The following is a 144,179-nucleotide window of genomic DNA, read 5'->3' as shown; positions in this document are numbered from 1 at the left end:
ATGAGGTCTTGATACTTTAGCTTATCAAAGGCAGTATAAGAAGGTACAATTATAGGTCAATTTTTACCAGGCTAAAATACAAAATACCAAAGTTAAACATTAACGACCCCAGTTCATCAATGTGGTGCTATGGCTTAAACGTGGAGTATCCTCCGCAGGTTCGGGTTTTGAGCACTTGACCCCCAGTGTGTGGTGATGTTTTAAAGGCTACGAAGTCTTTAGCAGGTGATAAAATTTACCTGGATAGTAGAAATGTCACCAGGTGCCAGCCTTTGAAGGTTATACCCACCCCTGATTCCGGGCTGAAGTCTTTGCTTCTTGGTCAGCTCTGATTGGAGAATACTCCACCACACACTCCTGTCACCAGCCCCTCCTACCAGTGCCTTCTGTGCCCTGATGAATGAAGACATCTTGGCAGTGACCCAAAACAAGCCCTTCCTCTCTATGCTGTCTCCATCAGGTGTTTGGTCACAACATAAAAGTGACTAATACATCTGGCTTATCAAAGGAATCCAAGATTTGTTTAGCACTCAAAAATCAATCCGCGGACATCACTCACCCTGTTAAAAGAATGAAGGATGAATAAGAACGATTAGGTTTTAAATGGCATGTTCTATACCCACTAATAATTTAAAAAGAAAAGAAACCTTAGCAGGAGCTGAAGAAATGGCTCAGTTGGTAAAGCGCCTGCTGCACAAGCATGTGGATGAGTGTGAGACCCAGCACCCATGAAAAATGCTGGGCTCAGTGACACACGCTTGCAGTCCTTGTGCAAGGAGTAGAGATAGGCTGATCCTCGGCCTTCACTGGCCAACAAAGCAGCACTAATCGGCAAGTCCCAGGGACCAGGGACAAAGGTAGACAGCTCCTAAGAAAAGACATCCACGTTAGTCTCTGCACACACAAATATACCCACACAAACATATACTCCCATATTTACACACACACACACACACACACACACACTACAGAAAGCCCTCCGCAAGCTAGAACTAAAAATGTACTTCCTCAGTGTGATTTAAAAAAAAAAAAAATTGGAGCTAGCCAAGTATTTCACACTCAATCTCCAAGTTCTCCATGGGGTTCAGAACCAGCCATGGCTGTTATTGTCTCTTCTTGCAGCTGAATTGTCTCAGTCACTGAAAGGAAGTATAACAATAAAGAAAGGGTCTAGAGTTTGTATAGAAAACATGCAAACCCTCAATTGAGAACAACATGTTAAATCATAAATTATTCCAATAACCTGCAAACTATTGAATTTAAGAACTAAATTCAGTAAGGTGATTAGATGTATGGTTAATATATAAATCCAGTTAAGAGGTGTCCAACACAGTAAAGAAGCTGGCTTTTGAGCAGGAGGTATAGCTTCAATGGTCGAGTGCTTGCCTGAGTTCCATCCCCAGCATGGCACAAATCAGGTGTGAGATTGAAAGTTCAGATCTATCGTGACCCCACTCATATAATTTTTTCCAGTTCCCATCCACTTACCTGCAGATTTCACGATTTCATTTTTCTTTTCAGCTGAGTAATATCCCATTGTGTGTTTATACTATGCTTTCATTATCCATTCACCAGTTGATAGATGTGCTGGTGGATTCCATTTCCCAACTATTGTGAACTGAGCTGCAGTGAACACAGATCTCTGTAGGGTGACATAAAGTCCTTTGGCTATATGCCAATGCTGGGTCATACGGTAGTTCTATTTCTAGTTCTTTGAGAAATCACTGGACTGATTTCCACAGTTCCTGTATTAGTTTATGCTCCTACCAACTATAAGAGTTCCCCTTCCCTGACATTTACACCCCACCCCAATTTGTTGTCATTTAGATTCCTATTTTGATCATTCTTGAAGCGAGATGGAATTTGAAAGTAGCTTTAATCTGCATTTCCCTACTAGCTAAAGATATTGACCTGCTTATTTTTAAAATGTATATACAGTCATTTATAGTTCTTGTTTCAAGAACTTTTTGTTCGGTTCCATAGTCCATTTTCAGTTGAGTTGTTTGTTTTCTCGAAGCTTAGCTGTTTGAGTTCACTGTATATTCTAGACCTAATCCCCTGCACCATATGTAGCTGGCTGAGATTTTCTCCTATTCCATGTGCCGACTCTTCACTCACCATTTCCTTTGCTGTACAGAGCTTCCAAAATTTCATGAGATCCCATTTATCAATTGTTGGCCTCAGTTTCTGCATGGAAAGTCCATAGATGTAACCTATGAGCAATCAAACACTGTCTGATTGGGAATGAGTCTGCTCCACAGGACAGATGTCACACCCAGTACTATAAACCTGGTCAAAAACCCGTGACTGGAGATCACAGACCCTAGAGGGGGAAAGCCTATGGCCTCCTCCCATGTATTTGACCAATACCATGTCTTATGTCCTTTCCAGTGTCCTTCATTGGTTTTAGCAAACCTTGATTTACTAAATTGGTGCCTAGTTTATTTAGCATTTTTCTAGAAGCCTATGATCTTATTGGTGGATTAACTGGACCACAGAAAAACAGCAATAAAGGTGTGCAGCCAAAACACCAGAGACAAACCAGCAAACAGCCAGAAGCGGCCTTGAGCAACTCAACTGTGGGGGTGTGCAGGTGACAAATGTTTTCTGAAATTTCTCAGAAATCTAAAGAGGAAACTATATTTCCCAAAGTCACGTGGGGGATGAGGACTCGGGTTGTTTTGCTTGATTATAGAGGAACGGTGTCAGCACCTCTGTCTGTAGACTTGGGAATATCTAGGCTGTAATTCCTCTATCAATAAATAACATCTTTCAGAAGCTATAACACCACCTAGCTTACAAAGCATTTTCATTTTTTATTATACCATTTCAAATATAATTTGTTACTGTTTTTCTCTCTGAATCCACCTTAGAAAGGCAATATATTTTCCCTAAATGATATGTTTGAAGGCTTCTAAACAGAACCAACCCACATTCAGAATAGAGAGCTATGTAATCATTTTTTTCCACAGGTATTAAATAAGCCATTCTCTGTATAATAAAGGAAGCATTTAACTTGTTTGAAATGTTATAATTCAAAACTTAGGCCTAATTTTCAGGACATCTTTACTGGGGGAGTTTGTTCATACCCTGCAGTAGGTAGAGTAGCCCAGGGGCTTACAAGCCTATTCTCTTGGATTCTGGGATACAGGGACAACACACAGAGGAGTAAATAAAAACACAGCAACCATCTGTCCCCCTTGCAAATGTGGACCTGGAACTTCCATGGAAGGGATGGAGGTCATCTGTGGTGTAGACAGACATCTCAATCAATAGCTTTTGTTTTATTGAGGAATAATTTCTGTGTTCTTTCCTTTCCTAATCTGGAGCTCTTTGACCAGTTCTCTCTTTCTCAACAAAGAACTGCCCTCCTTCTTCACTACAGAAAGAATGTGCAAAGTTTGGCCACATGCAGCCCACAGTAACCAAGGCAAAAGGCTCTAAGTGTGACCAAGGCCTGGAGGCCATCTGAAATTCCTTTGGGGATATAGCTAGTGCCAGGTAAAATGCTGGAGAAGTAAAAGACACAAAGGCTTACAAATCTAGAATGAATACATTTTAATGATTAATTTTATTCATTAATGAAACAGTAGCAGAATTGTGAAGCTGATGCAAGAGAGACTGGAGGCACTGAGCGTGTCTAGGCTTCAAAAGAAAGAGTGCTGGAAAGAGATCCGTGAGGTGGAAATTTGATTTCAGACCAGCAGGGCAATAAAATCATAACCTTTGTTAGCTTTTAAATTTTTATTTATTGCAACTTTGTGTTTGTGTGCATGCACATGTATGTGTATATATGTTACATGTATGAATGCAAGCCTGCATGTGTGCACAAGTAAAGGTCAAAGGGCAACTTTCAGGAACCAGTTCTCTCCTTCCAACATGAGTTCTAGGGATTGAATTCAGATTATCAAAACTGTAGGGCAGGAGCTTTACAAGAATGAGCCATCTGGCTATGACTGGTCATCTTTTTGAATAAATAGAAATTATAGAAACATTATTGGGCAGAAGTCAGTCCTCCTGAAAATGTTACATGGTAGTCAGTCTCATGCATGCTGTTTATGTAATTGTGCCACTACTAGCAATACACTTTGTTGTGGGATAATACTCTCAACCCTGTAAAGATTTGTCACTTGTATTGATTTAATAAAATGCTGATTGGACAGTAGTCAGGCAGAAAGTATAGCAAACTGCTGTTCGTCCCCAGGAAAGCCAGTGGAGTTTTATATGTCATAGTAATATTCCTTGACCCACACATTTCACAGAGCATACATCTTACTCCCCTGTAGGCACAAGGTCATTGCTGCCGGGAAATGGAACAAGTTATCTTTCCCTGCTCTCGTGTGCTTGACTTTGAATATAGGGTCTGAAAGAAAATCATAAGCGAAAGGAGAGCACTCAGTGGAGACAGCCTCCACCTCAGGGGCACTGGGACTGGGGAGAAGGCACATGATATGTCAGAGCAGACACTGAAACCCAAGTTCTATTTTCATGACCATCGCTCACTAAAACTGGCTCCGAGTCAGAGCTACACTTGCTGAGTGGATTGTGTTCAGGGTCAGGGTCATACAACTACAGAATCCAAATCTCTCCCTAAATCCACTGTGGCCTACAGCCCACAGCACCCCTTCATTAGCATACTAAACAAATATTTGGTCGCCTGCTGAATTGAGTATTCTGAAACCTCTCTCCCATGCGTTTACATGTAATCCGATCTGCTGCAAAGCTGATATCCTCAGTAGCTTATGTGCATGCGTGTCTGTCTCCGTGTGTGTCTACATGTCTGTATGCCTGTGTGTCTGTGTGCATGTGTTCGTGCTAGCTAGAGGAGGAAGATTTGATGGGGTCTGTCCTTTAGTGGCTCTAAAACTTGGCAGCTCAATGGAATCGTCAGAGGAACAATTTAACATCCCAGGGCTCAGGCTGTCTGGACCCATTTCAAGTTCATCAGTCCCTCAGAATGGAGTAGAGGGCAAAACTCACCTGGGACTGGGCTGGTTTAGCCCAGGCTATAAAACACTGTCTTCTTCTCCCGGCTCTTTCTCTTAGCTGACCACTCCTGCAATATGCTTTCTTTCCTGACTCCCATATTTTAAACTTCTCCTTTGACCAAGGTTGAGAACCAGAACTATAGACCAAGTTCCATCCATCATCCATAAAAAGAGCACGTTCTCCTTGCTGTTTGTTTTAGAACAATAAAGCAGTCGAGTTAAAAACAGATTGGCCCCTTCTGGCCTGCCTTCTGCTGGGGTATATAGCTTCCTTCATTGTGCCCCTGTGTTACTCTCTGCATGCTTCATTCCCAAGGGGATGCACCTCCCAGACAAGATCACAATCTGCCACCTGAATGCTTCCCTCACTTCATGCTCACGGGGTACTCTGTGGACCTGTGGTTTCTAGAGCTTTTTGCCTGTGCCAAGGAGCAACATTCTAGTGTTTTGCTGCTTTGTTTGTTTGTTTTTGTTTGAACTAAATGTGCTTCCCTGCACATTTCCTCTGCGCATGTGTGTTTGCCTTTCATCACACAAACCATAAGGAACTCCTTCTCACCTCCCTCTTTCAGTATTTGCACACCTTGCTTGACAAACTGCCTCTTCAGAAAGGTCCCTCTGGGTTTGGTCTCCATGGAAACCGGTCTCCAGTGGGTACCTGCTGGGAAAAGAGTATCATAATGTCCCCATTTACCTCCTGGTGTGAAAAAGCTGCCAAAGAGGCTACAAAGAGAGTAAGGGAGACTCACACCAACTCCAGCGGGAAATGGGTGTGTCTCCAGTCCAGTTCGGCATCTACAGGTGGCAATGCTTTGCTCTGTCCCCTGTAGTCATTGTTGTTCCCCAGCTCCAGACAGAAATAAATGTTCAGAATCACCTGGTCACACTGAGTGAAACACACATGAACTTACCATGTTCCTGCTCTGGGCCATTTCCTCTCCCAGGGTTAAGGTGAGGAAGGGTGTCAACATTAAATGAAGGTTTGTATTAATTCCCCAGACTGGCCCTGGGGGCTGAAAAAAAAAATCTTTTAACTGAGGCTGAGATGCACTTCCCAGGCACTCCACAAGGGGTCACAGTGATTCAAGGTAAGGCTATTTATTCTTCATTATCTTTACGAGCAACAGGGCCTGTCTTCAAATGCAAAGAAATCCTCAGACTCCCAGGAATGATCAAAGGAAGCTTGGTGGGGTGGAAAGAAGGATGGCCGTCCAAGGAGAGGTGCCAAGTTCACCCAAGGTACTTACCGTACCTTGTTCACCAGGACCCACCATTTAGGATGCAATGTGCAAAATTCTGAGGCACAATGACCTATAACCCTTGCAACCTTCACTGTAGGAACTCAAGTTGTCTGGATTTGCTTCTTTCTTTCTTTCTTTCTTTGTTTTTGCAAAAGGACCTCCCTGTGTAGCTCTGGCTGGCCCAGAACTCAATATGAAGACCAGTCTGTCCTAGAACTCAGAGATCTGTCTGCCTCTCCCTCTCAAGTGCTAAGATTAACGTGTACTGCAACTGTGCCTGACAAAATCTGTTTTATGGCCAAACGTGGTTATATTTGTGGGGCCACTCAGCTGCTGGAGTGATCTATTTACCTAAGTCTTGGTGGGAGGCGCAAACTTTATAAACACTCTGTTTACAATACATGGATTAGGGTAGGGCACCTTCAAGGTCTCTTTACCAAAAACATACCTACCTGGTACGTTTATAAGGTTCCCAGTTTAGGATCTTAGAATTGGTATGAGAAGGTAGCTTGATTACAGTAACCTATTTTAAGCAACCAAAACTGACACAGAAATACTTGTTTTTTCTCCTCTAATTAATCATGATGAGTGACCTTGCATGGCTCTCTTCCAGGGGCTGCCAATGTGACTGCTCTACAGTGCCTGCTACACACCAGGCACAAGATAACTCTCAAGGCTGAGGAAGCTATCTCTCTGGACAGAAGAAGAGGAAATGAGCTGAAAGTCAACATCTGACCACCAAGAACACTTCTTGGCTGCAGAAGAAAAGCTTAAGAACCCAAGGTAATAGGAAAGATAAGATAGGTCTAGCTCCACTGAGCGAGGTCTCGCTGGGACCCTTGAGTGTGGTCATGTGACCCAGAGAAATGGGGAAACAACTGAGTAATTACAAAATGGTGAGGTGAGTGTTCTTTGTGGAGGCAGGAACAGAGTGGTATGGGCACAGAGACCTTTATCCTTCATCCTCAGGGAAAAGAGATGAAAGGAAAAACGAAGGAAAAAAAGGAGCTTTGCACTCGGTAGTGCTCACCCCTCATGAGCATGTGGAATTTCAGGAGATAGGGAGACACAGCCAGTCAGTTCTGCAGGAGACTCTGCCTTGTGCTGTGGGGTCGGCCAATGGTCATGGGTGCTTCATTGTATCAAGGGACTGATAAAGAGCCTACGGAGATCCTAGCATGATTGCAGGGCTGTCCCTTCAAACTCCTGTTCAAACTGCTCAACTATCCAGGAAAGGACTTGCAGGCAAGCAGCATGGGCTTTAAGAGGGAAATGCATACAAGTTCATGTATATGGGCATGCCCTCCAGGGTCTCTGAAATGGTTTTTCAACCACTTGCAATGGAGCCCCCTGCTCCTTAGCCACAGTGCTTTGGTATCCAAGCACTTTCCCAGAGGAATGAGTTCATACTGTTCGGACAAAGGTCCTTTTAGGGGACAAAGGTGTAATTAAGCAACTGGAGCAGGAAAAAGAGCTAGGTTTACAGCAGGGACTGTGTGGACAGTCCTTGAGGCTGAGTGTGTGCTTGTGACCTGAGTGTGGTGCCACCAGGAGAGTTGCAGTTCTGCTCAGAAACTATAAATCCACAGAGAAAACACCGGGGGCAAATCTGCCTGAGCTGTCACTACTGATCAGTTTGCTACTGGAATTCAAAAGCACCTATAAAACTGTAGCACAGAGCCTCGAAGCAGAAAGAACAAAGGAAAATCTTTTTAAGATCTGATAAGGACTGCAAGCAAACAAACTAAATGGACTCGTGGCTTCAGTCAAATTTGTAAAACCAGAAACAAAAAGTAAAACCTACTTGTCGGTGTCAAGAGCCACACCACACTTATTGTAGATAACAATATAGCAACGACAAATAAATATATTTGCTTATGAATATGTTCATAAGCAAATATATTTATATCTTTAATATATAAACCAAATATATATACCAAAAAGGTTAAGATAGATAAAGATGCTTTGCTCAGCCAGCCTTCATTCGTCAGGGTTCTTAACTTTCTATGAACTACATGTTTATTTTCTTGTAAAATTCAGTTTAAGAACACTGCTAAGCCAGTTCAGCCAGAAACCTGCCCCTCCTCCTCCTCCTCTTCTTCTGATCAGGTCCCTCTGCTTCCACTGTCCCTCAAGTGACATCTGGCCACCTGGGGCTGTCTTCAGCAAGAACCCCCCTTTTCCTTCAGGTGACCTGTTAGTAAGTTTCTCTCCACTGTCACTACCCTACTACTTGGCTGTTATTCCTCTTGCTCAGGCTCTGTGCACACTTAATCCCAGTCCCTCCTCAGCCATGAGACCCATTGCTGAAGTTACTCCACCTATCATGTGATCTTGAATAATCTCTCACACCGTACTGCTATCATTTGGGTATTGACTGTCCCCCTAAGGCCCATGTGTTAAAGGCACGGTTTTCTGCTTGACACTATGGAAAGTGGCAGAAACTTCTAGAGATGGCATCTAAAGGGAGGTCTTTAGATCATTGGGAGTGTACCATTGACAGCTCTTACCTCATTCTCATTTGCTTTCTAGCCAGGAGGTGAGCTGTTCTGCTGTGTCATTCACTGCCTGTTGCTTCACCACAATCCCAAAGTAATGGGGCGCCAGTCAAGTATAGAAAACTGTGACCCCAAATCTTTTCTCCTCATAAGCTGATTTTCTCAAGTGCTTGTCATAATGACCAACAGCTGATGAATATGCCATGTTTTCATTGTCAACAGGTTCTTCTGCCTTGAGAAGACCAATCCTCTTTGATTCATCACAGTTTGGGGGCACAGATGACTTCGGGTGTTCTCTAGAGCTTAACCAAGCCATGGAGCTGACAAGGATCACACAGTCAAGTCCTGAATAAACAACTAGAAATGGAAACAGGACAGAGGAGGTCTCAGATGCCCCTACCAGTCTCTTCAAATCTTGACCAAAGCACATGCTAACTGCTCCTTCACCTTGCCACCCCCACCACACTTGTAAAGATATGGTCAGCTGTGGCTGTATTTTGGGTTTTGTTTTCTGTGTTTGTTTTTAGATTTCCATCCGTACTATAGTAATGTACAGTTCTCCAAGACAAGACTAAAACAATGTTATGACGAATTCTTTGTAGGGGCTCTTTTTCTTATTTTTCTTACTCTAGACTTAAGAATTTTAACTATAACTGTTGAAATGGGGATCGCAGGGCCCAGACATTAACACGTCATAATGATTACAGCAGTGTTTATAAATCCCCAAAGACTTCATGTAGACAATGAAAGTGTTAGCTGAGAATGGCTGCTTTCTTGGTTGTGTGATTAGTCCTCTGTTCACATCACAGCATTCGCTCAGAACAGATGCACACCCCACACTGCTGTCCATTTGACTTCAAAGTGGAGACAATGTTCTGAAGAACTCGGACAACGGTGCCACTTGCTTCAGTGAGATACGGGAGGAGTGTGCAAGATGCACAGACCCACACACCCCTCAAAACCTGATGACTCAGCAGTGAAGAGCAAGTACTGCTCTGGCTAAGGACCTGGGTTCAGTTGCTGTGATCTACATGGGAAGCTCAAAATTCACTGTAACTCCAGTTCAAGGGATCCAGTGCCCTCTTCTGGACTCCATGGGGATCAACACACACATGGACATACCTCGACACAGACATGCATATATACACACGTCTTAGGGTTAGCAAATAGGGGAGAAAAAAGATTTATTCAAGCTTATACTTCCACATTGCTGTTCACTACTGAGACAAGTCAAGACAGAGATTCAAACAGGGCAGGAACCTGGAAACGGGAGGTAATGCAGAGGCCATAGAGGGCAGCTGCTTTCTGGCTTGCTTCACATGGCTTGCTCAGCTTGCTTTTTTATAGAACAGAACTACTAGTCCAAGGATAGTACCATCCACCATGGGTTGGGCCTTCCCCCGTTAATCACTAATTTAGAATATGCCTTACAGCTGGAACTCATGGAGGCATTTTCTCAACTGAGGCTCCTTCCTCTCTGATAATTCTGTACTGTTGACAGAAATTTCTGTCCCGCCCAGTCCCACAGCCATTCAGTCCCAAAGAAACACAAAGAGGCCTACATTAATTATAAACTGGTTGGCCTGTTAGCTCAGGCTTTCTTATTAACTAACTCTTGCATCTTACATTAACCCATAATTCTTCCCTGTGTTGCTATGTGACTTGGTACCCGTATCAGTGATGCATTCTCATCCTCCTTCCTCTGCATCTGGGTGATAACTGCAGACTGAACCTTTTCTCTTCCCAGAATTCTCCTGTTCTGGTTACCCTGATTATACTTCTTCCCTGGTTGTCCCGCCTATACTTCCTGCCTGGCTTCTGGTCAATCAGTGTTTATTAAACACAAGTGACAAATCTTTTCAGGGTAAAAGACTATTGTCCCACAGCAGTAGATTGTGTCAAGTTGACACACAAAACCAGCCAGTAAAAAATACAGCCAGTATCAGTAAACTGATACTTCCAAAGGGTTTCAGTCACTTTTCCAACTCTGTCCTCTGTAGTTCTCACAGCTCGTCTTCTAGGCTCCAGCTGGTTCCACTCCAGTGCTGCTGCTGCTGCTGTTGCTGTTCTTGGTGGTCATCCCATGGTACTGACTTCTCCAAAATATCTTCTACTGCAACTGGGCTGCACTATACCAATAATCTCTCATAGGTTCTCTTCACAGTGCCAAGCCTCAACTTCTTTGTATGTCCTCTCCAGTTTTGGGCCTTCAACTGTCACTGATGCTGCACCTTCACAAATGGCCTCTCTTGGCCTCTCACAGTGCCAAACCTCAGCTGTTCTCCATGACCTACCTCTTCATGCCTTCAAAACCAGTGCAACCTGGGTGACTCTGAACATCTCCAAATTCAAATACCAGCATGTGGTACAGCCTTGGCCTTCTCTGAACCACAGCTTTTCTGCGCTCTCAGAAAACACTTCCAAGAAGATTCCACCTCAGTGATGCTGGTCTCTTTCTACTTTTTTTTTCTACACTGTGATTGCAACTTATTCAAGATAAAGTAAAAGAATCCAAGAGACAATAGAGACACTGTGTGGATAAATTACTAATTGTGTGCATCCTTTTCCAATTGTCTGTTCTCTTTCCCCTCTCTCTCTCTCTCTCTCTCTCTCTCTCTCTCTCTCTGTCTCTGTGTGTATGCGTGTGTATGCGTGTGTGTGTGTGTGTGTGTGTGTGTGTGTGTGTGTGATAAGAAAAATATCTTTGTGTGAATGAAAACTGAAGCTGTCTTTGGTGAAGTCAGTCCCAAGTCCTACAGAGCTGCGACTGTGTGCTGAGTCAGCCGTGTCAGAAAAGCTAGGGAGTAAATCATGCCGGGAGCCCCAGAAGAATGGGTGTGAAAGCTGAATGCTAACCCTGACAAACAAACACATAACAGAGGACAAATGAGAAAGTAACAAGAGGATGGAGGAGGCCTGTTTCTACGTGAGCCTGCTGAAGAATACAAGGATGAGAGGCTAGATGCTTCAAAGACAGACAGACAGAACGATTGCACCAAACAGAAAGCCTTGAAGATCCATACATTTAAATCTCCCTAGAGTCCCTTTGAGTGTAAACAACTTATTTAGGGAGGTGTTAGGAAGCGAACTGGTAGAAGAGACACTTAAAAAGGGTGAAACCACTTAAGCAATCCCAACAGGGGATGGTAAAACCATGTCCTATGAGGTGTTAAGATGTATTTCAGAACCATCCCATCAGAACCAGCATCAGGGAGCTACGGGAGATGAGGTCTGGGATATTCGGAGCCCAGTTCCTTTGACTTAGGCGGTGAATGGCTCCCACAGGATTTTGATTCCCCATCGCTTAGCCTCTGTGGCTCTAGAAAGGGTCTTCAGAGCACTGATACAAGAGAGGCAACTGAAACATCAGCGGAGCCCTGGAGTTACATTGTTGTGTATGTTATCTTTCTTATGTGAAAGCAGTAACTCTACAAACAAGGAGAAAATGGACTGTTCAATAAGCCATGTTGGGATGAATGATGACCCTTATGGTGGAAATAGTTTCCTATCCCACAGATGGATAAAACACTTAGATACAATAGAAGAAAAACGTAGAAAAAGCATGGGCAGATGTACACTACAAAGCAGGATTTCTAAAGCTAATGAAGCCATAGATTATGAAAGAAAATGGGTATTGACTTTCTCAGATAATTAAAAACATTTGGAAAACAAAGTCTAAATGTATGTACCATAATATTGTGAATGAATTTAGAGGTGGTAAATTTAATGTTTGTGTTTCTACCATTATAAAAAGTAAAATGCAAGTGAAAATGGACTGTTAGGTATATCCTGAAGAACCAGCTTACAGGTTTAGTGACACTAGGAGCCAGGAAATAGAACAAAAGAGAGTATCTGGAATCCACAAAGGCGCCCTTTCAACGGGTGAAAATGCGGGGAGCTAGTAGATAACTGGACAAAGGATACAAATAGGATTGTCCAAGAAAGGAAATCAACACCCCAAGTCAATATTAACAAAACCCAGCGGTAATTAGAACACAGTAAGATCTCATGTCTCACCCACCAGCTAGAGGGAAAACATCTCTTAATGTAACAAAATTTCTTCCCTCCATAGCCACCCAAGAGAAACATGCTCAGCCATACAGCAAATGGCGTGAACGCTAATGGCCACCACAGCATCATTTGTACAGCCAGCAAGGAGAAAGGTCTGAGAGCAGCAAGGAACACAGCAGGGAATTCTAAGAACCCCAGCAAAGAAAAGTCCAGGGTTACAGCTGCAGTGGCTGCTCCCGAGGAGCAAGCAGGGGTTGAATATGGGAAGTGTGGAACTGAAGAATCGCTCTGCCTGGGTCTCATGGACAAAAACTGCACTGAGTGGCTATGAGATGTGTGCAAAGTGATGGAGGAGTGTTTATGTGTTACTTTCATTATTAATAAAGAAAACTGCCTTGGCCCTTTAAGAGAAAATTAGGTAGGTGGAGTAGACAGAACAGAATTGTGGGAACAAGGAAGTAGAGAGAGGGGGAGACGCTTCAGGCAGTCGCGTGGTGAGTCTCCATGCTGCTCCTCTCCGAGATGGACGCAGGTTAAGATCTCTCCTGGTAAGCCACACCTCGTGGTGCTACCCAGATTGCTAAATATGGGTTAAAGGAAGATGTGAGAATTAACTAATAAGAGGCTGAAACTATGGGCCAGGCAGTGTTTTAAAAGAATACAGTTTCCGTGAAATTATTTCGGATAAAGCTAGCCGGTTGCTGGGAACTGGGCGGCGGGAACGCAGCACGCCGCTTCACACTACAGCAAAGAGTCAGCAAGAAACAGACAAGTAAATAAAGACATGAGCCGATGTTGCTCTCAGGGAGATAGCCAGAAGGAGGAAGTGATACTCTCTGCCTTCTGCCGTGAAGGTTAGCTGTACCGGTGTATGATGTTGTGAATGTCTTCTCCACTAAATGCAGCGTACTTAGAGGATAAGGGAAGGGATTCATTCAGAGGTAGAGACAATACGAGGAACCCGAATGTTTATTTAGCATGAAATGAAGCAGATAGAGACTGTCTACAGCTTGGAAATGATTCCACATGTGGCACTCAGAGACAGAATCAGAAGTGCTTGTCCATAGCGTGAACACCTGGACAGTGGGAAAGGGTCCATGCTAAGCCTCTGGAACTGTAAGCTGAAATAAACTCTTCTATAAACTCCCTTGGCCTTGGTGTGTTATCACAGCGACAGAGAGGTGATAAAGTAAGGAAGCAGAAAAGGTGAAATATGGAAAAAAAAACATAAATACAACATAAGATGCTAAATCTGTGGTTCTCAACCTGTGGGTCATTACCCTTTCAGATATTTACATTATGATTCACAACAGTAGCAAAATTACAGTTATGAAGTAGCAATGAAATAATTTTATGGCTGGGGGGGTCATCACACCATGAGGAATTCAAAGGGTTCTAGCATTAGGAAGCTGAGAACCACTGCTCTAAATGCCAGCACTTGGGAGAGAGAGGCAGGAGTACCTCTGTGAGTTTGAAGGCCACCTGGTCTATAGACACAGGTTGTTGTTTTTCTCTTTGCTCTTCTGCTTTTTCAATAATGAAATTCTTATTGGAAAATGGATGCAATGGATTCTAAGGCTGAATATCTGGTTGGCCAGAATTGCCTTACCTCTGGGAATTGCTGAAGGTTCTGCCACAAGTTTCTTCACCACAGAACTAGTGACAGGAAGCTCTGAGCAAGGGCAGAGTCAGCACTGCTAGACCAACCAGCAAACAAGCTGCAGTCTAAGCAGTGGCCACCAGGGCTCACCAGGGCATGCCAGGGCACACCAGTGCATGCTAGGGCACACCAAGGCACATCAGGGCATGCCAGGGCACACTAGGGTACACCAAGGCACACCAGGGCTCGTCAGAGCATGCCAGGACACACCAGGGCATGCCAGGGCACAGCAGTGCATGCTAGGGCACACCAGGGCATGCCAGGGCACACTGGGGTACATCAGGGCTCGCCAGAGCATGCCAGGGCACACCAGGGCATGTCAGAGTACACCAGGGCTCGCCAGAGCATGTCAGGGCACACCAGGGCATGCCAGGGCACATCAAGCATGCCAGGGCACACCAGGGCATGCCAGGGCACATCAAGCATGCCAGGGCACACCAGGGCATGTCAGGGCACACTGGGGCACACCAAGGCATGCCAGGGCACACCAAGGCACACCAGGGCTCGCCAGGACATGTCAGGGAACACCAGGGCACAGCAGGCTCAATTTCAGCTCCAGAAGTAGTCACCATGTGTATTTGATGACCAGGTATGAGCCTAGGAGTGAAAGGAAAGCAGAGATAGGGCACCCAGGAGTCCCGGGCATTCTGTACTATTTTAGAAGACCCAGCTGTCAAAATGGCCCTCCCCTTCAGGCTGAAAATGCCCTGTCGAGTCTGGTTCCAAGGAGAATCCCCTGACCTGAGGGCAGGAGAAGCTTCAACCTTAGAGAGTAAACTAGACGGCCAGACAAACAGCATTCTACACTGCAGGAGAACAGAAAAGACCCCTGAGAACTGTCGAGGGTTCTTCCCACAGCTCTAAACTGTGGGCTTCCTGGCAAGTGAGGTGTACCAAGATAACTAACAGTGACTCTGCATTATCACTGAACCTTCAGAGACCAGGGCCGGAAGAGTAAATTAATTTATAATCATAACAGTGTACAGTGGCCTACCCTTATCCTTTATCCATTCCAAATGTGTGTCTGAAACTGGGAATAGCGCCAAACCCCGTGTGTCTTAGTTAAGATTTTTGTTGCTGGGAAGAGACACCATGACCACAGAAACTCTTATAAGAGAACATTTGCTTGGGATGGCTCTCTTACCGTTTTAGAGGTTCGGTCCATTATCATCATGGCAGAGAGCATGGCATCTTGCAGGCATACGTGGTGCTGGCTTGCAAGAAACAGGAATAAAAAAAATGACCCATTCAAAATGATAATGACAGTCCAGGATTTCAAAATGGAATTCAATAGAAAGATAGACAAGGACTCGAGCTAAAATGAAAATGGAGTTGAAAAACCCAGTAGCCCCATTAGGGAACTCAAAGGAAAACCTTGCAAATAGAATGAATTACGCAGAAGATAGAATACCAGGACTCAGAGACAAAGTAGATGATCTAGACAAAATAATCAGGGAATATGAAAAACTTATTTAAATGCAGGAAAGGAACATACAGGATTATGGGACAAAATGAAAAAAAAACAAATCTTCGAATTACAATCATAGACAAGGGAAAGGATACAAATCAATGGCATAGCCCAGATCTCCAACAAAATCATAAAACTCTCCCAAACTAAGGAACAACACACCCATACAGACACAAGAAGAACAGAGAACACCAAACAGACAAAAACAAAAATGAAAATAACCATGGTATATTGTTAAAACACTAAGTGTACAGAGCAAAGAAAGAGTAGTGAAAACTGCAAAAGAAAAGACACAAGTTGTATACAAAGGAAAACACATCAGAATTAGTGCTGATTTCTCAATTCGACACTCTGAAAGCCACAACAGCCTGGGGCAATACATTTCAAGTCCTAAAAGACTATGAAAGCCAACCTGGACTAATATACCCAACAAAACTATATACCATAGAAAGAAAAACCTTCCATGATATGAATAGCCTTAAAAAATTATAGAAATTTTTAATTTAAAGAAAATACAGGAAGCAATATTTCATCCTGAAGAGAGTAATGAGATTAACCAAGACACTGTAGAAAGAAAAGCAAACTCATAATTACTGAAACACGTGATACCATTGAGAACATAAAAAATACCAAAAATTAACAATACAATAACTGCAATCAACACACACTTTTCAATAGTAATGCTAAGTATTAATGGCCTCAATTCTGCAATCAAAAAATACACACCAGCTGAATAGATCAAGAAACAAAATCCATCTATCTGTCTAGAAGAAACACAGCTTTAAACATAGGCACCACTTTAGAATGAAAAGACAGACAAAAGATGAACTCAAATAACATAGGACCAAGAAGCAAGCATGTATCACTAGCCTAATAACTGACAAAATAGTCTTCAAACTGAAACTAACCAGAAAAGATACAGAAGGACATTTCATTCTAATCAACTTAACCAAAAGGGCATTACTATCCTAAACATGTATGCACCAAACTCTGGTACACCCAATTTCACTAAAAGTGTACACTGAAGTTAAAGATGCTGAGTAGCATCAATCCATTAATAGTAGATGACTTCAATACCCCACTTTCTTCAGTAGGCAGGTCATCTGGCCAAACACTTAAGCAGAAAAACAGAATTACACGACAACATGCATCAAATGGACTTAACAGATGTCTCCAGAAAATTCTATCCAAACACCAAAGAATATACATTCTACTTAGCAACACATGGAAGCCTCTCTAAAATAGACTATATCCTGAGACACACAAGGAGATGATAGACCTCTATAATGAAAACACTAACCCTCCAAAGAAAGAAATAGGGGAAGACTAGAAAATGGAAAGACGTCCCCTGCTCATAGATTAGTAGGATTAATATTGTAAAAATGACTATTCTCCCAAAGCCCAACTACAGAATGCTATCCCAATCAAAATCCCATCTCATTCCTCACAGAAATAGAAGAGAAATAACTATCCTCAAATTACCCTGGAATTACAAAAGACCCTAGATAATAGAAACAATCCTGAATAAAAAGAACAAGGCTGAGGGACTCAACATTCCAGACCTCAAGATACACTCCAGAAACAAAGCAGTAAAAACAATATGGTACTGGCCCAAAAAGAGACAGGTAGACCACAGAATAAAACTGAATCCTCAAACAGGAGTTAGGTAACTGCAGGCATCTAATATTTGGCAGAGATGCCAAAGCATACACTGTAGAAAAGACAGCATCTTTAATAAATGGTCCTGGGAAAACTGTTCACATGTAGAACAAAATTAGATTTGTGTCTATCACCTTGCACAAAAACTAACTCCAAAGGGATCAAAGACATAAATGTGAACCCTGACATCCTGAAACCGCTAGAACACATGGGCAGTGCCCTACATTATATAGGTATAGAAAACTTCTTTCTGAATAGGGACTCATTTGCCAGGAATTGAAGCCAAGAATTGGCAAGTGGGACTTCGCAAAACTAAAAATCTTCTGGACTGCTGAAGAAACAGCTGAGTAATGAGGATGGTCACAGGATGGAGCTAAAGAAACAGTTGAGTAATGGGGAAACACACAGGACAGATAATAATCTTTTTCAGATACACGTCTGACAGAAGATTAATATCTACAATATATAAAGAACTCGAAAAATGAAGAAAGGAAGGGAAAATACATGGCACCTGTATTAAACTTGTATAGACTTCTTTCCTGTCTTTATTCCCTCAACAATGCAGTTTTCCTATTTACACAGCATTCACATTGTCTTTAATGTAGTATGTCATCAATAGATGATTTAAGGATCACAGAGTTGATCATAGAGTCTATGGAAATACTACCTCCATTTATTTATATGTGGGGCTTATGCAACTGTGGCTTTTCACACCCAGGGAGGGTTCTTGGAACCAATCTCTAGTGACTACTTGTGGGTGGCTATACTACAGAACTCAGCCATTGAATGTGTAGGTGTAGGTACCCAAGGGAAAAAAAAAACATGGAATCTGCACACACAAGGAAAGTCAGGTACCCAGTTGTGCATGAGGCTCACAGCAGCTCTGTGGAAACAGCCCACACTGTGAACAACCCAAGTGTTTTCAACAGATGGATTGATAGACAGTGATGTGGTAGCCACATGGTGGTGTTAGCCAGCAAGAAAGGCCACTGGCATATGCAAGATCATGAGCAATTCTCAAATCACAGTAGTGGGCGGAAGTCAGACAAATGAGGATGCCTGCCGTGCTATACAATGCAAACTCTTCTACAGTGACAGAAAGCACATTTATGGCTGTGTGGTCAGGAAAGATCACTAAGGGGCAGGGCGAAACCTTCCATGGTAATAAGTGTGTCCACTATCTCCACTGTGGTCAGCAAACTGTATACTGGAAATACATGCAGTTTATCAAATGTTAGCAGAGTACAGTCTTTCAAATGCTGTCACCGTGCAGTTTTGATTCCCTTGCAAGTAGCTTGACCTTTCCCGAGTAGCTAAAGAGGCCATACTTCTAACCATCTCCCCTTATCTGGTTATCATACTAGAGAGCACCACAATTCTGCCCTAATCAACTCAAAGCCAGGTACCAGACAGCCAAGAACAGATCCTAAGCCATTAACTCCAAAAGCTGTTTGAACTGGCCTGCCTGGAGCCTGCCAGCCCTGCTTTGCCTGTTCCTTCCTGCAGAATCTGGAACCAGTACGGGTTCATAGTCTAGCATTCTGGCCTATGGACCCACCTATGGTTCCTTGAGGGGCTCTACCACTATAGCCTGCTGCTTCTCCTCGGGTGCCTTCCTCACATCTCCCCCAAATCGTGGAGTTAAAATACCTAATCATGGACTGGGGGCGCAGGCTTGCCTAGCATATGTGAGGCCCTGAGCTCAACCCCCAGCACTGAAAAATAAAGGTTACAACATAGACAATTGTGCCCGCATAAAGTTGCTCTCTGTTTTTGTAAGTAAAAAGAAATATAAAGATGGCTTGAATTTAGCCCATTGCTGCTTTTCAGAGCTGGGAATAGAACCCGGGGCCTCACACAGGTCAGGAAAGAGCTCTGTCGCTGAGCTACATACACCTTCAACATTTTACAAAAGAGAAGGAAAAGAAAGAAGAGAACCATTTTCTGTCCCTGGCTGGGGGCAGGTGATGATGTGTAAACTATCTGCTGCGTCTTGTCCCTAGAAAGCCAGCCATACTGAGCAACATTTACACTCAGTGTCTCCAAGTCTTATTGAGTGGATGGGGAAGGGCAGTATTCTGGAGCAGAAAGCACAGAAACAAAATGATCACAACAAAAACTCGGGCAAACACAGAACAGAACTGGTATTCAAAAGGAAAAAGCAGCTGTGGCCATGTGTGTATAAATTCTATAAATGACAGACTCCAAACCATTAATGCCAAGGCCCTCAAAAGGGTGGGCCACCAGAGAGTTTCCATTGGACCAGAGGAGACTTTCCCCTTGGATGAGATTCGGGCCCCAGACTGGTTCACATAATGATAGTCACCCCAAGCAAAGGCCAGAATTATTTGGCTATGAACAAAGGCACAGGTGACTCACCCAACTCCACCACAAACATAAACACAGCTCTCAGTTGGCTGCCTCCCACTCCTAGTGGCAGTTCAAAGCTGTTCATTCTCCTTTGCCTTTGATACCCTCGCTGCATGCAGCATCCCAAGACTGCCTCTTCCCAAAATATGTTGATTGCCACACTGGCTTCTGTTCCCAGCCAGCCTTGCCTGCCAGCTGTGGAGGACTGAAGAACACAGCAGCCGTGGGGAAGGTTCTGCCTAGCTGCAGCGTGGAATAGCAAACTCAAGTCACCTGGAGGTTGAGAGGGCCTTATCTGCCTTTTCAAACTCCTTTGCCTATCTGTGGTGACCACATTATGAAACAGGCCCTGAAAGGCTCTTAGGTATACCTCCAAATATTGATCCTTTAGGAACTAATGATCTAATGACCAAATTTGCTAAAAGACCTATGGATGAAGCCTATATGCTAAAATATTTGTCGATATATTTTTGCTAATATATTTGTTGACTTTGAAATGATTGACTGAGGTCAACAAGCAAAGACTGGGGACTCCTCATAGGATTGAAGTGGAGGTAATTATTGGGATAATAAACAGAGACTTTGCCCTGGAGATCACGTGAATTGTGTTAGAAATTGTGTAAGAATCTGAAGACCCCAGATCTCTATCACTGCCCTCTTGACCTATTACCCAGAGCTGTGGTGTTGTTCAAAGAGGTCCACTAGCCTCTGGACTGGAGGTCAAGACTGCTGGTCTTCAAGGGCTAGGGATGGGGCACAAAGTTCATTTTTTGTTGTCTGAGGGATCCATAGAGCACCCTGATGTTCTTGACAAATAAGCCTGTGGAGGTATTGGATTATGGGCTGGAAATAGGGCAGCTTCCCAGAACTGTTGGGTCTCTTAAAGCTCCCAAAGGTGAAATGGCTCAACTCTGGTTGCTCTACCCTCTGCCTCCCCTCAATTACAATCTTACTATGACAAGAAATCATCAGGTTCTTCATGATTTATTTTGAAAAGTACCCCTTGCCTTTCTTCTCAAGGATCAGACCTTCTCAAGGCTTGCTTGGAACACTACCATGTTCTCAAGAAGCCAGGGGGGACTTTGTCACTCAGCCAGGGATTCTCATTTGACTACTACAAAATGAGCTGGCTTTCTGTGGCCTGACCTGCATGGAGACCAATCCATCTTCTGATCCAGACTGCAGAACCTCAGTAAGGATGTGGTACATGGCCTGTACCACCCTCCTCAAGCTTCTGCAGAGACCTGGGGAGTATGTTTTTTTGATCTCTTTTCTGGAACGTGAAATAGAATTTTCATGTCCCAGCACCAAGCTTTGATTTACTTCATCTCCTTCCCACTCCCTTTAGCTGCTCCCTTCCCTCCAGATTCCAGTTCCATGTCTTCCCAGAGCTCCCTTCTCTCCAGAGGAGAATTGGTTCTGTTTAAAGGCTGTCATCAAAAATGTTTGTCTCTGATCTCTCCTTCAAAAGTTTTGTAGGACAAATGTGGACTAATGAAATACCTAGAGTCAGAAAGAAATGAATATGTCCTTTAAATCAGGAAATGAGAAAGGATGCCGCTGGCCCAACCAATCTGCCAAACCTCATCTTGTCAGTTTAAGGCACTTTCCATGAGGACCCTGTGAAGCAGTAAGAAATCGGTTTGTGTTTCTCCTAAGTGCTAAACAAGAATCAAAAGCATCCATGGTAACAATTCATCTGGGCAAATGTAACCCCTGAGAGCCTGCTGAAATCAGCACTTTGAAATGCAGGTGTCAAGAGCCAGCTGTTTTCCCAGTCCTTTTAGTGGCCCTGAGCCATTTGGAGTGGGGGAGCAAAGTTCAAGAACAAACAGAGTCAACATGGGTGTTGACCTCCATTCCTGCCACAGAGAAGTGAGGGCAAGGTCTTCGCTGTGCATTACCAGTGCTGGGACCCAGCTGAGCTCGAGTGCTGGGTTGGATGCTCACAGAAATGCCTGGGGGATATCAGAACAGAAACTGATGTTATACTAAATTTTCCAAGACCGCGGGATCTTATGACCTTTACATCAGGACCTGTCCCCAGCAACCCGAGATCCCGTCATCCTGCACAGTCACATGCTCCACACTGAGTTGGCAGGCTTAGATGTTTGCTCCTTTGAGCTATTTTTGCTTTTTGCATTTTGCGGATTCCATTAACATCCCATTGCCAGATCGCACTGGGTCTCTGCTATTCTAAAGATCAGGAAGAAGTCCCTTTCAAATCAGCGAGATCTGGCTGTCTCATATGCAGCCGCTTAGCATGCAGCTCCTCACGGCTCAGAGCCACATTCAGGTTTCCAGCCTGGACTAACAAGACAGAACAGACTCCAGGGAGTGGCCATGTACCAGGAAAGCACCAGCAGGGATGGTCTGCGAAGTAGCTGAAGTAAACAGTTCTCATCTGGGCAAGGGAGATGTGGGGATCCCAGGCAAGGTGCAGTCTTATATTAGAGGTAACAAAGTCTAAGAAGAAATAAGAGGTCAGAGGGCAGCCTGGAGGTAGCCAGCACAGGGTATAAGAGGCACAGGTGTCTATGCACAATGACTGCGAGCCTCCCTCTGATGGCTGAAGGGTATCTGGCATCTTTACTTACTGCTGCCATTGCTAATCCTTTTATTTTCAATACGGTCTGATATTTCAAATTTGTAAATCTATATGGATATCAAGCATGTTAGAGTGACAATACCAATTAGTCCTGACCGTAATCCTCCCACATGAGGAAGAGTGATGAGCAAGAGTGTGTACCTTCCAGTGTTTGTGAACTCATGGCAAATGCACAGGCAGAGATTGGGTGATGGAAAACCCACAGAGAATAGCTTGGGCTCCTTCTTGGCAAGTTAGTTTTCATTATAAATTACTCATTGACTCATTCAGGATGTATGAGAAGATACTGTCATTAACCATGCAATCTGTTATGGTGGGTGTGGTTTGTTCCCCATTCCATTTGCGGAATCTCAATACTCAATACGGAGATCTGAGAGCTGGGACTTAGTGGGAGGATGTTGGCTCACTGAGGGTTATTATAGTTTTCGTGGGACCCATCTCTGGTCCTCTGTCCTACTACATGATCTCTTCTTCCCATGTGCTCCCTACCATGATGTCATCCACCATGCTGTGACACAGCCAGGAAAAGTGTGACACTCTCTAGAATAATTGCCACTACTTCCAAAATGGTTAAGTAAATGATCCTCTCATTTTATAAGTCATACAGCCTCTGGTACTTCGTTATAAAGCAGGAAATAGACTAATCCATGTGCAACAAGCCATGAGAAGAACAAGGATATGCTTGAGTCTCAGTGACAGCAAGAATAAGAATGTCCTTGCCCCCGGGTCCCTTCATCTCTCCCTGAAATTCCCTGAAGAATATTCCAGCTCTCTCCTTCCCTGGGGTGGAGTTTTTGCCTCAAGGCAAGAGACACGGAGTCTCACATCCTACTTTTCCGTTCCCAACAAAGGGACATCTTTGGCGATTTAGAGCCCTCTAGAGACTGTCTCTGCAGACTCTCTGTGCTGGTGTGCCCACTTGAGCAGTTACCTGTGGCCATATCACCCTCACTTGTTAGGCTCCGGGAGCCCAGCAATGCCCAACCTGCAGAACTGGAGCAGAGGAACAGCCATGAACACAGGTCCCATATACAAATGCCGAAGGCAGGTTCAGAAAATTCTTCATTGGGTAAGGGCTCTTGCTATGTAAGCTTGAGGAACTGAGTTTGGACTCCCAGCACTGTGAGGAGTTTGGGGGTTTGTTTTTGTTTTTGTTTTTGTTTTGTTTGGTTTGGTTTTGGTTTGGTTTGATTTGGTTTTGGTTTTTAAAGGGCTGGGTTTAGCCACAGGCACAAGCCTATAACCACAGCTGTGTGGAAGGCATAGACAAGAGGATCACTTGGGTGTTCTTCCTTGCTAGCTAACTAGTCAAAATACTGCTCTAAGGTTAAAAGACCCAATTTCAAGGGGCTGTGGCCAAGAATGATGGAGTAGGACACATAATAGATTTGTGCACATACACCACACACACATTACACATTTATAAACCCACACACACACACACACACACACTGTTATGGTTTTGGTCTCTGGACCCTTTAAGAGTCAAGCCACGCCCACTCCCTCCCTATCCACTGAGACAGGCTGATCTTCAGCTTCTGGCCTGGGCTCACTCTTTCCCATCTTCCTCTCAGAGAGGCAGCTTCGCTTCTGCCTCTCTCCCCACTTCTCTCCCCCCTCCCCGTCTCTCTCTCTCTCTCTCTCTCTCTCTCTCTCTCTCTCTCTCTCTCTCTCTCTCTCCCTCTCCCTCTCCCTCTCCCTCTCCCTCTCCCTCTCCCTCTCTCCTTTAATAAATGTTTAGCTTTATGCCTATTTTCTGTGTCTATGTGCCTTTTACGCCGTCTGTTTACACATGCCTGCCTGCTGTTGGGAACCTGCTGCCGCTTGGCTCTCCTGGCCGGATGGCCCGCCATCACTGCTCGGGGCACTGCTCTGGGACTGGCAGCCGTCTCTGCCTTTGGACTGGCTGCTCGCAGAGTCCACTGCCTGCCTACAGACTCTGCCTACAGCTGCCACCTGGGACTCCATAGCATTTTTTAAAAAAAGAACAACACACACTACGCACGTACTACATATACTTCCACACACACTCATACACATTACACACACATGCATACCCACACACACTGCACACACAGCTCACACACATACTAAACACATACACATACTACACACACAACTTGCACACACACTACACATACATATATACCACACACCCTATTTACACATACATACATCACACAAACACATATATACCCTACACACACAACACACTACTCATACATACGCCCTTCCTCATCACCAGGAAAATGTCCATTTTTCTGTAAGGGTGAACCGAAAAAAAAAAAAGCCTCTGATTCCCTGTAGATCAGGACCCCTACCAATGAGCTCCTGAGTATCACCCTTGAATCATTTCTCGTTGATCTACCCCCAGTCCCAGATGTGTGCCCTTCAGAATGTAACTGTGGCATGCACGCTAATCTCAGCCCCACAGCTGCCAAGTGGCAAGTGATCAATAGGTGTTTCTTTAATAATGCACCAAAGAAACATGCATAATAAATGCTGGGACAGCAGCGAACAGGAAAAGGCCACACTCCAGCAACCATAAGGCAGCTCCAGGGGCCTCTTGAAGAGTCCCAAGGGCAGCATTGCTTGTCAGCTCAGAGCAGCCAGCTATATTCTGAGCCATCAAAAGGGGAAAATTCACTCTGTTTAATGTTTAATGTAGAGAATTTTTATAGATTGCAAGATTTTCATTGAAAATGCTTTATTTGATTCTGAAAAACATCTATTTCTCTGATTTCTACCCAAAGTGCTTCCTGGGCCTTCCACTTATTTTTAGTGAAGGGATGTAGCAGTGTCTATCACTCACGTGACAGTCGTGGGACAGAGACACTGCCAGACATTCAGCCTCAGGCTGTTGACATACTTGGGCTGCAGAGAAGCCTATAGCTCAAGTAAAGAAAGGAAGTACATGCTCAACTATCATCCCTACCCTTGGAAACAAAGGAGAGCGGTTCTCGCTCAAGATAGGGGTTGACAATCTCCGAGGAGCTTCGTTATAAAGGGCAAGAGATGAGTTAATTGGGGTTTTTATATTTTGAATTCAAGATCTGATTCCAATTTCTGTTGCTGTCTTGCAGAACCTGTGACTAAATGGATCATGGGTCTAGATATTCAAAATCATGGTGCCAGCAGATGCTCAGTTTATGGTGAGGCCCCTTGTGATGGAAAATATGAAGAATATAGTGGAAGGCTTCATATGTCAGAATAATGGGTGAATAGTGAGTAGAGGTTGGAAGAGGGAGTAAAACTCCCAAGATAGCCAGTGCCTTAAGAAAAACGACATTAATTCATGCATAAAGCCAGATCTCCTTCATGATGAACACCTCCCAAGGTTCTCCCATCTCTTCACAGCATTGTACAGAGGACCACACATCAACATGAGTTGGGGGGAGACAAATGTATTCAATGGTAATGACTGCTTCTAATCAACTCAAATCAAGCAAAATCGAACAGATGAAAAAGAATACAATGAAGGCTGACTCAGGCAAGCAGGAAGTATGGCAGATCATGGAACCCAGCCAGCAACTGGAACCCAGAGTTCCTGGCATAGGTTGTACTTCCTGTGACACTTCAATCATATTGGCAAATCTAAGATGGGGACCCAGTAGTCCAGGCAAAGTCACGCTCCTTCTCCTTGGCCAGTCAAGGACAGCTGGCATACCCACAGCCTCAGCACACAGTGTTACAATTTCAGCCACAATAAGGGTGACACTTCCTGGTTCTAGGGCCATGCAGGTATGGACAAGCCTTCAGGCAGAAGAACTGCCTAATGGCCCTGGGGATGTTAAAGGGCTCCTCATGACCCACACACTTGCATGGTTGCCACATTGATGTATGACTCAGCTAAGCCCTTGCACACATGTGTGAGCCCCATCATCTGTGTATGACGTAGTCATGTCAACTACCTGTGCGCATGCACCAGGCAGCTTTTAAAAGCTGCCAGCCCCTTCTCCCCCCCCCCCTTTGTCTCTCTGCACACTGATTTCCCTGGCCTGTACACGCCCCCTCTAATAAACGCCTATGTGGGTTTGTTGTGTGTTCCATGTTTCCTTCTCACTCACGCCAGGTAATTTCACACCATGGTGAGGAGAACACACGCTCTGAAAACTAAGGAGGAAGAGCTATGGATTATAGACTAAAAACAACAACAACAACAACAATAACAAAAAAAAACCCCAATGTCTGGCAACCCTGTAAGCAAGGGGGAGAGCTCTGTGTATTTATGAAGAACGGGTAAATGGTAGGACTGCAGCAAAGGACCAGTGGGAATGGGTATAAGATTGTTTTAGAGGAGTAGACAAGGACCAGGCACAGGGCATCTTCTGGACCACACCACCATGTGTACTTTATCCAAGCAGCCTGAGGGATCACTGAGCGGTTGATGTTCATCTCTCAAAGATATCCCATTAGAAGCAGAGTTGCCTGGGAGGTAGACAGACCTAGTAAAGAGCTACGGTGGGACTCCAGACATGAGAGATGAGGGGCTGGGCAAGTGGCAAGAACTACAGAAGGCGGAACCCTAGGATTTGATGGCTAAGCATAGTATCAATGAAAACCATAGCTCTTCCTCCAACGGAAATAAGTAATGGCTGATCCTGAGCCAAGATGAAGCTGTAGCATGGGAACACTGATCCGGGTCCCCTGAATGGTTTGCTCCACTAAAGAAGAAGTCACTTAAACATTTATGGTCATAGAAGGAAAGAAGGTCACAAGTCAATGCATGTACCAAATTACTCGGTGGGGACATCAGGTAGGTGGGTTATGACAAAGGAGCAGGGATTTCTTCTGTAGGTTTCAGGTGCCTCCTTGTGGCATTCTTAACTTGAATTTGGTGGCAGCTAGTGGTCTGCTAAATTAACAGTGCATTCCCAAAGTGTGACTTGACATCATGAGATGTTAGGTCAGAGACATCGGTTAGTAGTGAACGACCATTAAGAGGACTATAGATGAAGATGTTTGGTCACATGTACAAGTTTCTGTCTTTCCTTAATTATGAATTCCTGGCCAGCTAGTCTGCAGGACCTTCAGCATAGATGCAGTCTCTTCTAGGAACTACCATCCACTATGGGAAACAGGAGGAAAGAGGCTGCCTAAGGTCATCAAAAGACATATACCTTGAAAAAAGATGGAATCAGGGTAAAAGGTGAGTTCAATGTGGGACCTGTCAAGTCTGGGGTTCTAGTGGAGTCTTAGTACTCTGAATCCTACACAGTCAAATATAAACAACAGCAAAGATGACAGCACCATCTCTTATTCATTATAAACGTTAACGACAATCCCCTTTGTCAGTCAGTCAGTCACTGGTCAGTAAAGACAAATGAACGAGGCGTACAGTACAGGGAGATAATGGGCTGTTTTGCAAATGCAAGTGTAGTGTGGTTGCTTAAACAAAATTCCTCTTTTGCTATCTGATCCAAAGTCAGCATCGGGTGGAAAACAGAGATGAATTTTAATTTTTAGTCTACTCCTGGGCTCGTTTTCTTGGGATCCCCAAACTGAACATTTTCAACTCCACAAATATCTTTAACCTGGGAAGATATGGAATTATTTTTCATTTCCTCTATAATTCCATTCAATTTAGTTCTATAAAACAAGTCTATTTCTTTTTAAACGTGTACATATCTGTAGAAATGCATGTATATGCCACATTGCTAAGCATAAACGAGTTTGCAAGTAGAGATAATCAACCAAAGATGTGGGCTGTGAAATCAAGGGTCCTTGCAGTTGCCTGGCCACAGGAGCAGAGCACAGCCTTGGCGTGTGGACAGCTTGCTCCTGTCTGACTGGAAGAACACATTCTGATGACGGCTGTGAAAACAGAGATGCTAGGTGCTTCCCTGGTACCTTGCCAGAGCGGTTAGCTTCGTATGTCAACGTGACTGAACTACAGTATCCAGTCATTGGATTGTAAGAGCCTGAGCCTCATGGCTCCAAGAATCACATCTTCCAAGCACAGCAGGGCGTGCAAACATATGAAGGGACAGAGACTGTGAGAGTAAGCCAAAACCTGCACAGGAGCAAACCAGACACAATACCAGCACTGAGAAGGGGGAAGTGGACACACAAAGTCCCACCCCTAACCGAGAAGCTCTTTGCAATCGATAACTGTTGGGTAAGAGAAAATCCGTTTTGGCCAATGGCCTGTCACTGAGCATATCAGTCATAGTCCAGGGCAGACTCCATGCCTAGGAGCAGTTGGCCAGCACAAAATGGACTCCCTGACTTTTGTGTGCACTTTTGTTTTGTTTTAGTATTTTTTGTTTTATTAAATTATTTTAGTTTGTCTGTTTTTTCTATTTTTTGTTGTTTTTTTCTGTTTTTATTTTAAAGAGAGAGAAAGAGAAAGAACATGAAATTGAATAGTGAGGTGGGGGAGGATCTGGGAGGAGTTAGGGGAGGGGAAAGAATATAATCAAAATATGTTGTATGAAAATTTTAAATAATCTCTCTCTCTCTCTCACTCGCTCACTCGCTTGCTCTCTCCTCCTTCAGTTGGTTCTACTTTTCTAGAGAACACCGGCCAGTGCATTCATGTTCTTTCTAGCAGTTTTGTCCAGACATTTTCCCCTACGACCTGCAGCCATCTCTATCACAGTTTCTGGAACCTGCCACCTGTAGTGCGGAAGGAAAGGTGGAAGGAAGCAGGCAGACAGCAACAGCTTGACAGTGTGTGGCTCTCTGAGAACATTTTCTATTTCCTCTGCCAACCAATTGGCAAGATACAAGCTTCAAACAAAGCTGCATTTAATTTGGAGAAATGGCAGGGAGACACCTCAACAAAATGTTGAATCAAACCCAAATCATCTGTAGCACCCCTAAAAGAGATCATTCAGTGTGTCAGCCCCGGTCATAAGAATTTACTAAGCACCTCGTGTTGCAGGCTGGTATTGATACAATGGACTCAGAGATTAAGAAAGCACAGCCCCCAGAAGAAACCTGCAATGTTGTGAGGTACCTAAGACATCCCCTTACTTGGTCAGTTCCATAGATGGGGTCCCACACCTAGTTTGGAATCTATGACTCCTGAGAGAAACATTACCCTCTGTGCAGGGTAACTCCAATTAAACTTTTAAATATATGGCTTATATAGTTATATATGTAAAGCTTATCAAATAATAGGCTTGCACATGATTTTTTTCAAATATTCTTAGCATTATTTATCCCTCTTCTGTCCTTTCCACCCAACTATATCCTCCCCATTTAAACTTCTCTCCTATTCTTGCTCTACCTCCCGTTAAACAGTTTTTAGGGTTTTGAAAGTAAAGACAAACTCATTATAAGAAGATCTTTTAAGTTTCTAGGAAGGTAATGTTTTTAATTCTAGTAAAACTGGAGTATTAGTAGAGAATTGCAGGCTTTGTTTCCTAACGAGGTTAAAACTTTCCCCCCAACATCATGTAGTTGCTATGTCACGTCACTAGATGGCAGCAGAAGGGCTTCGTGACTTTTGGCCATTGGCTTTGGAAGGGTTGCGGGAGGGGAGACAACTCCATTTCTGTTGTGTTTTGCTGGTGGACAGCGGAGGGAATTTTCGTCGTGGCTTCAGATGTGTCGAAGCAATACAGCAGGCTGAAAGTAAGTACCCGGAATCGTGGAACTGACTTTACAGCCCACTGCTAACTGAGTATGTGGGCGGGAATTGCTGCGGGAACAGGCAGCAAAGAGATTATCAGACCCAAGTGCAGTTGTCCCACCCCCTTTCCTTGGTGTTACTGAAGAGTAGTTTGGTGGCTGGTGGGCTCCTGTGTGTCCTCTGTCCCTCAGATATTCATTAGAATTCAGTTCTGTCTAGTCAGACTACTGGAAATCCTTGTCCCTAATTTTCTAACCTGTGCCTCAAGAACGCAGAGCTGTCGGTTGAGATTCCCCAGGAGGCTTAGCTCCAGTAGCTCCTTTAGGTCTCAAAATGTGCTGACCAAATCCCTTGTAGGGACCTAAGTAGCTTTTTCTAAAAATGTCTCTTGCTTTCAGAAACAGAACTTTAGCCAGGCCTTGAGATCGTTTAAAACAACATACTCAATGTTGTAATCAGCCTAGTTAAATTTAACCTGCCTTTCAGAAAACAATGTAACCAACTTTACCATACCTGTGGACTTCCCATGCAAACAGTTTTTACAACCTAAACTAAGTGCATAGCTTTAATTTTAACCTAAGTACTTTTCCGTGACTCTGACCCAGAAGTGTGTGTGTGTGTGTGTGTGTGTGTGTGTGTGTGTATGTGTGTTGGGGTAATTATTTGCTGAAAGCAGCCAGCAGGTTGAAAGTAGTCTTAAAAAACAACAACAAAAATAAATACATAAATAAAAGCACACATATCCTGTGAATATTGGAAGCACTGTGTGGATATAGGATGAGGTTTTGAGTGCCATTTGGGGTCATCTTTCCCTTGCAAAATCTGTTAAAGATTTTGATTGGGGGTAAATTCCTCCATTCTTTTCCTACAAGGTGTTTCCTATACAGTAAATACAGAGCCAAGTCTTTGTCAGAGACAACAGGAACAGACAGACAGCAGAGGCAGACAGACATTGCACACACACACCAGACAGAACAGGCTGCCGACCACAAACAACGTACAGAAGGAAAATACACAAAGAAGTGAAGAATTCAAAGTTGGCCTCACTCTTGCTCTAAACTGTTCCAAGAGGAAGATTTGTTTTTATTCCTTAATGCAGGATCAATGAAGAAAAGGGCAGGTATTTTCATGGAGCCTACCCATATAATCCCATGTACCTTAAATAGTCCATGCAAATACTTGGTACATTCTATTGGTTATGGACTAAATGAACCAAAACTTACGTGCGTGTCTAGTACAGGTTCGATTGGTATTTTGCAAATATTTTGATTTATGATTGGGTTGAATCCACAGATATGAAACCATGAGATGGAAGCAGCCTAGTCGGTCTTTGTTTATTGTACTTGGAAATGACTGCACCAATGGCCAGTAGAGGGTGCTGTAGAGATGTTTCTGATGTGGGAGAAAATGAATAGAATAAAAGACAACCAAAGTCCCTTCTAGACCTAGGATGCCACTGTTTATAAACACAGCGATTGCAATAGCCCATTCCCCACCCCTCACAATGAGCATCCCTGGGGAGAAGTCCTTCCCACCTGAGCTACAGTTCATATCAGGCAGCCTTGGACTAGAGAAGCTGCCTCAGCTGTTTCTTTCTCCGTTCCCCTCACTGATCTGTGCTGCTTCTTTCTCCCTTCCCCTCACCGCTCTGTGCTTCCTCCAGGGCCTTTACTGCCACAGCAACTTCACATGTCTAGAGAGTTTATTACATCAAGATCTACCTTCCAGTCTTCCTGAGAACTACCTAGTCTGGCTGTGGAATCCTTTCTCTAGGACATTACACACAGTAGGAGCTTGATTGTTACCTGAATGTCTACTTTAGGTCCATTACCTGTTGTTTTCATGATCATCTCCCACTTCACTGAGCTAGTTCTGGCTTTCTACAGCTCACCTGAGTGGCCAGTGACCAGTCCTTTGAGAAATCTTCCCTTCCAGCAAAGCTGAATATCCTAGACTTCACTTGAACTTGTTCTTTCTGCTGTAATTCCAGTGTCTCGGGCTGCCCCGATTATAGAAATGATACACCCCTCCAGTATGAATTCCTTCTGCATACTGAGAGATTGATACAGGAAAAACTCTTTACTAAAAAGGTGTGTAGCCAACTGTGTCTAGTCCCTGAGGAAGAGCCAGGCTCAAACAAATGATTTTACTAACATATCTGAAATTACCTGGCACAAGTGAGAAGGAAACACGGAACACGCAACAACCCCCTTTAGGAGTTTATTAGAGGGGGTGTGCACAGGCCTGGGAAGTCAGTGTGCAGAGAGAGAGAGAAAGATGGCACATCCAGCTTTTAAAAGCTGCCTAGCACATGCGCACAGGGGCATCATATGCAGATGATGGGGCTCACGCATGCACACAGGGACTTAGCTGAGTTATGCATGGATGATGTAATCCACACATGTGCGCAAGGGCTTAGCTGAGTCATATGTGGATCACACTGGGCCCTTTAACATACCCAGGGAGCCATTAGGCATTTCTGCCTAAGGGTTTATCTGCACCTGCATGACCCCTAGAACCCAGAAGTATCAGCCTTATGTGGCTGAAATCATTACAATATCCATATACACTGTCATCCTTAAATCTCTTTTAGACCCTTTTCCCAGATTACACTTTGAACAATTTAAACAAAGACAGGGAGTCTGCAAATCCGGTCATGTGGGCAAATGATTTACAAAGCAAAGACTGTCAGAATTAGAACTAATTCTTAAATTCACCAGTGATGTTCTTTACCCATAGTTGGTACCCAGGTTCATCCTGCGCATCTGGCAGAATTACACTTCTCCTGATCAAAGCACAGGGGATTTAGTAACCCTTGAGCTGCTCCTTCCAGGCACTTTCTTTGCTATGGGAAGGGGCCTAATGGTTGATTTAACAGTTGTGTCCTTTGTTGTGGAAATGAAAACTAATTGGAAATCAATCTTGGTTAATAAACATATGCAGAAACTTTATCAGCAACCCCAAACTCCAATTATGATACAGAATTTTCTTTCTTACAGTCTCTGATAAACCTGGCTAATACACTACCTATTGCCAGTCACATTGGAGGCAGAGCTATAGCTAAATTCTACTTTGTGCAAACTAATATTTCCTAAGCAAGCCTATTAGTAAATTCTTTATATCATAAATTTTATTACTGCATGGTTCAGGAGAGACATCACCACCTCCATTCATGAGAGAATTACAACTATGATTTAAAAAAAATTCTCTCTCTCTACCTTTTACCAAAAATGCACCTGAAGATAGCCACATTCTTCTCAACTTTGAGAATCCCTCAAATGATGTTGTCTCGAGGGACTAACTATGTGGATCTTACTGGCTCCCAGAGGATAGAGCAGGAGAGATTTACCCCAAAGATCAGCTGGAATGCAGAGAAAGAAGCTTGCAGAGTTACCATGTGATTCAATTTGACCTTCGGTGGCACTTTTTTGACTTCCTAAAGTGAAATCATTAGTTTTGTTCTCAGTAACAGAAGGTTTGGCAGGATAGACCTCCTCTCTCCCATTTTTGAAAAATCTGTCATTATGCCTATGACATTTGTCCCAAGAGCAACTACTTCACTCCATGTGAAATGAGACACCAAGATTATCTTAGCAAATATATTTGATCCCCAAGAAAAGTAGTTCACAATAGAGACTGTTGCCTAGATATCTAATGTTGAAACATAATGTCTGGGTATTAACAGAAATATGTTGAGCGGGGCCCAGGGGAATTACTTTTCCCAGTAATAACAGCCAAGTGGAGTTTCATCATCTGTCACTTAACCCTTCACCCTTTTCAGTGTTCCCAAGGACAGACAAGTGATTATATGACATATAACAATGAATGATATTGTGTCTTGAGACCTTGTCAGGATTATGCTTATGCCATAAACAGTACCATTTGTGTCTTTCACAATGTGAGATTTTTTAATAGCAATAAATCACAAGCTATATCTGTATCGGTATTGTTGGCTGCAGTTTGCCTAATTGTCCCATTTCCCCTTGATAGATGGCCATTGGCAAACATTGGATAATCTATTATTAATTTAATTACTAATGTGGAGGTTTAGATAAGAAAGGCCCTATGGGCTCATATCTTTGAATGCTTGGTCACTAGGGAATAACACAATTTGAAAGGATTAAAAGGATTGGGAAATGCCGCCTTGTTGGAGGAAGTGTATCTCAAGGGGTTGGCCCAAAGGTTTTAAAAGGCCCACCATGCCCAGTCCTCCCTCCCTCTCTCCCCCCTCTCCCCTCCTCTCTCTCTTTCTCTGCCTACACATCAGGATGTAGCTCTCATGCCACATGTTCACTGCCATAACCTACTAAACCTCTGAAACCTTAAGCAAGCCCCATGTTAAAAGCTTTTTAAAAAAAAAAAAAAGCTGCCTTGGTCATGGTGCCTTTTCACAGCAATAGACAACTTAGATTAACATACAGGTAACAAGCACATCACACCTCCCCCAGTAACATGTATGTGTGAAGGCTACAGAATGGCTACAGGCCACAAAGGATTAAAAAAGTCTCAGAGTTTAAAGAAGGCCCTGAAGAAGCAGGACAAAGGGCTGACACACATGCATGAGGCCCCAAGTCTCTAGGTAAGATAGAAGATATTAGTGAGCTCTCAGGGAGGGTGGCCGGAGGTCCACAGAGCTGTGTTGCCATGTGAGCCAGGCTGCAGAAGCATGGGATTGGGATGGACTGGACAGAAAGGCTGAGAAACAGCAGGATTAGCAAAGGGCAAGTTGAGTGGGCTCTGTAAGCAGTGGGGACCATGCTGTGCTATAGCCCAAAGGCAGTGGCAGTCTGCTTCTCTCTCTTTTCCTAGCACAGCACTGCAGGCACAGGAGTGCATAGCTACAAGTTGGACAACCAGAAGAGGGACTTTCCAATGATCACAAGTGCTAGGGAGACATGGAGTGTCGGTGACATCAAGAAGGCATAGCCACCCGTAACTTAAAGAGTTCACTGGCCTCTTGGGGACATCCCTTCAAGGTAGTCAGCTCCTTGACAGTGTCATAGAAAAGAATTTCAGCACGAGTCACAGTGAGGCAGGTTGGTGGATTAAATATCTAGACAGGAGGTTACATAGGGAAAGGAGAGTATACAATTCCTAAGTGGGAGTGGGCTCCTTGAAGGAGTCTTACTTACTTGTTTTACCCTGACATCATCCTTGCAGAGGTCCAAACCAATGAGGGTACTGGATTTTGAATTTTTCAAGACAGAGTTTCATGCAGGCCAGATTGGCTTCAATTTTGTTATATAGCTGAGGCTGGCCTTGAATTCTAATCTTCTCCCTCCACCTCCAAAGTTTTATTATAACAGATGTTTGACAGCTGGCAACTTTCCTCACCTTAACAAACAAAACCACAGACCAAATTTGAAAAGAAATAGAAATCTCACACAAGCTGAGATGAGAAATTGGCCCAGTGTTCTTTATAGCCCTGTGCTCTCCATCAAATGCAGTGTTAGGAAAATCCAGAGCCTGCCCTCTCTGCTTCTCCCTGTCTCAAGGCTGTCCTCTAGAGTTGTCTATGGCTACCCTCTATTAAACTGAGAGTCAATCACTCCCAGAATACAGTGTCTTCCAGCTGAGTGTCCATACAGGGTGACACAGTCTCCAAATCAGAGGTCTCTATTCTTATGACCTGCTCTGGGGCCCATTGTTACTGATATCATAACTTTATGGTTGAGTTGATGAGTGACTATTACTTTCTGTAATAAAAATGCTAGCTCATTTAACTGGGAAACCAAGAGACTGACATTCCAGAAAACTAGCAGAAAACAAACCAACAAACAAATGTTCTCCCCCTTACTAAACATATAAAGCTTATCATCTAAGAAAGGGACTTGACAGATATGTGGAAAATGCTGGTTAGAAAAAAATCAACAACTGGGTATATGACCTTTAAAGCAATAGCTGGAATAGTCAGGTTCATAGAGCATCATGGAATGATGGAGGTTAGAGGGGAGGGAGGAGCAAAATTTCCATTGCAGGTTCATGGGGACAGAGTTCTAGCTTTGAAGGCTAAAAAGGTTCTGGAGATAAAGTGTGCAACACTGTGAAGGTTCCTAACACTACTGTGCTGTACACTTAAAAATGTCCAAAAGGAAAAACTTGCTATCATGCATGGTTTACCCCAAAAAACTTCATGATTCATTGTTCATAAGTACAGTGTTTTCATTAGAATATCTGCACCTGAGAATATCAATTGATTTTGGACTGAAGCTTTTTTTTTGAGAGTTTTTCTATCATATCTTTTCAGTATCTTAAATTTAACATTAACATCCCTGTTGGTTAATCTTGATTGTCAGCTTAATTGGATTGGAAATCAACCAAGAAATAAACCATTTGGTAGGTCTATTAAGGATATTTCCAGAATGGATTATATGACAGACAGAGTAAGTCCCGCCTCCTGAGAAGGAAGCACCTTCATATGGTCCTTCCTGTGGATGCCTCAGCTATGGGAAGGGCCTAGGTTAAACTATTGCTTCTTTCCCTGCTCTGTATCTACTCTGTTGCTGCTGCCCTAGTCCATTGAGTAGATAGAATCCAGCTTATCTTTCACTGATAATGAAGACTAGGGATTCCACATGAATCCTCCTGACCTTCATCACTAGATGGAACTCCTGAGGCCATGTACCTCATCTGATGAGCAGTTACTGGGCTCTAAGCCTCTGCAGTGCACATTCAGCTATTTTGGACTACCCAGTGTGCATTTTGTCTAACAATCTAATTAATCCCAGTTGTAATATTCTTTCTATCCGTTCTGTTTTCTAGAGAACCCACATACAACATTGAACTCATTTATCTAAATTCAATCGTACATAGATTAGATTTGTTTAGCATTAAAATAATAGGTGATTTCAATTTTGGTACATTTATATTTTCTAACCTTTTAAAAAAGATTACCTCCCAGAAACACCTCATATTTTCATTGAAATTTTGATCATTGACTCTCCTTACTCACAAGCATAATTAACAGAGAACTTAACCGCTATGCTAATGATCTTGAGCTCCCACATCAGAGTCACTATTTCTAAGACCTTGAACTTGAAACCTTGAACTCCACTCAGACAGACTCTGGGCTTCAATTTCATGTCAGTAAAATAACAAAAACAGCGTACTCTGGGAAATGGTGGATCATTGATGATGCTGAGCTTAACTTGTTGAACTTCAGCATTACTGAACTCTGGTTAATGCTGTTATATAGCAGAGACGTGAACCCATATTACAAAATCCTCGTTGTGTGGCATCCTGGAACTGATACAGACCGAAATGTACTGTTCTCTGTATAGCAAGAGGAGCAAGGATCTGAAGTTCATAGCCAAATCATCAAAGCCTCAACTTCATTCTAGTGACCTTTGCTAATACCTGGAACCCAACAGTGATCAATAGATGGGGGACATGATTTACAAATGAATGAATGATTGTTGCCAGTGTGCCAACCTTGTCAGTGCTGGCAGCACCTCCTTGAAGCGGGTACCTGTGTTTGGCAGATGAATAGCGATGTTATCTCACATGAATCATGTTAATGAGTTATTTAAAGTCCTGTTGGCCTATGATTGATAGCAATCCTTTAATAAATTGTTTCCATTTGGCCTCCCATAAGATCTCAGTGCAGCATGACATTAGATTCATGAAGATTATCTTAAGTAATAATTGAGCTTAAGATCTTGAGAGATACGAAATGAGTGTTGACTTTCACACAAAACTCTACAGGTACTTAGATTTTTTTTTAAAAAAAGACTTATCAAAGAATAATTAGTAATAGACTATGCCACTGAGTGGTTGGGCCTGTGAATTTTCTACCAGGAAACTCATTATTTTAACATGATTTGAGTTAATTACCACAACTGAAGAAGAAACTCCTGGGTAAGAGAACTTATACTTCAGTTGGGGACCTGAGTCATGTCTCTGGAGCTTCCCTGTGCAGATTAGGATAATGCAGAAAAGGGAATCCTGATGCAGGCAGGGAAACCTAAGGAGTCGAGTGCCAAGCCTGTGTGGCACAAAATCAAACTTACCGGATTTGATAATATGAAGCAGCTATTGTCATCATCCTGCATATTGTGTCAGTGGGCATATTAGACTGGAAAGATGGATACAAGCTGTTGCCTGAGAAATCATTTTCTTAAAAGCCAAAAGGAAAATTTAGAAATAAGAAAAAAAGAAGAAAGAATATCTCAAATTTTAAAAAGGCATAATGCAGGAACCACAGTAAACTGAGAAAATAAAAGGTGTCAGTAAAGTGGAAAACAGATCAGTAGAAATTAGTTAATATGAAAAAATCAAAATGATATTAAATTTTGGGGGGGGGTTTCGAGACAGGGTTTCTCTGCAGCTTTAGAGCCTGTCCTGGAACTAGCTCTTGTAGACCAGGCTGGTCTCAAACTCACAGAGATCCGCCTGCCTCTGCCTCCCGAGTGCTGGGATGTTATTAAATTTTTTAAAACAACTCCATGAACTGGGGGTGGGCATCTCATTATCACTGTATGCACAGAGTAAAAGATAAGGACATTAGTTGAGACAGACAAGATATTTAAAGAACTCCCGACTAAAACTTTCTCAAACATGATGAAAGATATAAGTTCACACATCTAAGAAGCTCAGCAACCTCAAACAAGCTACACTCTAAGAACGTGATGCTTACATCAAAGCCAAACTGCTGAAGGACAAAGACAGAGGGAAAAAAATTCATAGCTTGGATATATGTAACCTCAGCACTTGGGAAGCTGAGGCAAAAGGATGGCAAGATACCAACCAGCCTGGGTAACATAGATTCTGGTTGGAACAGAGAAGAAGGAGCAAGAGGAGGAAGAGGAGGAGGAGGAGGAGGAAGAGGAGGAGGAGGAGGAGGAAGAGGAGGAGGAGGAGAAGGAGAAGAAGAAGAAGAAGAAGAAGAAGAAGAAGAAGAAGAAGAAGAAGAAGAAGAAGAAGAAGAAGAAGAAGAAGAAGAAGAAGAAGAAGAAGAAGAAGAAGAAGAAGAAGAAGAAGAAGAAGAAGAAGAAGAAGAAGAAGAAGAAGAAGAAGAAGAAGAAAAGTCTTAGAAAAATTGCAGCAAGAAGATGCGTATGTCCAGGGAGTAATGACTCAAAATTAGACAGTAGAGTGCATGGAGGAGTCATCCAAACTCATGCCAGGAGTGCAAAAGAGTCCTTCAAGTGCTGACAGTAAAGAAAGTTTGACTCCAAGTTCTGCACATAGTGGAATAACATCTGGTCTGGTATATGTGATGTGGAGTCCCCAGATGAAGAAAAACAAACAGAAACCACTGCCAGGGTGCTGGGGGCAGGCTAGACATCTTAAGTCCAACAGGATGGTATTAAAATTACCTGTCAATAGTGTTGGCTATTCCCATCATGCATCTGATGTCTTGGATATTATCCTACATGGGGAAATGAAAATCACTTTCTAAAACAATCAAGAATGAGACAAGGATATCCACTACCATCTCTCTTATTCAGTGTAGTGCTCCAATATAAGGGATGAAATTAGAAAAGAAAGAATCAAATTATCCCTATTTTCAAAAGACATGGATATAGTTTAGACTTCTACCAGAAACAGTTTAGACTTCTAAATAATACAAGTACACTTGCAGGATACAAAATCAACATATAACAACCAGCAGTCTTCACACATAACAATAATGAACTCACAGAAAACTACTTTAGAGAAAATATTCCATCTGAAATGGTGGGGGAAATTAAATAACTATTCTAGTTTGCATTTCTACTACTGTGCTCAGCACCATGGCTAAAGGCAACTTGGAGGTAAAAAGAAGTATTTCAGTTCACATTGCCCAATCAAGATACATCATGAAGTGAAATAGGAGCATAAATTCAAGCAGAAACTGAAGCTCACCTCTCAAACAGCAAGCAGGAGGCAGAGAACACATTGGGAGCTGTACTAATCTGTTGGAAACTCCACCACCAGAGATATACCTCGATCAACAGTGATATACCATCATTCCCAAACAATTTCACCAACTAGGATCCAAGTATTCAAATACAGGAGTATGTGGAAGCCATTCTGTTGTGGAATATCATCTTAACTATGTAAAGATTGTTGTATTTGTTGATGCTGCATTTGTTTAATGATGTAAGGGTGTGTGTTTAATTATGTGACGATGTATTGCATTTGTTTCACCTTGCCAGCCTAGGGCATCTGATTGGTCTAATAAAGAGCTGAAAGCCCAATAACTAGGCAGAGAAAGACTAGGCAGGGCTGGTGGGTAGAGAGAATAAGTATGAGGAGAAATCTGTATAAAGAGAGGGAAGAACAAGAGAAGAGAGGAGAGAAGGAGGGATATACCCTGGGCCAGAAGCCAGGCAGCCACAAGTCAGCTTGACATGAGAAGAAGTGAAAGTAGGGTGTGCAGAAGGAACAACAGTAAAAAGGCCCAAGGCAAAAGGTAGATAAAGAGAAACAAGAAATTTAAGTTAGGAGAGCTATCCAGAAACAAGCCTAAGCTAGGTGGAGCATCAAATCTAATAATAAGAATCTGCGTCATGATTTGGGAGCTGATTGGTGGCCCGAAAGAAAAAGCCTGGTACACCATTCTCAGCAAACCAGCACAAAACTATAGCCACCATTCTCATTCTTTAAAATATATTTGAACAGAGTGAAAATTAAACTTTGTATAAATAAGAAAAATGGATGATTAGGGAAAAAGTCTTATTTCTTCAAAAGTAACGAATAATACTTGCATTTTTTCTAGAGAAGGATACCTGAGGGAAATTTCTTTGCGAGAAAAAAGTAGTTGAGGGTAATTGTTGAGCATAAGTTGTGCATATGGAATACATGTGCTGTGATGTGAGACCCAGATGCACAGCCTAACCAGAAAAAAGAGACAAAGATAAAACAAGTTGATTCTGGAAAAAAAAAATGCTTAGTAATTGTGTTACCAGAATTTTAGATTCTGACTGCTGGCTGCTGTCCTAAAAACCTGGAAGTCAGACAGAATCAGAAGGAAACAGATTTAGTCCTGGTGACCTAAGGTAGGAGAGCTAGTTAGGAAACAGGACTGATGGAGGGAAGCTTCTGAAGCTTCTGGTTCTACTTTCCATCTCACGGCTGACACCCTGGAGCTTCTACATAATGAGCTCCACACCCTGAAAAAGGAGCTGTGCTGGTCTTTCCAAGGGCATCTCAAACCAGACTGTTTAACAAGGCTGATGGCCTAGGCCCTAGTCCACACTCCTGTGATCTAGGTGTTAGTAAGGACCCCACTGATCAATGTTTTCTCTTTACTAGTGAACCCCTCTCAAGCTTCAAGTGCACAGAGCACCTGCAAACAGTCTCCTCTTCGAGGGCAGAATTTTGTAGAAAACATGGGGATCCCAGCAGCATGCACTGTCCCTGACAACTAAACTCAGGTACAGCTGATTAGCCTCACTGTCCCTGGGTCACACACAGCTGCTGCTGAGGCACAGACATAGCATCCCTCTCCTGATGTAGGTGCTCGACTCCATCCAGGTCCTCTTGTCTTTCTGCTTCATTCTCACCATCCTGCAAAGGAGTCTGAGGGACACTCTTCTGTCTCCTGAGTAGAGGACCCTGAGTCATGAAGGAGCTCCCTTGTCTCTCAAGCAGATGAGCACCCTGCATCCTTGAGAATGGTCATCAGGTCACCCAGTTAACTGCATCGGGTTCATTCCTGCTGCCAGTGACAGGCACTGAGGAAAACAGCAGAGCCCTTCCTGCCTCAGATCTCCATCTTCAAGGTTGTAATGGCACAAAGGGGTTTTAGGAGACAAATGAGGGTTACAATAAGACAATGGTCAAGAGCCCGTCACAAGGGGGATCTTCTTCCCATTAACTCTCTGTTTTCTTTTTTTCTTTGTATTTTTCCTCATCAAAAAGTCAATTAGTCTTTGATACGAGTCTCTGGATACGAGTGTTAAAGGCACATTCGTATTCTGCAGAGGAAATCATCTGAGATGAGAAAGGAAGGAGCCATTACCGAGGTCCCTCTTTCAACTTAGGACACCCTGTGGAGGGGGTGCTTGTTAAAGATGAAGCAAAAGAAAGGCATATTGCATACACTGTAATCACAGAAAGGCTGAACTATCCTGATTTAGAGGCCAAACTGGGCTGTGTGGCAACACTCTGATTTGACAGGAAGTGGGGAAGAAGAAGACGAGGAGGAGGAGGAGGGAGACAGAAGGAACAAGAGAAAGAAGGTTAAGCCAGGCATATCTGTAACTCTCACATGAGGAAAGCTGCTGCAAAGGAGGCTTTAGGTCCAGTGCACGGTACAAAGTAGAACTAAAGCCTTAAAACAAAAAATACAAAACAAAAAAGGAGGTAGTGGAGTGGCTGGGGCTGGGGCTCAGTTAGCACAGTTCTTGCCTCAATTCCATGCTCAGGGCTGCACCTAATACCAGCATTTGAAAAATGAAGGCATCAGAAGTTCAAGGTCATCCCCAGCTAAGTGGAATTTGAAATAAGCCTGGAATACTTAAAACTTCATCTACAAAGAATAACAAAAGATTAGGGGAAAGATGAGGGAAGACTGGAAAGACAGACAGAAGCATAAAGTGGCTGCTTCCAACAGAGTTACACAGGGTCTGTTCATCTCAAACAGAATCATGAAACTGAAGCAGGAAACATGAGGGAGAACAAAAGGTACAGAGACTCTTTAGAGACTAATCGAGTCATAATAGGCCCCTTCCCCCTGCAATTATATGTGAAAATGATTTTCCCTGTCCCACTTTCCCTGGTGCTTTCGTTATAGGAACCTGGCAAAAGTCCAATTCCTTTGCCTGTGCTTGACTCACAGAAAAAGAAATGCCTGTGAGCACAAAGTCAGTTAACACCGACTGACAGATTACCAAAAGCTGACAACTGACCCAAAGTTGTCATCAGATGTGGAAACACAAAGGCTAGTACAGAAGCTTTCAACAGTTCACTTGCCCTCAATAAACTGACCGGAACCTTCAGGAATAAGAGTCCCAGAGAGCAAGGTGTTGGATAGGAGACCAGGAGTGAGAAATGAAGAGGACAAAAGCAATACCTGGGACTAGGATGTCTTGTAGGAGCTGACGACTTATACAAGGAAGTTTATTAAGAAGTTCAGCATCTTATATACTATGAGCGGGGGATAATGACCAAGGTAATCATAGAGCCAAATCAGATAATGTTGGGGAAAGAACACAAGATACATCAGACATGCATCAGCTGTGTAACAGCTGATGATCACAACCCAGTGGGAAGAGTCACAGCCCCAGCAATTGCAACCTTCACTCCTTCAAGACATTGACTCCAGCCTCAGACTGGCCTTGCCAGGTTCACTCTGTAATGATCTGTTCTATCTCTTTAAGAGACAAGCCACACCCGCTCCTTCCCCTGTCTGCTGAGACAGGCTGATCTTCAGCTTTCAGCCTGAGTTCTATCTCTTTTCTCTCTCTCTCTCTCTCTCTCTCTCTCTCTCTCTCTCTCTCTCTCTCTCTCTCTCTCTGAGTTCTATCTCTTTTCTCTCTCTCTCTCTCTCTCTCTCTCTCTCTCTCTCTCTCTTCTTCATTTTTCTCCCTTTCCCCTCCATAACCACTAAATAAATATCCAACCTCACTCTGCATGGTGTGCCTATCCATCTGTCTCTAGTCCACCATGGCGACATGGCTTGCCGTGACCAACCACCTTCGAGGACCTGCTGCGTGGTCTCGTGTGCCATCCCTGCCTAGAACGGGCTGCTCTCGGGACCCACTGCCCCCTGCCTGCTGCTGCTGCTTGGGGACCTGCAGTGTTTCTGATGTCTGCCGCAGCCAGGGATCCTGCAGCATTTTTAATTTGTCCATTACACAGTCCTTTGAGGACACAGAACTAAAGTTCCTGTTGTCCTGTCTTCAGAGCCTCTGAGAAAGTCCTTGGTCGATCTACTTCCCTACAACAAATGACCACAGCCCGTCTTTCCTATCAAGCAGGGTGCCCAGAGTTGGGAAATGGCATTTAATAGGGGGCAGGTGAGGGCTGAACAAACTGCTAGTCTGAAAGAAACTTGGTCACATCTGTCTTAGGAAATAGGCCAGCTCTGGAGAGAGTAGGATCACAGGAGGGGACTAGCACCAACGAGGGAGTCAGAGATTTCTCACATCTAACAGTGTCAGGGTTGAGAAAGCATGGGCTACAGAGACCCAGAGAGGCTGGACACCCATTTCCAAACAGAAAGAACAGGCAAGGATGTCTACCTACAATCCAAGGCGGAGACAGGAGGATCAACACAAGTTCAAGTAAGGCCTTTGTAGTGAGATTCTGCCTCAAAACAAATGTTTTTAAAATAAAAAAAGAGCTATACACCATAGTACAAGCCTATAATCCTAGAACTCAAGAGGCAGAGGCAGGAGCAAGAAGATCACCAGATGTTTGAGACATAGTGAGACTATCTCATAAAAAGCCGACATAATGGATACATGAGTGTGTGAATGAATGAATGGAAAGGGCAAGCAGGAGAGATGAGTAGACATCATGGGCCAAATCTCAAAGGCCTTCCTTATGTGTTACACTAAGAGGTTTGGGTTACTTATTAGGCAAAGGGACCCACACAAGATTCCAGTGACAGAGGAAGGATCAAGAACTGTCGTGAGTCATGTCTGTAATTTACCCAGTTAGTGGCTTTTTGTCAGTGAAATGGTACAATTTAAGTTTCTACAACAAAAAGCCACCAACTGGCTAAATTACAGACAATAGAAGCCAGTTCAGCATTCTGGAAGGTGGGATGTCTAAGTGTCAAGGTTCTGGTAACCAGCCAGGGCCTTCATGCTGTTTGTTAATGTCTCACCTTAGTCACTACTCAAAGGTCTTGCCCCCAAATGCCATCGACACAGGAACTGAGAGATGTTTCCCAAATGAGAACTCTAGGCCACAGTTGGAACCACAGCCATCAGATTTACAGTGTCGGGAGATCAGTCAGGGAGCAGGAGAAAAGCAGGCTGCAGAGGTGGGAAGAGAGCAAAGCCAGTCAGGGCTGATCAAGCAGCAGCAATGCAGAAACAGTGAGACCTGAAGAAAGCTGAGTGGGTTGGGGCAGGGGGAGATAAAGCCAAGAAACAGGTGTGGAAGGACGACAGATCCATAGAGGGGAGCCCGCAGTGAGACAGAAGGGACTCAGGCTTCTTTCAGACTCCAGCCTTTGCTGTTGTTTGCATAAAATTAAAGTCATTCCTTATACTATATGTGCTAAAATTTTATATGTCATGATCATAACATAATCTGATGAGATTTTAATGTTAAAAATAAAAACAGTCAGTTTGTCGGACAGGTTCATCAACCATAGGTTTCATTCTACTATTTCAAAAGACATCTGCCAAAATTCTGAATATATTCGGTGAAGCAGAACCCCCAAGATTCAGTGTTGCTTGAAACATTTCCTAGGCTCTTGTGACCACTAGGCCTGGGACTCTTATCAAATCCCTTCTTAGGCAGCTCTGGTCCCTGCAATCAACCTCTAAGGTCAGATCTAATTGAATCAGATACCTTCCCTCAAGGTCTTCATAAGAACAAGGAAGCCCTGGTCCTCCTACAATAGAGTGGAGATTAGAGCTCTGGCTGAGGGCTTGAGGATTCTGCCATTCTCACTCTGGTCCAGAAACAATACCCTCAGGAGATGTGCTGGGCAACTCTGACTGCTCTGTGAACTAGATCAAAGGCATGCCAATTGGATCTTTTAAAAAATGTATTTAGCTTTTTAATTTAACTTTATTAGTTTATGTGTGGTTGATTTTGCACATCTGTGCACATGCAACACCATCTGTGTGTTTGGTACCTGCAGAGGTCAGAATTGGGATCTGTTCCCCTGGACCTGGAGTCATGAGTGGTCATGAGTCACCATGTAGGCTCAGGAAAGGCAAACCCAATTCCTCTGCAAGAGCAACAAATGTTCTCAAACAACTCAGCCAACTCTCTAGCCCCACCAGTTAGCTCTTTTATGGCTCTCTTGTGTTCCTAGCACAGAATTCAAACTCCTTAGCCTGGACACAGTGATCCTCATGCTCAAATGGAGTGCTGCCCATCTCACAGTGCTTCCCTTTCATTGAGAACTGCCCCACTCCCACCCGTCTCCGGGCAGTCACTGTGTTCACAGGACATGGCCCCTGCTCCAAATATGGTTAGCTGCTAAGCAAGGCTGACACCTTCAGGTGCAAACACCTACGTTAATGCAACTTGTACTGTGTCTTTCCAAGTTCCTCTTAGACCCTATTGAGCAAGATAATCATGTCCAGGGGGCATTCTTGTTCATTTAATCTTTAAACATGTGCTCCGTGACGTTAAACTGAGTGTGCTCAGGAATATGCTCCTAACTGACATGCTGAAAAATGATCGGGTTTTTTAAATGAACATGCTTTAGTATCTCTGATTAAAACTCCCAGAGCCCAGCAATCTGACTCCTTACTCTTGCTTTCAGCTGTCTTTGCTAGTCTGGTGCCAGTCACCTATGTACAGAGTTGGACCTGCTCCAGAAATTCTGGGCTCCTCCCCGAAACCCGCCCATTCAGAGCTCTGGCTCTGAAGGAGAGGCCAGCCACACCCCTGCCTGGGGCTCACATTCTAGCCCTGCTCCGCCCTCCCTACCTTGCCGGGCTCCTTTCACAGCCCGAGCTCACCCCCCTGGCTCCGCCTACGCCCGGAGCTCACATTTGGCTCCGCCCTCTTCCCCGTCACGTCTTGAAGTTTCAGCAGGGCCCAAACCTCAGGGATCAGATTGTCTTGAGCATCTAGCTATGGCGGCAGTGACCTGGAGAGTGGTGCGGTGCTGGTGTCCGAGGTAAGCCGGCAGCCTCGGCTCTCTGGCCCAAAGTTGCCAGCGAGGTTTGTCGCCCGCCCGCGGAGCCGCCCGCTCTGTCACCTGGTCTGGCTAGCAGCACAGCAGGATACTCCTTTGGCGGTTACGCAGCGAGAGAGCTCTAAATAGGGACCTCGAATGTCCTTCCTCTGCTGAAGCCAGAAGGGTAAGAATGGATGCGCTCTGCCCACCTCTGCCAGGCAGGGAGAGTTGCAAACTCTGGTTCCGGGAGGAGCCCATGCCTGCAGGCCCAGCCCGGAACTTCCTAGGGCTCCAAGGCTGCACTGTGACCAAGATTGCAAGTTTTCTGAGCGCTGCACACGCGCAGTCCGTTATCACTAGCATGGTTTTCAAAACCTATTCAGAGAAGTGGCTGGTTAGAGCGACCCAAATGAAACAACCCAAAGAAATTGCGCGCCAGGAGCAAAGCCTGGAGCTTGGTGGTTGCAGTAAAGCGGTGGTGGCATGAGTGACTTTCTCAAAAGGCAACACCTACACGTCATTTGAAAAAGTTTGTACCAGTCTGCGGGAGGTCGCTGACTTAGAGAAAATACTGTAGATAAGCATGTCATTCTGATTAATAGGGCTCGGGGCCAATCGGTAATTCTGCTGCAGAAAGGAAGACCTAGGAACAAATAGAAACCACTGTTTGTAGTCTCCCACAGGTCTTTAGATTCCCAGTGGCTCAGGTGCACTTGGGCAGACCAAAGATGAGAGCCAGTCAGCAGGACTTTGAAAATGCAGTGAACCAAGTGAAACTCCTGAAGAAGGATCCAGGAAACCAAGTGAAGCTGCAACTCTACGCGCTGTATAAGCAGGTAATGGGCTGAGGTCGGATGTGATTTATACATATTTGGAGCAAATGATTCCTGAAGTTGATATGCTTCTAACAGGCAGCTTTGAATGGTTGGGCTGCATGGCTGTCCCCCTTTGTGGTGTGTGATGCAGGCTTTGTTTAGGTTTGCTTTTTAGGTTGGGTTTTGATATACTTTCAAAGCGCAGAGTTGCTTCTCTGCTTCTCTCCAGAATAAAGAGACTTGAAAGAAAGAACATTCACATTTACATGTTTGGGGCCCCTGCTTGGAGTCCTTCCTGAGTAGAGTAATTACTGAAAAGGTGTTTCAGGGCAGTTGGGGAAATTTGAATATTGACTGAGTTTTACTAACTTATTTAGTGATATCCTGGATATTGTTAATGGTGCCATGTTTATATAATAAAATGTTGGTGTTCCGGGGAAATGGAAAGTAAGTATTTAAGGATGGAATAATGTGGTGTTTGGGATGTTTGAAACGAATTAAAATGAACAAAAAAGAAAATAGGTAAAGCATATAAGGCAAAATTTAATAGCTGTTAATTGGATACTATAACTCATGTATTTGTGAATGTTTGAAAATTTTTATAATCATTGAGGAACTAAAGGTTATAATGGAAAGACTTCACTCCTAAGTCTGCCAGCCTGGACTCCTGTGTTATCATTTATTATTTTTATCATTTCTACCAGGTGATTAACATCAGTGTCACTGTGTGGGTGTTCTGGTAGGGTTTTTTTTATTATATACGTATTTTTTATTGATATTTATTGAGCTCTACATTTTTCTCTGCTCCCCTCCCTGCCTCTCCCCTTCCCCCTTCAACCCTCCCCCAAAGTCCCCATGTTCCCAATTTACTCAGGAGATCTTTTCTTTTTCTACTTTTTACTTCACATATAAATTAGCTCTATGTGAGTCTCTCTTAGTGTTCTCATTGTTGTCTAAGTTCTCTGGGATTATCATTTGGAGGCTGGCTTTCTTTGCTTTATGTTTAAAAACCACCTATGAGTGAGTACATGTGATAATTGTCTTTCTGGGTCTGGGTTACCTCACTCAAAATAATGTTTTCTAGCTCCATCTATTTTCCTGAAAAATTCAAGGTGTTGTTTTTTCTGCTGTGTAGTACTCCATTTTCCTTATCCATTCTTCAGTCAAGGGGCATTTAGGTTGTTTCCAGGTTCTGGCTATGACAAATAAAGCTGCTGTGAACATAGTTGAGCACATGTCCTGGTGGCACGATTGAGCATCCTTTGGATATATACCCAAGAGTGGGTATTAATGGGTGTTGAGGAAGGTTGTTTCCTAATTTTCTGAGAAATCACCACACTGACATCCAAAGGGGCTGTACCAGCTTGCATTCCCACCAGCAATGCAAAAGTGTTCTTTTTTTTTTTTCCCTTTTCCCCTCATCCTCTCCAGCATTAAGTTGTCATCAGTGTTTTTGATCCTGGCCATTCTTACAGGTGTAAGATGGAATCTCAGAGTTGTTTTGATTTGCATTTCTCTGATGACTAAGGATGTTGAACATTTCCTTAAGTGTCTTTCAGCCATTTTAGATTCCTCTATTGAGAGTTCTCTGTTTAGATCTATACTCCATTTTTCTTATTGGATTATGTGTTCTTTTGGTGTCCAATTTCTTGAGTTCTTTGTATATTTTGGAGATCAGACCTCTGTCTGATGTGGGGTTAGTAAAGATCTTTTCCCATTCTACAGGCTGTCGTTTTGTCTTGTTGACCGTGTCCTTTGCTTTACAGTTTCAGGAGGTCCCATTTATTAATTGTTTCTCTCAGTGTCTGTGCTGCTGGGGTTATATTTATGAAGTGGTTCCCTGTGCCAATGCATTCAAATGTGCTTCCCACTTTCTCTTCTATAAGGCTCCGTGTAACTGGCTTTATGTTAAGGTCTTTGATCCATTTGGATTTGAGTTTTGTGCATGGTGATAGATATGGGTCTATTTTCATCCTTCTACATGTTGATATCCAGTTATGCCAGCACTACGTGTTAAATATGTTTTCTTTTTTCCATTTGATATTTTTTGCTTCCTTGTCAAATATCAGGTGTTTGAAAATATGTGGATTGATATCGGGGTCTTCTATTCAGTTCCATTGGTCCTTCTGTCTGTTCTTATGCCAATACCAGTCTGTTTTCAGTACTGTAGCTCTGTAGTGGAGTTTGAAGTCAGGGATTGTGATGCCTCAAGAGTTCTTTTATTGTTCAGGATTGTTTTGGCTATCCTGAGTTTTTTGCTTTTCCATATGAAGTTGAGTACCATTCTTTTGAAGTCTTTGAATAATTTTGCTGGGATTTTGATGGGCATTGCATTGAATCTGTAGATTGCTTTTGGTAAGATTGCCATTTTTACTATATTAATTCTGTGTACCCAAGAGTATAGGAGATCTTTCCACTTTCTAGTGTCTTCTTCAATTTCTTTCCTCAAAGATTTAAAGTTCTTGTCATACAAGTCTTCCACTTGTTTGGTTACAGTTACTCTGAGATATTTTATGCTATTTGTGGTTATTGTGAAAGGGTTGATTCCCTGATTTCTTCCCTGGTCCTTTTATCATCTGTATACAGGAGGGCTACTGACTTTTTTGAGTTAATCTTGTATCCTGCTACATTGCTGAAAGTGTTTATGAGTTGTAGAAGTTTGGGGATCACTCATGTAAACTATCATTATCATCAGCAAACAGTGAGAGTTTGACTTCTTCTTTTCCAATTCGTATCCCCTTGATTTCCCTTTGGTGTCTTATTGCTCTAGCTAGGATCTCAAGAACTATATTGAATAGATATGGAGAGAGTGGACAACCTTCTCTTGTTCCTGATTTCAGTGGACTCTCTGGGAATTTCCATTTAGTTTGATGTTGGCTGTTGGCTTGCTGTATATTGCCTTAATTATGTTTAGGTATGTTCCTTTAATGCCTGCTCTCTCCAAGACCTGTATCATGAAGGGATGTTGTATTTTGTCAAATGCTTTTTTGGCATTTAATGACATGATCATGTGGTTTTTATTTTTCAGCTTGTTTATATGGTAGATTACATTGACAGATTTTCATATGTTGAACCATCCCTGCATCTGTGGGATGAAGCCAACTTGATCATGGTGGATGATGGTTCTGATGTGTTCTTGGATTCAATTTGCCAGTATTTTATTTAGTATTATTGCATCAATGTTCATGAATGAGATTGGTCTGTAATCCTCTTGCTTAGTAATCTGTGATTTGGATATCAGGGTAATTATAGCCTCATAAAAAGAGTTTGGCAATGTTCCTTCTGTTTCTATTGTGTGGAATAATTTGAGGAGTATTGGTATTAGTTCTTCTTTGAAATTCTTGTAAAATTATGAGCTGAAACCATCTGGTCCTGGGCTTTTTTTGGTTGGGAGACTTTTGATGACTGTTTCTATTTCTTCAGCAGTTATAGGTCTGTTTAATTTGCTTATATGGTCTTGATTTAATTTTGGTGATATTTATCCAGAAAGTCGTACATTTCCTTTAAGTTTTCCAATTTTGTGGAGTACAGGTTTTCAAAATATGACCTGTTGATTCTCTGTATTTCCTCCATATCTGTTATGACTCCTTTTCATTTTTTATTTTATTTGATGGAGGACTCTCATTGGTTAATAAAGAAACTGCCTTGGCTTTTTGATAGGGCAGGATTTAAATAGGTGGAGTAGACAGAACAGAATGCTGGGAAGAAGGGAAGTTAGGTAGATGCGGTGAAGCTCCGGCCCAAGATGGACGTATGTTAGAATCTTCCCGGTAAGCTACCACCTCGTGGTGCTACATAGATTATTAGATATGGGTTAAAGCAAGATATGTGACAGGCAGTGTTTAAAAGAATACAGTTTGTGAGGCTGGAGAGGTGGCTCAGTGGTTAAGAGCACTGCCTCGTCTTCCAAAGGTCCTGAGTTCAATTCCCAGCAACCACATGGTGGCTCACAACCATCTGTAATGAGGTCTGGAGCCCTCTTCTGGCCTGCAGGCATACACGCAGACAGAATATTGTATACACAATAAATAAACAAATAAATATTTTTAAAAAAGAATACAATTTGTGTGTTGTTATTTCGGGGCATAAGCTAGCCAGGCGGCCGGGAGCCAGGCGGGAATGCAGCCTGCAGCTCCTCACTACATTTATTAATTTGGATATTCTCTCTCTGCCTTTTAGTTAGTTTGGATAAAGGTTTTTCTATTTTGTTGATTTTCTTGAAGAACCAGCTCTTTGTCTCATTGGTTCTTTGTATTGTTTTCTTTGTTTCTATTTTGTTGATTTCAGCTCTCACTTTGATTATTTCCTGTCGTCTAGTTCTCTTAGGTGAGTTTGCTTCTTTTGTTCTAGAGTTTTCAGGTGTTGTGTTAACTCACTAGTGTAGGGTTTTCCCAGCTTCTCTATGTAGGCATTTAGTGCTATGAACTTTCCTCTTACCACTGCTTTAATTGTGTCCCATAAATTTGGGTATGTTGTGTGGTTATTTTCACTGAATTTTAGAAGGTCTTTAATTTCTCTCTTTATTTCTTCCTTGACCAATTGATGCTTCAGGTGACACTGTTTAATTTCCATGTGTTTGTGGGTTTTCTGGAATTAGTATTGCTTTTGACTTCTAGTTTTATACCATGATGATCTGACAAGATATATTGGGTTCTTCCAATTTTTTTTTTGTATTTGTTGAGGTTTTTTTTTTTTGTTGTTACCAAGTATGTGGTCAATTTTTGAGAAGGTTCCATGAGGTGCTGAGAAGAAGCTGATAGACGCTATCCTCCCAAGTTGCTTTTGGTCAGAGTATTTTTATCACAGCAATAGAAACCCTCACTCAGAAAATGGAAGTGTACATTCAAGAATTTTACTTGTCCAAAAAGACTTTGCCCTCAGAAGCTAGGGGGTATTCTCTAACCCCATGAATGGTCATGCTTGTACAAGCATCTTTATTTGCCTAGACAGTCTAGCTCTGGATTTAAGGTACACGGTGGTCTCAGGGTAGGTAGGTTGACCTATGGGTTAGGGCTCTGGCAAAGAGTAGACATGGAAACTGCAGAGAACTTCTTCATTGGCAATATTCACCCCGTATTTTCATATATCCATCAGTCTGGGGCATTTCCCCTTCATAACTCTTGGAGAAAAGACAATAGGAGTGTCACATTGACTTCACCTCTGAACTCTATTCTATGAGTTTTTGCCCTCGGTTAGTTAAGTTTCTGTCCTTTCCCTGTGAGGAACTTTAACCATGAATACCACAGCTTGCAAGGGTACTGTGAATCTTTTTAGTGGATATGAGCTGAGGTGGTCTTAGAAACCGTGCAACCCTAAGCTTGCAGTCTGTCTGGAGTTAGGACCGACTGGTCAGCAGTTGGGATGGAGAAGTACAAGGACCAGGAACAAATAGAAGCCACTACCTGTTGTCTCCAGCAGTCCTTAGCTTCCCATTGGCAGAGGGAGGGAATTCTGTGCAGCCCTTTGTGGGCTCAGTTCTCTGTTACCTCCCAGATGACAGACTACAGTGGGTGACTTTGGATGAGCGAAGCCTCCACTGCCTGTCATCTCCAAGCCTCTTCTGTTCTCCATGAACTGACTCTAGGGAAAACTTTATACATTTTAAATCGCTTGAAAATCTCTTCTGAAAAGTAGCTGAGTGGGGTGTTAATTCATTTCAGTATACGCACCCTACCTGCCCTCACACAAAATCAGTTTTCTTTGTATTTTCTGGAGTGCCATTCAGCTAAGCTGCCTGGGGACCAGGAACTGAAGACCCCATCCCCACCTGCACCAGCTACAGCCCTTTGAGCAGTTAGCAGGAGTTTACCACTAAATTCCTGGTTCTGTCCCCATAGAGAGGACTTTAGACAGTGTGGGCTTTCAAATTTTGTGATTTGAAAATTGGATCAGTGTTTTCACTTGTGACAAATGATCAGGGATACAAAACTGATGAACTCTTAGTTTCTTTCTATTCCAGATTAATCACCCCTGCATTCTCTGTAGGCCACAGATGGACCCTGTAATATGCCTAAGCCAGGCATGTTTGACCTAGTCAATAAAGCCAAGTGGGAAGCGTGGAATGCCCTTGGCAGCCTCCCAAAGGTAAGTTTGTGTCCTGTTAATAACCAGAGCTCATAGATGTTTCCCTGCTCCCAACAAATCTCTGCGTGAGTCATTGAAATTCCTTTATTTCACCCACTCACTATGTTGGGTCCATTGGGGGGGGCAGATTCACAGAAAGATTGGGACAGACCACCCAAGTCTAGTAAACCAGAAGCAAACTTTATTCCAGGAAAAAAATTTAAATATTAAAAAATAAATCTCCATGGGGCACAAAACGTTAATCAGCTAGCTGAGACCACAGCCAGAGTTCAGGCTTATAAGGCTTGGGCAAATGGCAGTTTTTTGATCCCCCCCTTTTTATAACAGTAAGCATTAGGCAATAACAAAGGAATTTTTACAATCTTGAGGTGAAACGTAGACACAGGTTGCCCTTCTTTGCAATTTCCATTTACAATTTTTCGGTTAAACTATTGTTCGTATTTAGTCCATTATTTTTCCCTGGTGTTCCTTGATAGTGTTAACCAAGGCTCAGTACCTCCCTGATACTGCCAGTTTCTCATGGCAGGGAAGGGTATGGGAAAATGCCCAACCAAAAAGTCAAAAGTCACGTACATCCCATCATTTAAAAGTTAACTCAGCTCACATCAATTGCTGGTCATGAGTGGCCAGGGGATTATCTAAAAGCTGACCCTCAGTTTGCAGAGCGATGCTCAGTTTGCAGAGCGAGGGCCGCTTCAGCCTCTCAGATAGAGCTATGGGTATAAAAGGAACCAACCACTGCGAATAGTTAATTTGTAAGCTGCCAAGAAAGCTGCTGACAGCCTGCTTTCATTCTCCTAGGCTTACAACTTGTATTTTTTATTTATCTATTCTTATTTCTGGTATTTACAATTCTATATTCTTATTTTTGGACTCTTCAACTACTGTAGTCTAGATTGGCCTTAAACTGAAAAATCTGCCTGCCTCAGCCTCCCAGTGGCTGGAATTGCATGTATGGGTCTTCTCTCCCACAATCTTGGAAGTTGCAATGCACCTCTACTGAATCAAATACTCTGCTCTCTATCGCACAGTGGTGTTTATTAGCATAGTATGTTTCTCAAGTTGCTTATTGTAAATGCCAAAGGTCTTTGTCATCTACTCTTTAGGAAAATGCCAGGCAAAACTATGTGGATCTGGTGTCCAGTTTGAGTCCCTCATCTGAAGCTTCTAGCCAGGGCAAAAGTGGAGCTGATGTGAAAGTCCAGGAGTCTAAGGACATTGTGGTGACCTCTGAAGATGGCATCACGAAGATCATGTTCAATCGGCCCTCCAAAAAGAATGCCATAACTTCCCAGGTAATTCTCTTGCCAGGGCACTGACACATTTTTCTTTCCTCTATTTCTTTCTTTCATATAACTATAGAATTTCAGCACTATTCCTATTTTTGTAGAAAATTAGAGAATTTGGCTTAACTCAGCAGAGTCGGGCATTATTTAGAACTGGGGAGTTTCTGGTAGGTTCTACATATCTAGAAGGCAATGAAGCTTTGCTATGAATGAAAGCACAAATCAGTTAAATCAGTCTAAATGAAAGAGCATAGATAGAGATGCACAGAGACCCCTAAGTGTATCGTAAATTCTGAGTCTTTTCCATACCTGTGGAGCATTCTTGTATGCACCTGAAGGGAATTGCAGACAGAGACTCCATCCTCAGCAGGGCAACAATAGCCCTGTTGAATGAGCGGCTTCACAGGGTATATATGAATTTCTCCCAGAACTACACTGATAATAAGTCAATCACTGGAGCCCCACCCCCTGATTACAAGGGTTTTATCAGGTGCTTGGAGGTCAAGGCTGTCATCTGCAGTGTGGGACAGCAGGCTCATTTGACACTTTAAGGATCTTGTTTAATGGGCCTCTCTGAACCTTATGGTTTTTAAGGCACTTAATTTTGAGACCTCTGTATTTGCTTGTCTGAAATACTTCTGTAAGCAGGTATGACAGCTACACACTGAAACAAGACTCAGGACTTTTCTGAACAGAGGACCCTGACACACTTATTTAATAAACTAGTTCAGCAGAATGAGAAGTAACTTGGTAAGTTCTTATAGCTGGTAAACAGGAGAATCTAAATTGATCTATCTCTTTCCTGGCCCCGGCTCTACCTAAGTAACCTTGGCTGCTGTAATTCTCAGGAATTATTTTCTGGCCCCTGCCTTAAGAAAAACAGTCTCATCATTATTCACGTATTAAGTTCATACTTCTGTTTTACCGGTGTCATTAGAAATACCCACCCTCCTCATAACTCTGTCTGTCTCACATTGAATCTTTAATAAGATCTATACCAATTTTTGGTAGAGTTTTAACGAAAGCTATACCAATTTAGAAACACGTTAAAACTACGGAAAGATTTTAAGAGATGTTCAGGGCCAGTGCCTTTGTATCCCAGCACAGAGAGTCTCAGAAATCCAACCTCTACCTTAGTAGTGGCTTCCCAGACTGCCCAGACACTTTCCCTTTCTCAAAGTGACAGCTGAGATGCTGTTTCAGGGACAGTTTTCTCAGCCACCTTTCCTCTCACCTGCTGCAGCAACCTCAACAGTTCTAGAAAGCTGTGTGCTAACCCTTGCCTGATGGCGTAAATCACAAACAATCCCACACCAGTTTGGAATTATGATTAATAGAATGGTTATTTATTTAAAGGGGAAAAAACTTACAGATCACCGTCCCAGACAACAGCCCTCTGCGCAATCAGGAAGGGAGCCTAGTCGTCAGAAGCGGAGCCGGAAGCCAGAGAGCAAGCGGAGGGAAGTGGCCGCATTTTTAAAAAGAGAGACCACGCCCCAATGGGCTGGTATCTCAGCGGCTATTGGCTGAAGGAGCAGAAGGAGCAGAAGGAGCTCCCGCAACACCTCCCCCTTTTGTTTAAGTAAGAGAGTTCTAAACCTACTATGAAATTATATACAATAAGCACAAATATCCTATTCCAACTAGCTTAAGTCAGTATAATAAATAACTTGGCCAAGTCATGAGAGGAAAGTAACTACATTTATATAGTCTTCAACCCCATTGAAGATCTGAGAAGGAAAATAATGTTACCTGAGTAATTAGGAAGTGCATTCAAACAACTTCTAAAACATGCAACAAATCACAGAGACAACTAGCTACCTGGACAATCACCCAAAGTCACGTTTGCAGCGTTGAAGCAACCAACATTGGCTAAGGCCTAACGTAACTGACATACCATTTTCAAAGGCAAGAAACTTCAGAACTATCTTACCCTGTCTTGGCAGGATATGACAGTCCTGTTTTATCCATTTATGGATGCTCTGTATCTGTCAGTGGTTGAGGTATGGGCATTTCTTTGCCCAAAGGCCAGTTCTGCCAAGAAGAAAGGCTCCACGTGGAGTGTCTTTGGTGCTCAACATTCTCTCGGGAGTAGATTGGTGTTGCCAGGAGCAATTGTGTCTCACTACCAAATTATTTGTCTACCATGGAATTCTGAGTTAAAGGCCATTTTCTACAGCTCTTTGAAGAGGTTGAAGATTATCTATCTATTCTGAGTATAATCTCTATTTATCTAACGAACCTGATTAGTCTAATTATAAATGACAAACATAGATGACTACTGATCTATATAATTCTCAATACCTATCTAACTTAAAGACTAAGACAATAAACAACTGTGCAATAAATGAGGACAATATGACCTCCAAATATAAACAATGTACAAATATACAATGCAATATGGTAAATACATACAATATATATATATCAATACAATATATATCAATACATAAATGTTTTAAACAGAGGTCGAAACATGCATGCATACAATAGTCAATATAACTTAACTTTGTATCAATATACAAGAATTGATACCAAATTATTTGTCTAAAAACAGTAACTCACAATTACAAATCTATTATCCCATCATCCAATTATCCCTCTTTTTTTTTCAAAAAGATCCCTGAGCTTATAAAATTCCTCCCCCAACCCCCAAACCCTCAACCATATACTAATTATAATCAACCCTTAAATAATGTCCCTAAACTCAAGGACAAACTTTACGGGGAGAGGGGACGTCGTCCTCTAGAATTACTTCCAGCTGTCATGGGGGCGACGTCTTTCTGGGGGATCCTGTGAAAGTAAAATGATGGTTAAATTCCAAGATCAATATCTTTTAAAATTGCAAATAGTCTCTGAGTATTTTGTGTAGGTCTGGCCAGAATGTTGTACAAGATGTGCACCATTTCAGATAACCAAGTTGGAACTGTCTTGTGCAGCTGGTACCCAAAACAGGTCTTGTAGTCTTGTAGTAGCGCTATCAGTATCATGACGTCATATCAACCAGGTGGAGTTGTTGTTATGGGGCCCCATCTTCTTCCTGGAAACTTCAAATGTCACTGCAGGAAAAACTCATTGTTCATTGTGAAAAGCTCAAACATTAATCATATAGACATATACAGACATACATATATTCAATGAAAGACATGATATGTTCAATGAAAAGTATGAGAGGTATGAAGAAAAGCAAAGATGTTTTCTAAACTCATATTTCTTTCTGTCCCATATCATGGCTCTTGACATGAGACAGAAACTCCAGAAACTCTGGGTTTTCTCTTAACAACAGGCTTGGAATTAGAGAGGGACTGAGCCAGAGTCCAACTCCAAAACCAGCTCTATAAATTTAGAAATATGATTTAGTATATTCTACTTACAGAATCCATTCAGTTTTCTTGATAATCCCTATTGGGCAGTTATTTTCCCATCTGTTAGTATTCAAACATCCAGGGTCCCTTGGATTTTTCAAAGATGAATGTTTACCTGTGGAGATAAGAACAGAACCCTGCCCCCATTCTATATGTTTTTCTTACCACCTGTATGAATATCATCATTGTGGATGAGCTGTTATTTCACCTTTCCAAGAGGTTTCTCCTCTTCAAATCGAACCTTTATTAATTTTGATGGTATCCACAATTATTCTCCTCCTGTGGAAACAAGAGCAAAACCCCTTCCCCAACATAGCACATCTCCTGGCTTCCATTGAGAGGTCAGCACATCTTTGAAATAAATTGGTTGATTTAGTTCAGCAGACTTTTCCATTATCCAATGTCTTTCTGCCGCTGTTGTTCCTTTCTCACTAGTGTTAAGAAAATTCAAGGTTAATAAAGCATTACGCAATCTATTTCTGGGGGTATTTTCCGTCCTTTTTTGTTTGTTCAGCATATCCTTTATAGTACGATTTGATCTTTCTATAACTGCCTGACCTGTAGGATTATTTGGTATACCTGTAATGTGTTTTATATTATAATAATCAAAAAAGCGTTTCATTTTCTTAGATACATATGTCTGTCTTTATTTGTGCAGGTATACCCATGATGGCCATAACTTCTAATAAATGTGTGATTACTGAATTGGCCTTTTCTGAGCTCAGGGCAGTAGCCCATTGAAAACCTGAATATGTGTCTATGGTGTGGTGTACATATTTTAATTTACCAAATTCCATAAAGTGAAACACATCCATCTGCCAGATTTCATTCCTTTGAGTACCCTTTGGGTTACTCCCTGCAGGCAACGGTGTTTGATTATAGAAAGAACAAGTAGGACATCTATTTATGTCCTTAGCTTGTTGCCATGTAATGGAAAATTCTTTCTTTAGGCCTTTACTATTGACATGATGCTTTTTATGAAATTCTGAGGCCTTCAACACACTTCCAATCAATAATTGATCAATCTCAGCATTACCTTGTGCTAGAGGACCAGGCAGACCCGTATGGGACCGGATGTGTGTTATGTACATTGGACAAAGCCTATTCCTAATTATATCTTGTACCTGGATAAACAATGAAGTCAACTCTGTGTCATCTGGAATAAATTCAGCAGTTTCAATATGCAAGATAACTCTTTCTGCATATTGTGAATCTGTAACTATATTAAGAGGTTCTTTAAAGTCCCTTAGCACCATAAGAATGGCATATAATTCTGCCTTTTGGACAGAATTATAAGGGCTTTGTTCCACCTTACTCAATTCATCTGACTTGTAACCAGCTTTCCCTGATTTATTTGCATCAGTATAAAACGTACGGGCTCCAGTTATTGGAGCATCCCGTACAATTCTAGGAAGAATCCAAGAAGTTCTCTTTATGAGGTTAAGTCTATCACTTTTGGGATAGTTGCTATTAATTTCTCCAAAAAAATTAGCACAAGCTCTTTGCCATGGTTCATTGTCTTCCCATAACTTTTTTATTTCCTCAGTAGTAAAAGGCACTATAATTTCTGCTGGGTCTATACCTGCTAGTTGACGAAGTCTCAGCTTACCTTTTATAATTAATTCAGAGACTTTTTCCACATAAGTTTTTAATTTTTTACTTGGTTTATTAGACATAAATATCCACTCTAAAATAGTATCTTCCCTCTGCATTAAAATCCCTGTAGGAGAAATTCTGGAAGGCAATATGACTAGGATGCAGCTAAGATTTGGGTTCACTCTATCCACATGTGCCTCCTGTAATTTTTCCTCAATCATTGTCAGTTCCTTTTCTGCTTCAGCTGTCAGTTTTCTGGGACTATTCAAATCTTTATCACCATCTAAGGTTTTGTTTAAATGAACTATTAGATCAGGTGTTATCCCAACAGCTGGTCGTAGACTGGAAATGTCTCCTAACAATCTTTGGAAGTCATTAAGAGTCTGTAACCTGTCTCTCCTAATTTGTGCCTTTTGCGTTTTAATTTTCTCTAACCCTATTCTGTAACCTAGGTAATTAATAGAATTTCCTCTTTGAATTTTTTCAGGGGCAATTTGTAATCCCCATTTAGGCAAGACTTTCTTTACTTCTTCAAACATCCTTTCTAAAGTATCTTTATTTAAATCAGATAGCAAAATGTCATCCATATAATGATAAATTATTGACTTGGGAAATTGTTTATGAATTATTTCCAATGGCTTACTTACAAAATATTGGCATAATGTGGGACTATTGAGCATGCCCTGTGGGAGGATAGTCCATTGATATCTCTTAGTAGGCTGAGAATTATTATAAGTAGGCACTGTGAAGGCAAATTTTTCTCTATCCTTTTCTTGTAAAGGTATAGTGAAAAAACAATCTTTCAAACCAATAACTATAAGAGGCCATCCTTTTGGTAATAGAGAAGGCAAAGGAATTCCAGATTGTAGTGGGCCCATAGGTTGAATTACCTGTTGACAGCTCTTAGATCTGTCACCAATTCTCCATTTACCAGATTTCTTTTTTACAACAAACACAGGAGAATTCCAAGGGCTGGTTGATTCCTCAATATGGTGAGCATCTAGTTGCTCTTGTACCAGCTGTTCCAATGCCTGTAATTTATCTTCAGCTAAACGCCATTGTTTAACCCATATTGGCTTCTCAGCCATTTTAAAGGTAGGGCTGTTGGTACCTCTAAAGGTTTGTTAGTTGCTTTATATTCTTGTACAGCCTGAATGGCTGGTGACCTTTGTGCATGGTACTTTATTACATCCTTCTCAGAATTATGAGTTCCTGAGACTGCAGGAATGTTAATCTGGGTATTCCATTGTTGTAGCAGGTCACGGCCCCATAAATTTATTGCAATATTGGCTATATATGGCCTTAGTCTTCCTATTTGCCCTTCAGGCCCTATGCATTCGACCCATCTTGTGCTTTGTTTTACACGAGACAGGGTTCCAATTCCCAGGAACTGAACATCTACCTCTTGAAGAGGCCAATTCGGATGCCAAGATTCTGGAGTAATGATACTTACATCCGCACCTGTGTCTAATAAGCCTTCAATAAAAATGCCATTTATACAGACTCTTAGCTTTGGTCTTTGATCATTAATAGAAGTCTGCCAAAATATACGTTTACTCTGTCCTACTGGATTTTTTGACTCGTCCTCCACATGTAATTCATCATTTAGACCAGTATTACTTTTTACAGCAGAAATTGGAGCTTTTAGTTTTCTTGGTGAGGCACGTTCTCCACTGTGACTGGGAATGACTGGGCCACTGTTGGCTTGGGGGCCTGCGAGAGGCCCCTCAAGGGGTTTCCCGATGGTATCGGGTTTCCTTGTCTGTCTGTTGTTGACCTGCATTCGTTGGACCAATGTCGGCCTTTACCGCATCTCCTACATATACCTGAAGGCCGAGGTCTCCTATTTTTGTCATTCCCAGAGGAGATATTATTCCTAGAAGTTCTTTGTCTGCAATCCCTTTGCAGATGCCCTAATTTACCACAATTAAAACACCTGGCAGTTTGATGTCTCCTCATTGCTTTGGAAATTGCTTCTCCTACCCAAGATTCGTCATTATAGCTAAAAGTCTCAACATTCATCGTATGCATCTATAGGTGCTGATCTAGACTTTAAAGGCCCAATTATCTTTTTGCAATCTACATTTGCATTTTCAAAAGCTAGAGATTCAAGAAGTATTCGTCTAGCTTCTGGGTCTGTTACCCCTATGTCCAGAGCCTTAATTAATCTTTGCAAAAAGTCAATAAAGGGTTCTCCCTGTCCCTGCCTAATCCTGGTATATGATTCGACCCTTTTCGCTGGATCTTGTATCCTATTCCAAGCATTTAAGGCTGCTTGGTGACATAGACATAATACTTCTTCGTCGTAAAGAGCTTGGACCTGTGGATCAGCATATGCTCCTACACCAAGAATTTGATCTTGGGAAACCTCCACACCTTTTGCTCTTCCTTGCTGTTCCATATGTTTGGATTCTTCTCTGAAATAAATTCCAAACATCAAGGAAGGTCCATCATCTAAAACTGCAGACACTAACTGAGAGAAATCATGGGGGGTAGCTCTGACATTAGAGGCCCAAGTCTTTATCATTTCCTTAACAAATGCAGAGTGCAAGCCATAATTAACAACAGCCTGCTTAATTTCTTTTAGATCATTCAGTTCTATTGGCTTCCATCTAGCATCTTTGACTCCCTTTGAGCCTTTGGAAGTTGATGCTTTGTCAGAATTAATTACAGGGTATGTCGCTAAAACCCTGGGTAAGCCAGTTCTAATAGCTGGTGGTGGCATTGTATCCTGTCCTTGTGCCTCCTTACTCTGTTCACCAGCTCCAATAAGTTCTTCAATCTTTTCAAATCTTTTTATCATCATCTCTCTTAAATCCTGAATCTCCTGACCTGTATGTGTTTCTAGTGATTTCACTAAGGTATCAAATTTTTCGTCTCTATTCTGTATTTGTGTTTCCAAAGTTTTAATTTTTTCCTTCAAAGATAATACGTCCTCTTTAAACTTTTCTTGTATATCATGTAGATTCCCATCTTGGAGGTACATTCTGTCTTTTACCTTATCAAAACTTTGTGATAACGTCTGAACATCAAATTCAACAGCCTGAACCCTTTCAGGTAACTTCCTAGTACCCTTGTATATGGAGTCAATTTTGTCTATCATAGTATCCACTTGTTCAGATAACCTCTGATTTTCAATAATTTTAATCCTTTCTACTAGTTGTTCATTATTAGTCCGTAGAGATTGTATTGTTCTTACGAGTGCCTTATTCTTCCTTAATGATAGAATATGGAAAATAAAACTGAAACCTAGTAACAAGCAAATTAAGGTATCCCCATAATCATATAAACCTTGCATGATATAGTCCAATGTATTAATAAACAAAACAGTAAAATTTGTGTTGGAAACGAAAACTGCCATATTACCTATTATCCAGCCGGTGGTGCTGTTGCAGAGTCGCGACTAGAACCGCTGCAAAGTTGACTAAAACGGGGTCCTGTTTCAGTGTCCGCCTTAGTATTTGTTAAAAACTGGGAAATGCGACTTGCTCAACAAAGAAAATGTAATTAAATCAATTCCATACACAGAACTAGAAACCCAGAATCCAAGGGAAAAGAAGAGCAACCTGGAAGCCGCAGCTGTGTATGGCCTCCACGTGACAGAGTCGCCCTGAGGGGTTGCAGTTTTTCGGCAACCACCTGCACGCTGGTTTGCGCCACCCAAGCGCTGCGCTTGCAAGGGAGATTTAAAAGAGTCTCAGAAAAGAGTAGGCCAGGCAGGCAGAGACTGTGCGGGCCTGTGGAGTTTAAATCCACGTGGGGGGGCAAACGATAGGGTGCGTGGGGACTTGGAGTCAATCTGAGGCGTGTAAAGAGAAAATATAAAGAATTTCAGCAAGAAAAGCCACTGTGTGTAACTTACATTAAACGCTGTCTCCACGCACAAGGCACAGGCTGCCGCTGAGGGAGGGAGGGCTCGCGCCAAGCCGCGCTGGCGGCAGGCAGCCGAGCGGGGAAAGGAGGGGTCCTAAAACCAAACGTTAGGCGCCAGATGATGGCGTAAATCACAAACAATCCCACACCAGTTTGGAATTATGATTAATAGAATGGTTATTTATTTAAAGGGGAAAAAACTTACAGATCACCATCCCAGACAACAGCCCTCTGCGCAATCAGGAAGAGAGCCTAGTCGTCAGAAGCAGAGCTGGAAGCCAGAGAGCAAAGTGGCCACATTTTTAAAAAGAGAGACCACGCCCCAATGGGCTGGTATCTCAGCGGCTATTGGCTGAAGGAGCAGAAGGAGCTCCGGCAACACTTGCCCCTCACTCCCCCCATCCCTGTTGGAGCATCCCTGTCCATATGCAAAAATCGAGAAATATGTCTCTCTTGATCACCTTTGGACAAAGTGGTTATTTGGTGCATCTGCCACAGCACCTGTACATCATGTGCACCCAGCCGTTGTCAGAGGAGCAGAAATCCTGTCCGGCAGCCTCTTTTTTCATCATCAAAATACAATTATTGGGACCTGAGAGATGGCTCAGTGCTTAAGAGCACTCATGTCCCCTAAGTTTCCCAGCCACCCACAGGGTGGTTTACCATCATCTGTCCCTTCAGTCACAGCAGATCTGACACCCCCTTCAGACCTCCAAAAGCACCAGGTCTGAGGCAGTGCACAAACATAAACAAGGCAACACACTCACGCATATAACAGAAATAAGTAAGCCTTTAAAAAAATTACTTTGGCACTGGGTTGAAAGAAAGCTTGCAGACAGATACAGTGGCTCAGTCCACTGGACGATGGATCTCATGTTTACTCTTCCCTTCCCTGTCTTTCTGTTCACATAGATGTATCAGGAGATTCTGCTTGCACTTAAAAACGCCAGCACAGACAACTCAGCCATTACCGTGTTCACAGGTAAGGCCATTTTCATGGACTCATTCACTTTCTATTTTAGGGAATTTCTTACAAGGTAGAACTGATGCTGACTGAAGATATCTCTCAGCGCTCCAGTGGATTGATGTATAAATGGACCATGTTATCGTGCTCGTGCTATAACAACTCTTTGATAATTACTCCTGATAAGTCGTCAGTCCCAACCTAACATAGTAACGCTCATGCTGTCTGACTCACAAGAGCCACAGCAGAAAACAACGCATCCGTCCACAAACAGGTTGACTTGTAACTGTTTGTAGAATTATGCTCGACAATAAAAAAGGCAAATTCTTGATACTTGCAGAAATGTGGATGATCCTTATAGAATGGCTTAGTGAAATTCATGGAACGCAAGAGTACATATTGCTCAGCTCAAATTACAAAACTCCTGTAGTACTGGAGAGAATCTCTGCTCTGTTGATTGATGGAATCTGGATATGACTGCCCCCGGCAGCTGAGATGGCAGGGTAGGAAGAGCATCTGGAGCATTCTGAGGCATCAGTACAGTAGCCTTTTTTAACTGAATGCTCCTTTCGGGGGTTTTGCCTCCCAAAATTTGAGTGATGTGTTGTCATCCAGGGTCTAGAAATAAGTAGAAGTTTCAAGAAAATTCACAGTATGTTTTAAATAACTCATATATTGTTATTATTAAAGTTTGTTACTATAAATATCTTACCTAATCTATATGTTGAACTTCCTCACAGGTATGCACATACAGTCACCCTCAGCACCCTCTGGGAACTAGTTCCATGACTCTCATCAAAATAGGACTGTTCACACTCATGTTCCCTGTGTAGAATCATGTGGTATCTGCATGGAACGGCCACATATCCCAAGGATCTTGAATCCCCTCTCGGTGTCATAATACCTAACAGAGAATGATGCTATCTATGTCAGTAATCATTACATTGTTTAGGAAAGAATAGTCACAAGGATAAAAGTCCATGAATATTTATTATGGATGACTATTTTTTTTTTTTTTTTGGTCTTCAAGTATTTTCTGCTGGTTGAATCCATAGATGTAAAACTTGAGGGTATGGGGGATCAGTTGGAAAAGAAATACATATTGGAGAGCCTGATACCGTGCCCATGTTTCAGGGATTTGTAGACCCTCTGGAATGCATCCTATGCACATAAATGGGAACCATCCTGTCTTCTTTTGGCCTGGGATCACTCCAATATTTACAGTTATCAAAACTGTTTAAGGGTGCTAGGGAAGTAGCCTGAAATGGAGTGCTCGCCTATCATGTAGGAATCCCTGGGTTTGATCCCCAGCATGGTACTGTAACTCAGGACTTCAATACTGGCAATCAGTAGGTAGGGAGGGTCAGGAAATCAGCAGCTCAGGGTCATCCTCAGCTATATGGGGAGTTTGAAGCCAACCTTGGCTACTTCAGATCCTGTCTCAAAACAAAAGTCATTAAGAAGAAACCATTTTGTTGTAGACAAACAGTACTTAAATAATCATACAACTTCGGTGACTCTTAATGTAGAGATAATGGTTCTTATTGTAATCTAGACAGTCCCACACAGTCTGTCCACTCATCTTGACTATAGCTGCCCCCACCCTGCACCCTGTTCTTTCTCTGCTTCAGCGCTGGGGGCTCTTCTTTCGGGCTGTTGTGTAGACCCTGGAGAGCACAGACACAGAATCTCATGTGCATTGTTCCCTCTCTGCTAGCCTTGCCTGTTGTTCAGCTCTCAGTCCAGCTGCCCCTTCCTGTGTGAGCTCCACCCTAAACACCACAGTAGACTAAGCCTGCTCCACAGTCATACCACATGGTCATCTGTCATGTTCTAGTCACACCATCTGCATTTACTTAGGTTCTTTAACACCCATGCCTTGCTAGTCCCTAGTGTGTAAATGAGGTTCCCTCGTGTTCTCCTAATGACTGGCCCAGCCCTGCACATAGCAGATGCACATAGCTCTAGAATTATTGGTATGTGAAGGAATCGTGGCTCTGTTGATTGACTGTTCGCAGGAGCTGGTGACTATTACTGCAGTGGGAATGACCTAACCAACTTCACCAGTGCCTCTGGTGGAATGGAGGAGGCAGCTGAAATGGGTGCTGTGGTACTGAGGTAAGAGTGACCTTTGTTTGATCCCAGAGAGTAATTCTTTTTCCTCCAACTTCATGTGTCTTCATGGTGAGCATGAGTGTAGGTACAGTGCATTCATGTGCATGTGGAGTCTGTGGTTGATGTCAAATATTTTCTTCATTGCTTTTGGTCATTTCCTGTTTTTGTAGCTGTGATAAAATACTAGGACCAAAAACACTTGGAGAAGAAATTCCTTTTATATTTCCACCTGATGGTCCATCATCAAATGAAACAAGTGCAGGAACCTGAAGGCAGGAACCAATCCAAAGACCATGGAGGAGTACTGCTCATTGGCTTGCTTTCTCCTGCCTTGCTCAGCCTGCTTTTTTATAACTTCCATGTCTGTCGGCCCAGGGGTGGAATCACCCACAATGGTCTGGGCCCCCTACATCAATCACTAATTGAGAAAATGCACCACAGACTTGTCTATAGCCCAATACCATAGAAGCACTTTCTCCATTGAGAGGCTCTTTTCCCAAATGGCTCTAGCCTGTGTCAAGTTGACATACAACTAGCCAGCGTACTCCTTCATTTTGTTCACTGAAACTAGATCTCTCAAACCCAGAGCTTACTCACATGCTTGTTCTAGGCTCCCATTCTGAGGCCAATTACAAGTAGGCTTCCATGTCTACCCAGAATTTATGGGGATTCTCGGAATTCAAACTCTACTCCAATCTTCACACTTATGAAGCAAATGCTTAAATCAATGAGTAATCGCCTCACCGCACACCCCCCCCCCATAGTAAAATGACCACTTGTCTGTGCTGATGCACTTAATCATGATTCCCCAAAGATTACTCCTCTTCATCCTGTAGTTTCATGAAGTTGACTGGAAAGTGTAAGGTGAGGAAAAGGCAGAGGGAGTCTGAGTTCCCACGCAGCAGGGTGAATAGACAGTGCCTGCGGATGCTGGCTGAGTCCTTGAAGTAGTCTTGAAAGCTGTTGAAGGAGGTTTGAGGCTTCAACTTCCTATCCCAGTCTGCCAAGTCTCTCAGTCCCCCTGAGCCGTAATATGCAGTTAAGCATGTAGTCATCCACTGTCATGTCTCAGGTCACAGCTGGCCCACAACCCTGACTTCAGTGCCCAAGATGTGAACTGGCCTTAGCCTCTAGGAGTCATTAGGTGCCATTTATAGGGATCCTGGGCCAATCAGGGGATGTGGCCCTATAAAGCGATATCATATCAAATTTATACATTTCTTTCTATAGTTAGTGGTGCCACTTTGGGATGTTTAATGATTTTCTATTTACATTTTTTTTAGGGAATTTGTAAATGCTTTTATAGACTTTCCCAAGCCTCTGGTTGCAGTAGTAAATGGCCCAGCTGTAGGAATCTCCGTTACCCTTCTGGGACTGTTTGATGCTGTCTATGCATCAGACAAGGTAAGTCTACTTGTGCAAGCACAGGTCAGTCCGTGAGTACCTCCATTCTGTATTGTGACTATTCCTCAGTATATTACAAGGGGTTAATGGTTGTCTGGTTAGTTTTTTGCCAACTTGACACAAAATAGAGTTACTTATAAAGAGGATAAACTCAACTGGGTAATGTTTCTCCATCATGTTGGTCCTAGGGCATGTTTGTGGTGCATTTTCCTGGCTAATGATTGATGTGGGAGGGCCCAGCCCACTGTGGGCAATACCACCACTGTGCAGGTAAACTTGGGTCGTGGAAAAACAAAAAGCAGGCTGAGCAAGCTGTGGGGAATAGCCAATAAGCACTGTTTCTCCATGGTTCCTGCCTCTGACTCTTGAGTTCTTGCTTTAACTTCCCTCAGTGATGTAACCTATAACCCAAATAAACCCTTTCCTCCCCAAGTTGCTTTTGGTCAGTGTTTTATCACAGCCACAGAAAACACAGCAAGACAGTGGTAGAATGCAGTCATTTAGATAGTTCTTAAAGACTTAATCTAGCCTGACAATTTGTGTTTGTCCTTCATTGTTAATTACTTTTTCTAAACACTGGTATTGCAAACATTGCCCCAACCCAAACAGTTCTGTATTTTAATCAGACTACATAGCTGTTCAGTTTTCAGTTTTCATATTACTCAAAGGTGCTTAGGAGATTATTGACAGCTTGCAGGATTGCTTGATCTTCTTTTCCTAGTTCAGGAAGCCTAATATTTAGGCTTCTAGAAAGAGAAAGGACTTTGGTCATTCACTGCTCTCCTTCCTTTTTAGATAAGAAAACTAAACCCTGAGAAATTTGAGCCCTCAACACAGTTCAGCTTTGTGTTCACCACTGTATTTAGCATGTGTGTTTGTGAGTTTATGTGTTTGTGCATGTGTGTGTGTGTGAATGGGAGAGAGAGAGAGAGAGAGAAAGAGGGAGTCTCAGTATGTCACACTAGCTGGCCTAGAACTGACTATGTAGGTAGACCAGGCTGGCCTGGAACTCACAGAAATACTCTTGCCTCTGCCTCCCAGAAGCTCAGATTAAAGGTGGATGCCGCCATGCCTAACTTGTATTTTTGTTTTATTTTTTTCTTACTGTAGTATTTTTCTGTAGTGCCCAAACTTACAATTTCTAAAAATATAGAAACTACAAAAAAATTAGTTAAAAAAACAAACAAACAAACACACACGGGAGATGGATGTGTTGATTAGTAAACTAGAAGGGAAATGTTCTGTGCTGGATCCCCAGGACCATTTAAAAAAAGCTAATCTGTAGGATAATGGATGGGGGTGGGAGGATTAGGGACATATAGTTCAGAGGATACAGAGTGGCAGATACATGGTGCCAAAGCTTCTAAATTACAGTGTGAGGACTGTAGTCAATCATAGTGGAATTTATACAAGAACTTTGGCAAATGAATAAATTATTGCTATACCTGGATGTGAATATATGAGCTTATTGGTTTCACTAAAGCAGCAGTTTTACTGTGTTTGTGTGTGTGTTGTGTGTGTGTATGTGTTTGTATACGTACCTTAAATATGCATCCCAAAATTTGTTAATTAGGGAAAAATCTCTCATTTCATCACTCAGATGTAAACCAGTGCCAGCATTTGGTTTCTGTAGCTTAGCAAATCCCACCAGTGCCTGGCTTCTGAAACCTTGGGCTAGTTTTGAGTTTTGTTATTGTAAGCACAGATGTGATGACAGTTATCTTAGTGCTTACCCCAGAATTATAGACCAGCAGCTCCCAGGTTCTTCTGCTGCCTTCTCCTTAGGAGGGGCCAGCATTTCTTAATTAACCACTGAAGAGATTCCCTGGGTTTTTATTGACGTCATAAACAAATACTGCATTGAACAAGAGGCTCACATTCAACTCTATTAAAATACCCATTGCTATGCTGTTGTCTATGATGGATACTGATCTTAAATACAACTAGTGGTTAAAAATACTAGTAGCTTCTCTGTCAGCAAATGCACTGTTTCCATGTGAGTTTTAAATTTGTTCAAATAAATGTTTGCATGCTCACAGTGTGGAGGTACTCTGTTAATACATACACACATTTTATGCAATACACTCAGCAGCCTTATGAGGTCATACTAAGTTACAGATAGAGAAAACTGTCACAGGGAGGATAAGGGACTGTCCCAAAATCTTAAATCAGTTCATTGCTAGAGCGTCAGCCCTTAACTGCACCCACCATTCCAACTCTAGAAATAGCAATGTCGTAACTGCTCCTTGCCCAGCTCGTATGTCCCTGTTTATGTCAACTTATCTGTGGCTGCTTTTCTGATTATATCCTTGAAGGGCCTTTTCTTAACCAAAGTTTCTGGGGTAAAAAGAAAATTGACATTAATAAGAGTATTTTATGTTTTATTCATATGCTGCATATATCATATATTCTCACAAATACGCATGAAAATAACTAGTATGTTTTACTATTGGTAATTAAGCATTTGTGTAGTTATATCAAGTGATTCCCTTCCTTAACTATTTATTATTCTTTGAAAAACTATATAAATAGATGGGTATGTTGGCTTATACCTGTAATCCCAGCACTTGAAATGCTGAGGCAGGAAGATTGTCATGAGTTCGAGGCTAGCCTATCTGGGCTATGGAGTAAAACCCTGTCTCAAAAAAGTTTCTTCTTAAGTATAGGGAAAACATGAGCATGCTTGTCATCTACACGACTATATTGAAAGTAACCCTAGAATCTGAAGCCAGACAGAACTCTTGGGCAAAATCGAGACAAATGGAAGATTGAGAAAACACAATATTTCAACTCATCCAACAAAAGCTGGTCACTCCAAAATATTTTTAAAGTCAATTTGTAAAGCAATCAATCAAGAATCAAGTAGAAAAATTAGTAGTGAGGAGAAATAAAAATACCATACAAGAAATGAAACAGCTCTTTAAACCATGAAAGAGAGCATTAAAAATAGCCTGCTTCTCTAGGGGTTGAGCAAGAGAGCTTAGCTAGTAAACGTACTTGGTACTAATTATGTCAACTCTTTAGATCTTCTACGGCTGTGATAAAAAGCCCATGCCAAAGCAAGTTGGGGAGGAAAGGCTTACAGTACCACATCACTTCCATCATTGATGGAAGTCAAGACAGGAGTTCAAACAGGGCAAGAACCAGGCAGCAGGAGTTGAAGCAGAGACCGTGGGAGAGTGCTGCTTACTAGCCTGTTCTTCATGGCTTTGCTCAGCCTGCATTCTTAGACCACCCGAGGACCATCAGCCAAGAGGTGGCACCACTCTCTGTGGGATTACCCCTCCCACGTCAATCATCAATCAAGGCATTACTCTACAGCCTTGCCTACAGGCCAACCTTACGAGAGCTTTCTCTCAAGTGCAGTTCTATCTCCTCAGGTAACTCTAGCTTGGATCAAGTTACTATAAAACTAGTCCTCACAACAACCCAAATTCAACGCCTGCACTGCACATAATGGAAAGAGAAAAAAAAAAAACTGCAGCAAATTGACTTCTGGTCTTCATCCATAGTCAGAGTTGCAGATGTCTAAGCAAAGTTACTAACACAAAGCAACCTAAAAGACCATGCCAATCCTTCTTATGGCGAGTCTGACTGATAACACCCGACTCTCTGTGCAGCTCTCTCTGCAGCTTGTCTCACCCAGGCGCTGTGTCCCCAGCCCCTTGTCAGTCTTACAACTGAAACCTTGAAGAGTTGCCATGGTAAATGGCTTGTCTCCTTATCACTTATCTAAGGAATGTGCTATGACCAAAGGGATTTAATTCTTGTAACTTTGTTCTTTTGCCTTAAGCCTCCTGTTTAAAAACAACAAAAAAAGAAAATGTATTTAAGCAAAGCGAACTGAGAAGCAAGGGAGAATTGGCACAGAGAATCAAAACAAAGGAAAATAGAAGAAGCCGTAGAGGTAGAATTAGAGCCAACAGAACAAAGCATGGCCCTCAGATCGTGTGTATGAGTGTTTACCCCTCAAATAGAAAGGAGAAGCTCAGCTTTGCTTCCTTATGGATTTCTTCCTTGCACCTGGAGGCGGCCTGGAAGAGCTCGACTCTGAGGACACCGCTAACGTGTGAACTGAGAACACATGAGGCAGCGCTGTGTTCATAGTGATGTGTGGGGCTTAAGGACTTCTCCTGGGGAAGCTGAATAAGGGCATGGACAAAGTGGGGCTCTCCTGTCTCAGAATGGGGTGTTGATGCATGGCTACTCTAGTCACATCTACTTCTTTAGTAAAACGAATCTGAAAAGAAATTTTTTCAACTTTGTTGAGGTATCATTGAAAAAGGGGAATTTTATATATTATATCAAGTAAGTCTGTGGTTGTGACTGGCCCTATTAATAATGGCCACAATGCTGGAAACATTAGTAAAAGCATTAACTGGCATGTAGGTCGTTAAATGATGCCACGTACACATGGTAAGAGCAGTCATGATGAGAAAGAGACCACCAATGTGCAGTGCATGAGTGACTCCCAAACCTTATGCCAAGGGACAGGAGCAAGGAGCAAAGGTCTATTGTAATAGGATTCCATGCATGTAACCTTCTAAAAAAAAAACAAGGGCGGGGGAATAGCAGGGACAGAGAGCAGATAGTGATGCTTGGGGATGGTAGAAAGAAGGGCTTGCCCACAGGGGGCCATAAGGGGGCTTTTGGTGTGCTAAGTATTTTCTCAGCTGAAATTGATGGTGGCACATAATTTACATATTTGTAAAACCCCATTGATAACACACTAGAAGTGAATAGTGTATTCATAGTATAACACATAAGTTTAATTTAAATGTCCTCACCAGTTAGGAATACTGAGCTAGACACAGTCGTACATTCCTGTAATCCCTGCATTCAAGAGGCTGAGGCATAAGATGGTTAAGTTCTAGGCCAGAGTGGGCTACATAGCAAGACTGTGTCTTAAATACGAAAATACAAATTGTGAATTTAATATTAAATAGTAATTACATAACTTTGTCAGAGTTGAATTATAGACTAACCTCTATATATCTTAATGCTTTTCTGTTCTTCCTCAATCCCAAATAGGCAACATTTCATACTCCATTTAGCCACCTCGGCCAGAGTCCAGAAGCATGCTCCTCTTATACATTTCCGAAGATAATGGGCTCAGCAAAGGTAACTGAGAAAAACTTAAAATGCAGTGTGTTGCCGGGCCGTGGTGGCGCATGCCTTTAATCCCAGCACTCGGGAGGCAGAGGCAGGCGGATCTCTGAGTTCGAGGCCAGCCTGGTCTATAAGAGCTAGTTCCAGGACAGGCACCAAAACTACAGAGCAACCCTGTCTTGAAAAATACAAAAAAAAAAATGCAGTGTGTTGTCTTTGTTGCCAAGGCAATCCTGTACTCTGTCTTCCTCCCTTGGGCAAAGTTTGCAGGATGACTATTTGCTCTACAGCATGGAAGAACCAGACTAAAGGGAGAACCGATGTAAGGGAAGGGTCAGGATATTTGCTCTGCAGTTCATGATGCAGGGACCATGTGTGACAGCTGGTGGCCGAGAGCTGGAGCTCTGGTGGCAGCAGAAGACTTTGTCCTCCACAGCTATGTGACAGTCCTTGAAGGCCCGGGACTAGGAAGCCTTTACAGATGTGATCAGCTCAGAGTCACCTAACTGTGTGGATGAGCAACAACCTCTGAGATAACATGGTGACATCTTCTCTTTGAAGCCATGTGAATTCTTGAAGTCGCCAGCTCTTATCAGCTCCATAGTCATAGTCACTGTGACTCCCAGTCAGAGCTGCCTTTTACCAGTTATTATGCTGTGTGTTGAGATACCCAAGGTAGCCCACTGACTGTTTGCTCAGGTCTAGCTAGCTCTGTGTTTGTGCAAATCTACTTGTCCTCCATGGAGTAGCTCCAAGGACATGAAGATAGGACTGGAGAAGAAGGGCATAGGGAAGGGCTTAGCAGACATTGGTCGCCATCTCTGTATGGTAAGGAAGACTATTTGGTGACTATTAGACTTTTTGCTGTGGATGCCCCCACATGCATACGTAGATAGTACACGTGCATACGAACTTTAACCTCACCGTGCTGTCGTCACCAAGCTGGGGTTATTAATCAGTTAAACTTTGAGAAGTTGAACAGAACTAGCTCTTCAAAGTTAAGACAGATAGACCTTTGGGATTTGTGTTTCTCAACTATAGAAAGAACAATTGCTCATTGGCTTCGGTTTTTATAGAAGTGCAATGTAAGCCACCCCCATGTCCCTTCATTCCCACTGCAGTAATCTGAGTACCTGTGCAGGGAAAGAAGACATCCAGAGTCAACCATTACAGCAACCAGGCAGGGAATGGATTCTGAATACCTCAAAGGTTGACCCTATGGATGTGGTTGTTCTACCCTGCTCCCTTTTGTTATCATTTACAGTGTTTCATAGCTACTAGGGGTTCAGGCCTTTTCTGTCCTGGGCTTCCTATTCTTGGCTCTGCAATGCAGATCCTCATAGAAGCAGCTGCTGTTTTAACTTCTAAAGAGGCAGAACCAGTTATAGTCTCAGCTGTTTGAAACCTTTGTCCGGTGTGGTCATTGGCTTCCCTATTCCTGTGAAAGACAGGCAACCTTAAGAGCCATGAGTACATCTGCATCTCCCACTGGCTGGCTGTTCTGAAGTCAGCTGAAGCCTTTCTTTATTAAGCTGGGGTCGCATCTTGCTTTGCATTGCAGGCAACTGAGATGCTTCTCTTTGGGAAGAAGCTCACAGCAAGAGAGGCCTGTGCTCAAGGCCTCGTCACTGAAGTTTTTCCTGACAGCACTTTTGAGAAAGAAATCTGGACCAGGCTGAAAGCATATGTGAAGCTCCCACCAAACGTTAGTATTTGACCTTTACTTATGGGGATGTGGAAATCATTTCCCAAGAGGAAAGTGTGCCTTAGGAGGGCACATCCTAAGAAGACGAGACATGTCTTCAGTTGGCTTGAAACACCTCTGGATTTTGTTAAAAGTTACTATGATTTTTGAGAATTGTGATTTTTTTTTAAAAAGAGAACTTAACCACATAGACATTTTATTTCCATGATACAAGGTCAAATGGGAAATCCTTACAGAAGGGTGCTAGTAGACACCAAGCTTTTGTGCTTTGGAATTCAGGTGGGAGGTAAGGAGGTTGAGTATATTTAGGGGACTCCACTCTATAGCACATCAGTTTGTATAAGTAGTAGCTCGTGGCTGATCTTACATCCTTGCTGTTGAGTGTGTTATCCTGGAACCAGAAGATTTGTATCCATCTAGGGCTGTTTAGAAATTTATAATAACAGACCTCTTGCCCTAAACTAATAGAATCATCTCTGTGTACCTTAAAGGTAAACCGATTATATATGTCTTAGTAAAATCTAACAGTATCAGTTTATTACAGTGGATGGCAGGAATGGACTGATCCTGTTCCTGTTGGAATAATTTCTTACTGGTTTTGTTTCATCAGTCCATGAGAATTTCCAAACAGTTAATCAGAAAAAATGAGAAAGAAAAGCTCCATGCAGTTAATGCTGAAGAGTGCACTACCCTCAAAGAAAGGTGGCTGTCAGAGGAATGCATCAACGCTATCATGAGCTTCATGTCCAGAAAATCAAAGCTGTGAAGACCACCCTCACAGTTAGACTTCTCAGAGGAAGGGTGTGCCCTGAGTTCCAGTTTCTGGTATATGTAAAGCACCCTTCACTGTGCCTTTTCCTTGACTAACACAGCAATTGTAATGAGAAGGCCTCACAGTGCTGACAAATAAAAATTTTCATACATCAAGCCTTAAGAGTTCATGAAGGTTTTTGGCAATAGAAAGTCTTACATTGCTTGACATGAATGTATGAACCCTAGGACCATGTATTTGGAGACCTGTTCCAAAAAATATCTACAGCCTGACATGCTGAGTTCATGTCTCTGACACTATAGTAACAGTTTAGCATCCACACGCGGTGACTGACTAAATTGGGCCAAACACCATCAGTCTTTGGATCAGCAACTTGAGGGTATTCTTTGATTACATTTTCTTTTTCAACCCTCTGGCAAAGGAAAAGAAAAAAATCTTCAATGCCACTTGTCTTACTTAGGTCTTCTATTGCTGTGAAGAGACACCATAACCACAGCAACTCTTATAAAGGAAAACATTTAATTGGGGCTGGCTTATAGTTCAGTGGTTTAGTCCATTGTCATCATTGGCAGGAAGCATGGTGGCATGTAAGCGGACATGGTGCTAGAAAAGTAGCTGCAAGTTCTATATCCAAATCTGCAGGCAGCAGATGATTACAGAGCAATTTCCCTGATGAACATAGAGGTCCAAGTTCTTAGCTAAATACTTGCAAACACATTTGAGGAAAACATTATGAATATTACATCATGTAGAGTTCATCTTGGATATATAGGATGGTTTGACATACATAGATGGATAAATGCAATATAGCATATAATTAAACTTACGGAAAAAAAATCACATGATCTTCTGGACAGATGCAGGAAAAAACAGTTGATAAAGCTCAACATGCTTTCATGGCAAAAGTGCTGGAGAAGTGAAGAATGGATGGAACATACTACAAAGTAATAAACACCATGTACAATAACCTGTCCCCAATATTATCCTACATGGGGAAATGAAAATCACTTTCTAAAACAATGAAGAATGAGACAAGGATATCCACTACCACCTCTCTTATTCAATGTAGTGCTCCAACATAAAGGATGAAATTAGAAAAAAAAGAAGTCATATTATCCCTATTTTCAAAAGACATGGATAATTAAAAGATCCTTTATCCTCTATCAGAAACAGCTTAGACTTACAAACAATACAAGTACATTTGCAGGATACAAAATCAACATATAACAACTAGCAGTCTTCACACATAACAATAATGAACTCACTGAAAACTACATTAGGAAAAGTATTGAATCTGAAATAGTCGGGGGGGGGGGATTGAATAACGATTCTAGTTTGCTTTTCTGCTATTGTGCTGAGCACCATGGCCAAAGGCAACTTAGTGGTAGAAAGAATTGTTTCAGTTTACATTACCCAATCACGGTCCATCGTGAACCAAAATCAGAGCAGAATTCAAGCAGAAACTGAAGCTCACCTCTCAAAATGGCAAGCAGAAGGAAGAGAACACATTGGGAACTGTACTAATCTGTTGAAAACTCCACCACCAGAGATATACCTCCTCCAACAAGGCCACACCTCCTCATCCTTCCCAAACAGTTTCACCAAATAGGATCCAAGTATTCAAAATACAGGAGTATGTGGAGGTCATTCTGTTGTGGAATATCACCTTAACTATTTAAAGATTGTTGTATTTGTTGATGCTGCATTTGTTTAATGATGTAAGGGTGTGTGTTTAATTATGTGACGATGTATTGCATGTGTTTCACCTCGCCAACCTAGGGCATCTGATTGGTCTAATAAAGAGCTGAAAGCCCAATAACTAGGCAGAGAAAGACTAGGCAGGGCTGGTGGGTAGAGAGAATAAGTATGAGGAGAAATCTGTATAAAGAGAGGGAAGAACAAGAGAAGAGAGGAGAGAAGGAGGGATATACCCTGGGCCAGAAGCCAGGCAGCCACAGGTCAGCTTCACAGGAGAAGTGAAAGTAAGGTGTGCAGAAGGAACAACAGTAAAAAGGCCCAGAGCGAAAGGTAGATAAAGAGAAACAAGAAATTTAAGTTAGGAGAGCTATCCAGAACCAAGCCTCAGCTGGGTGGAGCATCGAATCTAATAATAAGAATCTGTGGGCTGGAAAGATGGCTCAGCGGTTAAGAGCATTGCCTGCTCTTCCAAAGGTCCTGAGTTCAATTCCCGGCAACCACATGGTGGCTCACAACCATTTGTAATAAGGTCTGGTGCCCTCTTCTGGCCTGCAGGCATACACACAGACAGAATATTGTATACATGATAAAAAAAAATATTAAATATTTTTAAAAAAGGAATCTACATCATGATTTGGGAGCTGATTGGTGGCCCAAAAGAAAAAGCCTGGTACAGCATTCTCAGCAAATCAGCACAAAACTATAGCTACTACTCTCGTTCTTTAAAATATATTTGAACAGAGTGAAAATTAAACTTTGTATAAATAAGAAAAATGGATGATTGGGGGAAAGTATATTTCTTCAAAAGTAATGAATAATACTTTCAAATTTTTCTAGAGAAGGATACCTGAGGGAAATTTCTTTGCGACAAAAATGTAGTTGAGGGTAATCGTTGAGCATAAGCTGTGCACATGGAATACATGTGCTGTGATGTGAGACCTGGATGCACACCCTAACCACAAAAAAAAAGGGGGGGGAGAGACAAAGAGAATACAAGTTGATTCTGGGAGAAAAAAAGAAAAAACTTAGTAATAGTGTTACTGGAATTTCAGATTCTGACTGCTGTCCTAAAAACCAGGAAGACAGACAGAATCAGAAGGAAACAGATTTTCTCCTGGTGGCCTGAGACAGGAGACCTAGTTAGGAAACAGGACTGAGGAAGGTAAGCCTCTTAAGCCTCCGGTTCTAATTCCATCTCACTGGCTGACACTCTGGAGCTTCTACATAATGAGCTCCACACCCTGGAAAAAGGAGCCGTGCTGGTCTTTCCGAGAGCATCTCAAACCAGACTGTTTAACAAGGCTGATGGCCTAGGCCCTAGTCCACACTCCTGTGATCTAGGTGTTAGTAAGGACCCCACTGATCAACTAGTGACCCTTCTCAAGCTTCAAGCATGCACAAAGCACTTTCAAACAGTCTCCTCTTAAAGGGCAGAATTCTGTAGAAAACACGGGGATCCCAGCAGCACGCACTGTCCCTGACAACTAAACTCAGGTACAGCTGATTAGCCTCACTGTCCCTGGGTCACACACAGCTACTGCTGAGGCACAGACATAATATCCCTCTCCTGATGTAGGCGCTTGACTCCATCCAGGTTCTCTTGTCTTTCTGCTTCATTTTCACCATCCTGCAAAGGAGTCTGAGGGACACTCTTCTGTCTCCTGAGTAGAGGACCCTGAGTCATGAAGGAGCTCCCTTGTCTATCAAGCAGATGAGCATCCTGCATCCTTGAGGATGGTCATCAGGTCACCCAGTTAGCTGCATCAGGTTCATTCCCGCTGCCAGTGACAGGCACTGAGGAAAACAGCAGAGCCCTTCCTGCCTCAGATCTCCATCTTCAAGGGTGTAATGGCACAAAGGGGTTTTAGGAGACAAATGAGGGTTACAATAAGACAATGGTCAAGAGCCCGTCACAAGGGGGGGGGGAGGCTTGGATCTTCTTCCCAATGACTCTGTTTTCTTTCTCATCAAAAGCAATTAGCCCTTGACCTCTGAGTACCAGTGTTAAAGACATGTTCAATATTTGTAGCAGAATCCATTTGAGATGAGAAAGGAAGGGGCCATTACCAAGGTCCCTCTTTCAACTAGAACACCCTGTGAAGGGGACAGGTTGTTAAAGATGAAGCAAAAGAAAAGCCTATTGCATACTCTGTAATCACAGAAAGGCTGAACTATCCTGATTTATAGCCCAACCTTGGCCTGTCGCAGGACCCTGATTTAACAGGAAGTGGGGAAGAGAAATAAGAGGAGGAAGGAGACAGAAGGAACAAGAGAAAGAGGGTTGGGTCGGGCATATCTGTAACTCTCACATGAGGAAGGGTGCGACACAAGGAGGCTTTAGGTCCAGTGCACGGTACAGAGTAGAACTAAGCCTTAAAACAAAAAATACAAAACAAAAAAGAGGAAGTGGGGGGCTGGGGCTCAGTGGGCACAATTCTAGCCTTGATTCCATGCTCAGGGGTGCACCTAATACCAGCATTTGAAAAATGGAAGCATCAGAAGTTCAAGATCATCCCCAGCTAAGTAGAGTTTGAAATAAGCCTGGAATACTTAAAACTTCATCTACAGGGCTAGAGAGATGGCTCAGAGGTTAAGAGCATTGCCTGCTCTTCCAAAGGTCCTGAGTTCAATTCCCAGCAACCACATGGTGGCTCACAACCATCTGTAATGGGGTCTGGTGCCCTCTTCTGGCCTACAGGCATACATGCAGACAGAATATTGTATACATAATAAACACTTTTAAAAAAAACTTCATCTACAAAGAATAACAAAAGATTAGGGGAAAGATGAGGGAAGACTGGAAAGACAGACAGAAGCATAAAGTGGCTGCTTCCGTCACAGTTACACAGGTTTAACCGATCTCAAGCAGGATCATGAAACTGAATGAAGCAGAAAACACGAGGGAGAACAAAGGGTACAGAGACTATTTAGAGACTAATCAAGTCATAATAGAACCTTCCCCCTGCAATTATATGTGAATATGATTTTCCCCAGTCCCACTTTCCCTGGTGCTTTCGTTATAGGAACCTGGCAAAAGTCCAATTCCTTTGCCTGCGCTTGACTCACAGAAAAAGAAATGCCTATGAGCACAAAGTCAGTTAACACCGACTAACAGCTTACCAAAAGGTGACAACTGACCCAAAGTTGTCATCAGATGTAGAAACACAAAGGCTAGTACAGAAGCTTTCAACCGTTCACTTGCCCTCAATAAACTGACCGGAACCTTCAGGAATAAGAGTCCCAGAGAGCAAGGTGTTGGATAGGAGACCAGGAGTGAGAAATGAAGAGGACAAAAGCAATACCTGGGACTAGGATGTCTTGTAGGAGCTGACAACTTATACAAGGAAGTTTATTAAGAAGTTCAGCATCTTATATACTATTAGCAGGGGATAATGACCAAGGTAATCATAGAGCCAAATCAGATAATGCTGGGGAAAGAACACAAGATACATGAGACATGCATCAGCTGTGTTACAGCTGATGATCACAACCCAGAGATAAGAGTCACAGCCCCAGCAATTGCAACCTTCACTCTTCAAGGCATTGGCTCCAGCCTCAGACTGGCCTTGCCAAGTTCACTACTTACGGAGGAGTTGTCCTTTCATCAGAGCCTCTGAGAAAGTCCTTGGTGGTCTACCTCCCTACAACAGATAACAACAGCCAGTCTTTCCTGTCAAGCAGGGTGCCCAGAGATAGGAAATGGCATTTAATATGGGGCAGGTGAGGGCTGAACAAACTGCTAGTCTGAAAGAAACTTAGTGACATCTGTCTTAGGAAATGGGCCAGTTCTGGAGAGAGTAGGATCACAGGAGGAGACTAGAGCCAACAGGGGGTCAGAGACTTCTCACGTCAAACAGTGTCTGGATGGAGAAACACGGCTGCAGACACCCAGAGAGGCTGGACACCCATTTGCAAATGGAAAGAACAAGCAGGGATGTCTACCTGCAATCCAAGGCGGAGACAGGAGGATCAATACAAGTTCAAGTAAGGCTTTTATAGTGAGATTCTGCCTCAAAACAAATGGTTTTAAATAAAAACAAAGAGCTATGCACCATAGTGCAAGCCTATAATCCTAGAATTCAAGAGGCAGAAGCAGGAGCAAGAGGATCACCAGATGTTTGACAAACAAAAAGCTAACATAATGGATAAATGAGTGTGTGAATGAATGAATGGAAAGGGCAAGCAGGAGAGATGAGTAGACATCATGGGCCAAATCTCAAAGGCCTTCCTTATGTGTTACACTAAGAGGTTTGGCTTACTTATTAGGCAAAGGAACCCAGACAAGATTCCAGTGACAGAGGAAGGATCAAGAGACTGTCATGAGTCATATCAGTGTCTTGGTCCATTTTATGTTTCTACAACCAAAAGCCACCAACTGGCTAAATTACAGACAACAGAATCCAGTTCAGCATTCTGGAAGGTGGGATGTCTAAGTGTCAAGGTTTGCCAACTAGCCAGGGCCTTCATGCTGTTTGTTAATGTCTCACCTTAGTCACTACTCAAAGGTCTTGCCCCCAAATGCCATCAACACAGGAACTGAGAGATGTTTCCCAAATGAGAACTCTAGGCCACAGTTGGAACCACAGCCATCAGATTTACAGTGTCGGGAGATCAGTCAGGGAGCAGGAGAAAAGCAGGCTGCAGAGGTGGGAAGAGAGCAAAGCCAGTCAGGGCTGATTAAGCAACAGCCATGCAGAAAGAGTGAGACATGAAGAAAGACTGAGTGGGGTGGGGCAGGGGGAGATAAAGCCAAGAAACAGCTGGGGAAGGATGACAAATCCATAGAGGTAGCCCGCAGTGCGACAGAAGGATTCAGGCTTCTTTCAGACTCCAGCCATTGCTGTTGTCTGCACATAATTAAAATCATTCCTTGTAAATGGAGTGGCGGGGCTGCGTCCCGCCATCCGGCTAGCTTTATACCCAAAATAATTACACGGAAACTGTATTCTTTTAAACACAGCCTGGCCCATTAGTTTCAGCCTCTTATTGGCTAACTTCTCACATCTTGCTTTAACCCATATTTAGTAATCTGTGTAGCACCACGAGGTGGTCGCTTACCAGGAGAGATCTTAACCTGCATCCATCTCAGAGAGGAGAAGCATGGAGACTGCATATGGCGACTGCCTGAAGCGTCTGCCTCACTGCCTTCTACCCAGCATTCTGTTCTGTCTACTCCGCCTACCTAATTTTCTGTTCTCTTAAAGGGCCAAGGCAGTTTCTTTATTAATTAACCAATGAAAGTCCTCCATCAATTCCTTACACTATATGTGCTAGAATTTTATATGTCAGGATAATAATATAATCTGATGAGATTTTAATGTTAAAAATAAAAAAATAAAAACAGTCAGTTTTGCGGACAGGTTCATCAACCATAGGCTCCATGCCACCATTTCAATAAACATCTGCCAAAATTCTGAATATATTCGGTGAAGAAGAACCCCCAAGATTCTGTGTTGCTTGAAATATTTCCTTGACTCTTGTGACCACTAGGCCTGGGACTCTTATCAAATCCCTTCTTAGGCAGCTCTGGTCCCTGCAATCAACCTCTAAGGTCAGATCTAATTGAATCAGATACCTTCCCTCAAGGTCTTCATAAGAACAAGGAAGCCCTGGTCCTCCTACAATAGAGTGGAGATTAGAGCTCTGGCTGAGGGCTTGAGGATTCTGCCATTCTCACTCTGGTCCAGAAACAATACCCTCAGGAGATGTGCTGGGCAACTCTGACTGCTCTGTGTACTAGATCAAAGGCATGCCAATTGGATCTTTTAAAAAATGTATTTAGCTTTTTAATTTAACTTTATTAGTTTATGTGTGGTTGATTTTGCACATCTGTGCACATGCAACACCATCTGTGTGTTTGGTACCTGCAGAGGTCAGAATTGGGATCTGTTCCCCTGGACCTGGAGTCATGAGTGGTCATGAGTCACCATGTAGGCTCAGGAAAGGCAAACCCAATTCCTCTGCAAGAGCAACAAATGTTCTCAAACAACTCAGCCAACTCTCTAGCCCCACCAGTTAGCTCTTTTATGGCTCTCTTGTGTTCCTAGCACAGAATCCAAACTCCTTAGCCTGGACACAGTAGTCCTCATGCTCAAATGGAGTGCTGCCCATCTCACAGTGCTTCCCTTTCATTGAGAACTGCCCCACTCCCACCCGTCTCCGGGCAGTCACTGTGTTCACAGGACATGGCCCCTGCTCCAAATATGGTTAGCTGCTAAGCAAGACTGACGCCTTCAGGTGCAAACACCTACGTTAATGCAACTTGTACTGTGTCTTTCCGAGTTCCTCTTAGACCCTATTGAGCAAGATAAGCATGTCCAGGGGACATTCTTGGTTCATTAAATCTTTTAAACATGTGCTTCATGACATTAAACTGAGTGTGCTCAGGAATGTGCTCCTAACTGTCATGCTGAAAAATGATCCGGTTTCTAAATGCTTTTGGATATATGATTAAAATTCCCAGAGCCCAGCAATCTGCCTTTTTATTCCTGCTTCCAGCTGTGTTTGCCAGTCTGGTGCTAGTCGCCTTAGTACCGAGTTGGACCCGGTCCAGAAATTCTGGGCTCCTCCCCGAAATCTGCCCATTCTCAGTTCTGAAGGAAAGGCCAGCCACACCCCACCCCCAAGGCTCACACCCTAGTCCTCCTCTTCCTCCTCCTATCCCGCTGGGCTCCTTTCAACTACCAAGCTCACCCTCTGGCTCCGCCTATGCCCAGAGCTCACATCTGGCTCCGCCCCCACCTGGTCTGGTCCGGCAAGATTCAGATTGTCTTGAGTACCTAGGTTTGGTGGCAGTGACCTGCAGAGTGGTGCTGTGCTGGTATCCTAGGTAAGCCTTCAGTCTCGGCTCCCTGGTCCAAAGTTGCCGGTGGGGTTTGTCGCGTGTCCGCGGACCCGCCCGCGGAAGTGCCCGCGCAAGCCGCCCACTCTGTCAATTGGTCTGCCTAGCAGGACAGCAGGATACTCCTTTGAGGGTTTCCCAGCGAGAGAGCTCTAAATAGGGACCTCGGAATGTCCTTCCTTGCTGAATCCCAAAGGGAAAGAATGGACGTTCTCTGCCCACCAGGGATTGTTGCAAGCTCTGATTTGGGTCAGCGCGCATGCCTGAAGGCCAAGCCCGGAACTTCCTAGGGCTCTAAGGCGCTGCACTGTGACCAAGACTGCTATTTTCCTGAGCGCTGCACATGCACAATCCGTTATCACTAGCGTGGTTTTCAGAGAAGTGGCTGGTTAGAGCGACCCAAATGAAACAACCCAAAGAATTTGCGCACCAGGAGCAAAGCCTGGAGCCTGGTGGTTGCAGTAAAGCGGTGGTGGCATGAGTGACTTTCTCAAAAGGCAACACCTACACGTCATTTGAAAAAGTTTGTACCAGTCTGCGGGAGGTCGCTGACTTAGAGAAAATACTGTAGATAAGCATGTCATTCTGATTAATAGGGCTCGGGGCCAATCGGTAATTCTGCTGCAGAAAGGAAGACCTAGGAACAAATAGAAACCACTGTTTGTAGTCTCCCACAGGTCTTTAGATTCCCAGTGGCTCAGGTGCACTTGGGCAGACCAAAGATGAGAGCCAGTCAGCAGGACTTTGAAAATGCAGTGAACCAAGTGAAACTCCTGAAGAAGGATCCAGGAAACCAAGTGAAGCTGCAACTCTACGCGCTGTATAAGCAGGTAATGGGCTGAGGTCGGATGTGATTTATACATATTTGGAGCAAATGATTCCTGAAGTTGATATGCTTCTAACAGGCAGCTTTGCATGGTTGGGCTGCATGGCTGTCCCCCTTTGTGGTGTGTGATGCAGGCTTTGTTTAGGTTTGCTTTTTAGGTTGGGTCTTGATATACTTTCAAAGCATAGAGATATAACATTCACATTCACGTTTACATGTTTGGGCCCCTGCTTGGAGTCCTTCCTGATCAGAGTAACTCACTGAAAAGGTGTTTTGGGGAATATTTGGGAAATTTGAATATTGACTGGGATTTATTAGTATTTAGTGGTGCCTTGTATATTGTTAATGGTGCCATGTTTATGTAATAAATGTTTGTGTTCCAGGGAAATTGATAGTAATTTAAGGGTGGATAATGTGGTGTTTGGGATATTTGAAACCAGTTAATATGAACAATAAAGAAAATAGCTGAAGCACATAAGGTAAAATTTAAAAACTGTTAATTGGATATTACAACTCATGTATTTGTGAATGTTTAAAAAATTTTATAATCATTGAGGAAGTAAAGGTTATAAAGGAAAGACTTCACTCCTATGTCTGCCAGCCTGGACTCCTGTGTTATCATTTATTATTTTCATCATTTCTACTAGGTGATTAGCATGAGTGTCTCTGTGGAAGTGTCCGGGTTGCTTTTCTTTGTTCACTTGGCATAAACGTGGGTCAACTGGAAAGGGTGACTCTCAATTGAGAAAGAGCCACAATAACATTGACTTGTAGGCACAGCTGTCAGACATTATCTTAATTAATGAATAATGTGGAATGCTTAAGAGAACACACTGAGCAAGCAAGTAAGCAGCATTGACCATAGCTTCTGTTTCAGTTCCTGTCTCCAGGTTCCTGTCTTCATTTACTGCTCAGACTTCTGTGACCAATGGAGTAAGACCTGAGTGTTGGGAGCTGAAATAGACACTATTCTCCCCAAGTTGTTTTTGGTCAGAGTATTTTTATCACAGCAATAGAAACCCTCACTCAGAAAAATGGAAGTGTACATTCAAGAATTTTACTTGTCCAAAAAGACTTTGCCCTCAGCAGCTAAGGGGTATTCTCTAACCCCATGAATGGTCATGCTTGTACAAGCATCTTTATTTGCCTAGACAGTCTAGCTCTGGATTTAAGGTACACGGTGGTCTCAGGGTAGGTAGGTTGACCTATGGGTTAGGGCTCTGGCAAAGAGTAGACATGGAAACTGCAGAGAACTTCTTCATTGGCAATATTCACCCCGTGTTTTCATATATCCATCAGTCTGGGGCATTTCCCCTTCATAACTCTTGGAGAAAAGACAATAGGAGTGTCACATTGACTTCACCTCTGAACTCTAGTCTATGAGTTTTTGCCCTCGGTTAGTTAAGTTTCTGTTCTTTCCCTGTGAGGAACTTTAACCATGAATACCACAGCTTGCAAGGGTACTGTGAGTCTTTTTAGTGGATGTGAGCTGAGGTGGTCTTAGAAACCGTGCAACCCTAAGCTTGCAGTCTGTCTGGAGTTAGGACCGACTGGTCAGCAGTTGGGATGGAGAAGTACAAGGACCAGGAACAAATAGAAGCCACTACCTGTTGTCTCCAGCAGTCCTTAGCTTCCCATTGGCAGAGGGAGGGAATTCTGTGCAGCCCTTTGTGGGCTCAGTTCTCTGTTACCTCCCAGATGACAGACTACAGTGGGTGACTTTGGATGAGCGAAGCCTCCACTGCCTGTCATCTCCAAGCCTCTTCTGTTCTCCATGAACTGACTCTAGGGAAAACTTTATACATTTTAAATCGCTTGAAAATCTCTTCTGAAAAGTAGCTGAGTGGGGTGTTAATTCATTTCAGTATACGCACCCTACCTGCCCTCACACAAAATCAGTTTTCTGGAGTGCCAATCAGCTAAGCTTCCTGGGGACCAGGAACTGAAGACCCCATCCCCACCTGCACCAGCTACAGCCCTTTGAGCAGTGAGAAGGAGTTTACCACTAAATTCCTGGTTCTGTCCCTCTAGAGAGGACTTTAGAAGACAGTGTGAACTTTCAAATGTTGCGACTTGAAAATTGGATCAGTGTTTTCACTTGTGACATCTGATCAGTGATACAAAATTGATGAATTCTTATCTTCTAGGCCACTTTCTCAAAAGCTTTCTATTCCAGATTAATCACCCCTGCCTTCCTTGTAGGCCACAGAAGGACCCTGTAATGTGCCTAAGCCAGGTGTGTTTGACCCAGTCAATAAAGCCAAGTGGGAAGCATGGAATGTCCTTGGCAGCCTCCCAAAGGTAAGGTTTGTGTCCTGTTATTAACCAGAGCTCACTAGATGTTTCCCTGCCCCCAGCAAATCTCTGTGAGTGAGTCTTTGAAATTCCTTTAGTTTGCCCTCTCACTCTGTTGGGTCCACCATGGGGGTGGCGGCAATTCACACAATGATGGGGACAGACCACCTAAATCTACTAATCTAGAAGCAAACTTTATTCCAGGAAAAAAAGTTAAAATTAAAAAAATAAAAATCCATGGGGCACAAAAAGTTTATCAGCTAGCTGAGACCACAGCCAGAGTTTGGGCTTGTAAGGCTGTGGCAAAAGACAGTTTTTTAATCCCCCCTTTCCATAACAAAAACTGAAGAGTACCTCGGGTGTTGTAACTGCCCCACCCACCAGTTGCCCCCCACTTTTCTCCCTCTTCCTGCCTCTCCTTACCTGAGACACAACAGTATTGTATTAGGCACGAACAAAGAAATTTTTGCAATCTTGAAGTGAAATATGTAAACACATATTGTCCTTCTTTGTAATTTCCATCTAAAGAGATTTTTAGTTAAACTAGTGTTCATATTTAGTCCTTGATAGTGTTTACCAAAGCTTGGTACCTCCCTGATACTGCCAGTTTCTCATGGCAGGGAAAATACACAACCAAAAAGTCAAAAGTCATGTACATCCCATCACTTAAACATTAACTCAGCTCACATCAATTGCTGCTCATGAGTGGCCAGGGGATTATCTAAAAGCTGACCCTCAGTTTACAGAGCGAGGGCTGCTTCAGCCTAGCATGTAGAACTACAGATTAGAAAAGGAAGCAACCATTGTTAATAGTTAATCCTTAAGCTGCTGAGAAAGCTGCTGACAGCCTGCTCTTATTCTCCTAAGCTGACAATTTGTATTTTTTTTTTACTTATATATACTTATTTCTGGTATCTACATTTCTATATTCTTATTCTTGGACTCTTCAACTACTGTAGTCTAGATTGGCCTTGAACTGAAAAATCTGCCTGCCTCAGCCTCCCAGTGTCTGGAATTGCATGTATGGGTCTCCTCTCACACAACCTTGGAAGTTGCAATGCACCTCTATTGAATCAAATACTCTGCTCTCTATCACATAGTGGTGTTTATTAGCGTTGTGTGTTTCTCAAGTTGCCTATTTTAAAGGCTAAAGGTCTTGGTCATCTACTCTTCAGGAAACTGCCAGGCAGAACTATGTGGATCTGGTGTCCAGTTTGAGTCCCTCATCTGAAGCCTCTAGCCAGGGCAAAAGTGATGTGAAAGTCCAGAAGTCTAAGGACATTGTGGTGACCTCTGAAGATGGCATCACGAAGATCATGTTCAATCGGCCCTCCAAAAAGAATGCCATAACTTTCCAGGTAATTCTCTTGCCAGGGCACTGAGACATTTTTCTTTCCTCTATTTCTTTCTTTCATATAACTATAGAATTTCAGCACTATTCCTATTTTTGTAGAAGATTAGAGAATTTGGCTTAACTCAGCAGAGTCGGGCATTATTTAAAACTGGGGAGTTTCGCCGGGCGGTGGTGGCGCATGCCTTTAATCCCAGCACTCGGGAGGCAGAGGCAGGCAGATCTCTGTGAGTTCGAGACCAGCCTGGTCTACACGAGCTAATTCCAGGATAGGCTTCAAAGCTACAGAGAAACCTTGTCTCGAAAAACCAAAAAAAAAAAAAAAAAAAACTGGGGAGTTTCTGGTAGGTTCTACATATCTAGAAGGCAATGAAGCTTTGCTATGAATGAAAGCACAAATCAGTTAAATCAGTCTAAATGAAAGAGCATAGATAGAGATGCACAGAGACCCCTAAGTGTATCGTAAATTCTGAGTCTTTTCCATACCTGTGGAGCATTCTTGTGTGCACCTGAAGGGAATTGCAGACAGAGACTCCATCCTCAGCAGGGCAGCAATAGCCCTGTTGAATGAGCGGCTTCACAGGTGTATTTGAATTTCCCCCAGAACACTGATAATAAGTCAATCACTGGAGCCTCTCTCCCTGATGGCAGGGGTTTATCAGGTGCTTGGAGGTCAAGGCTGTCATCTGCAGTGTGGGACAGCAGGCTCATTTGAAGTCTCAAGGATCTTATAAAGCAGCTACTGAACCTTCAATTTTTTTTTGTTTGTTTTTCGAGACAGGGTTTCCCTGTAGTTTCTAGAGCCTGTCCTGGAACTAGCTCTTGTAGACCAGGCTGGCCTCGAACTCAGAGATCCGCCTGCCTCTGCCTCCCTAGTGCTGGGATTAAAGGTGTGAGCCATCACCGCCTGGCTGAACCTTCAAATTTTAAGACACTTAATTCTGAGAACTCAATATTTGCTTGTTCTGAGCTACCTCTGCATTAGCAGGGTAGCACAGCTTCACATTGTAACAAGATTCAGGACTTTCAGAAGAGAAGACCCTGACACACTTATTTAATAAACTAGTTCAGCAGGGTGAGAAGTAACTTGGTAAGTTCTTACAGCTGATAAGAAGCAGGAGAATGTAAATTAATCCATCTCTTTCCTGGCCCCAGCTCTACCTAGTCACCTTGGCTGCTGTAATTTTCAGGAATTATTTTCTGTCCTCTGCCTTAAGAAAAACAGTCTCATCATTATTCAGTATTAAGTTCATGCTTCTGTTTTTCCAGTGTCATTAGAAATACCCACCCTCCTCATAACTCTTTCCCACATTGAATCTTTAATAAGATCTTTACCAATTTTTGGTAGAGTTTTAACGAAATCTATACCAATTTAGAAACACGTTAAAACTACGGAAAGATTTTAAGAGATGTTCAGGGCCAGTGCCTTTGTATCCCAGCACAGAGAGTCTCAGAAATCCAACCTCTACCTTAGTAGTGGCTTCCCAGACTGCCCAGACACTTTCCCTTTCTCAAAGTGACAGCTGAGATGCTGTTTCAGGGACAGTTTTCTCAGCCACCTTTCCCCTCACCTGCTGTAGCAACCCCAACAGTTCTAGAAAGGTGTGTGCTACCCCATGCCCCTCACTCCCCCATCCCTGTTGGAGCATCCCTGTCCATATGCAAAAATCGAGAAATATGTCTCTCTTGATCACCTTTGGACAAAGTGGTTATTTGGTGCATCTGCCACAGCGCCTGTACATCATGTGCACCCAGCCGTTGTCAGAGGAGCAGAAATCCTGTCCGGCAGCCTCTTTTTTCATCATCAAAATACAATTATTGGGACCTGAGAGATGGCTCAGTGCTTAAGAGCACTCATGTCCCCTAAGTTTCCCAGCCACCCACAGGGTGGTTTACCATCATCTGTCCCTTTAGTCACAGCAGATCTGACACCCGCTTCAGACCTCCAAAAGCACCAGGTCTGAGGCAGTGCACAAACATAAACAAGGCAACACACTCACGCATATAACAGAAATAAGTAAGCCTTTAAAAAAATTACTTTGGCACTGGGTTGAAAGAAAGCTTGCAGACAGATACGGTGGCTCAGTCCACTGGACGATGGATCTCATGTTTATTCTTCCCTTCCCTGTCTTTCTGTTCACATAGATGTATCAGGAGATTCTGCTTGCACTTAAAAACGCCAGCACAGACAACTCAGCCATAACCGTGTTCACAGGTAAGGCCATTTTCATGGACTCATTCACTTTCTATTTTAGGGAATTTCTTACAAGGTAGAACTGATGCTGACTGAAGATATCTCTCAGCGCTCCAGTGGATTGATGTATAAATGGACCATGTTATCGTGCTCGTGCTATAACAACTCTTTGATAATTACTCCTGATAAGTCGTCAGTCCCAACCTAACATAGTAACGCTCATGCTGTCTGACTCACAAGAGCCACAGCAGAAAACAACGCATCCGTCCACAAACAGGTTGACAACTGTTTGTAGAATTATGCTCGACAATAAAAAAGGCAAATTCTTGATACTTGCAGAAATGTGGATGATCCTTATAGAATGGCTTAGTGAAATTCATGAAAACCAAGAGTGCATATTTCTCAGTTTAATTTATGTAAGTCCTCTAGTAATGGAGAGAAGCTTCACAGTGTTTTCTGGTGGAGTCTGGATATGACTGCCTCCAGCTGCTGGGATGGCAGGGTAGAATGTGCATCTAGAGCATTCTGAGGCGTCAGTACAGTAGTGCCTCTTAACTGAATGCTCCTTTTGGGGGTTTCCTCCGAAAATTACAGTTATGTGTTGTCACCCTAGGTCTAGGAATAAGTAGGAGTTTCTAGAAAATTCACAGTATGTTTTAAATAACTGTTTAGTAATATATAGTTATTATTAAAGTTTTTTTTAATGTAAATATCTTGCCTAATCTATATGTTGAACTTCCTCACAGGTATGCACATACAGTCGCCCTCAGCACATTCTGGGAATTAGTTCCACTTCTCTCATCAAAATAGGACTGTTCACACTCATGTTCCCTGTGTAGAATCATGTGGTATCTACATAAAAGGACCACATATCCCAAGGATCTTGAAGCCACTCTGGATGTCATATTGCCTAATAAGAAAGATGCTATGTCAGTATTCATTACATTCTATAGGAAAGAACATTCAAAAGGGAAAAAGTCCACGAATATTCAGTATACATAATTTTTTTCGGTCCTCACATATTTTCTGCTGGTTGAATCCATAGATGTAAAACCTGAGGCTATGGAGGAACAACTCTAAAGGAAATACACAATACATATTGAAAAGCCTGATACCATCTCCATGTTTCAGGGATTTGTGGACCACCTTGGAATGTATCCTATGCACAAAAATAAGAACTATCATGTCTTCTTTTGGCCTGCGAAAACTCCAATACTTACAGTTATCAAAACTATTTAAGGGTGCTAGGGAAGTAGCCTGAAATGGAGTGCTCGCCTATCATGTAGGAATCCCTGTGTTTGATCCCCAGCATGGTATTGTAACACAGGCCTTCAATACTTGCAATCAGTAAGTAGGGGCAGGAAATCAGCAGCTCAGGGTCATCAGCTGTAGTGAGAGCTGCGGGCTGCGTTCCCGCCGGGCTCCCAGCCGCCTGGCTAGCGTATGCCCCAAAATAACAACACACTAATTGTGTTCTTTTAACTACTGTCTGGCCCATTAGTTTCAGCCTCTTATTAGGTAATTCTCACATCTTGCTTTAACCCATATTTAGTAATGTGAGCAGCACCACAAGGTGGTGGCTTACCAGGAAAGATTCAGCATGTCTAACCTGGCGGCTGGCTCCATGGCGTTTGTCTCACTGAAGAGAGGCATGGTGATTAACTAACTTCCCTTCTTCCCAGCATTCTGTTCTGTGTACTCCACCCACCTAAGGGCTGGCCTATCAAATAGGCCAAGGCAGTTTCTTTATTAACCAATGAAATCAACTCAAACAGAAGACCCTCCCACATCACTCAGCTACATGGGGAGTTTGAAGCCAACCTTGGCTACTTCAGATCCTGTCTCAAAACAAAAGTCATTAAGAAGAAACCATTTCATTGTAAACAAACAGTACTTAAATAATCACACAACTTCAGTGACTCTTAATGTAGAGATAATGGTTCTTATTGTAATCTAGACAGTCCCACACAGTCTGTCCACTCATCTTGAATATAGCTGCCCCCACCCTGCACCCTGTTCTTTCTCTGCTTCAGCACTGGGGGCTCTTCTTTCGGGCTGTTGTGTAGACCCTGGAGACCACAGACACAGAATCTCATGTGCACTGTTCCGTCTCTGCTAGCCTTGCCTGTTGTTCAGCTCTCAGTCCAACTGCCCCTTCCTGTGTGAGCTCCACCCTAAACATCACAAGAGACTAAGCCTGCTCCACAGTCATACCACGTGGTCATCTGTCATGTTCTAGTCACACCATCTGCATTTACTTAGGTTCTTTAACACCCATGCCTTGCTAGTCCCTAGTGTGTAAATGAGGTTCACTCGTGTTTTACTAGTGACTGGCCAAGCCCTGCACACAGCAGATGCACATAGCTCTAGAATTATTGGTATGTGAAGGAATTGTGGCTCTGTTGATTGACTGTTCGCAGGAGCTGGTGACTATTACTGCAGTGGGAATGACCTAAATAACTTCACCAGTGCCCCTGGAGGAATGGAGGAGGCAGTTGAAAGGGATGCTGTGCGATTGAGGTGAGTGACCTTTGTTTTATCCCAGAGAGTAATTCTTTTTTTCCCCAACTTCATGTGTCTTCATGGTGAGCATGAGTGTAGGTACAGTGCATGCATGTGCATGTGGAGTCTGTGGTTGATGTCAAATATTTTCTTCATTGCTTTTGGTTATTTCCTGTTTTTGTAGCTGTGATAAAATACTAGGACCAAAAACACTTGGAGAAGAAATTCCTTTTATATTTCCACCTGATGGTCCATCATCAAATGAAACAAGTGCAGGAACCTGAAGGCAGGAACCAATCCAAAGACCATGGAGGAGTACTGCTCATTGGCTTGCTCCCTCCTGCCTTGCTCAGCCCGCTTTTTTATAACTTCCATGTCTGTCGGCCCAGGGGTGGAATCACCCGCAATGGTCTGGGCCCCCTATATCAATCACTAATTGAGAAAATGCACCACAGACTTGCCTATAGCCCAATACCATAGAAGCACTTTCTCCACTCAGAGGCTCTTTTCCCAAATGGCTCTAGCTTGTGTGAAGTTGACATACAACTAGCCAGCATACTTTTTCATTTTGTTCACTGAAACTAGATCTCTCAAACCCAGAGCTCACTCACATGCTTGCTCTCGGCTCTCATGCTGAGGCCAATTGCAGGTATGTCTCCATGTGCACCCAGAATTTATGGAGGTTCTGAGAATTCAAATTTTACTCCAATCTTCACACTTAGGTGGCAAGTGCTTTAACCCATGAGTCATCTCCACAAGCCCTCCACATCAGTAAAATGACCACTTATCTGTGCTGATGCACTTAATCATGATTCCCCAAAGATTACTCCTCTTCATCCTGTAGTTTCATGAAGTTGACTGGAAAGTGTAAGGTGAGGAAGAGGCAGAGGGAGTCTGAGTTCCCACGCAGCAGGGTGAATAGACAGTGCCTGCGGATGCTGGCTGTGCACTGGAAGTAGTCTTGAAAGCTATTGACGGAGGTTTGAGGCTTCACCTCCCTATCTCAGTTCTGTGATGTCTCTCAATCCTCCTGTGCCACAATATGCAGTTATGCACGTAGTCACCCACTGTGATGCATCAGGTCACAGCTGGCCCACAGTCCTGACTTCAGTGCCCAAGATGTGCCTTAGCCTCTAGGAGTCATGACCTGATATTCCAGGTTTACAGGAACCCTGGGCCAATCAGCAGAGGTGGCCCTACAGAGTGATATCATATCAGATTTATACATTCTTTTCTATAGTTAGTGGAACCACTTTGGGATGTTTAATGATTTTCCATTTCTATTTCTTTAGGGAATTTGTAGACGTTTTTATAGACTTTCCCAAGCCTCTGGTTGCAGTAGTAAATGGCCCAGCTGTAGGAATCTCTGTGACCCTTCTGGGACTGTTTGATGCTGTCTATGCATCAGACAAGGTAAGTCTACTTCCACAAGCACATGTCAATCCGTGAGTAGTTTTATTCTTTATTGTAACTATCACTCAAGTATATTTCAAGGGGTTAATGGTTGTGCTGGTTAGTTTTTTGTCAACTTGACACAAAATAGAGTTACTTGTAAAGAGGGAAACTCACCTGGGAAATTTTTCTCTAACAGATTGGCCATGGTCATGTTTGTGGTGCTTGGTTCATGATTGATGTGGGAGGGCCTTGCCCACTGTGGGCAGTGCCACCACTGTGCAGGTAATCTTAGGTTGTAGGAAAAAAAAGCAGGCTGAGCAAGCTGTGAGGAGTCAGCAAATAAGCACTGTTTCTCCATGGCTTCTACCTCTGATTCTTGAGTTCTTGCCTTGACTTCCCTCAATCATGAACTGTAACCTATAATCCAAATAAACCCTTTTCTCCCCAATTTGCCTTTAGTCAGTGTTTTATCACCGCAATAGAAAACAAAACAAGACAGCAGTAGAATGTAGTCATTTAGATAGTTCTTAAAGACTCAGTCTAACTTGACAATTTGTATTCTTACGTCATTGTTAATTACTTTTTCTAAATACCAGGTGTCATGGTAAATAGCTTGCTTGTATCTTTATCATTTACCTAAGGAATGTGCTATGACCAATGAAATGTAATTCTTGTAACTTTGTTCTTTTTGCCTTAAACCTCCTGTTTAAAAAAAAAAAACAAAACAGGGATTTAAGCTAGGTAAACTGGGAAGCAAGGGAGAATTCACAGAGAATCAAAACAAAGGAAAATAGAAGAAGCCGTAGAGGTAGAATTAGAGCCAACAGAACAAAGCATGGCCCTCAGATCGTGTGTATGAGTGTTTACCCCTCAAATAGAAAGGAGAAGCTCAGCTTTGCTTCCTTATGGATTTCTTCCTTGCACCTGGAGGCGGCCTGGAAGAGCTCGACTCTGAGGACACCGCTAACGTGTGAACTGAGAACACATGAGGCAGCGCTGTGTTCATAGTGATGTGTGGGGCTTAAGGACTTCTCCTGGGGAAGCTGAATAAGGGCATGGACAAAGTGGGGCTCTCCTGTCTCAGAATGGGGTGTTGATGCATGGCTACTCTAGTCACATCTACTTCTTTTTTAGTAAAACGAATCTGAAAAGAAATTTTTTCAACTTTGTTGAGGTATTATTGAAAAGTGGGAATTTTAAATATTATATCAAGTAAGTCCATGGCTGTGACTGGCCCTACTGATAAAGGCCACAATGCTGGAAACATTAGTAAAAGTGTTAACTGGCATGTAGGTCATTAAATGATGCCACGTACACATGGTAAGAGCAGTCATGATGAGAAAGAGGCCACCAATGTGCAGTGCATGAGTGACTCCCAAACCTTATGCCAAGGGACAGGAGCAAGGAGCAAAGGTCTATTGTAATAGGATTCCATGCATGTAACCTTCTAAAAAAAAACGGGCGGGGGAATAGCAGGGACAGAGAACAGATAGTGATGCTTGGGGATGGTAGAAAGAAGGGCTTGCCCACAGGGGGCAATAAGGGGGCTTTTGGTGTGCTAAGTATTTTCTCAGCTGAAATTGATGGTGGCACATAATTTACATATTTGTAAAACCCCATTGATAACACACTAGAAGTGAATAGTGTATTCATAGTATAACACATAAGTTTAATTTAAATGTCCTCACCAATTAGGAATACTGAGCTAGACACAGTCGTACATTCCTGTAATCTCTGCACTCAAGAGGCTGAGGCATGAGATGGTCAAGTTCTAGGCCAGACTGTTTCTTAAACACAAAAATACAAATTGTGAATTTAAGATTAAATAGTAATTACATAACTTTGTCAGAGTTGAATTATAAACTAGCCTCTATATATCTTAATGCTTTTCTGTTCTTCCTGAATCCCAACTAGGCAACATTTCATACTCCATTTATCTCCCTTGGCCTGTTCCCAGAAGCATGCTCCTCTTACACATTTCCGAAGATAATGGGCTCAGCAAAGGTAACTTAGAAAAAACTTAAAATGCAGTGTGTTGTCTTTGTTGCCAAGGCAATCCTGTGCTCTTCTTTCCCTTGGGCAAAGCTTACAGGATGACTATTTGCTCTGCAATATGGAAAACCCAGGCTAAGGGAAGAACCAATGTAAGGGAGGGGTCAGGGTATTTGCTCTGCAGTTCATGATGCAGGAACCATGTCTGACAGCTGGAGCTCTGGTGGCAGCAGAAGACCTTGTCCTCCACAGCTGTGTGACATTCCTTGAAGACCCGGGACTAGGAAGCCTTTACAGATGTGATCACCTCAGAGTCACCTAACTGTGGGAATGAATAACATCCTTTGAGATGATATGGTGACATCTTCTCTTTGGAGCCATTTGAATTCTAGAAGTCTTCAGGTTTTAGCAGCTCCATAGTCATAATCACTGTGACTCCCAGTCAGAGCTGCCTTTTACCAGTTATTATGCTGTGTGTTGAGACGCCCAAGGTAGCCCACTGACTGCTCAGGTCTAGCTAGTTTTGTGTTTGTGCAAATCTACTTGTCCTCCATGGAGTAACTCCAAGGACATGAAAATAGGACTGGAGAGGAAGGACAGAGGGAAGGGCTTAGCAGACATTGGTCGCCATCTCTGTATGGTAAGGGAGCCTATTCGGTGACTATTAACTTCTTGCTGTGGATGCCCCCACATGCATACGTAGATAGTACACGTGCATACAATCTTTAGCCTCACCATACTGTCGTCACCGAGCTGGGATTATTAATCAGCAAACTTTGAAAAGTTGAGCAGAAGCAGCTCTTCAAAGTTAGACCTTTGGAATTTGTTCATGTTTTTTGAAGAGAAAATGCAACTACAGAAAGAACAATTGCTCATTGGCTTCGGTTTTTATAGACATGCAATGTAAGCCACACCCATGTCCCTTCATTCCCACTGCAGTAATCTGAGTACCTGTGCAGGGAAAGAAGACATCCAGAGTCAACCATTAGAGCAACCAGGAAGGGAATGGATTCTGAATACCTCAAAGGTTGACCCCATGGATGCTGTTGTTCTATCCTGTTCCCTTTTATTATCATTTACAGAGCTTAATAACTACTAGGTGTTGCAAGGAGGGCTGCTTGTTTGCTCCCGCAGCTCAGACTCTCGAAATAATCACACAGAAACTATATTATCTAAATCACTGCTTGGCCCATTAGCTCTACCTTCTTATTGGCTAACTCTTACATCTTTAGTAACCTATCTCCGTTAATCTATGCATCACCACAAGATTGTGGCCTACCAGCAAAGTTTCACTGTGTCTGTCTCTGGTGGCTATTCCATGGCTTCTCCTTCTGACTATGCCCTTCTTTCTCACAGTATTCAGTTTAGTTCCCCCCACCTCTATTCCCTGTGCAAGCCCAAGACAGTTTCGTTAGTCAATAACCAATAAAAGCTACACATACACAGAAGGACCTCCTACACCAACTATGGGTTTAAGTCCTGGGCTTCCCATTCTTACATCTCCAATGCAGATCCTCACAGAAGCACCTGCTGTTCTAAATTCTAGGGAGTCAGAAACAGTTATAGTCTCAGTTGTTTGAAAACCTTTGTCCAGTGTGGTCATTGGCTTCCCTGTTCCTGTGAACGACAGGCAACCTTAAGAGCCTTGAGTACATCTGCATCTCCCACTGGCTGGCCATTCTGAAGTCAGCTGAAGCCTTTCTTTATTAAGCTGTAGTTGCATCTTGCTTTGCATTGCAGGCAGCTGAGATGCTTCTCTTTGGGAAGAAGATCACAGCAAGAGAAGCCTGTGCTCAAGGCCTCGTCACTGAAGTTTTTCCTGACAGCACTTTTGAGAAAGAAATCTGGACCAGGCTGAAAGCATATGCAAAGCTCCCACCAAACGTTAGTATTTGACCTTTACTTGTGGGGATGTGGAAATCATTTCCCAAAGGGAAAGTGTGCCTTAGGAGGACACATCCTAAGAAGACGAGGCATGTCTTCAGTTGGCTTGAAGCACCTCTGGATTTTGTTAAAAGTTACTATGATGTTGGGAATAGTAATTTTTTTAAAGAGAATTTATCAGATATACATTTCATTTCCATGATATAAGGTCAAATGATAATCCTTCATGGGGATTACTCCATGAGGATGCCAGTAGGCACTCAGCTTTTTTTGCTTTGGAATTCAGGTGGGAGTTGAGGAGGCTGAGTAAATTTAGGGGACCCCACTCTATAGCACATCAGTTTATATAGGTACTAGCTCATAGCTGATTGAACTTACATCCTTGCTGTTGAGTGTGTGATTCTGGAACCAGAAGAAAAAAAAGAAGGATCAGTTCATTACAGTGGCAGGCAGGAATGAATTGATCCTGTTCCTGTTGGAATAACATATTGCTGGTTTTGTTTCATCAGACCATGAGAATTTCCAAACAGTTAATCAGAAAAAACGAGAAAGAAAAGCTCCATGCAGTTAATGCTGAAGAATGCACTACCATCAAAGCAAGGTTGCTGTCAGAGGAATACATCAATGCTATCAAGAGCTTCATATCCAGAAAATCAAAGCTGTGAAGCCCATCACAGCACTTAGACTTCTCAAAGGAAGGATGTGCCTTCTGTGCTTTCCAATTTTTGGTATTTGAATAACATCCTTCACTGTGCCTTTTTCTTGACGAACAACACAGCAATTATGAGAATGCCTCACAGTGCTGACAAATAAAAACTTTCACACATCAAGCCTTAAGAGTTCATGAAGGTTTTTGCCAATAGCAAGTCTTACATCTCTTGACATGAATGTATGAACCCTAAGACAGTGTACTTGGGGACCTGTTGATCGAGGGTTCTGTCTCACTTGATCCTGCAACTGTTAAGCCTCAAAGAAATGACACAGAGGTCTACATCAATTATAAACTGATTGGCCTATTATCTCGGACTCTTATTATTAACTAATTCTTACAAATTATATTAACCCATAATTCTTGTCTGTGATAGCCACGTGGCTTGGTGCCTTTTTCGGCAAGGCAGTCACATCTTGTTTCCTATGTGTCTGGAACACAGCTGCAGACTCAAACTTCCCTCTTCCTAGAATTCTCATTACCCCACCTCTACTTCCTACCTGGTTGCTGACGCCCTGCCTATACTTCCTGCCTGACTACTGACCAATCAGCATTTTATTAAAAATAATACAATTGACAGGATAAAAAAAAACATTGTCCCACATCAGGGACCTCTTCTGAAAAAATGTCTACATCCTTACATGCTGAGATCATGTCTCTGACACCATGGTAACAGGTTATCATCCAAATGTGGTGACTGGGTAAATGGGGCCAAACACCATCAGTCTTTGGATTACCAACTTGAGGTATTCTTTGAGTTGCATTTTCTTTTTCAACCATCTGGCAAAAGAGAAAAATAATTTTCAATGCCACTTGTCTTAGGTTAGGGTTTCAATTGCTGTGAAGAGACACCATGACCACAGCAACTCTTATCAAAGAAAGCATTTAATTGAGGCTGGCTTATACTTCGGTGGTTTAACCCATTATCATGGCAAAAAGCATGCTGGCATGCAAGCAGACATGGTGCTAGAAAAGTAGCTAAGAGTTCTATATCCAAATCTGCAGGCAGCAGGAAGAGATAGAAAGACATGAAACCTCAGAACCCTCCCACAGTGATATACTTCCTCCAGTAAGGAACACACCTACTCCAACAAGGCCACACCTAATATACGCTTATGGGAGCCTTTCTTCTTCAAACTACCACACCACCCCTTCCACAGGACATACCTATATAATTTACTAAAGATGAAAGACAAGAAAATGGGTCATTTCTTCAGAAAAGCAAAGTTCCTCACTGGCTTTACACTCTTCATTCTTTAGTGCAGTGTTTTCTGAGGCCCCTAGAGCTGCCTAAGCTTCTAACTTGACATTTTGATTGGTGCCATCCACATTACATGATAAGGCCTTTGATGAGCTAGTTGGAGCTCACAAAGCTGGGATTGAATGTTTCTGGGTATTTGATCACACCATGAACTCCAAGATTGCATTATTTAAATAAAATCAACTGTTGGTCCAGAGGCAGAGCAAGCAACCAGTTGACTGGAAGGAACCAAAGAGAATAAGGAGAAATTGAGGGGTGGGGGGGCACGGGAAGTAGAAGGGAGGGCATCCAGTTGGAAGAGTTTGTTTCAGATGGTGTTGAAGAAAGCCCTCTATTTGAAATCATGGCAGAGGACAAAAGTTAGCCAGCTTCTTTCTCTGCCTCTCTGAGCTAGCAAGTTTTCACCCCAGCATCTGACTCTTGAGACTTCATTGGTAAATTAAAAATTGAGAGACTTAGTCAAAAATATCATTTTCCTCTCTATGTGGAGGTGGCTTGGGCAGCAGTGTGGGACAGGAAGGCTCCCCTGTGGCAGCAGCATCAACAGCGAGGTGGCAGTGGCTGGTGAGGCCTAGTCAGCAGTTGAGGTAGTGCTAGGTTTAGGTGCAGCTGGTATCTCACAGATAAAAAACAACAATAGCATATTTTGCTTACTAAAATATTGCCAGTTTTTTTTATCTTTCAACAATTAGGTTCTAGGTAGCTATAATGTCAAAACCTGCAAGTATTTTATCTTAATTTTATCACAATATTCTTAGTCTGAAGCATTCAGTTTTATGAAAATGTGAACAGATAACCGTTAATGTTTATCGACAAGTTGCTAGTGCCTGATACTTATCATATTTTACCCCTTGAAAATGATGTCAGGGATCAAAGGTGAGATCGCTACCACTGTCTTCACAGGCTGAGATCCTAAGATGGGAAGAGTGGAACTTTCCTGTAGTGAAATGACTAGGAAGCTCCAAAAAGTCAACTAAGATGCCAGGCAGAGTCAGGACCACCACACCCCAGGAGCCAACTACTGCCCAAAACTCCTGTTCAGTACAAAACCTCTGTACAACATATGGAAGGATACTATGTGAGAATCCTTTAATTAGGAGTGGATCATTAGGGGATTCAGCGATTAAAAGACATACTGCTCTCCCAGAGGATCCAGGTTCAGTTCCCAGCAGCCACATAGCTCACAACCTTTCTGAAAGTACAGTTCCAGGAGGCTCGATGTACCCTTTTTGCCTCTGTGGGTATGAGGAATATATGTAGTATACATCCATATGAATAAATTAATTCTTATAAAGTGGATCATGAAAAGCCACCCAAATGCAGAGAAGCAGCTTTCCCTGGTTGGGAAATACAACACTGTTGACTCCTCTCACGAGGAGGAGATTCTTGCTCCCAAAGCAGAGCTCTGTTTGGTGGACACTGTCGTGGCTATGATGTGGCCAGCTAAACATTAGTCCAAGAAGACAAATGACAACAGCAAAAAGGTCTCTGTCCAGGTGAAGGGCTCCCTGAGGGTTAAAGAGCGAAGAAAATCCCAAAGCTAAGAAAACATGCTCTAGACTGAGAGATAGCTTCGTGGAAGCACACTGGCTGCTCTTCCAGAGGATCCAGGTTTCATTCCCAGCAGCCATATGGCAGCTCACACCCATCTGTAACTTCAGTTCCAGGGCATCCAAGCATCCACACATGTGGTGCACAGACATTCATGCAGGCTAAACATCTATACACATAGAAAATGAGCCTTCTTTTTAAAAAAAAAGAAAGAATTCTCCTTGATTCTGTTCTTGAACCTCAAATCTCAGGTTCAAGAACAGGACAGATGCAAACAAACGTAGCAAAGCCTTGGAAAATCGCAGTGGGACCATCTCCACTACTCACAGGAAGTCACAGTGGGACATCATCTCCACTCACAGGAAGTCAAGAATGGAACTGTCTACTTTAGGTCCATTGTTTTTCAAGTTTCGAAGTTATCTGAAGGCCTGTTGTTTCATGACCATTTCACACTTCATTGAGCTACTCCTGGCTTTCTGCAGCCACCTCCATTCAGGCGAGAGTTACATCTACATCCATGATAAACACACATTCTCTCTACCTTTTACCAAAATGCATCTGAAGACAGTCAGATGTTTTTTCAGCTTCCAAAATTCCTCAAATGGTGTTGTCTCAAGGAACTGTGTGGATCTTTGTAGCCCCCATAGGATAGAGCAGAGAGAGCTTACCCTGAAGATCAACTAGTGTGAAGGGAAGGGAGCTTGCAGAGTTAGGATGTATCCTCCCACTCCCGACCATCAATATGCTCTTGCTTCACTTCCTGAAGTGAAACCTTTGGGTTTGATTTTTGGTTTTCTCTGTAAACAGAAGATTTACAGGGAGACCTCTCCATCACTCCCCCAAAAAATCTGTCATTATGGTTGTGTGACATTTGTCCCAAGAGCAACTACCCCATCCCAGATGAAGTAAGGCAATAGAGGCTTTCACCTAGAGGTCCAGTGTTGAAACACCGTGGCTGAGAGTTTCCCAAATGCAGCTTGGTCATAACCCAGTGGAATCACTCCTCTCAATAGTAACAGCCAAGTGGAGTTTCATCATCTGGCAGCTAACCCCTCACCCTTTTCGGTGTTCCCAAATATGGCCAAATGATTGCATGAAAGAGAACAGTGGATGTTTTTTCTGAGGTTTTTTTCAGGAGTGTGGGATGCCGGGAAAAGTTTCATTTGTGTCTTTCTACAATGTCAGAATTTTTTTTTGAATAACAGCTTGTTCATAAGCAGTCTATGGGTGCTGTTGGCTGAAGTTTGCCTAATTGTCCCACTTTCCCTTGATAGATGGCCATTGGCAAACACTAGTTATTTTATTGTTAATTTAATTACTGTTGTGGAGGTTTGGGTAAGAAGGGTTCTATAGGCTCATACCTTTGAATGCTTAATCACTCACTTGGGAATGGCACAATTTGAAAGGATTGGGAAATGTGGCCTTGATGGAGGAAGTGTATCTCAAGCAGTTGGCTCAAAAGGTTTCAAAAGGTCCACCATGCCCAGTCTCTCTCTCTCTCTCTCTCTCTCTCTCTCTCTCTCTCTCTCTCTCTCTCTCTCTCTCTCTCTCTCTTTCTCCCCCTACAGATCAGGATGTAGCCCTCATGCCAATGCTCACTGCCATAACCTAGTAAACCTCTGAAACTGTAAACAAGCCCCCAGTTAAAGGCTTTCTTTTAAAAAAGCTGCCTTGGCCATGGTGCCTTTCACAGCAATAGAACAGTGACTAAGACAACTTAGATTAACATTCAAGTAACAAACACATCACACCTCACCTAGAAACATGTAAATGTGTAGGCTACAGAATGATCACAGGCCACAAAGGATTAAAGAAGTCTCAAAATTCAAAGAAGGCCCTGAGGAGCAGGACAAAGGGCTGACACACATGCATGAGACCCCAGGTCTCTAGGTAAGATAGAAGATATTGGTGAGATCCCAGGGAGGGTAGCTGGAGGTCCACAGAGCTGTGTTGCCATGTGAGCCAGGCTGCAGAAGCATGGGATTGGGATGGACTGGACAGAAAGGCTGAGAAACAGCAGGATTAGCAAAGGGCAAGTTGAGTGGGCTCTGTCAGCAGTGGGGACCATGCTGTGCTATAGCCCAAAGGCAGTGGCAGTCTGCTTCTCTCTCTTTTCCTAGCACAGCACTGCAGGCACAGGAGTGCACAGCTACAAGTTGGACAACCAGAAGAGGGACTTTCCATTAATCACAAGTACTAGGGAGACATGGAGAGTCAGTGACATCAAGAAGGCATAGCCACCCATAACTTAAAGAGTTCGCTGGCCTCTTGGGGACATCCCTTCAAGGTAGCCAGCTCCTTGACAGTGTCATAGAAAAGAATTTCAGCACGAGTCACAGTGAGGCAAAATTCATTGGAAGAGGGGGCCGCTTGTTGGTTCCTGGGTGCCTGGCTAGCTTAGACCCGAAATAATCACACAGAAACTGTATTGATTAAATCACTGATTGGCCCATTAACTCTAAATTCTTATTGGCTAACTCTTACATCTTAATTTAACCCATCTCCATTAATCTGTGTAGCGCCACATGGCAGTGGCTTACCAGCAAAGTTTCTGCACATCTGACTTAGGCCGGGGCTCCATAGTTTCTCTCTGACTCTGCCTTCCTCCTTCTATGCTATAGGCCAAGTCAGTTCTTTATTCATTATCCAATAAAATCAACATGTAGACAGAAGGACCTCCCACACCAAAAGTTGGTGGATTAAACATCTGGATAGGAAGTTACATAGGAAAATCAGGAGAGTGGGCTTCTTGATGGACTCTCACTTACATGTCTTCCCCAGGCTGTATATGGTCCTGTGGCTTCCCGAGTTACCAGAAAGACATTAAAATGAAAGAAAACTTTAAGTTTGAGGAAGTTTTAAAGATGAATTAAAAATATGTGAGCTGATACATTTACTCTTTACCATAAAGAATTTCCTTTTGCAAATGAAATTGAGGAGGTCTTATAAAATACTTTATATAGATTCAGGGGTCAGAGAAGAAAGCTGATATCTGGCAAAAGATGTTCTGGCCCCAAGTGATCATATTACATTTGGGTTTTTTTTTTTTTAACATCCATGCTTGAGGCGTTATTAGGAAAGCACCTGCTCTAAGCATCCTTAGCTTACCCAGTTGTGTTGAGTTTCCTGTACTCTCAGACATTGGCAAAGCAGATCCCAGGGTAAGGAGCATCTTCCCCTTCTCCTGTCTCCTTGGTTTCCCTATCTTCATGTCTGCTTCAAGAGAAGTTGGAAGCAGTGACTGTGCACTAACCATGGGTAAATCTGGCCCTTATGAGCCTTCCAAAGACTTCTAGAGCTCAGTTGACATGTATTTTCCCAGGACTTAGATTGACCACTGTTCTGGGGATGGGGTGGTGGGGTGATGCACCTAGGACAAACATGAGTAGTGTCTAAAGTATGAAAATTTAATTGAAAATGGAAATATTCCCCAGAGAAAGGGATTGAACTATAGGGCTTTGAACTTAAATCGGTATCTGCCTACCAAGACAAGCAAAATGTACAATGGTCAGCACATTCTCCAAAGGGTTAAAACAAGAATCAAAACTCAGCATATGAAGGACCATGGAAATCTTCACACTCTAGAAAAGTGGCAGTGATCAGTCACCAGTAACAGATAGACTCATGAATGTAGTGATCCAAATTAACAATCATTTTTGTTTTGTTTAACTGTGGTGAGGAGGGAAGCCCTGAGTGTGTTGTTTATATGGGCACAACCGTATTAAGGTCCCCAGTGCCTTAGACCTGAGGGGATGCCAAAACCTTCTCCAGCTCAGGTCCAGGAAACTGCAAAAGCCTTCCCCTTATACTAGTACCCAGTTCTTACAAAAGATCAGCCAATATGTGCAGAAACTGTTAACCAGGGCTTCCTCTTCCAGCATGACTAAAGCCTGAGGCTTCTCTCCTACAGAGACCTCCTACTGAGATTAGCTAACTCTGCCTAGTTTAGCTGTGTACCATAATGTACCCTCCTCCTTATCCAGCTGTAAGCAGTCATTACACCTCATCTATTCAGATATGTAGAATAAACACTCTGAATTTTGGGGTTGCTGGTGGTGTCCTCGTTTAGAGCAAGCATATCTTACATGAGCATGGCCCACCTGATCTCAGTTTTCCTCTATAGGTATCTTGAGTCTGTCCTTTCTTCATTTCATTGTCTCCCTTGCCAAATCAAAACCCAAGAAGAATATAACAATTAAGAAATGTTTATTCAGTTTCACAGTGTTCCAGGCACTTGGGGCCACAACATACCAAAAACAATTACAGTTGTATAAGTTTGTCCATTCCTTACGGGGACAACCCAAAGGGACATGATGATGGCTAAGATCCAGCCAACTCAAGCTTGCATGCCCCATGGATGTGGACTGCATGTACCCAGCTAAGTCACCCTCTGTAACTCACTTGTCAGAGTACTTGATGTAGCTTAGATCTTTTTGAGAATAGAAAGAAAGAAGAGGAGGGGAAGGAGGAGGAGGAGGAGGAGGAGGAGGAGGAGGAGGAGGAGGAGGAGGAGGAGGAGAAGAGATCTCAGCTGTGCTTGTTTTGTATTTGTTTTGTATTTTGTTTTGGTTTTGAGTTTTTTTGAGAGGGAGCCTAGGCTGGCTTCAAATTTGTTATATTGCTGAGACTGACATTGAACTCTATCCTCCTTCATCTACCTCCCAAGTGTTGATATTACAGATATGTGGAACACCTGGCTGTATATCAGTGGGTGCAGTAAGAAACTGCCAACAGGATTACTCCATTATCAGGTGGAAGGGCTTTTTTATTGTAAATGAGAGAGAAAATATCCAGCATTATCTGGAAGAGTACGAATAGAGAGAAAGAGAAACAGGCTGGACATGGCCAGAGCTAGGGAAGAGAGAGAAGAGGAGAGAATAGTGTATTCAAGGGGGCACACACACAAAAAAGAAACTTCTGATATGACCATTACTTTTTTAGGGATAAATTGTTTTGGTTTCAGTTTTGGTTTTGAGACAAGGTCACTGTATATATCTCAGGCTGTCCTAGAACTCACTATGTAGATGAAGCTGGCCTCAAACTCACAAAGATCCACCTGCCTCTGCTTCCCAAATGGTGGGATTAAAGATATGAGCCTGGCCATCACACCTGGCATCTGGAAGATTCATTGGGAAGAGTCCAGAGCATAGAAAAAGAGAAACAGACTAGACATGGCCAGGGAAGGGAAAGAACAGTAAAAATAATGGAGACAGCAAGATAGCAATAGAGAACAGAGCATAACAAGCAAGGGGAAAGGAAGAGATAGAGAGTGGGGGTTAGACAAATCATGTGGATTATAAGGAGGATGAGTAGCTGAGGAGAGGCTAAAGGGCCAGGATGATACTATAGACTGTGAAATGTACAACAGGTTCTTGTGATACTGAGAGACCCTAGAGACCAAGATGGGCTTTAATATGCTAACAGTGTCACAGGTGTACCTCAGTGGAGAGCCAAGGAAAATGACTCCATTAAGGGCCAGAAAACCAGTTCTTGAGGAATGCTAGCTTTTATCTTACTGGCAGAAATCTTTCAATAGACCATCTTCAGTTCATTTCTGAAAATATGGATGCTGTGAAATAATGATTTATGTATTATGGATGGTTGTCTTTGTTTAGAGTGTTGGTTACAAGTTGTTATGGATACTGGTCAGGAAAAAAATGCCAAACAAAGGAAATTAGATTCAGAGTTCTTGTTTTGAAAAGAAAAAAGTGGAAATGTTGTGGGATAATGCTCCTATAATACACTGTAAAGATTTGACACATATTAATTTAATAATATGTTGATTAGCCCGACAGGAAATATAGGCAAGGCAACCAGACTAAGAGAACTGTGGGAAAAGACAGAGGCACAGTCACCAGTCAGATGCAGAGGTATTGTAAGAGGGCCGTTTGTTTGTTTCCCAGCCTCCTGGCAGTTCAGACCCAAAATAACCACACAGAAACTATATTATTTAAATCATTGCATGGCCCATTAGCTCTATTTTCTTATTTAATAACTTTTACATCTTAATTTAGCCTGTCTCTATTAATCTGTGTATTGCCACAGTCTGTGGCTTACTGGGTAAAGTTCTGGCGTCTGTCTCTGGTGGGGCTACATGGCTTCTTCTTGACTCTGCCTCCTTTTTCCCAGCATTTCATTTAGTTTTTCCTGCCTAGCTCTATTCCCTTATAGCTTTACTATAGGCCCATAGCAGTTTGTTTATTAACTAATGATATTCACAGAGTACAGAGGGGAATCCCACATCACCTCCCCTTTTCTGTTTAAATGAAAAGGTTTTAACTTTAACATAGTAAAATTACATATAACAAAACAGATATCAAGTAAGAATTATAGTTATAATATTTGTATTATATTTATCTTTTATTATAACTAAGGAAAACTATAACTATAACTATAAATTCTTCTATTCCATCAGACTCCAGAAAGATATGATTACCTATGTAAACAGGAAGTGCATTGTAAGCAACTTCCAAAACTCTAGAATTGATGGAAACATCTTGCTGCCTGGATAGTCACCCAAAGTTCTTCTGTGTTGTTGGGGCATCCATCTTTAGCCTACTGGCCCATAGTATCCAGCAGACTTTTTCATGAAGCAGGAAATTTCAAAGACAGTTCCACCTATACTGGCAGTTTGTCAGTCACTTTCTTCTGTGTCCTGCAGATTGTCAATCAGACTCTTTCACAAAGCAGGAACCCCAAAGGACCATCTCACCTTTAGGCAAGTTCAGCAGTCTCTCTGTGGGTCCTGTATGTCCAATTTATCAAGAAGTCCAGGCAAGAGCAACTTCTTGCCCAAATGGCTAACCAACTCCATAAGGAGCCTCTTTGATGCCCGCAATCCTCTTGAAGTAGATCGGTGCTGCCAGAAGCATATATGTCACTCTCATGAAAAGTCCTAAATTCTGAAAACATTTTAAATGCCATATTCTGTAGTCTTTGAGAGGTTTGAAGATTATCCATCTACCTGAAATATATCTTTATATATCTGAAAAACCTAACATGACTATAATCTTGACTATTATAAATTATTATCTATTAACCTATATGTCTTAATTATACATTACATTTTTACATGAGCTGGACAAACACAATACCTTAATCAAGATCAGAAATACATACAACAAAATTTACCTTAAATTTGTATCAATAGACCAAGATCCATACCAATGAAAATCTCTATAGCATATTCCCCTTTAAATGTAAAAAAACATTTATAAACAGTATTTAGAAATATGGGCATAGTTCTTCTCCAAACTGCTTCCTGCTGTTTAGTGGGCTAAGAAATTTTTTAAGGGTATTCAAGGTGACCTTGCAGGGGATCTTGGTCCATCAAACCATATTAGTCTGGAAGCAATCCACAGGTTCTCATCCTCTGTGGAAACAAAAGAAGAACCTCTTCCAAAGCACCATATCCTTAGACCCAAATTCTGAAGTCAAGATACCTTTATAATATACATGCTGGTTTAACTTAGCAGTCCTTACAATGAAATGTCTCTCTGTGCTTAGCTCCTTCACAGTCAAAAAATTCAAAGAAGACACAATAATATGCATAATCCAGACTCTCTGTATGTATTACATCTTTACGTGGCTTATTTATTTTTACTCTATTACTTTTTAATATTTATTTTTATCTTTACTTCTTTAATCTATGACTGTCTGTACTCTGATACGGTTGGTCAGACTCCAAGCTTCAATTTCACATCAGTAAAACAGCAAAAAATAATGCTCTGTATCTCCAAGGTAATCCTAGAAAGTGCTTGTGACAATTGTAGCTCGTCGACGATGCTGAGCTTAGCTTATTAAATTCAGCATCACTATTTGTATAGTAAAAGAAGCAGTGACCTGAAGTTTACAGGCAACTCAAAGCCTCAACTTTATTCCAGTACCCTTTGCTATTTATTACCTGGCACACAAGAGATGAACAGTAAATACTCTCTGGAGGCATGATTGAGGAATGAATGAATGACTATTGTCAATATGCCAACCTTGCAATACTGTCAACACCTCTATGAAGCAGGTGAATCATGATAATAAATTATTTGTCCTATTGACCTATGGTTGGAAACAGCCTTTAATGTTTTAATTTTGTCTGGCCTGTGTAACTATGAAGTCTTGATATAAGGCATGTCATTACAATTATGAAGACTGTCTTCAGTAATAATTGGACTTAAAATCTTGAAAGGTATGAAATACGTACTAAATTTCTCCCCCATAGGACTATATAGATACTTAGAGTTAAAAATAAAGATATTATTTAAGAGAACTATCAGTAATAATGTACAACATTAACTGAATGAGACCTGCGAGTTGAATTTTCTACCAGTGAATGCATCACAACCCAAGAATCACTAGAGATTCATAATTCAACTGGGAACTAAAGTCATGCCTCTGGTCTGACAGTGTCAAGTGCAGAACCGCCCTGTGCGTGTTTGGGCAGTGAAGAAAGGGAGTACCGATAAGGACAGGAAAACCTGAAGAGTCAAGTACAAGAGACCAAACCTACAAGACACACACCGCACACACACGCACACACACATACATGCACAAAACCAAACAAACAAAACATGATAGGATTCAATAATATAAAGCATCAATTGTCATTTTCCTATATACAATGTAAGTGGGCACATTGAGCTGGAGAAACATTGATGAAACCTGAGAAAATGTTGTTTTAAGAACAAAAGGGGAGTTGGCCAGAAGGTGAGTGACCCACCTGCCAGCTGGACTGCTCCCACTCCCTGGATTCTGTTTCCCCAAAACCCACTCTGCCACCGAACCCCTCCCACCTCATCATCCTCCGTGTGTCAGTCCTTCCCCACAACTCAGACAGACTCCATAAACCCAGGTACAATCCACACCAGTCAGAAGAACAGATAAGTAACCTGCCTCCCTGCCAAACTGGCCCACACCCCAGACCCTGATCCCCAGGGCACATCTCATACTGCTCCCCTCTCACCCACAGCCCTGGCAGCTTTACCAGGGGCCAGGATAGTCCTAAGGACCCCAGGTAAAACACCACCCACTGCCCCCAATACGCCTTAAAACCCTGCCCAACAGCACCATACTGCACACCCTCTCCTGGGCTCCATATTCCTGCCTACAACATTGGCAGAAGGATTAGGCTTTATTGGAGGCCTGGTCGGTTCTAGCAACCCAGGGAAAGACAGTGCCCACACTCACTGACACTCATTAAGGCAAGCCCAACATCCCCAAGGGCAGCGGGAATTGTGTCACAGTTCTTCTGACTAGGGACACTTTGGCCCAGGGGGCGGAGTTGAAAAGGACAGTAAGTGACCATAACAAAAGGCTGGGGCAGGGCACAGCTTGCTCTCTTGATAGGTAGAACAGCTGGCAGGGAGCCCAGGAGCATGCTTGGCTGGCTGCTGGGTTTGTTTCCCCCATCCCCTTGGAAACCAGGCCTCTTGATTGCTGGTGAATTGCTGGTGTTGTGAGTGAATTCTCAGTTTAGCTCTCTGCACAGGAGGGTGTCGGGTCATCCTTGCTTATAAATGTAGATAACAGAGATGGCACTTGCTTCTGATCCTTCTCATCCCTTGAATGAGAGTAAATTATATAACACTGTGTTTAATATATATCACGGTCCTTGTGGCTCTCCTAGGCTGACTACAATGTTTTGATGGCTCTCATTTTAATTACACTTTGGGGCAGACTATAGATTAAACTTTGGATAAATGCAAAAAATATATAATTAGATGTTTAGAAAAAAATCTGTTTCTTATACCACTTGTGATTTTTCCAGAGAGTAATACCTGAGGAATATTTCTTTGCCAGGATAGTAGTTGAAGGTAATCATGGAGCATAAGTTGGTCTAATACTCATGCAATACACAAGAGAATGAGAGAAACAGCTTTGGGCAAGAAAAACATGAATATGTGAGGAATAAGAAGACAAATGGAGCCAATGTTTATTTCTGAGATGTCTTTCTTTTCTAAATTATAAGCATTTGGAGTAAGGGAGGATCCCAGAAGTGGGTAAAATTCAGCATGCTATTTTTAGCATCTTTGAATAAATTTGTGTGCTGTGATGTGAGACACGGATGCACATCCTAACCAGAAAAAAGAGACAAAGAGAAAACAAGTTGATTCTGGAAAAAAAAAATGCTTAGTAATTGTGTTAGTGGAATTTCAGATTCTAACTGCTGGCTACTGTCCTAAAAACCAGGGAGACAGACAGATTCAGGAGGAAATAGATTTACTCCTGGTGGCCTGAGGCAGAAGAGCTATTAGGAAACAGGACTGAGAGAGGGCAGCTTCTGGAAGCCTCCTCTCAAACCCTTGGTTCTAATTCCATCTTACTGGCTGACACCCTGGAGCTTCTACATAATGAGCTCCACACCCTGGAAAGGAGCTGTGCTGGTCTTCCCGAGAGCATCTCAAACCAGACTGTTTAACAAGGCTGATGGCCTAGGCCCTAGTCCACACTCCTGTGATCTAGGTGTTAGTAAGGACCCCACTGATCAACTAGTGACCCTTCTCAAGCTTCAAGCATGCACAAAGCACTTTCAAACAGTCTCCTCTTCAAGGGCAGAATTCTGTAGAAAACACGGGGATCCCAGCAGCACACACTGTCCCTGACAACTAAACTCAGGTACAGCTGATTAGCCTCACTGTCCCTGAGTCACACACAGCTACTGCTGAGGCACAGACATAACATCCCTCTCCTGATGTAGGCGCTCGACTCCATCCAGGTCCTCTTGTCTTTCTGCTTCATTCCCACCATCCTGCAAAGGAGTCTGAGGGACACTCTTCTGTCTCCTGAGTAGAGGACCCTGAGTCATGAAGAAGTTCCCTTGTCTATCAAGCAGATGAGCATCCTGCATCCTTGAGGATGGTCATCAGATCACCCAGTTAGCTGCATCGGGTTCATTCCTGCTGCCAGTGACAGGCACTGAGGAAAACAGCAGAGCCCTTCCTGCCTCAGATCTCCATCTTCAGGGGCTTAAAGACATGGAGGAAGGGGGCTTATGAGGCAGATGGAGGTTAGAGTAAGACAACGGTTAAGAGCACTTCACACGGGGCATCTTCTTCCCAATGACTGTTTTCTTTCTCGTCAAAATTAATTAGCTCTCTGGGTACCAGTGTTAAAGATGCATTCATTATTTTCAGCTGGAACCATGAGAGGAGAAAGGAAGGGGCCATTACCAAGGTCCCTCTTTTGGCTTAGGACACTCTGTGGAAGGGCGAGTTGTTAAAAATGAAGCAAAAGAAAAGCATATTGCATACACTGTAATCCCAGAAAGACTGAACTATTCTGATTTAGAACCCAACCTGGACTATGTTCAAGACCCTGGCTTGAAGGGAGGTGGGAGGAGTAAGAAGAGGGAGGAGAGGGGGAAGGAGAGGAGGGGAGGGGAGGGGAGGGGAGAGGAGGAAAAAGAAGGGGGAAAAGAGATGAGAGGAGAGGAGAGAAAAGGAGAGGAGAGGAGAAGAGAGGAGAGAAAAGGAGAGGAGAAGAGAGGAGAGGGGAGGAGAGGAGATTGTCATGGTGTACACCTGCAATTCCAGCTCTAGTGATTCCAAGGCAGGAAGATGATTTTAAGGTCATCCTTGGCATCATCATCATCATCATCATCATCATCATAAATGTGGTAAAGGTATCAGTGGATTTTTTTTTTATCCAGTGGATATTGTATCCTTTTACAAGTGGTTTGACTTGTAAAATGATTACCTATGGAGCATGAAACCCTAGATTCGAACCCGTTGTTGTCAAGTAATCCAGAACTTGGAGATAGAGGAAGGGTGATCAGAAGTTCAAGGTTATCTCAGCTATGTAGAGACTTTGAAATAAGCCTGAGACGCATGAGGCCTTGTCTCAAAACAACAAGATTGAAGCTGAGGGAAGGCTGGAAAGAAATAGAAGCAGAACCCAGGTTTGTTCCGTCACAGTTACACAGGGTTTGTTCATCTCAATCATGAAACTGAAGCAGGAAACACGAGGGAGAACAAAGGGTACAGAGACTCTTTCGAGACTAATCGAGTCATCATAGGCCCCTTCCCCCTCCAATTATATGTGAATATGATTTTCCCAGTCCCAATTTCCCTGGTGCTTTCGTTATAGGAACCTGGCAAAAGTCCAATCCCTTTGCCTGCACTGTGACTCACAGAAAAAGAAATGCCTGTGAGCGTAAAGCCAGTTAACACCGTCTGACAGCTTACCAAAAGGTGACAACTGACCCAAAGTTGTCATCACATGTGAAAACACACAGGTCAGACAGAAGCTTTCAACAGTTCACTTACACGCAACAAACAGCCAGTGTTTCCTGCCAAGCAGGGTGCCCAGAGATGGGACATGGCATTTAATACGGGGCAGATGAGGGCTGAACAAATTGCTAGTCTGAAATAAACTTAGTGACATCTGTCTTAGAAAATGGGCCAGCTCTGGGGAGAGTAGGATCACAGGAGGAGGCTAGAGCCAATGAGGGGGTCAGAGACTTCTCATGTCTAACAGTGTCTAGATTGAGAAAGCACAGGCTGCAGAGACCCAGAGAGGCTATACACCCATTTCCAAACAGAAAGAACAGGCAGGGATGTCTACCTGCAACCCAAGGCTGAGACAGGAGGATCAAATACAAGATTAAGTGAAATTCTGCCTCAAAACAAATGTTTTTAAAATAAAAAATAAAGAGCTTGCATACCATAGTGCAAGCCTATAATCCTAGAACTCAAGAGGCAGAGGCAGGAGCAAGAAGATCACCAGATGTTTGAGACATAGTGAGACTATCTCATAAAAAGCCAACATAATGGATAAATGAGTGTGTGAATGAATGAATGGAAAGGGCAAGCAGGAGAGATGAGTAGACATCATGGGCCAAATCTCAAAGGCCTTCCTTATGTGTTACACTAAGAGGTTTGGGTTACTTATTAGGCAAAGGGGCCCACACAAGATTCCAGTGATAGAGGAAGGATCAAGAGACTGTCATGAGTCATATCAGTGTCTTGGTCCATTTTATGTTTCTACAACCAAAAGCCACCAACTGGCTAAATTACAGACAACAGAAGCCAGTTCAGCATTCTGGAAGCTGGGATGTCTAATTGTCAAGGTTCTGGCAACCAGCCAGGGCCTTCATGCTGTTTGTTAATGTCTCACCTTAGTCACTACTCAAAGGTCTTGCCCCCAAATGCCATCGGCACGGGAACTGAGAGATGTTTCTCAAATGAGAACCCTGGGCCACAGTTCAAACACAACCGTCAGGTTGTACAGTATAGGCTATGGAGATCAGTCAGGGAACAGGAGGAAAAGCAGGCTGTAGAGGTGGGAAGCAGAGCAAACTAGTCAGGGCTGATCAAGCAGCAGCAATGCAGGAACAGTGAGACCTGAAGAAAGACTGAGTCGGGTGGGGGAGAGGGAGATAAAGCCAAGAAACAGTTGTAGAAGGACGACAGATCCATAGAGGGAGCCCGCAGTGAGACAGAAGGGATTCAGTCTGCTTTCAGATTCCTAACTTTTGCTGTTGGTTGGGCAACGCTGTCAGAATCCTTCCTCATACTTTATGCAGCCTAGGGAAGTGTTTTTCCCTCACAAGGCAAGGGCCTCAGCACTGAACTGTTTTAGAGGGAACTTCAAGAGCCCAAAAGCCCTCAACTTCTAAATAGGGCTCCCTCATTGAACCATTGTTCGGGATCCAATGAGCCCAGCACCCTGCCCACTGGCCCCTGTACCCAGAACCCTGCCAGCAAGCCCAGCCCTCTCTGCGCCCAGCATCCTCCCCTCTGTGCCTAGCACCAGGTTCCCTGTCTCCTGCGCCAAAGCCCACCCTACCTTCTGCATCCTTATCCCCTGAGCCCTATTCTCCGAACCCGGTTCCCAGATCCCGGTGACTGCACTCTACACCCTTAGACTCTTCCCTGCCCAAAGCGCCCTGTCCTTGTCCAGAGCCAAGCGCTTGCCTCAGCTCTCTCTGCTTGGCTTCTTTACCGACCAAGCGCCTGTCCGGAAAGCTCGCTCATACCCACCTCAGACCACGCCCCGAACCTGCCTGTGCCGAGCCTTCAATGACTGGCTCCGCCTTCCCCTGCTCCCTGAGTCCCTATTTTCTTTCACCCACAGCCCAGACTCACTTCTGAATCCGCCCCTGCCTAGCTCCTCCCACCTGTTCCAGCCTTTCTTAAGCATCCGGACTCAGGGTTACGTCTGCGACCTAGAGACTTGACACGGTACTGGTGTCCGAGGTAAGGTTTTAGCCTCTGTTGTCTGGCCCAAAGTTGTCAGCTGGGCTTGCCACCCGTCCGCAGAGGCGCCCGCTCTGTCATCTGGTCTTTTCCAGCAGGAAAGCAGGATACTCCTTTTGTGGTTTTCCAGCGAGAGAGCTCTAAAGAGTAACATCGCATGTCCGGAAGGGTAAGGATGAGCTTCTCAGGACGCCTGCCAAGCCTGGATGAACCAGGAGCTCTGATACAGGCAGCTCCTAAGCCTGCAGACCCAGCCTGGAACTTCCTAGGATGCTCGGAGCCCTGTGTCCAAGATTGCTAGTTAGCTGGGAGTCGCACACTTGCAGACCGTTATCAGCAGTGTAGGTTTCAAAGGATTGGTTCGCTATGTTGAGAGAAGTGGCTGGACAGAGTGACCCATGTGTAACAGTCCAAATAATCTGCACATCAGGAGCAAAGCCAGGAACGTAGTGCTTGCGGTGTGTGGGATGCTTTAGATCCCTTGTAATAAGCACAAAAAGAAAGTAGGTAAAGCACATGATATAAATTTTAATAAGTGTTCTATTGGATTAATTACCTATTGTAACTCATCCTTTTGTGAATGTTTGGAAACTATTGCAATCGTAGATGGGACTTTAGAATACAATATGGATTTCCAAATGTTCTGACTTTTGAAAATTAGCTCAGCATTTTCACTTCCTGTGAAAGCTGTAATAACAAATTCAAAATTACTGAACTCAGGATCTCAGAACCACCCTCTCAAAGGCTTTCTCTTGCATACTGCATACTACCCACCCCTGTGCTCTCTCCAGGCCGCAGAAGACACTGGAATATGCCTAAACCGGGTGTACCTGACTCTGACAATAAAACCAAGCAGGGTGCATGGAAGGTAAACTTATTCTACTGTAATAGACTAGAGGACAGTAGGCTTAGTTTCTCAGTGAATGGCTATCCTCAGTTTTTTGAAGTTTTTTTTTTCTTTTTCTCATTATTGTTGGAAAGATTGGTGCTGTACTCACAATCAGGACTCAGCCTCCCAGTGGCTGGAATGGCACATATGGGTCACCTCTCCCAGCACCTTCGAAGTCGCGATGCACCGCTATTGAATCAAAGACTCTGCTCTTTGTTGCATAGTGCTGTTTATTAGCATAGTTTGATTCTCAAGTTGTTTAGGTTAAAGACTGAGGTCTTTGTCATCCACAGGAAACTGCCAGGCAGAACTATGCGGATCTGGCGTACAGTTTGAGTCCCTCATCTGAAGCCTCTAGCCAGGGCAAAAGTGGAGCCGATGTGAAAGTCCAGGAGTCTAAGGACATTGTGGTGACCTCTGAAGATGGCATCACGAAGATCATGTTCAATCGGCCCTCCAAAAGGAATGCCATAACTTTACAGGTGATGCTCCTGCCAGGGCACGGGCACACTTTTCTTTCTTCTATTTCTTTAACTAACACAACTGTAGAGTTTCAGCATTATTCCTATTTTTTGTGGAAGGAGATTAAAGTATTTGGCTGACTGAGCAAGTTGGGCATTGATTATAACTGAGGAGTTTCTGGTGGGTTCTACATATCCAGAAGACAATGAAGCTTTGCTATGAATGAAAACACAAATCAGTTAAATTAGTTTAAATAAAAGAGCATTGGTAAAGATACACAGAGACCCCAAAGGAGAGATAAGCCTCCCCAAAGGGTCTTTACGTCACTGCCTTCTGAGCTTTTCTGTGTTTGTGAACCCTATTTTTATACAAGAAGTGGGGGGATATTACAGAAGAAGAGAAGAGAGGGAGGGGAAGTGTAGTGGCATTTCATTTGTATTTTAATCAACAAAACTTGCCTGAAGTTCAGAGAGTAAACAAGCACACTGCTCAGCCTTACAAACTAGGCAGTGGTGACACACACCTTTAATCCCAGTAGCCATACTAGTTTGCCATAGAAACTGGGTGGTAGTGGTGTGCACCTTTAATCCCAGCACTATAATCCCAGAATATAAAATGGGAGGAGACAGCTCTCACACACAGTCTCATTCTGAGATTCCTGGAGGCAGGATCACCATTTCAGACTGAGGTCAAGGTAAGAGCTGGTGGCTGGTTGCTTTGCTTTTCTGACCTTCAAGTTGAACCCCAATTTTCATCTTTGGGTTTTTATTAGTCATTCTACAGGGAAGAAATGGGATGGGGAAGAAGAGAGGAGAGGAGAGGGGTCTTCGGCAGAACATTAATAGCTTTATTTGAATGAACTGCTTCTCAGGGCAATTGGAAATTTCTCCTTGAACTACACTGATAATAAGTTAATCACCAGAGACCCTCCCCCTGATTACAGGGGTTTAGCAGATGCTTGGCGGTGAACTTGAGGTCAAGGCTGCCATCTGCAGTGTGGGACAGCATGCTCATTTGAAGCCTTAAGAATCTTGTAAAGTGGCTCACGAACCTTCAAATTGATAAGGCACTTAATTCTGAGAACTTCATGTTTGCCCTGAGACTTCTCTATAAGGAGGGTAGTTAGAGCTACACACTACAGAATGGAAGAATCAGGACCTCCTGCACAGATATTTATATATGCTTGCAAAACCTTATCATCATTATTTAATGAAATAGTTCATCAGGTTGAGAAGTAACTTGGTAAGTTCTTATAGCTGGTAAACAGGAGAATCTACATTGATCCATCTCTTTCCTGGCCCCTGCTCTACCTAGTCCCCTTGGCTGCTGTAATTCTCAGAAGTTATTTCCTGTCCCCTGCCTTGAAGGAAACAGTCTCATCATTATCCAAATATTAAGTTCATGCTTCTATATTCCAGTGTCTTTACAAATACCCACCCTCCTCAGAACTCTTTCCCACACTGAATCTCATTAAAGCAAAATCTATACCAGTTTTGAAAACACACTAAAACTGCAGCAAGATTTTCAGAGATGTTCAGTGCTGGTGCCCTTGTTTCCCAACACAGAGAAATCCAACCTCTGCTTTAGTTGTGGCTTCCCAGGCTGCCCAGGATACATTCCCTTCCTCAAAGCCACAGTTGAGATGCTGTTTCGGGGACAGTTTTCTCGGCCACCTTTCTTCTCACCTGCTGTAGCAACCTCAGCAGTTCTAGCAAGCAGTGTGTTACCCCATGCCCCTCCCTCGCCCTATCCCTGTTGGAGCACAGTCAGTTACTGTCCAGCTGCAAAGCTCGGGGACTGCGGCTCTCTTGCTCACCTTTGGACAAAGTGTTTATTTGGTGCATCTGCCACGGCACCTGTACATCATGTGCAACCAGCCGTTGTTAGAGGGGTGGAAATCCTCTCAGGCAGCCTCTTTTTTAGTATCAAAACATAGTCTCTATGAGTGCTTAGCACCATGTTGAGAGAAGGCTTCCAGACTGATATAGTGTCAGTCCACTGGATGGTGGAGCTCATTTTCATTGTTCTTTTATCTGCCTTTTCATTCACATAGATGTATCAGGAGATTATGCTTGCACTTAAAAATGCCAGCAGGGATAACTCAACAATAACTGTTTTCACAGGTAAGACTTTCCAAGACTTAATTTCTTCTTTTGGAAGTCTCTTAGTATATAAGGAATTGAGTGATAATGTTTGAATGTCTTTTCCAGTGTTCAGTGGCCTATTTTATAAATAAACCATAACATCATGGATGTAGGATAACTATGCTTTGATAATTATTCATGATAAATCATATGTCCCAACCTGACTGGTATAGTAAAGTTCATTGTGACTGTCACAGAAGTCAGGGCATAAAACAACTCAGCTGTCCAAAAACAGATGAAGAGACAGCTTTTGTTTATCCATAAATTCTGCTCAGTAATAAAAAGAAATCAAAGTGTGATACATGCCAACGTGTATCACATGTATCTTTAAGACAAGATTCAGAAAAACCAAGAAAATAAAAGTATGCGTTGTTTGGCTCAACTCATGTGAGTTCTACAATATTGGAGAGAGGTTCTGCTCTGCTGACTGGTGGAGTCTGGATATGACTGCCCCCGGCAGCTGGGACAGCAGGGTATTAAGCATCTGGAGCATTCTCAGGCGTCTGTGCAGTAGCCCCTCTTAACTGAATAATCCTTTCGGCTGTTTTGCCTCCCAAAATTTCAGTTATGTATTGTCACCCTTGGTCTAGAAATAAGTAGGAGTGTCTGGAAAATTCACAGTATGTTTTAAATAACTCTTTATATAGCATATTGTTATTATTAAAGTTTGTTACTGTAAATATCTTACCTAATCTATATGTTGAACTTTGTCACAGGTATGCATGTACAGTCACCCTCAGCACCCTCTGGGAACTAGCTCCATGACTCTCATCAATACAGTACTTTTCATATTCATGTTCCCTGTATAAAATCATCTGGTATTTGCATAGAAGGCCCACACATCCCAAGGATCTTGGATCCCCTCTGCGTGTCTTACAATGTCTAACACAGAATGATGCTATGTCAGTATTCATTGTTTAGGAAAGAACAGTCACAGGGAAGAAATATTCAGTCAATATTCAGTACAAATGGTTTTTTTTGGTCCTCAAATATTTTCTGTTGGTTGAATCCATAGATGTAAAACCTGGGGGTATAGAGGAAAAACAGGAAAGGAAAAACACACTACATACTTTAGTGCCTGGCACCATCCCCATGTTTCAGGTATTTGTGGGCCACTTTGGAATCTATCCTGTGCGTACAAGGGAGAATCACTGTGTTTTGTTTTGGGTTGGGATCACTCCAGTGTTTACAGTTATCACAACTATTTCAGGTGCTAGGGAAGTAGCCTGAAATGGAGTGCTCGCCTATCATGCAGGAATCCCTGGGTTTAATTCCCAGCATGGTATTGTAACACAGGACTTCAATACTGACAATGCATAAGTGGAGGCAGATAATCAGCAGTTCAGGGTCATCCTCAGCTACATGGGGAGTTTGAGGCCAACCTGGGCTCCTTGAGATCTTGTCTCAAACAAAACTCATTAAAAAGCAACCTTTTCATTGTAAGCAAACTAAACTTTAATAAGCACACACCTTCATTGGGTCTAAAGATAGAAATAATGGTTCTTATTGTAATCTAGACAGTCCCACACAGTCTGTCCACTCATCTTGACTATAGCTGCCCCCACCCCTCACCCTGTTCTTTCTCTGCTTCAGCACTGGGGGCTCTTCTTTCGGGCTGTTGTGTAGACCCTGGAGAGCACAGACACAGAATCTCATGTGCACTGTTCCCTCTCTGCTAGCCTTGCCCGTTGTTCAGCTCTCAGTCCAGCTGCCCCTTCCTGTGTGAGCTCCACCCTAAACACCACAGTAGACTAAGCCTGCTCCATAGTCATACCACGTGGCCATCTGTCATGTTCTAGTCACACCATGTGCATTTACTTAGGTTCTTTAATACCCATGCCTTGCTAGGCCCTAGTGTGTGAATGAGGTTCACTTGTGTTCTACTAGTGACCAGCTGAGCCCTGCGCACAGCAGATGCACATAGCTCTAGAATGAGTTGGTATGTGAAGGAATCGTGGCTCTGTTGATTGACTGTTCACAGGAGCTGGTGACTATTACTGCAGTGGGAATGACCTAAGTGACTTGGTTAATACCGCTGGTGAAATCCAGGAGTTAGCTATAAAACGTGCCATGGCACTGAGGTAAGTGTGACATTTGTCTCATCCCAAGGGATTCATTCTCCTCTCCCGCCACATCCCCCTATGTGTTTATGGTATACTTGTTCATTTACGTGTTTTACATGTGTGTAGGCCCAGGTGTTTGCGGGTAGGTATATACATATGGATGCTGAGTCCTAGGTAGACATTAGAATCATCTTTGATTGTTTTTCCTCTTTATTGAGACACATTCCCTTAAATACAGAGTTCACTCACATGGCTAATCTTGCTAGCCAGCTTGCTCTAGGTTCCATTCTCCACCTTCTGAGGCCAGAATTCTGAAGCAGGTGTCCACACCCAGACAGCATTTATGTTCTGGGGACCTAAGCTTTACTTCCTCATACTTGATTGGCAGATGTTTTAAATGATGAGTTAACTCCTCATCACCCCCCAACAGTAAACAGTCACTTGTCTGTGTTGAGGCACTTAATCATGATTCCCCTCCTTCATCCTGCAGTCTCATGAGGTTAACTGGAAAATATAAGGTGAGGAAGAGGCAGAGGGAGTCTGAGTTCCCACGCAGCAGGGTGAATAGACAGTGCCTGCGGATGCTGGCTGTGCACTGGAAGTAGTCTTGAAAGCTGTTGAAGGCGGTTTGAGGCTTCACCTTCCTATCCCAGTTCTGCCAAGTCTCTTAGTCCCCCTGTGCTGTGATATGCAGTTAAGCATGTAGTCACCCTCCATGATGTCTCAGGTCACTGCTGGCCCAAAGTCCTGAACTCACTGTCCAGGAACTGTGTGAGTCAGGCTCAGCTTGTATGAGTCATGGCCTAACCTCCCATTTACAAGGCTTTTGGTTTAGCCTGGGAAGGTGACCCTTTAAGGTGGTGTCAGCTTTAATGTATACAATCCTTTCTAAAGTTAGGTAGTACTACTTTAAAATATGTAATGCTTTCCTATTTCCATTTCTGTAGGGAACTTGTAAGTGGTTTTATAGACTTTCCCAAACCTCTGGTTGCAGTAGTAAATGGCCCAGCTGTAGGATTCGCCGTCACCCTTCTGGGACTCTTTGATGCTGTCTACGCATCCGACAAGGTAATTCTGTTCCTGGCTAATCAGTGAGCTCCCATGACTCTCCTTTATACTGACTAGAGATAAACATATTATGGGAGCTAATGGCTGTGCTGGTTAGTTTTTATCAATGACACAAACTGGAGTCACGTGGAAAGAGGGAAACTCACTTGGGGAATTGCCTCCTTCAGACTGTTCGGTGGGCTTGTCTATGGGACATTCCCTTGATAAATGATTGAAGTGGGAGGTTCCAGACTGCTATAGATATTGCCACCCATCAAATGTGGCTCTGGGCCGTACCAGAAAGCAGGCCAAGTGAACCATAGTGAGCCAGCCTAGTGAACCATAAGCACGTCTGCTCCATGGTTCCTGCCTCTGCTTCTGTTGAGTTCCTGCCTTGACTTCCTTCAATGAAGAACTGTAACCTATAACCCAAATAAACCCTTTCCTCTCCAAGTTGCTTTTGGTCAGTGTTTTATCACAGCCACAGAAAACACAGCAAGACAGTGGTAGAATGCAGTCATTTAGATAGTTCTTAAAGACTCAGTCTAACTTGACAATTTGGGTTTTCCCTTGCTTGTTCATTGATTTTTCTTAAACACATATATTGCTGTAAACATAACCCCAACTCTGGTGATTCTGTATTTTAATCAGAGTTTAATATTTATTCAATTCTTATTTTGAATATTGCCTCCAAGTGCTCAGAGATGATTGAAAGCTTGCTGAAGTGGCTATAGCTTCCGCGCAGGTTGCTTGGTCCTTTTTTCCTAGTTCAGGAAGCCTAGTATTTAGTCTTCTAAAGTGAGAATGGACTGTGATGGTTTACTGCTCTCCCTCCATTGCCTGTCTGAGAACTAAAGCCCCAAGCAGTCCTGAGTCCACAACACAGTTCAGACCTGTGTTCACCATTGTATTTAGTATTTTAATTTTTATTCTTACTATATTTGTATCTCTGTGGTGACCAAAAATAAAATATTTTGAACACATGCAAAATACAAAGAAGATTTAAGTTTTAAAAATTGAAAGTAGGATTTTGATCAATAAGGGAGCACTTATTACCTAATGTGAGCAAGGCTCTGTTTTGGCTCCCCCAACAACATCAGAGAAAGAAAGGAAGGGAGGAAGGAAAAGAACAAGGCAGGAACCATTTTGTTAGGTGAGGGTGATGTGACATAAGGGGATATAAAGCAGATACATAGGAGTAAAGGATCTAATGTACAGTGTACAGATTATAGTCAATAACAGTGGACTATATCTAGGAAGTTTATCAAGTGAATAGATATATTATAGCTGTCTCTGGCTGGGGGGGGGGGCGACTATGTGAGTTAACTGGCTCCACTAACTGTGTGCAATTCATAGTAACACATTGTCTAGCCTTAAATACTCAGTGTGAAATTTATTATTTGGGGGAAAACTCACTCAGATGGAAACCAGTGCTAGTATTTGGTTTCTATAACTTAGCCAATCTTACCAGTGCCTGGCTTCTGAAACCTTAGGCTGTTGTTGTAAACACAGATGTGATGACAGTTATCTTACTTATAGACCAGCAGCCCCCAGGTTTTTCTGCTGCCTTCTCCTTAGGAGGAGCCAAAGTTTCCTGGCTAACCACTGAAGAGATTTCCTGGGTTTTTATTGGCTTAATAAACAAATACTGTGTTGAACAAGAGGCTCACATTCAACCCTATTAAAATGTCCATTGCTATGCTGTTGTCTATGATTGATATTGGTCTTAAATACTAGCAAGTAAATATGCTAGAAGCTTCTCTACCAGCAAATGCACCGTTTCCATGTGAGTTTTAAATTTTTTTCAAATAGATGTTTGCATGTCCATAGTGCGTAGGTACTCTGTTAGTACATATACACATTTTACACAATACACACAGTAGCCCTATGAGGTCATACTAGGTTTACAGATAGAGGAAACTGTCACAGAGAGGGTAAGGGACTGTCCCAAAACTTTTAATCAGTTCATTGCTAGAACCTTAGCCCTTAACTGCATCCACCATTCCATCTTTGGAAATGGCAATGTAGTAACTGTTCCTTGCCATGCTCTTGTGTACCTATTTACATCAACTTAGTTGTGGTTTCTTTTCTGATTATATTCTTGAAGCTACGTTGTCTATTACTTTCTTGAAGGGCGTTTTCTTGACCAAAGTCTCTGGGGTGAAAAAGAAAAGTGACATTAATGAGAGCAATTTATGTTTTTATTTATATGCTACATAAATCATATATTCTCACAAATATGCATTAAAATAACTACTATGTCTTACCATTAAAAATTAAGTTTAAGTAGTTGTCTACTTACATTGGTGATTCTTTTAATAATATTTATTATCCAACAAAACTATATAAATAAACAATGTGTTGGCTTTTACCTGTAATGCCAACTTGGAAAGCTGAGACAGGAAGACTGTCATGAGTTTGAGGCCAACCTGTCTGAGCTATAGAGTAAGACCTTGTCTCACAAAATTTTTTTCTTAAGTATAGGAAAAAAGAACATGTTTATAAAGCAATCAATCAAAAATCTGTGTAAAAGTTGGCAGGGAGGAGAAATAAAAAAGACACAAGAAATAAAACATAAAGGTTCTTTAAACCATGAGGGAGAACATTAACGAGAGAGAGAACTCTGAGGAGCGGGCAAGACATCTGCTTTAGCAAAGGCATTGGTCACTAAGTATGATGGTCTGAGTTCAGAGCCTGAGACCCACGTGGTAGGAGAGAACCAACACACACACACACACACACACACACACACACACACACACAGAGAGAGAGACAGGTAGATAAATAGACATACTAAAATTGAAATGGATGGAGATGTGTGGGAGTATTCCTAGTGCTTAGGAAGCAGAAAGGACAGAAGGTCAGGAGTTGGTCATCTTTGGCCACACAGCAAATTGAAGTCTACCCTGAGCTACATGAGACCTTCTCCTACACTCTTCCTCACCACTACCCCTTCAGACACACACACACATACACACACACACACACACACAAACAGCCAGCAGGGTGTGATAGTTTATGCTTGTGATCCCAGCACTCTTCTGTGAGGCTGAGCAAAGAGAACTGCTTTAAGTATGAGGCCAGCCTGCGCTACGTAGCAAGAGCCTTTGTTTTTATTTAAAAGTAATGATAAGCCACAGATCAGTAAAAAAAAATATATATTTGCGTGATATTTACTTGTAACCCGTGTCTATAAATAATTCTTATAATTCACAGCTAAAGCAACTCATTTAACTTTAAAAATATTGAGAAACATGTTAGCAATTACCAAAGATGCTATAACCACGTCTACTTAGTATGTAAAAAAGATTCTCAAGATCATTAGTCATAAAAGACATATAAACTGAAAACATGAGGTACTACAATGCATGTGATGTCTTGATTAAGCTGCAATAACTTCTCCTGGTAAAGCTGAACAAGGACATCTCAGAATGGGGTATTGATATCACAGTGCCTCTGGGGAAGAGTCAGCACCATCTTTAAGGTAAACATACTCAAAGGTGAGAATTACCCATGAGAATTGAAAGCGTACACAAATATCCACAACTACTCTGTTATAGACATAATCAGAAGAGAATTTGTTTCTCAGCTTCCTTGAGGTATTATTTACAAATGGGAATCATACATATTTTACCAAGCGGGTCTATGGTTCTTGACTAAACCTACTGATAATAGCCACAACTCTGGAAATAGTGCACGTAGATTAAAAAAAGATGACACAACCACACAGCATCAGCAACAATAGCAACAAAGAGGCTACCAATATGCAATGCATGGGTGACTCCCAGACCTTACACTAAGTGATGGGGAACAACATTGAATATAGATTCCGTGTGTGTAATGTTCTGAAAAAGAAAAGATACCAGGGACAGAAAGATTCTATACACATATAATGTGTATAGAATAAACACATAGTATTAGTTTAAATGTCTCCATTCACAATAGTGAACTACCACAGATAAGAACATTAGCTGTTCTTCTAGAGGATCTGTGTTCAATTCTCAGCACTCACATGGTGCCTCACAACTATCTGTAACTCCAGTCACAGGGCTATGATACCTTCTGCGTCCATGATCACTGCATATATGTGGTACACAGAAGTACAGGCAAAACAACCATTCATATAAAATAAAAATAGAAGAAAGGGTTAAAAAAAGAACTGTGAGATGGGCACAGTAATGATACATATCTGTAATTTCAGCATCAGAGAGGTTAAGGTAGAGATAATGACATCTAGGTCAGCCTGCACTACAGAGCAGGACTATCTGAAACACACACACACACACACACACACACACACACACACACAGAGAGAGAGAGAGAGAGAGAGAGAGAGAGAGAGAGAGAGAGAGAGAGAGAGAGAGAGACAGAGAAAATTATAAAGTTAAAGTAGTAACTCAAAATGCTTTTTTTTCTCCCCTTATCCCAACTAGGCAACCTTTCATACTCCATTTACCTCCCTTGGCCAGTGCCCAGAAGCATGCTCCTCTTACACATTTCCGAAGATAATGGGCTCAGCAAAGGTAACTTAGAAAACTTAAAATGCAGTGTGTTGTCTTTGTTGCTAAGGCAATCCTGTACTCTGTCTTCTTTCCCTTGGGCAAAGTTTGCAGGATGACTATTTGCTCTGCAGCATGGAAGAACCAGACTAAAGGGAAAACCGATGTAAGGGAAGGGTCAGGATATTTGCTCTGCAGTTCATGATGCAGGGACTGTGTGTGACAGCTGGTGGCCTAGAGCTGGAGCTCTGGTGGCAGCAGAAGACCTTGTCCTCCACAGCTGTGTGACAGTCCTTGAAGGCCCGGGACAAGGAAGCCTTTACAGATGTGACCGGCTCAGAGCCACCTAACTGTGTGGATGAACAACAACCTCTGAGATAACATGGTGACATCTTCTCTTTGGGGCCATGTAAAGTTCCAGAAGTTGCCAGCTCTTAACAACCCCATGAAGCCATAGTCACTGTGACTTCCAGTCAGAACTGCCTTTTACCAGTTGTTATGCTATATGTTGAGACTCCTGTTGAGACCCCCAAGGTGGCCCACCCGCTGCTCAGGTCTAGCTCTGTATTTGTGCAAATCCATTGTCTGTCCTCTGGGGAGTCCAAAGATAATGAGACAGAACTGGAGAAGTGGGACTGAGGGAAGACCTTAGCAGACATTGATCACCATCTTCAGGGGTGTCTGTGGGGGTAATGCTTGCTGACGATTAGATTTTTTTTTATTGTAAATGCCCCCCACATGCACACACATATAATGTATATCCATACATTACCTTTTTAAGATTTATTTTTAATCTTATGTATATGAGTGCTTTGCCTACATGTATGTCTATGCACTGCTTCACTCATGACCTCCAGAGGCTAGAAGACAATATTGGGAGCCCAGGAACTGGAATTAGATATGATATGAGCCACCATATGGGCTCTGGGAGTCTAACCTGGATCCTTCACAAGCACAGCCAGTGCTGTTAATGGTTGCACCACGTGTGTCTCTAGCACCAGTATACACTTCCTTAACTTCATCATGTTGACATCACAGAGCCCAACATATTAATCGGTTATGTTCTGAAAAGTTGAATAGTATCAGTCTTTCAGACTTCAATTGTTTAGAAGGATTTACTCTTCTAAAAGAGAAATTGCAACTGTAGAGAGAGCATTTGCTCATTGGCCCCAGTTTTATAGAAAAGTCATTCCTGTAAAAGCAGTTTGAGTATCTGCAGGCAAAGAAGACGCTCTGAGCTCAGCACTAGGACAACCCGACAGACAAGGGAATTGTGACTGTTTCGAAAGGATGACCCTGTGGCCATAGTTTTGCTGAGCCACCCCACCTTGTTATAATTTACAAATAGGAAACCACAGCTACTAGGGGTTCAAGTCATTTCTGCCCTGAGAGCCCCATTCTTGCCTCTCCCACGCAGACCCTCACAGAAGCAGCTGGCCTTCCAGTCCCTCCCCTCAAGAGACATAAACAGTTTTGGTCTCAGCTGTTCGAAAACCCTTGGCCAGTTGCGGCCATTAGCTTCCCTGTTCCTGTGAAAGACAGGCAACCTTAAGAGCCATGAGTACATCTGCATCTCCCACTGGCTGGATGTTCTGAAGTCAGCTGAAGTCTTTCTTTATTAAGCTGGGGTCGCATCTTGCTTTGCATTGCAGGCAGCTGAGATGCTTCTCTTTGGGAAGAAGCTCACAGCAAGAGAGGCCTGTGTGCAAGGCCTCGTCACTGAAAATTTTCCTGACAGCACTTTTGAGAAAGGAATCTGGACCAGGCTGAAAGCATATGCGAAGCTCCCACCAAATGTTAGTATTTGACCTTTACTTGTGGGAATGTGGAAATCATTTCTCAAAGGGAAAATGTACTTTAGGAGAACACATCCTAAGAAGGCAAGGCATGTATTTAGCTGGCTTTAAGCACCTCTGGGTTTTGATAAAAATTACTATGTTGTTGGAAATAGTGATGTTTTTAAAGAGAACTTACCAGATAGACATTTCATTTCCATGTTACAAGGTCAAATGGGACATCCTTCATGGGGATGATTCCAGGAGGATGCCAGTAGACACCCAGCTTTTTTACTTTGGAATTCGGGTGGGAGGTGAGGAGGTTGAGTATATTTAGGGGACCCCACTCTATAGCACATCAGTTTGTATAGTTGGTAGCTCATGGCTGATTGTTCTTACATCCTTACTGTTGAGTGTATGATCCTAGAACCAGAAGATTTGTGTCCATCTAGGGCTGTTTAGAAATGTATAATAACAGAGCTGCCTCACACTCACTGTGTTCATCTTTACACAATCAGGCTTGGGAAGCCTGCACATCTTAGAAAGATTTAACAGTAGCTGGGTGGTGGGAGCTCATGCCTTTAATCCCAGCACTTGGGAGGCAGAGGCAGGTGGATCTCATTGAGTTTCAAGCCAGCCTGGTCCACAGAATGAGTTCTAAGACAGGCTCCAAAGCTACACAGAGAAACACTGTCTCAAAAAACAAATGAAAGAAAGAAAGAAAAAAGAAAGAAGAGAGAGAGAGAGAGAGAGAGAACGAACGAAAGGAAGAAAGAAAGAAGAAAGAAAGAAAGAAAGAAAGAAAGAAAGAAAGAAAGAAAAGAGAAAAAAACGAAAAGAAGAAAAGGCAGAAAGGGGGACAGAGACATGGCCTAGCAGCCAAGAGCACTTGCTGCTATTCCAGAGAACTCAGGCATTTTAGCACCCACATAGTGGCTCACGATCTGTAACCCCAGTCCAAGGGGATCTAGCACCCCTTTGTGGCCACTGTAATCACTGCATGCACATGGTACATACACATGCAAGTAGTCAAAACACACATGTACTCAAATAAACAATTTGTAAAACTAGAAATCATCAGGAATAATGGTGTACTCCTTTAATTCCTACACTCAAGAAGCTGCAGAAGGTAGATTTTATGATGTTGGGGCCAGCCTGGTCTATATAGTGTGCTCTAGACAGCCAAAGCCATGTAAAGAGACCCTGCCTCAAACAAACAAACAAACAAACAAAAATGAATCATATAATATTATTCCTGTTTGAATAACTCTTATTCTTGGTTTCACTGCAACAGGGTATGAAAATTTCCAAAGAGCTAATGAGAAAAAATGAGAAACAAAAGCTGCATGCTGTTAACGCTGAAGAAAGCACTATCATCCAGGAAAGGCTGACATCAGAAGAATGCTCGAATGCACTCTTGAATTTTGTGTCCAGGAAAGTAAAACTGTGAAGTCCACCACAGCAGCTAGACCCCTCAGAGGAAGAATGTGCTGTGAGCTCTCGTTTTGGGAGCTTGAACAACATGCATGTCACGGTGGTTTTTTTCTTAAGTAACATAGAAGTTGTGGTGAGAATGCCTCGGTCATGACAACTAAAAACTTCCATAAAACAAGCCTTAGGAATTTATGTAGGCTATCCAGGAAAAAATCTAACCTAGGAGGTCATAGACCTCTACAATGGAAACTTTAAATGTCTGGCCAAAGAGAGAGAGAAAAAGCACTAGAAAATGGAAAGAGAAACTATGGTCATGAATTGGTAGAATGAATATTTTAAAAATGACTATTCCACCAAAAGCCATTTATAGATTCAATGTTATCCCAGTCAAAATTCCCATTGATTACTCATAGAAATAGAAAAAAAATTGCTCTAAAATTCATATGGAGCCATGAAAGACCTCAGTATAGCCAAAAAATGAGCCAGAGCAGAAAGAGAAATGCTATTGAATTACCATTTCAGACCTCAATATATATCATGAAGCCAAAGTAATAAAAACAATATGGTGTGGACACAATAAGGATACATATGTCAATTGAACAAACTCAAAGTTCCAAACATGCGTATAGGTAACTGTAGTCATCTAATATTTGACAAATGTATCAAAAATATACACTGGAGAAAAGACAGTGTCTTCAAAAAATGGTGCTTGGAAACCTGAATGCCCACTTGTAGAAGACTGAAATTAGACCTGTACCCATCACTTCGCACAAAAACTAACTCCAGATGGACCACAGACCTGAATGTGGAACCTCAAACACTAGAGCCGCTAGAAGAAAATACAGGCCGTGCCATATGCCATATGAATGTAGGGAAGGACTTTTGAAACCAGACCCCATTTAACCCGGAATTGAGGTCAAAAATTGACAAATGGGGCCTCATAAAACTAGTTCAAACATGCTGGGTGGTGGTGGCGGCACTCACCTTTAATCCCAGTACTCAGGAAGCTGAGGCAGGCAGATGTCTGTGAGTTTGAGGCCAACCTGGTCTACAGAGGTAGCTCCAGGACAGCCGGGGCTGTTACACAGAGAAACCATGTCTCAAAAAACCAAACAACAACAACAACAACAACAAACCAACTAGTTCAAACAATCTGGAAACCAGTGTGGAGAACCCACAAAAGGCTAAAAATAAGTCTACCATATGATAAAGCTTTACCACTCCTCATAGTGTGCCCAAGGGACTTGACAGCCTATTTTACAGACACTCAGCCACGTTTATTGCTACTCTGTTCACAATGTCTAGGAAATGGGAACAACCTGTCTTAGTTGCTTTTCTACTGCTGTGAAGAGATGCCATGGCTAGAGCAACTTATAAAAGAATTTAATTGGGGGCTTGCTTACAGTTTGAGAGGGTGGGTCCATGACAACAGATAGGCAGGCATTATGCTGCAGGTGTAGCTAAGAGGTTATATCCTGATCTTCAAGTTGGAGAGAGAGAGAGAGAGAGAGAGAGAGAGAGAGAGAGAGAGAGAGAGAGAGAGAGAGAGAGGAGATTGGACTTGTCATGGGCATCTGAAATCTCAAAGCCCATCTTCCAACAAGGTCACACTCGTAATCTTCCAGAACAGTTCCACCAAATGTGAACCAGTTATTCTAATATATGAGCCCTTGGGAGGCATTTTCATTCAAACCATAAAACTGTCTCAACATCCTTCAGCTAGCAGTGGATAATGAAAATGTGGTACACACATACTATGGAATACTATTCATCCATAAAGAAACACAAAATCAAACTTTTCAGGCAAAGTAATGGAACTAGAAAAGGTCAAGTCGTGAGGTAAACCAGACCTAGAGAGACAAGCATCATATGTTCTCTCTAGTCTGTGATTCCTAGCTCCAAGTCTTCAGATGTATGTATATGGCCTAGAGTAACCATAGAAACCAGGAAACTGAAAGAGGACCACTGGACCAATGGGAGTATATTAGGGCACAAGTGATTTGAATGGGAAAATGAAAAAATGGGGGTCTCTAATTAGAGAAGGGGAAGAAGAAAAATACCAAAGAAGGAGAGGGGAGAGTAGACTAGCAGAAAGGATGTCTGAAAAAGTTGTAAGGAACTATGTTATTTATTACATAGTTACCTAAAAAGACCCAGAACACATGTGAGTCTAGGTATATGAACATAGTTTAAATGAAACTTTTACATCTAAACTGACAATGCATGCTCCTCCAAAGAGCTGTAAATTACTTAACAAAGCCCCAAAAATAAGCATAAAGAACCTCCTTTTGAGATGTCCAAGAGACTTGCAAAGTGTTATACATGATTGCGGTTGCCCTTGGTAGTTTCCCAGAAGTGGAAGGTGAGTCCTTATTGCCAAAGACACCATGTACTTAAGACACAGGGCACCGAGGATCCAAACTGCACTTAACCTGAAAGCTGCCTCCCTGAGGACCAGCTATCATGTTACCAAAAGATGTCATGACAGCTTCCAAAAGAGGGGAGCAGACAATATTCCTACCCAGCTATGATGCCTATGAACCATAACAAAGACCAGCATGTCATGATAACACAAAGAGCAGAGTTGTACTCTTAAGAGTAGTAGAGATACCTTAGCAGTAATCAACAACTCTCTGGTTGGACTTGGGGCCCACTCAACTGGTGCTGGAAACTTAGCCATCTCTCAAGGGGTGGTGAAGTCATAGATCTCGGAGGTGAACCTACTATTGACAGCTTACTAATCAGTATAACTCCTAAGAACATACTAAATACTTACCCTTATATTCATATATACATGTAGCCCTCACACCTCATCAGAGAAAGTTGTCTTTGCAACAGACACCATCACAGAAAACTTCAACTGATCAAAATACAGAGAACAAGAGGTCCTGTGGTACTTAGTAGCTGATACTCCCCCTATTGCTGAAATCACACATCCACAAAACAATTCCTGTTTTTAAAGCTCAGGGATAGTTGCAGAAGAGGACGTGGAAAGAATATAAGAGGCAGAGGAAAAGGAACTTTGATGTAAGATCACGCCTCCTAACAATGTCAAGAGAAGCTACGCCCATGAAGTCTTATTAACATGGCTGCCTAAACAAGGCATGAACGCCAATGAACATGCTAAGATAAAAGGGGAAAAGCTTATGGAGCCTCAACCCTAGACAGAACTATAGGCAACTGGGGAATGTTGAGAGTGGGAGACATTGGTTATCCAATGTCAAGTAGTCAGCCCTGGTATCATATACATACGGGTAACATTATACAGACTGAACAGGTTGTAGTTACACATTAATACACACACACACATTCTGAGTGAGTGACTGAGTGAGAGTGTGTGTGTGTGTGTGTGTGTGTGTGTGTGTGTAAGAACAATTAAAAAGAAAGGTCATGAACTTGAGAGAGATGAGGAGCAGTGCAAGGAAGGGATTGGACAAAGGAAAAGGAAGAGGGAAATTATACAATTATAATTTCAAAAAATTTAAAATTACTTAAAAATTAAATCGGGTTTTTGGCAATAGAAAGTCTTACATTTTTCGACATGAAACGATGCTGCCATGAGCACTGGAACATAGTGCCTGTGGACATGGTCGGAAAAGCACTCACAGCCTTGCAAGCTGAGGTTGTGTCTTTGAACACCACGACAGCACTTTGGCGCCCACAAGGAGTGACTGAGACAATTGGGCCTAGTACGGACAGTCTTTGGATCCCCGACTTGAGGTCCTCCGCGGGTTGCATGTTCTTTTTCGCCCACCTGGAAATGGAGCAAATGGGAGGAAAACAAATAAGAATATTCGTTGCCACCTCTCTCCCAGTACACACCTACACAAGCAGGGGACAGTGGATTGTTTCACTGGAAAAGCAATGTTCCCCGGGGGGCGTTTTGTGAGGCACCTGTAAGCTGCCTAACCTTCTAACTTGACAAGGCCTTTCACGAGCTATTTGAAGCCCACAAAAACTGGTGTGGAGTTTTGCCTTTTAAAGTAACATTTCTGATGGAGACCGTTACAAAGAACTACCGCCGACAAAAATGCGGAGTTGCGAGGTCCAGTCCCAAATTATACATTCATGCCCATGTGATGGGACTATGTTAACTCTCATCCTAACCAGACAAAACTAGTTTCATTACAGTTTGGGAAGATTTCTCTGTCAATAGTGTTTGCTCTGCAAATACGGAGGGAGGCCCAAGTTCAATTTCCAGCGCCCACATAAAAGCTGGGTGTGGCAAACACCTGTAATCCCAGTGCTGGGGAAATGAAGACAGGCAGGTCCCTGAGTCACTGGTCAGTCAGTCTGGCTAAGACAGAGAGTTACAGGTTTGTGAGAGACTCTGTCTCAAAAATAAGCAGGAGAGTGAGTGAGGAAGACATCTAACCTTGGCCTCTGGTTTGCACACACACACACATATACACAGAGAGACAGACAGACAGAGACACAGAGAGAGACACACACAGAGAGAAGGTTGTTACTAAGAAAGGCTACCCTGTTTGTAGCTACCCTGCTTGTTTTCTCCCTGTCTCCCATGTTTCCTTACTTGCTCTTCTAGCTTCTGCCATGTTTTTAAGCAGTGCCAGGCTCTTATCTTGGACTTTCTGTCATCTAGAGCCATGATCCTAAATGGAGTTCTTTTCTTTGTAACTTACCCAGTCTCAAATATTCTGCAACAGCAATAGAAAATGGATTAAATCCTCATTAGGGAAAGGCCTTGCCCTCTCTACAATTGAAGATACAGATTCTAAATACTAAACACATTCACCAGTGTTAAATTCAAGGTTACTGTGGTTGGCTCAGTCTAACATTTACACATATTAAAGTACGCATTCTCACCGAAAGTTATACTTGCCAAAATTGTGCCTGCCATTTTTTCCCACCACATAAGATCTTACCAATGTCATTTTACAGATGACCAAGGGCAGGAGAGCCAGCAGTGCTACAAGCAACATTTAGACAAGGACATTGTTCTTGGTAATATTCTTCAGGGACTCCTAGGCTTGCCTTCAAGAATGGATGCTCTCAAGGGTACCAGTTAAGTCACAAGAGAGTAAGGATGATAGAGTTTTCAAGTGTCTAGAAGGTCATGTTACCGGCCACCAGCTGATTTTTTTTGTGCTCTTATTTCTATATGAGCACAGAGACCCTAAACAAACAAATGAAACCCACAAATGAATAAGACAGACTGCACTTCCATGGACAGCAGATGTGTGTTTGTAGGAGGAAATATGTGAAGATAAGTACCCACTCTTGGGTGCTGACAGTCAAGCCACATTCCCATAGGTCATGCTAGGATGTTAAATAAGACAGGTCACTCCATTTGAAGGCAACATACCGCAAACAGCCTTCTAATGATGCTGAAATTTGACTTAAGAAAAACAGGCCTCCAAAAATGGTCACATAATCCTAATTTGAATATTTTAAAATAACTTTTACCCTTTAAATTTTAGTGTTGCTGTATTACCCTGAAAATGCCATGGTTCCAATGACCACTGTCCCCTTATAACATAACTTCAGTTTCTTTGGCTATAGGTTGTTTTTGTTGAGATTATAGTTTAATTAATTACATTATTTCTATCTTTCTTTTCCTCCCTCAAAATCTTTTTCATTCTCCTTTAAAATCAAGGTCTCTTTTTACTAATTGTTATTGTATACATACATGTATTTCCAAATGTAACCTGTTCTGTCTGTATAACGTTACATATATGTGTGTTTGTGTGTGTGTGTGTGTGTGTGTGTGTGTGTGTGTGTTTTCAGGCCTGACCACTTGGCATTGGACAACCAGTTGGTACGCTCTTCCCTGGAGAAAACCACTTCTCCCACTCCCAGCTTTCCTCAGTTGCCTGTATTCTTTGTATAGGGTTGAGGCCTTGTGTGCTTTTCTCTGTCCACCTTGGCATGTCCACTTGTCATCCACATTTGGGCAGCTCACATTTGGGCAGCCATGTTGGTGCGACTTTATGGATATAGCTTCTGCTATGGCTAGGAGACCCAGTCTCTAGCTGTGGAATTTTAAATCTATCTGGCAAGGTCTGACACTGGGGACACCAGGGGACAAGTAGACAAGGAGATTTATTAACTAGGATGATGGGCCCAGAGGATGCTTCTGGCACAGGCAACTTCATGGTCTGCACCTCTGTATGTTATCATCCTAACATCTGTTAAGATCAGAGAGGGCTCTGCTCTTATCCTGTCAGCCTGCTAACAGTCTGTGAATGCCTACACCATGCAAAGCACAGGTGACAGCCTGTACAGTACAGTCAGCAATGGGAAAGCCGCAAAGAGAAGTCATGGGCAGGGAAATGTTCAAAATAAGGTAGGTAACTTGCTGAGCAACCAGAGCTTAAGACTTGGCTTTCTCGCCTAGCCTGAGATGGCTATTCCTCACTGGTATTAACTACCAAAGCTCCCAGCAGGGCTCCAGCTGCCACCTATCTGCATGAAGGCCAGAGAGTACTTGAGTCCTTCCTTACAATGACTTGTTCCTTTCTTACAATAACTCTCTCCTTTCCCAGAGTAAAATTCTGGAAGACTGGGGATAAATCCAAGGGTCTGGTCCTTGGTCATGCTAACGGCGGTGCTTAGTGGGTGGTTCCCTCTCCAGCAATCCTGCAGCAGCCCTGCCTATCTCTGCTCACTAGACCAGGAGGCAGCAGGCACAGGTGACAGTGACACACCACTCTTCCCACCTCCATGAGTTTGCTTGCACTGAGGGCTTCTTCAGTAACTGGGGATGTGGGAAAGTAGAAGCTGTGTACTCTTATGAAGGCAAGGCCTGTTTCCATAGCCTCCTTGATTCATAAAGACCAAATTAAATCTTTTATTGGAGGGGTGGGAATGAAGAGTCTCTGTGACCATTCTGTGTTTCTTTAAACACAAGCAGGAGACAAAAGTCCAAGAACCTACCTGGCAATGACTGTGCACATGGGTGGCTCATATGTGTTTTTCTTCCACATTTGGCATTTCTTCCAGTTGCCACTGATATTGTTGATAATTTTTCTTTTCCACGAGGGCATTTTGCTTGGCTTCGGAGATAGACTAACCTCTCTTGGCAACTGATGTCTTGCTAGGACCTTTTCCAAGCCAGAGAATTCAGAATTCTCACCTGGTGGTAGAATAAGTATTAACATGATGCAGTGTTCATTTCTACCTCTGCACAACAAGATTCTTTAAAGTCTTTGTGTGTGAACCGAGCACTAAGGATGGAACCCAGGATCTCACATGTTAGGTATTCCCCCAGCTGTATTTTGGCAATTTAGTAATTACCTCTCAGCTCTGCCACCCCTTTATCCCAGCAAAATTTCTTATCATCTTAGTCTAAGAGATGCATTCCCTAAAATGCGTGCATTAAGTGTGTCAAGACCAGTGTTAATATTGTTGGTTCCTTCAGTACAGTTTGCAGACCAATAGTAAGTTGTAATACCATTGTTATAATTATTATTTTATTATTATCATGCATTTTGAAACTTCCCAGAGAAAATGGAATGAGTGGAGATTATAGTCTTGCTTTTAATCTGGAGTGCCATCTTCCTGCTGTTTTGCCTAAGAACTGTTCTGCATTTGGAGCTCCAATAACAGAGACTTAGACTAACAAGGATTTAGACCTTTGTCTCTTACTGCTAGAGCTCTCTGGGTGGTCACAGCAGTGAGGATGACAGAATGTGGAACTGCCTTGAGAGGGTGAGGTTTACACCCTGTTATCAGAACTGACAGACACAACCAAAGAAGGAAGGATTATTCCGGCACATGGTTTAGAGGACTGGATACACGGTCGCTGGATCCCACAAGCTTGGGCAGAATATCATGGCTGTAGGAACAAGTGCCATAAGAGAGCTATCTCCTTCATAGCTAACCAGGAACCAAAAAGCACATCAGAAAGTTGCCAGTAATAATGTGTCCCTAAGTTACCTACTTCTTCCGGTTTGATTCCAATTGCTAGGTCTCTGGAGTCACTCGAAATAGCGAATTGATGATCTGGGACCAAGCATTCGAACCATCAGTCTATGCAGGACTTTAGATCCACAGACCATACACCGACACAACAGAAGAATCCAGAACCGCTTACATACGCCTGCCCTTCACATGAGCAATTCCTGTTCCATTTCCTTTCCCCAAGGGAAAAGCTGAGAGAGAAAAAGGCAGACTTGGCACATCACCATTGCCTTCCCCTGGCTTCAGAGTCTCAGTCCACCAGAGCAGAGGCAAGTGGGAAGAATCTAAACACACCAAGAGTGGATTTCAAAGCTTCTATCAGAACTGACATTTCATTCGCAATATAACTCTCCAAAGCTACGCAATTCGCCTGTAATTCACCTAAAGGTAGCAACAGAAGTCAATAGAATGGAGCGAAAGGAAGAGCTAAGGTACGGGCAGAGTAAAAAAGTAGCTGGTTTGTGAAGTTCTGTGCTAAGTGCCTTAAATTCTGTGTGTGTTCCTTATGTAATGTGGAATGTATAATGTAACTTGGATATGTGGGTTTATTCATAATGCTCTGGATTATGAAGAAGGGATTAGCTTGAATACAACTAATTTAGTTCCAACAGGTAAACATGCATCAGCCCTTGCCTTATTTGAATCAGTGTGTAAGTTTTTTGTCTTCTAAGTTTTTGGGCATAGGTGGCTGCCATCTACCAGTATCTTACAGTTAGTCAATTCAAGGTTGGGGTTCATTACGTGCTACAAATCAAATTCTCAACCATCCTGACCCAATTTAAGACCACCAGGCCACTTGAAACAGCAAAAGCTAGAGACTACTCGCTATATGGGGTGGCACATGCCTGTGGTCTCAGCTACCCAGGAAGCTGAAGCAGGAGGATGACTTGAATCCAGAAATTTCAGACCATCTTGGGCAACCTATCAAGACTCAATCTCAAAATAGCAATACTAAATAATGAAAAAAAAAAAAAATATATATATATATATATACTTAAGGGGAATAACCAAGATTTTCCTAGCAAAATAAGAAGGGAATCGTAGAGAATTGAAGCAAGGAATGAAGTTTGTAATCTGACCCTCACCTTGAAAGTTCTCACACTAATCTCAACATCAAAGCCACATCTTAATTTGTAATGAGGACACCTGTACATGGCTCATGGTCATCTTTCCACGGGTGTATTTTGGCGTGCAGTGGTGGCGCATGCCTTTAACCCCAGCACTTAGGAAGCAGGTGGATCTCTGTGAGTTTGAAGACAATCTGGTCTACAGAGCAAGTTCCAGGACAGGCTCCAAAGTTACACAGAGAAACTCTGTCTCAAAACATCAAGAAAGAGGAGAGAGAGAATGACCCCTACCCATGGGCAAATTCACAGCCTGTTCTGAGAACACAGACTTAGCAAGCCATGATGTGGCATGTATCTCATGAACTGATGGAACCTGCAATGAAGAAGTTAATGCTCACAGCTAACAGAAGAGGGTTCATAACGTCATGCAAATATACGCATTCTCATTCGCCCCCTACTCACTTACATTTGATTTTGTCACTTTCACTTCTATAGGAATGAAGCACTTCCACCAAGTTATTCGGAAGCAACTTGTGAAGGTTAGAGAGAAGGTCGAATGTGTGACACAGGGTGTCCTGTTGGGCATAATTTTTCATCTTCTCATAGACGTTTATGAATGAAGGATTTTTGTTGATTGTTCCCATGACGGCTTATTAAGTTAAAGAGAAAATCAAGCAGAGAGCACAAAATGTGCCAGTGTGTCTTGTGACTGGTCTTTGCCTCAGCTTGCTGCCATCTCCAGGAGGAGGTGATGGAAGAAGCTTTCTGTCTGGTCTCTGACTAATTTGCATTCTGAGCATCACAATGGCCCAAGTATTGGCCTGGAACCCTCAGAACTTGTTCTGCACCTTCAAAGCAGAGAAAAGCTGCCTAGGGAAAGTATCTTACCAAATAATTTAGAGATTTTCCACAGAAATTCCAGTGTCCTGTCTGGATGTGGATGAGTTCTGAGGAGAAAAAGCGAGTTTTCCTGAATGGAAATCAATTGGTGTGCACATAGCCCATGCTACCCTCCCCTTTTAGAGGCCTTGTACCTGGTGTGTGCATAATTAAGACTTCATAGACCTAGGAGGCCCCAAAGAGTATGTTTACATCAGCTCTGCTCCCTGTAGACCTGAGGAAGAGCTTTGTGGTCCTAAACTAAGGAAATGTCCAGATTAATACAGGTAAGGGGACTGTCTGCTTTTTACTCTTTTTTTTCCAGATTGCCAAAACAAACAAATAAAACCTTGTTAGTGTTAGTTTTTCTTCACTGTAGGCCAAGGAACAGTGGGTAAAACAAGTACTAAATAACAACAAAGCCCCAAACTTCATAGTCCAGCTGGAGAAAATGAGAAGCAGCTAAGAACCACTCCCCAGTTTGCAATGAAAATATAAATAATAGCATGGTTAGAGTCTCCCCCTTTGTTGTCATCCCACTAGCCAGACAGGGCACCAGGGTTCCCTATGACTATTCAATGCTTGTTGAACTGGAATGCAAGCCACAATGCAATAGTGAGACCATGCGCCATACACTCTTGGTAGCCTAAGCAGCTCGTGTTGGTTAGCTTTTTAGTTGTGCTGCAAAGCCTTGGGCAAACACCTTAAGATGACATGGCTGTACTCTATGGATCATTTATGTCCAGAGCAGGAAATAAGAAATTCCATTTTTTTATCTTCAATTTTCAAACTAAAAAAGTGAAGACTTAAAACAAAACAAAACCCATGTAAACCCATTTAAAATGTTGTATAGAACTAACAAGAACCACTTGAATGCAATGTGTTTCTCAATATTGCATAAGTATTTTTGGCTGAAAAAAAGAATTGACAGAGAAAGTGGACAGAATATGATGGCAACTAGAACACACACACACCCTGGCTTCTTTCTTCTAAGCAAAGTTGAATGCATAACTCTAAGTCTTCATTTTCATAAATAGAAAAGGAAGAAAGCATTTTTAAATGTTTTCTTTATACACTGTGTAAATTGATCTATTTTGTAACAAAATATAATGGGTCTGTATTTGGGGAACCATAAGGCCAAGAAATAAAAGAATGGAGAAAGACTTATTACCCACCGCAGGACAACACGGGTTATTTCCAAAGCAGTACCCCCTAGAGCAAAACAAAACACATGGATTTCATTGGAAAAGCTGATACATATTCATATAGAAAAGCACTTTATGAATGGGCACATTCTTGAACAAGCTCTGTTTTGGTGTAGGAGGTTCTTCTGTTCATGTGTTGCTTTCATTGGCTAATGAATAAAGAAACTGCTTTGGGCCTCATAGGGCAGAATTTAGGTAGGTGGAGAAGACAGAACTGGAATGCTGGGAGGAAGAAAGGCAGAGTCAGAAAGACGCCATGGATCTTCTACCTGAGACGGACTCTGGTTAGAATCTTGCTGGTAAGCCACAGTCATGTGGCGATACACGGATTAATAGAAATGGGTTAAATTAAGATGTAAGAATTAGCCAATAAGAAACTAGAGCTAATGGGCCAAGCAGTATTTTAATGAATACAGTTTCTGTGTGGTTATTTTGGATATAAGCTAGCCGGGTAGCCGGGACATATAAGGGACCCTCTCCTTGTAACATCCCGTGCTTCAACATGGCCAACTAACTCCACATCAAACCTGAGAGGGCTTGAAAAGGAATTATAGACACAAATATAGAGTTTAACACAGATTTTTGCTGTTTGCTGGCAGCATACCGCAGAGAGATTTTCCTGGCTCGGCAGCCTAAGCAAGAAAAAAGTGACGGTTTTAAAATGCCAGTTTTCGGCCGGGCGGTGGTGGCGCACGCCTTTAATCCCAGCACTCGGGAGGCAGAGGCAGGGGATCTCTGTGAGTTCGAGACCAGCCTGGTCTACAAGAGCTAGTTCCAGGACAGTCTCCAAAGCCACAGAGAAACCTTGTCTCGAAAAACCAAAATAAATAAATAAATAAATAAATAAAATGCCAGTTTTCTAGGCTGTGCTGCCAGTGCAACCTATGTCTCTTGAGGGAGACAGATCATTTGGATAGGGCTTGTGAGCAGATTGCTGCAGCTTTTTTGATGGCAACGTGGACCAGCTTTGTGCCTGGAAGTTGGTCAGTGTGTGTGCCTCAGAGATACAAGCAGCTCTACCATGCTGAAATGTGTGGAAGGTGGGCAGGAACTCCCGTATTTACCATAATAAGCGCAGCTGTTAGACTTGGCAGGAAAACAGGTGTTACTGTATTACCCTTACTAATGGCACCATTTAAGTTTTTAAGAAGTGCTTAGCATTTTAAGAAGTGTTCCTGGACAGTAAATAATTACAAATTGACAATAGGACAGATCCGGACATAAACGACCTCTAAATGGGTCACAGTGTTGGATAAATGTATGTAGGCTTGGGAGAGAGAAGAAAAAGAGTATAGTGAGTCATAAAAATAAAGTTAATGCTTAAAAAAGGGTAAAGTCTTTAAAGAGACATAGTATAGATAATCGTAGACTAAAGAAAGTAAAGGAAAAATAAGGCACGTGAAAATGGAAAATTCACAGATAGTCTGGATTTTGTATATTATTGTGTTTTCTTTAAAATTTTTGAGTGTAAAGGAGTTAAGTACAGAGAGAAATTTCATTGTATAGGCTGCTAAGCTAAACCAACATGTATATTATAAATGTATCTTGACTTCAGAATTTGAGTCTAAGGATATGATGCTTTGGAAAAGAGGTTTTTCTTTTGTTTTCACAGAATATGAGACCCTGTGGATTGCTTCTAGACCAATATGGTATGATAGACCATGCTCCCCTGAAAGGTTGCTGTGAACACCCTCAAAAAATTACTTTGCTCAACTGCTGACTGAGATGAACTTAGCACACAGGATACACCATGTAAGACCTGATTAACAGCAACCTCATACAGCACAAAGCAGTTTGAAGAGAAAAAAACTGCACCCATATTTCCAAATATTGTTTATCACTGTTTGTTTACATTTAAAGGGGAATATGATATAGATATAAATAATTTGCATTGGTATGGATCTTGCTTTATTGATACAAATTTAAGGTCAATTTTGTTATATGTATATGTATTTCTGATCTTGATTAAGGTATTGTGATTGTGTAGTTCATTTTAAAATGTAATATATAATTAAAAAACACAGGTTAATAGATTTAATAGATAATCATCTATAATTGTCAAGTTTGTAATCATGTTAGTTAGATTTTCTAGATGTGCATAGATATATTTCAGATGGATAGGCATTCTTCATACCTTTCAAAGACTACAGAATATGGCATTTAAAATGTTTTAATAACTTAGGACTTTTC

The 144,179-nt window shown here is 42.7% G+C and overlaps 3 protein-coding genes and 1 long non-coding RNA gene across 9 annotated transcripts; 3 read left to right on the top strand and 1 right to left on the bottom strand.

Moving 5' to 3' along the window:
* Positions 1-480: 480 nt before the first annotated feature.
* On the bottom strand, positions 481-5,910 carry LOC119817962. Of its 2 annotated transcripts, none has more exons than XR_005285976.1 (6): positions 5,548-5,910; positions 4,981-5,175; positions 2,119-2,213; positions 1,489-1,642; positions 648-868; positions 481-560 (listed from the first exon to the last, which is right to left on the bottom strand). It is a non-coding gene; the product is annotated as an uncharacterized LOC119817962 (long non-coding RNA). The 2 variants fall into 2 exon arrangements; XR_005285977.1 differs by having other exon boundaries at positions 5,572-5,910.
* Positions 5,911-29,949: 24,039 nt separating this feature from the next.
* On the top strand, positions 29,950-76,069 carry LOC119816254 (enoyl-CoA delta isomerase 2). Of its 4 annotated transcripts, none has more exons than XM_038332744.1 (10): positions 29,950-30,084; positions 47,500-47,662; positions 53,627-53,725; positions 54,832-55,020; positions 64,758-64,827; positions 66,828-66,927; positions 68,208-68,328; positions 73,360-73,449; positions 74,999-75,142; positions 75,753-76,069. In XM_038332744.1, exons 2-10 carry the CDS (start codon positions 47,555-47,557, stop codon positions 75,906-75,908), a joined length of 1,077 nt encoding a protein of 358 aa, XP_038188672.1. In that variant the 5' UTR covers positions 29,950-30,084; positions 47,500-47,554; the 3' UTR covers positions 75,909-76,069. The 4 variants fall into 4 exon arrangements, with proteins under 4 accessions (XP_038188672.1, XP_038188674.1, XP_038188671.1 ...); XM_038332743.1 differs by lacking the exon at positions 29,950-30,084 and adding an exon at positions 46,674-46,826; XM_038332745.1 differs by lacking the exon at positions 29,950-30,084 and adding an exon at positions 46,853-47,010.
* A 7,944-nt stretch (positions 76,070-84,013) lies between these two features.
* On the top strand, positions 84,014-99,722 carry LOC119816253 (enoyl-CoA delta isomerase 2-like). Of its 2 annotated transcripts, none has more exons than XM_038332741.1 (10): positions 84,014-84,441; positions 85,121-85,283; positions 87,482-87,580; positions 88,750-88,932; positions 91,071-91,140; positions 93,540-93,639; positions 94,914-95,034; positions 96,931-97,020; positions 98,749-98,892; positions 99,402-99,722. In XM_038332741.1, exons 1-10 carry the CDS (start codon positions 84,029-84,031, stop codon positions 99,555-99,557), a joined length of 1,539 nt encoding a protein of 512 aa, XP_038188669.1. In that variant the 5' UTR covers positions 84,014-84,028; the 3' UTR covers positions 99,558-99,722. The 2 variants fall into 2 exon arrangements, with proteins under 2 accessions (XP_038188669.1, XP_038188670.1); XM_038332742.1 differs by having other exon boundaries at positions 84,307-84,441; positions 85,131-85,283.
* A 16,687-nt stretch (positions 99,723-116,409) lies between these two features.
* Positions 116,410-131,480, top strand: LOC119816255 (enoyl-CoA delta isomerase 2-like). The gene is made up of 9 exons (XM_038332747.1): positions 116,410-116,602; positions 117,394-117,470; positions 117,785-117,973; positions 120,007-120,076; positions 122,079-122,178; positions 123,108-123,228; positions 127,641-127,730; positions 129,359-129,502; positions 130,776-131,480. Exons 2-9 carry the CDS (start codon positions 117,414-117,416, stop codon positions 130,929-130,931), a joined length of 927 nt encoding a protein of 308 aa, XP_038188675.1. The 5' UTR covers positions 116,410-116,602; positions 117,394-117,413; the 3' UTR covers positions 130,932-131,480.
* The last annotated feature ends 12,699 nt before the right edge of the window (positions 131,481-144,179 follow it).

This window comes from Arvicola amphibius, chromosome 6 (assembly GCF_903992535.2).
Source record: "Arvicola amphibius chromosome 6, mArvAmp1.2, whole genome shotgun sequence".
Taxonomy (NCBI): domain Eukaryota; kingdom Metazoa; phylum Chordata; class Mammalia; order Rodentia; family Cricetidae; genus Arvicola; species Arvicola amphibius.
The sequence above is the reverse complement of the archived record's forward strand: the minus strand, read 5'-3'. Positions and strand labels throughout refer to the sequence as shown.

Coding starts and splice junctions, on each gene's coding strand:
- LOC119816253 (XM_038332741.1), top strand. CDS start 84,029: ATGATCCGGTTTCTAAATGCTTTTGGATATATGATTAAAATTCCCAGA. Junction 95,035..96,930: donor CTGTCTATGCATCAGACAAG/GTAAGTCTACTT, acceptor AATCCCAACTAG/GCAACATTTCATACTCCATT. Junction 98,893..99,401: donor ATGCAAAGCTCCCACCAAAC/GTTAGTATTTGA, acceptor TTGTTTCATCAG/ACCATGAGAATTTCCAAACA.
- LOC119816255 (XM_038332747.1), top strand. CDS start 117,414: ATGCCTAAACCGGGTGTACCTGACTCTGACAATAAAACCAAGCAGGGT. Junction 120,077..122,078: donor AACAATAACTGTTTTCACAG/GTAAGACTTTCC, acceptor GACTGTTCACAG/GAGCTGGTGACTATTACTGC. Junction 123,229..127,640: donor CTGTCTACGCATCCGACAAG/GTAATTCTGTTC, acceptor TATCCCAACTAG/GCAACCTTTCATACTCCATT.
- LOC119816254 (XM_038332743.1), top strand. CDS start 46,783: ATGGCGGCAGTGACCTGGAGAGTGGTGCGGTGCTGGTGTCCGAG. Junction 66,928..68,207: donor ATGGGTGCTGTGGTACTGAG/GTAAGAGTGACC, acceptor CATTTTTTTTAG/GGAATTTGTAAATGCTTTTA. Junction 68,329..73,359: donor CTGTCTATGCATCAGACAAG/GTAAGTCTACTT, acceptor AATCCCAAATAG/GCAACATTTCATACTCCATT.